Source organism: Diabrotica virgifera, chromosome 7 (genome assembly GCF_917563875.1).
Source record: "Diabrotica virgifera virgifera chromosome 7, PGI_DIABVI_V3a".
In the NCBI taxonomy this organism is placed as follows: Eukaryota; Metazoa; Arthropoda; class Insecta; order Coleoptera; family Chrysomelidae; genus Diabrotica; species Diabrotica virgifera.
Window position 1 is genome coordinate 170,639,102 of NC_065449.1, and position 144,179 is coordinate 170,783,280.

The following is a 144,179-nucleotide window of genomic DNA, read 5'->3' on the forward strand; positions in this document are numbered from 1 at the left end:
ACAAACAGACAATTTATCAAATACACAAAACACAAATATCACCAAAAAAGATCCCTCACCGCCACCAATCTATATTTATGGAGTTACTGACTATAGTGCTATGATAGCAAACCTTTCAACTGCAACTGCTGCAGAAACCTATTACACCAAAACCATTTCAAATAATACAGTAAAAATTAACCCTACAAACTCAGACACCTACAGGACACTCATACAGCACCTTAGAAAAGAAAACATTGTACATCACACTTACCAACCGAAACAAGAGAGGGCCTATAGAGTTGTCATAAGAGGATTACACCATTCAATACCCACAGCAGATATCTCGCATGAATTAAATAATAAGGGTTTTAAAGTTCGCAACATAATTAATGTTAGACATAGAGTTACCAAAGAACCATTGCCCTTATTCTTTGTCGATATAGAGCCAAACGAAAACAACAAAAACATATTTAACCTACAAGTCCTACGAAACTGCATAATAACAGTAGAACCACCTAGAATAAAAAATACAATAGTTCAATGCACAAGGTGTCAAAAATACGGGCATTCAAAAAGTTACTGCCTAAGGCCATTCGCCTGTGTTAAATGCGGAGGATCACATGACACAAAAACCTGCAAAAAAGCACGCGACACACCAGCAACATGTGCCTTATGTAATGGCAATCATCCAGCAAACTATAAAGGATGTGCTATATATAAAGACCTAGTCAATTCGAAAAACAAAAATATAACAAGCAGCATTCCTATACCTAGAGTTGCAAGCCTAAATAATAATAACACTAATGCTCACCACATACAACAATCACATGTAACATATGCTCAAGTTGCAGCAACTAATACTTCTTCACAAGACAACAACAATAATTCAGACCTTTCAAATAAACTTACAGAGTTCCTCAACGAATTTAAAAATATGTTTGCACAATTGATAAACCAAAACAGCATGATACTAAGCATGCTTACAACAGTGATAAATAGAACGTCGTAATGGCTAACTCACTTAGAATAGCAGAGTGGAACGCAAATGGTCTAACAAACCATGTGCAAGAAATTATACTATTTCTAAAATTAAACAAAATAGACATCCTACTTATATCCGAGAGTCACACAACTGAGAGGTCTTTTATAAAAATTCCACACTACTCTGTCTATTACGCAAACCATCCAGATGGAACAGCCCATGCTGGTTCAGTTGTAATAATTCGTACAGCTATAAAACACTACGAACTTGCTCCATATATCACCAACAAAATTCAGAGTACTATCATAAAAGTACATGCGCTCACCTTTCCACTAACAATAGCTTCTATCTACAGCCCACCACGCCACACCATCAATCTGGAGGAATACAGAGAGTTTTTTGAACAACTTGGCTCACATTTCCTAGTGGCAGGGGACTGGAATGCAAAACATACAACCTGGGGAGCAAGACTGATATCTCCAAAAGGCAGAAATCTATTAAAGATCATACAAGATAATAACCTGAAATACCTAACAACTGGTACCCCCACATACTGGCCCACTGATAACAACAAAATTCCTGATCTGTTAGACTTTGCTATAACTAAGGGAATACCTGAAATACACAGCGACATCACCCCCAGTTTTGATCTCCATTCGGACCACAGTCCCATCTTGATTACCTTAAGTACCAATATAATTTGGAAAACTCCTGCACCAAGGCTATGTTCCAGTAACACGAATTGGGTTCAATTCAAAGAAGAAATAAATGATAAAATATCTCTTGACATTCGACTCAAGCACAAAAACGATATTGAAGAAGCTGTAAAATATTTAACGGAACAAATACAACAGGCCGCTTGGAAAGCTACTCCTGTAAAGGAAAAAACCATCGATGAAAGGTATAGTATACCCCTCCATATTAGAACACTAGTAGAAGAGAGAAGAAGAGCCCGTCACAAATGGCAAAGAACAAGAAACGCGATAGATAAAACAAATCTTAACAGACTCACACACAGACTTCATTCCGCTATCCAAACAGCCAAAAACGAATCCTTTGAAAGATATGTCACAAACCTTTCTCTTGACGACAACTCTCTTTGGAAAGCCACAAAGAAATTCAAAAAGCCGGTAGTAATGAAATCACCAATTAGAAAAAATGATGGAGCCTGGGCTCGATCAGATATAGAAAAATCCAACAGATTTGCAGAACATCTATCAACCGTCTTCTCCACCCCAGAGGCCAACGATATTAACGACGAGAAAATTAGAGACTTCCTCAATGCACCCTGTCAGCTATCATTACCACTAAAATACTTCTCACCAAATGAAGTCCGTAACGAAATCAACCTGCTTAACCCTCATAAAGCTCCAGGATTTGACCTCATAACTGGCGAAATCTTAAAAAAACTCCCAAGAAAAGGTGTCGTCTTAATAACCATTATTTTTAATAGCCTCCTGAGACTATGTTATTTTCCAGTGCAATGGAAGTATGCACAAATTATAATGATACCTAAACCTGGTAAACCTCTAACTGAAGCCAGTTCGTACAGACCAATAAGTCTCCTTCCGACTTTATCAAAAGTATTCGAAAGGTTAATCCTTAACAGAATAGAAACAATAATACCTATAGAAAACCTTATCCCAGATCATCAGTTTGGTTTTCGCTCAAATCACTCAACCATACAACAGTGCCATAGATTAGTCAACAAAATAAAAGAGAGCCTAGAAGGGAAACAAATATGTCTATCAGCATTCCTCGATATACAGCAAGCATTTGATAGAGTGTGGCACGAGGGACTTCTCTTTAAAATAAAAACTCAGCTAACTGACCAAATCTACCTCCTCCTTAAATCATACTTGTCCGACAGATACTTCCAAGTTAAATACGAAGGTACTCTATCCAACTACCACCAAATAAAATCCGGAGTACCTCAAGGCAGTGTACTTGGCCCATTCCTTTACCAAATCTTCACTGCTGATATTCCTATTAGCGAAAATACACTAATGGCAACATTTGCGGATGACACTGGTATACTAGCATCAGACATCAACGAAATATTAGCATTTAACAAATTGCAAAATCATCTCAATGAACTAGAAGACTGGCTTAAATGCTGGAAAATAAACGTCAACACAAACAAGTCTTGTCAAGTAAATTTCACAAATCGAAGAATTAGATGTCCACAACTACACCTAAATAATTCACCTATACCAATAAAAACAGAAGTAAAGTACCTGGGCCTTCATCTAGACGAAAAACTTACTTGGAAATCACATATTGCAGCCAAACGACGACACCTCGACCTAAAAGTTAAAAATATGAGCTGGCTAATCAACAGAAGATCGCAACTTTCATTAGAAAACAAACTGACCATCTATAAAACAATACTCAAACCAGTGTGGACATACGGAATCGAGCTGTGGGGCTGTAGCAAACCATCCAACACCAAAATACTACAGACATTCCAGTCAAAAACTATTCGTATGTTAGCTAAAGCCCCATGGTATGTGTCAAACCAAACCCTTCATGCAGACCTCAACATCCCCTTCATCAATGATGTGATTGCTGACCACTCCAGAAGGTACATGAATCGCAGCGCAGACCATCCAAACCATCTCATAGATGAATTATTCAACCCCCCACTGGTTGACAGACGTCTGAAAAGACTTTGGCCAGAAGACCTAGCTGCTAGGTAAATTCCAGAGAGTCGTCAATGGACGACACCTGCCACAAGCCAAGAACATACATCATATTTACTTATTACTGTATTGAAGTAGATTGTAAATAAGCAATAAATAAATAAATAAAAAAATATGTATCTTTTGCTTGTGAATCATATATAATTAAGAAAAATCGGTTTGTCGAAAAATAAAAAAAAATTTTAGGGGGGGGCAAAGCCCCCTTATAACGTACGGCTATGAAATATAGATAACAACCTACTCCCTGTCCGGTCGAGTCCACCTGCGAAATTTCATGAAAATCGGTCGAATGGTTTCGGAGGAGTTTGGCAACAAAGCCTGCGAAAGAGAATTTTATATATATAGATGTTAAACCACGAAATTTTTTTAAAAAAATAACGGTTAAAGATAGAAAAGTGAAAATTTAGGATTGTATGTATCTTTTGCTTCTGAATCATATACAATTAAGAAAAATCGGTTTGTCGAAAAATAAAAAAAATTATTAGGGGGGGCAAAGCCCCCTTATGACGTACGGCTATGAAATATAGATAACAACCTACTCCCTGTCCGGTCTAGTCCAACTGCGAAATTTCATGAAAATCGGTCAAGTGGTTTCGGAGGAGTACGGTAACAAAGCCTGCGAATTAGAATTTTATATATATAGATGTTAAACCACGAAATTTTTTTAAAAAAATAACGGTTAAAGATAGAAAAGTGAAAATTTAGGATTGTATGTATCTTTTGCTTCTGAATCATATAGAATTAAGAAAAATCGGTTTGTCGAAAAATAAAAAAAATTATTAGGGGGGGCAAAGCCCCCTTATGACGTACGGCTATGAAATATAGATAACAACCTACTCCCTGTCCGGTCGAGTCCACCTGCGAAATTTCATGAAAATCGGTCAAGTGGTTTCGGAGGAGTTTGGCAACAAAGCCTGCGAAAGAGAATTTTATATATATAGATGTTAAACCACGAAATTTTTTTAAAAAAATAACGGTTAAAGATAGAAAAGTGAAAATTTAGGATTGTATGTATCTTTTGCTTCTGAATCATATAGAATTAAGAAAAATCGGTTTGTCGAAAAATAAAAAAAATTATTAGGGGGGGCAAAGCCCCCTTATAACGTACGGCTATGAAATATAGATAACAACCTACTCCCTGTCCGGTCGAGTCCACCTGCCAAATTTCATGAAAATCGGTCAAGCGGTTTCGGAGGAGTACGGTAACAAAGCCTGCGAATTAGAATTTTATATACAGAGTGGGCCAAATAAAATGAGCCACCCCGATATTTGGCAGTATTTATTAGATTTTAAGAAAATAAAAAAATAGGTCAATTTTTGATCTAAGGGGGACACATTTTTACCGTACAAACATCTGTGATTTGTCAACTCCCTCCCTTCCACTTCCCCCACCACTTATTATTAAATAGGGAATAGGGGTCGTGTGCTAGCTCATTTGACAGGTTATTCAATTCTCTATTCAGTAATATCAACATTGACATAAAAATTTATACAGGGTGTCCAAGAAAAATTATTTTAAATTAAATTAATTGACACAAAAAGAAGAATGTATGTAATTTATTTAACTCAGAATACATTCTACTGCTGATAAAAAAACAGAAAAAAAATGTTTATTTGATAAATAAACACTGTTTGTTGCTTAAATTCAATATTCAACCTACCAAGAGGCAGATGGGTGGAATCTTGAACATTAAAATTAAGCAAAAAGCAGTGTCTATTGATCAAAAAACATTTTTTTTCTGTTTTCTGTTAGCAGTAGAATGTGTTCTGAGTTAAATAAATTACATACATTCTTCTTTTTGTGTCAATTAATTTAATTCAAAATAATTTTTCTTGGACACCCTGTATACATTTTTAAGTCGATGTTGATATTACTGAATAGAGAATTGAATAACCTTTCAAATGAGCTAGCACACGACCCCTATTCCCTATTTAAAAATAAGGGGTGGGGGAAGTGGAAGGGAGGGAGTTGACAAATGACAGATGTTTGTATCGTAAAAATGTGTACCCTTTAGATCAACAATTGACCAGTTTTTTTATTTTCTTAAAATCTTATAAATACTGCCAAATATAGGGGTGGCTCCTTTTATTTGGCCCACTCTGTATATAGATGTTAAACCACGAAATTTTTTTAAAAAAATAACGGTTAAAGATAGAAAAGTGAAAATTTAGGATTATATGTATCTTTTGCTTGTGAATCATATACAATTAAGAAAAATCGGTTTGTCGAAAAATAAAAAAAATTTTAGGGGGGGGCAAAGCCCCCTTATAACGTACGGCTATGAAATATAGATAACAACCTACTCCCTGTCCGGTCGAGTCCACCTGCCAAATTTCATGAAAATCGGTCAAGCGGTTTCGGAGGAGTACGGTAACAAAGCCTGCGAATTAGAATTTTATATATATATAGATGTTAAACCACGAAATTTTTTTAAAAAAATAACGGTTAAAGATAGAAAAGTGAAAATTTAGGATTATATGTATCTTTTGCTTGTGAATCATATACAATTAAGAAAAATCGGTTTGTCGAAAAATAAAAAAAAATTTAGGGGGGGGCAAAGCCCCCTTATAACGTACGGCTATGAAATATAGATAACAACCTACTCCCTGTCCGGTCGAGTCCACCCATAGATATATTATACTCTAGATTGCGCCTTACGATCTTAAAATGGGTGACGGTTGCGACAGAGATAAATGAGCCTATTTGGTCGGTAGTCTCTTTCTAATTCAAGGGGAGTATCGACGACGTCACTATCCTACTCTATCGACGAGTATTTTAGATGATTTGACAGTTCGAGCGGATGGCGACGAGAACTGGTCGTTTGTCTTCGGACGTGGATAATCCTGGTTCGAATCCCATACCAATCTTTACTTTTTTTTATTTTTTATTTAATCAATATTGCGTTTATTAGATATTATTATATCTCTAAAATAAATCTAAGCAAAGAAATATATAACAAATAAGAAAAACTGTGTAGGTACCTATAGATTTTTAAAAATATAAAAGCCAATGTTATTTTTTTAATAAGTTAATGGTACAATAGTATAAAGTAATTGTTAAAAATATTCGTACACATTACCAATAATTAATATCAACATAATGTACCATCATCGATTTATTAATTGAATCGGTCATTTCAAAAACAACACGAGACACGAGTCACATATTCCTAATTTTACAGAAGAGCAAAGGCCAAAGAAAACTACCTATATAGTCGAAAGATGGATGAAATGGATGACATCAGAATTCAGAGTTATATTGTAGTTTTGTTCCTAATGTTTTTACTGGACTGGTGTCGTTTTTGCACACAACGTTTATCTTAAAGGAGTATATTCCTCTCAAAAAGTTAGTTTCTCAAAATTGTGGACTTTGCTGTTTTTGAAATGACCGATTCAATTATAAGTAATTAGACATTATTTTTATTTATGAAACTATTATTACAATTTTTTAAAAAGGTAGAAGCAATACAAACATTATTCACGTCATTCGAATAAGGCCGAATTTATATTAATAACGAATGACTTATTTTACAAATAATTATGTATTCCAATATTAACTTACTATACATACATTTATTATCTGCTAGATTTACTTAGGTCCATTTTTCAGATGTAAAAATATCTAATAAACGCAATATTGATTAAATTAAAAATTAAAAAGGTAAAGTTGGTATGGGATTCGAACCACGATTATCCATGTCCGAAGACCAAAGACCATTTCTCGTCACCACCCGCTCGAACTGTCAATACATAATACTCGATAAAGTGGGATAGTCACGTCGTCGATATTCCCCTTAAATTAAAAAGAGACTACCGACCAAATAGGCTCATTTATCTCTGTCGCAACCGTCACCCATTTTAAGATCGTAAGGCGCAATCTAGAGTATTATAAATCTATGAGTCCACCTGCCAAATTTCATGAAAATCGGTCAAGCGGTTTCGGAGGAGTACGGTAACAAAACCTGCGAATTAGAATTTTATATATATAGATTTATCATTCTATAAATAACATTTTAATCTAACTATACAGTAATTGAAATTCGAAATAACAGATCCAAGGAGTTGATAAGTATCTAATAGGTAACACTTAATTATTTTTATTCTATTTCAAAGGAAAAAGTTCAAGGATGCGAGGTCTTAGACAGAACCCCGCGTTCACCGCTCTCACAGTGGTTCCTATCCCAATGACTTTTCATACTACAAAATACAACTCACCACCCACCCCGCTACCCGCTATAGCCCTCAAGTTTAGATGGCCACAGGATCACAAGTTGGATGTGATCTTATGGCATGATCTTTGGTGTTTTCAACGTGCACGGCACACGTATGTTTAAATTTTGCTTTCATGAAGTTCGAATTTCGGAACTATATATTAAGAATGGAAGGATTTGTGGACGTAAATGTTAGCGTGGAATATTTAAAATCAATTAAATTTTCTTGATGACGTCACAACTTAAACCACGTAATATATCTGCATTAAATTTAATGAATCTATAAGTTATTCTGGAATAGAGAGTTGCTAATTTAAACTTTACAGTAGATTTTATTATTCAAATAATTTAAATTACTTTTGCAGACAAACCTTCGCATTTTATTAAAAAATCCAAAATCAAATGAAACTTTAACCAAAAATTGGCTTTATCTTGTCATGTCATGTCACCCTTGTCAAATTGTATATCCAGTTCATAATTTCTCAGTTGGTCTGTGCCCATTGAATTGGCAGGTACCTAGTATCTTCGAGCAGGGAACCATGGCACCCTTTTAGCATGTGTTCCACTTTATCCATTAACATCGACTTGTAGTCATAACATTTTAACATATTACATTATGTAAACCATATATGATGATGTGAACACTATTTACAGTGTGCTAGTTTCAAAATACTCGGCAGGATGTAAGTATTCCCACATTTTTCATTTTAACAGTCACATTTTTAACCTTTTGCTTTAAACTAACGTGGAAATACTTCATTCTAGGCACTGAAGATGTTCTGTTTAGAACGAAAACGTTCTGCAATCGATGACATTTTATAGTTTTAAATAAACGATTTTATACCAGAATACATCTCGAAGTTTTTACTTCTGTATTGGTTTTTTAAATTTTCTTCATTATATTTAGAAGAAATATTAAAAATGCCGAAACCAAATTTGTTAATTAAGAATGTACCAAAGTGCAAACGAGATTTGTGTAAAAACTTACAAATTGTGTAGATGTGAAGCACATATTTGGAGAAGAGGAAGCATAATGAATAAAATAGAAGATACGATTTTAACTATCCAGTTGGAATTCCAGATTGGAATTCTCCAATTATGTACTTGTTACGATGCCAGTGACAACTGCAGAAACAGAACGATGTCTCTCTGCATTGAAACGTATCAAAACTTTCCTTAGAATAGCTATGGGCCAGCATCGATTAACTGCACTCACAATGTTTTCAATAAAAAAAATGATTCAAGAAATTCCAAATTTTACTGAATTTGTTTGTGAATAATTTATCTAAAAAATAACAGGCGACTGACTTTCGTTACAAAACTTGCTTGTAACATTTAAACACTAAATTATAATTTTAAGTCAATAAAATACATTATTTATTGTAATTTTTAATAAGGTCCTTTGGTTTTTACAATTTGAAGACACTCAAAAACCTTTAACTACGGAAATAGGGTCTCAAGGTCTTTTTATATGTTAACATTATGTGTGCACCCCCAATATTTTACACCAGGCGCCGCCACTGGTTGTAGGTCAATAATCGAAATGCACGTGATTTAATAGTTTATATAAGCTATAGAGATTACATCCGCAATACGATATATTTTATAAGCATTTTTCTCTTAAGTTAAATCAATTAAAGGGTTGTTTGGGGGTGAAGGGGATGAGCTCAAAAATCTAAACTATATCATTTCAAGAGCTCATAAATAGCTCGTAATTCTGCCGCAAAAATCGATTCGATATTCCAATTTTAAGTATGGCCTGACTCAGCCCCCTCCCCCCCCCATACTTAAAATAAATAGTATATAATAAAATATTAAATTCCTGCTCAGTGGAACGAGCTAAAAATTTTTAATTTGCGGAATATGAAAGCTCATACATCAGCGCTATTTGTTTTTTAATTTTTATAAGTGGGGGGCCAGCTCAACACAGGTGTTAGGAATAACTCTGCGAGATAAAATCAGAAACGAAGAAATCAGGAGAAGAACAAAGGTGACTGACGTCATCGAGAAGATAGCCAGGTTGAAGTGGAGATGGGCAGGACACATAGCCAGAATGGCAGATGGACGAAGAGGTTATTGGAATGGAGGCCGAGAGAAGCGTCGGTCGACCGCGTACAAGATGGACTGACGACTTAAGAAAAGTAAATAAAAACTGGATGAGCAGGATGATTCAGCAGTGGACTTTTGAGGCTGGATGATATCGTCTGTGTCTTTCTAGTACCTCGTAACCCCAAAATCACGATTGTTCAGGAGACAAGAAAAACTATTGCTATGCATACACTCGGCAATGGGAGTACGAGCTATTAGAAACCCATTTAATGATATAAATAATGAAGTATGGCTTACAAGGTTTTTTGGACATGCGAGTTTAGCTTTACATTATACAAATCAGCAAGAAACGCATTTTCCAATTGTTGTGGGTTACGAGGTATTAGAACGACACAGACGATATGTCGTATAATCTGTGTATATTAATATTATGCACAGATTATACAACGACAGGAGCTCGAAACAAATGACAATCGATGAAAAGCTTTATTGTCGGTTTTTGTTCACATTCACATGTGTTCGGATTCAGCGACTCTCGCTCACTTGCCGGCGGCGCGTTTGAGTGCGAAAGGGTGTATTGTGTTTCTAGGACAACTACTTACTTGTTTCTATATTCTGTTGTAAATGAAACGATCCTATTAAAGTAATCCTATGTTTTTACTAATTAAGCAGATTGCATATAAATAATTAAACTTCGAAAATAATCCAAGAAAAACGATCAATAATAATGTAGGGAACAATAATAATTTTTATAATTGCAATGCATTTCTTTCATCCACCATCTTTGACGACGGCGCGGCGTCTGATTTCTTTTAAAATTATTCAAATAATTATACTGATTATTTCATTCATAGAGATTCTGGCCAATAGAAAGCTAGAAGAAGAAAAATTGCACTCACCCATTTGTCTACTCGACAATTATTGCTTGATTACAGCGATAATTGCATAGTAGAAATCGAAATTTGCACTGTTTTTAATAGGGAACTTGCATAAAATTTTAAATTCAAAAAAAATGTTACAAATCGCAACAGAACATAATTTAAAACATGTACCAAAGATAAAAAAGTTGTTTTGTGTTCCGTTTGGCCCTTAAAGACTATTCTAAATTCAAATTAAAGCAGCTAGCCCAAAACGCGTTATGACGTCATATGGTTAATGTTTACATTCTCACCAACAAAGTGAACAAAATTGTATATAATTTTAAATTTAGACATTATAAACGTCAGTAGAAAATACAGTTATGTGACATCACAAGTGTTTTCGATCGTTTGAACTATTCATAGAAAACTTGTACTTTTACAGAATAGTTTTATTTTCCATAGTAAACCTTCTTTCCTTTCCTTCAAAAACTGTATCAAACTCCAATCTCAACAAACTGGTCTATATATTATTACAATGACATACGATAAATGTCATTAGAATATAAATATTTTCCCTTATTCCGCGACGATGAGCTGGCCAAATACAAATACCCAAGTAGGTGGAGGCCAATAAACTAAGGAAGGAGAAGAAGAATATACCTAAATATTTTTTTTTTCTTTTTTGGCTTGGACTATGGTCATTCAGCCAGTCTCAATCAAAAGTAAATGTATTAAAGATATTGCCAATTAGTGAAACTTGGTTATTATAATATTATTACAATTTTTTACTTCTTATTTACCTACTCATTACAGCTAATGTACATACTATGTTAATAAATATAAATATATTATATTACTTAATGTTTATCAAGAACATACATTTTACAAATAAAAATATTAATCTTAATATTAAAATAAATGCATTCTTTTTTGTATTTTATTTTAGTTTTTTTTTTTTGTTTTTTGTTTCATTTTTTTGTCACTACGATAGGATGTCAACCCGGTTCATCCCCGCGGAGGTTTAAATCCTCTTAGTGATTTTTTCTTTAATATTTTTTTTTAATTATTAATTTTTTTTATTTATTTTTTTTGTTTCATGTTTTTATTTTTTTTTTTTATTTTTTTTATTTTTTTTTTATTTTTTTTTATATTTTTTTAAACATATTTTACAAATACTTATAACTAATTACAATAATATTTTACTATCCGACAAGAAAGATACCAAACAGTCAAAAATTTTCTTTTTATTCAGTGACAGAATAAAGAGAATATTGACAGGGAGTGGGATGTTCTGGTCTATAATTATTTTAATTAGGTGATTGGTTAGGTGTTTATGCTTTTGCATTCAAAAAATATGTGGTTCAAGTCACTTTTAACCTCACATTCTTGACAAATATTCGAAGCTAATATGTTTATTTTAAATAAATGTGCAGGATAACATGCATGTCCAAATCTAATTCTACTGATGGTGGATATGTATTTGCGAGGGAGGGTGAAATTCTTATACCAAGGTTTTCCTGGAATAATCGGTTGTATCAAACTGTATTGTGTTGTTGAAATGTTACAGTACCTTTCCCAGTGTGTTTTCCAGCTCTTCATCTGTTCAGTTCTTAAACAAGCAAAAGCATCTACAATGCAGGGCTGATATTTGGTTACTGTTTCATGGATGAGGGAATTTTTAGCTAATTGGTCTACATGCTCATTATGTGTAAGTCCTGAATGTGCTTTGATCCACATAAGTTTTATTTTTGGGGTGTGTTTATTAATTTCAAATAAGATTTTTTTTATTAAAAAAATGTATGGATTAGAAGTACTACAAGGTAGGTGAGGTGTTTGAATAGCAGTAAGCACAGATAATGAATCAGATAAAATTACTGCGGAATTATAGGATGCCAACTTGAAATAAATTAAAGCCTCATATACCGCCGCAGTCTCGGCAGTAAAAATGGAGAAATTTGAGGGCAGTTTCAACATTTTTTCTATAAATTTATCTGGAATATAAAAGGCACAACCAGTACCATTTGAACTTTTGGATGCATCTGTATAAATACAAACAGATTTTGACCAATTTGTAAGGTAGTTGTTTAAAACAATACTGTTTAATATAGAGTGCTCATGATAACTGGGTTGTATAATATCTACTTGATTTAGTAACTCAAAGAAATCTTCAAAATCTACCACTTTATTTGCAACTGCAAGTTCAGTATTATTATCCGCAGTGTTTCGAAATGCGTCACATAACGGTGGCGAGTTTTTGTGAGCCCAATATTTATTTGTTAAATCAAAATAATTTAAAGTACTAATTTCTTTATATAAACAAGTGTTGTAACATCGGATCTTAAGAAGAAATTTTTGACTGAGATATTCCCTTCTGAATTTAGTCGGCGGTTCCATTGTTTCAACATAGAGTGGTTCAATAGGGGTAGATCTCATAGCACCTATGCAACAGCGCAATACTGTGTTTAGAAAAACATCTATGCGACCTAAAATATTTTTACTAGCCGATCCATACAGTACTGAGCCATAATCTATAATAGATCTGATATATGAACGATAAAATAAAAGACATGTTTCAACATCTGCACCCCACCAAGTTTTTGCAATTGATTTAAGAAAATTTAGTGCTTTACTGCATCTATCAAGCATAAAATCAACGTGCAGTTTCCAGGTCAATTTGGTATCCAGAATCATACCCAGATATTTTACTGATTTACAAACAGGAAAGTAATCATCATTTAATTGTATTTGTTCTCTTTGAGGTACATTGTGTCTAGTGAATATACAAATGTTAGACTTGTTGTTTGCTAACTCAAAACCATTTTTTTAAACCACTCACTGCAATGTTCATGGATATTTTCCAATGTGTTTAAGCCATCATTATATTTTTTAGATTCAGTATAAATACAAAAGTCATTAGCATATTGTATTATATTAAACGAAATATTGTCGATACTAATATTATGAAAATCAGCTGTGTAAAGATTAAATAGAAAAGGACTTAAAACTGACCCCTGTGGGAGACCTGAGTTATTAAAACGTGGTCCAATGAGTTTATTATTTTCAACCCTGATATATATTTTCCTGTTTTTGTAGAAATTGACAATATTTTGAGCTAGAAGAGAAGGTATTTCGAATCGATGAATCATTTTGTCTTTTAGCATATCTAAATTAACACAGCAGTTGTCTATCAAGTCTCTTAGTGATTAGACGTGTTTGATTTAAAAGTCGATTCACTAATTGCCGCAAAAAATACACAGTTTGTTTACCTTTTACTCATTTATTTGGTTAAGTTTTTTGGATTTCTACAAGTAAGTCGATTCATTACTTAATTTATACTGGGAAATTATACTTAAAAATCCGACTTCTGTCTGGGACGGATGTCGGGAACTTCACCTGGCGGCGGGAAGCCGCCGCGATCTTCAAATATAAGAATCGAGGATATCAGGGTTCTGGATGGCATGGAACTCGACGATTCAAATGTAAATATTAATCAAGATGGTTTTCGCGGATTTACAGAAGCCGATAAGAATAATATTGCAACAGGGGACAAAAATCAAGTTTTTCCAGCAGATAATGATAACAATAAAAGCTCATTAACAACAACAGCAAGTAATTTAGACCAGCCAAACCAGTCTTTCAAACGCGATATTTCCATTAATAATCGATTTACGTCAAGAGATACAGGTCCGTACTTAATTTTTGTGGAACACGAAGTTTTGAATGTGGGAAGATTGCATCCAATGAGACTTATTGAAAAACTGTTAGCACTTTCAGAATACGAAAAATCGATCTTAGAAATTAGTAGCGTGGGTCGTAATAGACTTAAAATTGAAGTTAATTCAGGGTTAGTTGCGAACAAATTAGTGGAAAATTCGGTATTCAAAGACAATAAACTGATAGCTTATATCCCCTCACATTTAACTGAAAAAAAAGGTATTGTGAGATCGGTCGATACATATCTGACTGAAAATGATCTTGTTAAAGTTATAAAATCAGAGTGTTCTGTTCGTAAGGTGCAAAGAATGTTTCGAAAAGTAATAAAAGACGGAGTGATTGAAAAAATCCCCCGTCAAATGATAATTGTCACATTTTCAGGGAACAAAATTCCCCAATTTATTTATATAAATAAAGTGAGATGTCCTGTAGACACGTACGTTCATCCTGTTATGCAGTGTTACAATTGCCTTCGTTACGGTCACTCTGCATCTCAATGTAAAGGAAAAAAGAAATGCCGAAACTGCGGCAAAGAAAATGATAACGAATGCACTCAATGTGATAACTTCTGCATTTTTTGTAACTCTAATTCACACAACTCGACAAATCGAGATTGTTCAGAGTATAAAAAACAAAAACGAACTAAGGAAGCAATGGCACACCTTAATATTTCTTTCAAAGAGGCCGAAAAAGTTATTGACAATCCTGCCTACACTAGTATTGTTCAAAAAAACAGATTTGCTCCGTTACTGTCATCCACTACTGAATTCCCTTTATTAGTTTCCAGGCCAAATACCTATTCCAATATTGCTCAAAGCTCATCAAAACATTTGCCTTCCATTGCAAATATTTCAAATACTGCAGCTTCTACTAGAAAAAAACGAAAAATACACCCATCGTCTCCTACGCTTATTACCGCTCCAAGCGAATTTAGCTTTTGTGCTAGCCCCGTATTCCAGTTCGGAAACTATAATAAAAATGTATCTAAAAATAACGATGAACATCTTAAAAATGAATTCGCTACTACTTTGAAGGATTCAATCAATAATTTCTTTTCAGACATTCCTGCTCGAAACCCTGCGATTAATAGTTCAGTTCCCTCTATACAAGATGTAGAAAATATAATTAACAGCGTGATTAAACATTTCTTTACCTGATATGGCCGGTTTAAAAATTGTCCAGTGGAACGCTAGATCAGCGTACTCTAATAAAAACTCTATTACGCAACTTTTTACAGAAGAACACTTTGATATAGCTCTTATTTCGGAAACTTGGTACAAACCTAAGTATGAAATGTCCTTACAGGGATTTAATATTGTTAGAAAAGATAGACGTAATAAACGAGGTGGAGGTGTTAGCATAATTATCTCTAATAATATTAATTACAATAATATAGTATTCAACCAAACATTTAATAAAAATATTGAAGTTTGTGGCATTGATATTGATGTCAATGGCACCAAAATATCTGTGGTTAGTATTTATCGTCCAGGTAGCATTGCAGTCACAGTGAACGACTTTGTTTCTCTTTTTCAACAAATTCCGCATAATTTTATTATTGGTGGCGACTTTAACGCCCATCATGGAGCCTGGGGCTCTATAAACAATGATCATAGCGGTAACATACTCATGGAAGCTTTAGAATACTTCGACAACTTTATCATTGCAAATGACGGATCTCCTACCAGAGTATCTGCCCCTGGCTCTCCTCCATCATGTGTTGATCTTACCCTCATTTCGTCCAACTTTAGCTCACAATTCTCTTGGTCTGTTAAAGCAGATACGTATGGCTCTGACCATTATGCTATCACATTTGTGTTACAACAACTCAGAATTGATAATATTAATATTACCCCCATTCATAAATGGTCTATGCGAGAAGCTGATTGGGCATTGTTTCAAACAAAAATTGATAAAGATTTCTCCGAGATTCCGAACAATACTAACGAAATGATTAACTTTATCACCAATTCAATGACATCCTCGGCGGATTCAGCTCTTAAAAAAACTTACCCCTTCTCTCCTAAAAAGGCTCCTCATCCCCCTTGGTGGGATGAGGAATGTCAACAGTTAGTTACCCAAAGGAAGGAAGCTTACAAAACGTACAAGCGCAATATGATAACTTCAAATTATATCAATGTAAAAAAAATAGATGCGCTCTGCAAAAGAACCTTCAAATTGAAAGCCAAACAGGCTTGGGCAGACTATTGTACTCAACTCAATAGGAATTCAAATCCCTCGGAAATTTGGCGCCGGATTAATAGATTTCAAAAGAAGAAAAATGATATCCAACCATGTGAAGAAGATGAGGCGGAAATACTTTTTCATAAATTAGCTCCAAGTTTTGTTAGTCCTTACATTCACTACACACCCACCAGTAATCATGATCATTCTCTTCTAGCCCCAGTTACACTAAGAGAGTTAGAACTTAATATCAAATCGTCAAAACTTACTGCTCCAGGCTTAGATGGCATCAATTATATGATGATTAAAAAGCTCCCTGACTCGGCGAAACACTTTCTTTGCAAAATATATAACAATATACTTTCAGGAGATACGGATTACCCCTCACTAAAACAGTGTCTAATTATTCCTATTCCTAAGGTCAGTGACAACAAAGCTCTGCGACCCATTTCTCTAATGTCTTGTGTATTAAAAACTTTGGAAAGAATTATCAAACTCAGATTAGAATGGTGGTTAGAAAATAATAACATCCTCCCCCAATCCCAGTTTGGTTTTCGGCGAGGTAAAGGTACTCTCGACTGTGCAGCCAATCTTGCAACGGAAATTCAGTTGGCTTTTTCAGAAAACCATTATTCAGCTGCCTTATTTTTAGATATCTCTAGTGCTTATGAAAGCGTGCTGTTGGATTGTTTATATGAAAAGTTAACATACATCCATATACCACCACAATTTGCATTTGTTCTTATTAATATGTTCCTCAGAAGACAGATCTTTATAAAATGCAATACAAATACTCTAGGTCCTAGAGAGGTTAACTCGGGTCTGCCACAGGGGTCGGTGTTGAGCCCGCTTCTATTTAATATCTATACCCTCGATGTTCACAACCTTGGTATGAACGCAAGAATTTTACAATATGCTGACGATTTTTCTATATACACTACTCATAAAAACTACTCTCAATGTGTTAGTAATCTTAAGTATATAGTGCATTGCTGCTTTAAATACTTTCCTGAACAGGGATTTGAAATATCACCTCATAAATCTGCTATTGTATTTTTACCAGACACCAATTGCCAGAACTTAATAGCCTTACAATTCAAAATCACACTATACCTGTTTGCAAAACATACACATATTTGGGTATCACATTTGATTGCAAACTGACCTGGTCCGATCACATATCAAGATGCATTAAGAAAAGTGAAAAAAGTCTTAATATCCTAAGAGCAATTAACAGATATCATTGGGGCGCTGACCCTAACATTAACTTGATTTTCTACCGAGCGTACACTCGATCTATCCTAGATTATGGTTGTTTCTTGTATGGATCAGCCACTAATTCCAGACTTTCACAAATAGATAGGGTACAGTTCAAGGCTCTACGCATTGTTCTTGGTGCATTTAAATCCACTCCCACAGCTGCTCTCCTTGCAGAGTGTGGCGAACCGCCCATGCAACTTCGACGACAGTTACTAGCTGAAAAATTCGTCGTTAAACAAAAACGATTTACACACAACGACCTTATTAAAAATTTAGGCATCTTAACTGCATATAGCTACACTAATAAATACTGGCACAACAGAAACTGTCCCCCTCTAGCTGATGCATTTGCAACAGTCTCAAACATCGAACTACGTGATGATTCTGGTTTGCCGTTCTTCACGGCTAAATTCGATATATGTCTTACACAACCAAATATTATTTTTCCAGAATATAATGATAACCCAGCAATTAATAACATATCTATGCAAATAGAATTAGAGAAATTAGGTAATGTACATAAATTTTTTACAGATGGATCCAAATCCCCTACTGGAACAGGATGTGCAGTGTACAGGGAAAACACAAACGAAAGTTTGTTGTTCAAACTAAACAAAAACTCTACAATCTTTACAGCAGAGGCACTTGCTATATTTAAGGCTTTGGATTGGGCAAACAATTCACTGCTACCCTTGTCAAACTTGGCTATAATATCGGATTCGAAATCTGTTTTATCAGCTCTGGTGTACCCGGTTACCTCCATATACAATAACTCAATAATCGTGGAAATTTTGACAACCTTAAGAGCCTTAGATTATAAACAGATAAATACATTCTTCATATGGGCCAAAGGGCATTCCTCCATAACGGGAAACGAAACAGCTGACAAACTGGCAAAAAGAGCTATCACTGATGGCAAACAAGCCCCCGAATTAACGCTACAAGACGCATTATCTATATGTAAGCAAAACTTAAGAACTAAATGGGCAGACAAATGGACAACAATTAGATCTAACAATGCATTTCAGTACTGCACGCTTTTTCCAACACTTCCTTCTACAAAGCTTGCTAAAAGAAGCCATCCCAATAGAAAAATTAACACCAAATACATTAGGTGCCTCTTTGGACACGGAGCAGTCAACTCCAAGCTTTATAAGATGAAATTGGCCACATCCCCCCTCTGTGACTGCAGTGACAGTTTTGACGACTTTAATCACTGGATTTTTCAATGCAGTCATAATTCTAATGCCACCTCTTACCTTATTACGGAACTAACTAAACTAAAAATCCCGTTTCCTCAAAATTATCTTTCCATTATGCTGGAGTGCATCCATAATCCCGAAGTAAGAGCTATTTTTTCTAACTTTTTGGGTCGTACGAGGAGACGCTTATAATTTCCTCAACTTTTAGGTCTGTATCAACCAATCCAAATTGTATTCAGTTAAGTATTAAATATATATGTATAGATTTGTAAAAACTGTATTTGTACCAAATAATTGTATTCAGTTACTGTATTTATATGTACAGATTTGTAAAAATTGTATTTGTACCAAATTGTGTTCAGTTATATGTATAGACTTTTAAATGTTATAAATTTTCGTGGCAAAACGGGTTCTTCCCAAAGCCAATAAACCAAAAAAAAAAATAAATTAACACAGTCATATGCACCTTCAATATCCAAACATAACATTGGTACATATGTATTTCGAGAATATGCATTTTTAATATGAGTTACAAGTTACAATAGTAGCGAGGGCATCCATAGTACCACATCCTTGTCTGTAGCCGTACTGAGAATTTGGAAGTAGTTTTTTCTCATTTATCCACCATTCAAGTCTTACTTTCAGTATCCTTTCTAAAACTTTGAGAATACAAGACATAAGTGAAATTGGTCTGTATGATTGTGCTAGATTCGGATCTTTGTTTGGTTTTAAAATTGGAATGACAATGACTTCTTTAAATTCTTCCGTACCTGCATATAGGACTTCATTAAATATTTCCAATAAAAGATCTTTAGCGATTGCAGGAAGCATATTAATCATAGGGTACTTAATATGGTCATAGCCAGGACTTGTGCTAGGACGATTATTTAAGGTATAACTTAGTTCAGTTAGTCTAATAGGTTGAAATAAAAAATGATTTTTGTCAGTATCGATTTTCTTAGATTCGTTAGGCATAGACGTTGCTGTTGGTGGGGCTATTTTGTCAAAAAACTCTTCTATCCAATCATCCTCAAAAGATTTTGATTTTGTTGGTGATTTTCTGTATAACTTCCTAGCTTGAGTCCAGAGTACTGATGATGGAATTGATTTATTGAGAGAAGAAACCCAATTGACCCAGCTTTGTTTTGCAATACTTTTTAGTTGTTTTTTGGTACTTGCCATAATTGATTGACATTTTATATAGTTCTCAAAATTACGTTCTTTTTTATAATCGTTGAGTGATAATTGACGCTTTTTAATAATCATGTCCACATTCAGTATTCCACCACGGTGACGGATTTCGGGTTCTTGGCTTAAAAGTTCTATACTGTGGTATTGCAATCTCAGCAGCATAATTTATACTATTTATTAAATATTAATATTTGCTTGATACATTATTTTGAACATCACCATTTTTATTAAAAAAGTTTTGTACCAAAGAAGTATATAAAGGCCAATTCGCTTTTTTGATGTTCCATTTATTTTTCGGTAAAATTGTTTCCGTTTCGTCTTTAATGCAAATATCCACATGTATAACGAAGTGATTCGATCCAAGAGTGTCTGAAGAGACATACCATTTAGTCTTACTAACAAGATCACGACTGCAGAGAGTAACATCAATCATTGAGTAATTCTGATTAGGTTGAGTTAGTAAAGTTGAATTTTCATTATTTAAAACTGTAAATTCAAGATCATCTGCCATTTTAATCAGTTGTATTCCAATTTCATCATTTGTATTTGAACCATAAACAGAATGATGGGCATTAAAATCACCTCCAATTATAACTGGTTTTTGTACCTGGGAAAATATGTTCATCCAATCATTTATTGTGCATCTAATTTTAGGTGCTCTATACAGTGATATACAACTAATTTGTCTATTTCCATATTTAATTTTTATAGCACATAACTGTATTTCATTATTGTACGTATTATTTTCTATTTTTAGTTCAGTAAAACAAATTGATTTATTTATAAGTATTGCAACTCCACCATAACCATCTGACCTATCATTACGAACCAGATTATATCCATTAAAATTATATAACACATTGTTTTTAAACCATGTTTCACTAATAAGAGCTATGTCTATTTTTTTACTTACTAAGTAATGCATCAAACTATTTTTATTTGAGACAACAGAACGAGCATTCCATTGTATTATTTTTAATTTAGGTTGACAGGCCATTATTTATTTAATATTAATCAAAGTACCCTCCAATACCTGTTCAATGCTACTGACTTTATCGATTGATCGTATATCATCAAAATTTTGTATACCTTGTAAAAGTTGCAATATAAAAGTAGAAAGAATCTCTGTTACATTTTTCTTAATTTCAATATTACCATAATTTGGTACGGTTGTATTAACAGGTAAAGGCTTATCAGGCCCGAAAACAAAAGGGAACATCGGTTTCTCTGCAGTCGTCTGTGCACTTGGTGAATTAAATTTTCTTTTTTTATTAGTATTATTTATTTCAGGTTAAGTAAAAGCAAAAGAAGTTGGGTTTTTAGAAACTGGTTTAGATATCGAAATATTTTTACTAGTGGAAGGCAGACTAGGAAAATTCCTTTCATTATCTGCTAAACATTCAAAGGAATTATTGCTTACAAAATTTGAAAAAGATTTGTCACAGTAATTACGTGCCTCTAGAAAGGACATCTTATGCTCAACCATTATATTTTTAATTTGTTTTTGTTTCTCAAATTGAGGACATTTTTTTGATATTGAAATATGTTCCTTACTCTTACAATGCATACAAAATATGAGTTCTTTACTACAATTGTGATCTTTTTCTTTAATTTGACTGCATTGCATACATCGTTCTTGTGTGCTTTTGCACTGACCGGATACGTGCCCAAATAAAAGACATTTGTAACACTGAACGACCCTTGTAATATACTGTTCTACGGGGCAAAATACCTTATTAAAGGAAACATAATTTGGCAAAACGTTGCCTTCAAAGGTGACTATTATCATTTTTTTATTGACAAATTCAACTTTATTGTCATTTATAATTTTACGTTTGGTTCTGTATATATTAGTGACTTTAGAAGAACATTCTATATTTTCCATTAAATAATCTACATTAAATTTCGTATCTACATCGCGTACTATGCCCTTAATTTCCAACAAATGATTTGGTATGTAAGCCTTAAGGTTTTCCAATTTCAATGACTTATTATTTACCAAATTATTTGCCTCCAATAAGGACTTCAACATAACTTTTATGCGATTTTTTCCTAAACTTTTGATTTCTACAATGTTAGTGAGTTTAAGTTTCTTAAATAAAATATCTGCGACACACATAGGATGCAATTTGCCCAGACTACCTTCATTATTAAGTCTCTCAATAAACTCAATATAAACCCAAATATTTTGTATATTATACTTATCTGAAAGCAGGTTAAAGGTTTTCTTTGCTGGTTCCATGTAAGCATTTTTGTCCAGAGAGGCCTCACTATTATCTACTGACATTTTCGTCAACGAAGACGTCCCTACACTTGTTTCCCCCATGGGGGAACAAAATAATGTTATACCCGTATAACACACAAAACAGAAACTTTTAGTAAACCAATACACTTGAAAATAAGCCCGGAATATACCAAAAAACTGCCAAAATTAATATTTTTTTGGATAAATCCAAGAAAAACGAGCACGACTTTGACAGTTATTTTTGACCTAAATATAATCATAACCATCTAGTAAAACTATGTGACGTCACTGGTCGTCTGAACTATATTTTAAATCACAGAAGATTTTAAATTTGTATTGCTAAGTTATTATGAGTTTTTGAAGCTTGAAATTTTGGAAATCTCATTTTTAAACGAAACTGAACATTATCATGTAATAAAAAAATGTGCAAGTTCCCTATTGTTGAATAGGGAACTTGCATAAATTTTTAAATTCGAAAAAAATGTTATAAATCACAACAGAACATAATTTAAAACATGTATCAAAGAAAGAAAAGTTTTGTTTGTCTTTCGTTTGGCCCCCAAAGGCGATTAAAAATTCAAATTAAAACAGGTGGTCAAAAACGCGTCGTGACGTCACTGGGTTGTATATTTACATTTTTCCCACAAAGTAAACAAAATTTTAAATTAGACGTTTTAAACGTCAGTAGAAAATACATTTATTTGAGGTTACAAGTGTTTTTGATCGTTTGACCTATTCATAGAAAACATGTACTTTTACAAAATGGTTTAATTTTCAATAGTAAACCTTCGTTCCTTTCCTTCAAAAACAGTATAAAACTCCCAATTTTAACAAACTGGTATATATTATTACAATGACATACGATAAATATCATTACAATATAAATATTTTTGACTTATTCCACGACGATGAGCTGGCCAAATACCCAAGTAGGTGGAGGCCAATAAACTAAAGAAAGAGAAGAAGAATATACCTAAATATAAGGTTGTGTCTAGGTATACGCTAACGTGTACGCAAATAAAAAAGTTAGAGTGTAAGTGATTTCTTATTTTTTACTGACCAAGTATTACCGTCCAAGATTAAAATAAAAGGAAGACCTAAAGCTTTCACAATAATAATTAACTTGTTCTGAAGCTATTATCCTTGTGGCATTTTTGTAATCAACTATTCTAAATGGGAACTAAGCCACAATTTAACTAAAAAATTGATTTTATTAACGTTTCGACGTCTAAACCGGATGCCGTTGTCAAAATACAAAATATTATGAAATTAAACAAAAATGTTGTTGCTTAGTAAAAAATGTTTTCTAATAATTTATTTAATCTGACTAATTTTTGTATTTTGACAATGGCATCCGATTTGAACGTCGAAACTTTAATAAAATAATTTTTTTAGTTAAATTGTGGCTTATTTTGCATTTAGAATAGTTGATTATAATAATTCACTTACGTATAAAAATTATTTTAACAATATTTTGTACCTACATGTCATGTCAATTAAATACATATAATTATTTTGCTTACCTAAATATATACTTTTATATATATATATACATTGATTTATTACGATTAAGTTTGAACACATCTGAATAGTTCTGCTTCCCTTCCCTTAACAAATATTTTTCTATCAAACAAACACTAAACATATCAAACTAGCATGTACCAAAATATATAGTCACTGCGCAAGCTAAATAATGACGTCACTGACTTAATGAAGTTTAATTCGCGTCTACCTAACTTTTTTATTTGCGTACACGTTAGCGTGTACTTAGACACAGCGAAATATAACCATAATAAAAACTAATGCAAAACTATGTGACGTCACGGGCCGTTTGAACTATTTTATACCGCAGAAGACTTTAAATATGTATTTCTAAGTTATTACGAGTTTTTGAAGCGTGAAATTTTGGAAATCTCATTTTGAAACAAAACTGAACATTATTATCTAATAAAAAAAATGTGCAAGTTCCCTATTTGACAACCACATACTAACAACAGCTTTGTTTATTTAATATGTCAGTTTGGCATTTCACATATTTGCAAACATTTTTCTATAAAAATTTCTCGTTTTGGCACTAAATCTGTAGTCAATTAAAGAAGCTATCTATATTAAAAAGACAGTTTTCTTCACGAACTCTCGAGCTCGAATTATCGATTTGTTTTGTCCTCGTGACACTTTGACATAATTTCACTCCCCTTCGGGTAGTGAAATTAAAACTGTCACTTGGGATACAAATCGATAATTTTAGAGCTCTCGTGTAATTATACTGATAAGACATAATGCTCTCGTTACAATAACCTCCACCTCTTTTATGGTTGCCAGTCGTTCGGTAAATGAGTTGTGAGGGTACAGATCAACAATTAAAAGGTAACTTTTTGACTTACATTCTAAAAAATCTGAGAACAAAAATTGCCATGGCCTTTCAGGTTGCTTGTGATTAATCAAAGTTTCTTTTTGATTTAAAGGTTTGTTTAACTGACATGGTTCACAGTTTTCAATGTCTTGACATTTTTGGCCAGTACATTATTTTCCTAGCTCTTAGTTTTGATTTTTGTATACCAAAATGTGCAGCATGTACTAGATGAAGCATTTCTTTTCTCAGTTGAGTAGGAATAATAATTTTCTTATCAAAGAAAAGCAAATTATCTGACAAATGAATATGTTCTTTAAGGTTGTAGTAATATTTTAGATCAGGTTCAAGCATGTGAGGATTTTTAGGCCAGTTTGATAAACAAAACTCTTTCACTTGAGTCAAAACTGGATCGTTTTCTATGGCCTTTTGAAAACTATTCTTTTTTTTTCTTTTGTCATTGGTACTGACAGAGAAAGAGCATGAACAGTATATTCTAATTCTTTGTCAATTATTGGAGTTTCGGTTTTAATAAAAGATCTGCTTAAAGTATCTGCAACATACATTTTTGACCCTGGCAAATATTCAATTTTCATGTTATATTTTAAAAATTTTAACAACATTCTTTGCAAACGAGCAGATACATCATCAAGATTATTTTTAAAAATCGGAATTAATGGCTTATGGTCTGTCTGAACAAGTATTTCACGCCAATATATCCAAAAATGAAATTTCTCACAAGCAAATACTATGCCCAAAAGCTCTTTCTCAATTTGAGCGTATCGAATTTTAGCACTATTCATTGAACGAGAAGCAAAACTTACAGGATGCATATCTTGCAATAACACACTTGATTACGGCGGGTCCATTGTATCACCCCTATCTTGCTGACCAGATCAGGTCGATAAGAACCTGGTCTTCGGCGTTTATGGGGCCCAGGCTGCACCGTGCTCCCATGCTAGTCCCATAGAAACCTTATGGCCTTACAGAAAGCCACAAGTCTCTTGAAAGACAACTCCCTCACCTGGCTCGGCTGCATAGATGCCGATCCCAGGATCTGCCAACTCCGATAGGCCAATACCGGGCACTCCCAGAGGACATGTGAGGAGGTTTCCTCCTCCTCGTTACATAAACGACAACATGAGCCATCCGCCAGTCCAAGCAGATGAAGGTGCCGTCGGAGTCTACAGTGGCCGGTGAGCATACCAACCACCAGGGAGCATCTTCTACGATCCAGAAGAAGCAGTTGGGCTGTAAAGGCCGCGTCTCACCATCAAATAATTTGATCAAACAGTTTGAGCAAACTCCGTAAGTACGTCAAAGTGACGTCACAATTGCAGTTTTTTTGAAATTCTAAAAATCTGTGCTCTCACTATCAGTCTAGTTTGATCAAATTTTTTGTATTGAGTAGTCTAACTTGTTTGTAGTTTATTTAAAATTAAAATTTTTCATTATTATCCACAATGAACACTAAGGCCGCGTCCCACGATCAAATAATTTGATCAAACTGGTTTGAGCAAACTGAAAGTGACAGTTAGTGACGTCACATCCTGAGTGTTCATTGTGGATAATAATGAAAAATTTTAATTTTAAATAAAGTACAAACAAGTTAAACAACTCAATACAAAAAATTTGATCAAACTAGACTGATAGTGAGAGCACAGATTTTTAGAATTTCAAAAAAAATGCAATTGTGACGTCACTTTGACGTACTTCCTCAAGTACGTCAAGTTTGCTCAAACGCGGCCTTCAGGATGTGACGTCACTAACTGTCACTTTCAGTTTGCTCAAACCAGTTTGATCAAATTATTTGATGGTGAGACGCGGCCTTAAGACTTTTGGATGGCCCCACTATGTGGAGCCTGGCCTGTCTCATACCTCCACAACTGGCGCAGGAGTCCTGCTGAAACCTCCGCAAAAGAAGCTCCCTGAGACTACCCCGACCAGTACTGAAGGGCACTCCAATCACAGGTTCGGGTCCTACAGGCAGAGAGGATGAGCCCCGTTTTTCCAGGGCGTCAGCCCGTTCGCTACCTTCCACACTTGTGTGTCCCGGTACCCATACCAACCTAACCCTATTGGTTATAGCAACATCATCCAGAGCTTTCTTGCACTCAAGAACCAGCTTAGAGCTGATCTTGGGTGCTTCCAGAGCCCTTAGCGCTGCCTGGCTGTCAGAGCAGATAGAGATGGTCCTGCCTGAGCAAGCCCTATCTGTAATCTCTTGAGTACATGCCAGGATCGCAAAGATCTCGGCCTGAAAGACTGATGCATGAGAGCCGAGAGTCTGGCTAGACTCAAATCCGACTCCACCTCCATACACTCCAGCACCTGCCCGCTCGTCTGTTCTGGACCCATCTGTGAACCAGGTGAGCCCACTCCGACAGATTAGTGTAGGTTCTCGTTCTACCCATTCATCCCGGTCAGGAAATTGGACCAAGAAGGAGGATGGGAACTCAAATTGAGGGGACATGCTGTCCTGTACCATAGAAAGCACAGGACAACATTCGATAGCCTGTCTCCAAATGTCAAAATGGCTCATCCGCCCATTCGTTCCCAACCAATATCCAGACCAGTTGAGACGATAGGCTGCCATCATGGCTTCGTGCTCTACACTGAGATGTAAAGGAGGTAAATCCAGCAGAACCTCAAGAGCTGCTGTGGGAGTAGTCCTCATGGCCCCTGTGATGCCCACGCATGCCAACCGCTGTAGATGAGCCAACTGGACCTTGACTGAAGACAGTCTAGCCCAGGGCCACCACACGATTGCCGCATACGTCAGTATAGGTTTTATCATGGATTGGTATATCCAATATAGAATTTTCGGCTGCATACCCCATTTGGCTCCGAAAGCTCTTCTGCACGCCCAATAAGCTGCAGCGGCCTTCTTCAACTTAGCGTCCAGATGTTCCTTCCATGTCAGTTTAGAATCCAGGATCACTCCTAGGTACTTCACTGACCTGGAAATCGATAATGTTTTGCCATAGAAGCTAAAGGCGGCGTCCCACCATCTAATAATTTGATCAAACTTGAAACTGGTTTGAGCAAACTGAAAATGACAGTTAGTGACGTCACATCCTGAGTGGACATGGGAGTGGAGATTTTATCCTCAATCTAGTAGAATTTAGTAGATTTTATATATAAATCTAGTAGAAAACGAGGTTCGGTCGTTGGCCACCCTGGTTAGAAGAAGATTTCAGGAGGCTAGCTCCTTCTCCATAGCTAAAAATAACCGTTAAGACCGCTTTACAGCTTGCAAGAAAACTTGCTGCAATTTCTTGCATGCAAGACTTTCATGAAATATTGCATGGTCTTTTACAGCTTGCAACCCGGCTTGCATGCAATTTGAAAGTTTTACCCTTAACCTAACTTATAAACTTTTGTTTTTTTTAATTACTTTATTGCTGTTTATTTAACTTGGTAAATTTCGAAATGCCGAGACTATCAGAAATAACCAAATATAAAAGGAAAAAGGCGTAGCAGCAACTTTAAGTATTATTATTGTTGCAGCCAGCCTTTTAGTCACTAATTTAGAACGCCGAGATCGGAGATGGCGAGTAAGGTCTTAGTTGAACAAGAAGAGGGGTAATAATGTATCTCCAACAAAAGAATTTATCCAAGTAGATGATGAAAATGACTGTAATTTTCTAGGAATGAATGTACATTTTAATAAACCCTTGGGAAAAATTGAACAATTACAAAGAAATCTATATTTCGAAATACTATTTCTGCGAAACACAAATTAATTATTATCCTAAGGTACTTAGCTAGAGGAGAGAGAGCTTCCGTAACTTATTACAATTTACAATAATTATAGAATCTCAGAAAGTGCCATTTCATTATTCATTCATTTCCATCGTTGATATATTTCACAAACAGAAAACAGCTGATCGGCATGTATTCGTGAATCCGTGTCGTCAATGACATTTGCTATTGTGGAAAAATCAAATTCCCCTAGACTTGCATGAAAACTTGCAGAAAAAATGGCACCAAACCGTGACTGAAGGAGTTATATTCGCGGTCGGACGGACAGACTGCCTATTAGGTCACACCAAGTCGTTCAAATTCTCACCAACTTGTTCACACTTTTTCAAAATTGGTGAAAACAACAAATTATATTTTGTATCGTTGTATCAATATAAGCCAAAAAGAATAATTAGTGAATGTCACGCCACTATAATATATTTTATTATTGGTCTTTCAATGCTAAAATCAGGATAAAAAAAGGTATTTTATCCATGGTTTTAATCAATATAATTCTCACCATTACTTTGTGTTGTATTTGCAACCTTTTGTAAATCAAAAATAATTCCACCATATTAAGAATGTCAACAAAAGCCGGCCCTGCATGCAACCTTTCTCTCAGTGCAACTAAAATTTTATTGATACACGCCAGAAATGTGCGAGACTTTTCTCAGTGTACTCGCGTGTACACTTGCCAACTCGATACTAAAATTAAGTAAGTACATGCTAACAACAAAAGAATCGCCGTCCGTGTCGGTTCTTGTGAGAGATATGTATTCTTTGATTAAAGTATCCTGTAATAAAGGATCCTTTATTTGCCGGTGGCAATAACTGGGTAATATTTCGATTAACCTGATTTCGGACGTTAACCGTAACATATATACCAATAACGTATGTCGTAGATATATTAATATTATGTGACACATGACAGAAGCTCCAAACAAATGTGAAAAGCCCTATTGACAGTTCATTGCTATAATAATAATCCATATCTTGTTATTATTCTCTATATTATAATCCATATCTTCTTGTTATTTCTCTATGATCCATATAATATAAATAATCCATATATTTAAATAGTCCATAGTATTTGCTTAAAATTTATAAACAATTTTATATAACATGGAAATAAAACAAGAAACTAGTGAGAAAACCTGTAAAACAGAAATAGGTTTTGGCCCTTTGGATTTAGATGCTTTCAAAATCGAAATTAAGGAAGAACCCAAGAGAGAAAGTGTAGAGGAGACTGAGGCATTTGATTATGTAGACTCCAATGAATTTCTGGTAAACACTGAACAAGATGAATATAAATTTACATTTGAAGAAAAGCAAACAACAAGTGAAGAAAGTAAGTGATAACAAATTTATTATTATTTTTTACTTAGAAAACAACCCCATCAACCAGGAAGGTCTTTAGCGGGGTAACGAGAAATACAATATTAATAGGTGTGCAAAGTATGAAATTAGGTACAATATATCTTGCTTGCTAGAAATTGTTAAGGAATTGGAAAAGAGGTTTACAGTCGGTTTGAAGGTTAATAATGTCTTTCATATTGTTTGAATAACCAGATATGGATTGTTTGTAAGTGTCAGATTTATCACATTCTGTTAGCACATGTTTTATTGATATTGGCATATTACACTTTCTGCATTTTGGTGCTTGGTTATGGGTAATGAGATGCTCATGAGTAAGTTTATAGTGTCCTAACTGAAGATAAGATAGGATGAGTTGGTGCGATCTGTTGAATGAATGTGGATTCCATGGACCAGCATCTTCTTTTATCTCCCTTAATTTGCTTGTAGACATTTTCCATTGTTCATTCCATAAATTGAGGGTTATCGGTTTTAATAGGTAAGTTCCACTGGATTAATGACTCGAGTGTATTTATTATGTCTTCTGAGATAAGTTTGGGATGTCAGATTGGGCATCACTTACATAATTCTTGAAATTGGTCCAATAATTTGTTTATTAGCTTTTAGTCTAAGATCCGAATATAGGTCGACCTGCGCCCATCTGCTTTCCGGATGAAGCATTTTTTTATTAAATTTCATACATAGACAAATACGACTTGCATGGGTTGCCTATCAAAATCGTGTCATAGCTATCCTTAGGGGGAGGGCGTAGGGGTTGAAATCAATATTTCAATCACATTCTTTTTCAAAGTATGGTAATCCTTTCATCATATGGTAGACTTATTTTATTGTTAAATTAAATAAGCATATTCACAATAATCCATAGATTATTTAATAAAAAATATTGAAAAATAAGCCAACAGTGGCAAATTTTCTAAAAACGCATCATAAAAAAAGATTTTATTAACGTTTCGAAGCCCAAATCGAGTTTCGTTGTCAAAATACAAAATGCTACTAAAATAAACAAAAATGTTGTTGCTAAGTAAAAAATTCTTCTAATAATTTATTTAATCTGACTCATTTATATTGGCAATTCAGACGTATTATTATACATTTTAAAGTAGAAGACTTTAAAATGATATCGCCAATATTTATGAGTTGCGTTCCTGGGACGACTTTACTAAAAGATAGTTCATTCGATTACATGAAATCAATCCCAACTCAAGAATATCCGTCACAAAAAAATCATAGCATGTGATCTGTCTTTAAAAAGACAACCAAATGCAACGATGACAGTAAAATTCTCGCGTTAGAGATTCCATAGTAAATCACGAGGGAAAACCAGGAAAAAACCTCGTGATACTATCCCGACATCGTGTTTTTTATCACGAGTTCTTTTCCTGGTTTCCCTCGTGATTTACTATGGAATCTCTAACGCGAGAATTTTACTGTCATCGTTGCATTTGGTTGTCTTTTTAAAGACAGATCACATGCTATGATTTGTTTGTGACGGATATTCTTGAGTTGGGATTGATTTCATGTAATTGAATGAACTATCTTTTAGTAAAGTCGTCCCAGGAACGCAACTGATAAATATTGGCGATATCATTTTAAAGTCTTCTACTTTAAAATGTATAATATACGTCTGAATTGCCAATATAAATGAGTCAGATTAAATAAATTATTAGAAGAATTTTTTTACTTAGCAACAACAGTTTTGTTTATTTTAGTAGTATTTTGTATTTTGACAACAAAACCCGATTTGGCCTTCGAAACGTTAATAAAATCATTTTTTTGGTAAAATTTGGCTTATTTCCCATTAAAAATAGTTGATTATAAAAATGACACAAGGAAGTAGCTTCAGAATAACTAGGGAGATGTAAGTCAGTCTGATGGAATTAATGTTATGCAAACATCTATACCTCGTCCAATTTACTTACCGTTGCACGTCATCCACGCCATAGCCTGTGACACGATACCAACACGAAATATTTAGGCGGTGGGTGTGTTCTTTTTTAGAATCAAAACGATTCTAAAGGGGGGACACACCTACCGTCTAGATATTTCGTGTTGGTATCGTGTCACAGGCTATGGCGCGGATGACGTGCAACAGTAAGTAAATTGGACGAGGTATAGAAGTTCTAATAATGAAGCCTAACATTTTAAATGCCTGGTTATTCACATAATCAAAATGAGCGCAAAAATTTAGTTTGGAATTTAATTGAACACTTAGATCTCTTGTTGATACAGCCTTCAGTGCTTCTTCAGCTAATTTGTAATTATAAAAGGGGTTGTTAATTCTTCTACAGAAACTAATAAAGTGACATTTTCCAACATTAATGCTCATTTGGTTCCAATTGCACCAAGCCATAATTTTGTTAATATCACTATGTTATCATTTTTCAATACTGGCTGGACTGTGAAAATAGTATAGCATTCTGAAATAATGAAAATATAATGTGGGTATTAGCTCTACTTCAAATTTGATAAATCGGACTTTTTGAAGAATTTCTTGTTGTTTATACAGTGATGAGCGTGCTAAAAACCGGCAAAATAACGCAAAAGATGGAAAACATAATACATTGCATAACAAAAAGAGATGAAACTAGTGGAGGTGGAAATTATCATTATAAATGTATCAGAGAAGTATGACAACTGTCACTGTGACAGTAGAATTTTATAAAATACTCCTGTCACACACCTCTAAAGGTGGGAAACTATGTAATGTAATGTTAATTATTCAGATTAATAATTATTTAGACGTGTACAACAATAATTTCCATCTCCACTAGTTTCATCTCTTTTTGTTTCGCAATGTCTTATGTTTTCCATCTTTTGCGTTATTTTCCCGGCTATTAGCACGCTCATCACTGTATAGTGGACAGTATTTTATCTTAGTAAATTTAAAAATCTGGTACATTAGTAGGATATTGATAAATTAAACTTCATTGCAGGGATGCAGTGGCGGATCCAGCATCGTTCAGAGGGGGGGCCAATCTTTATACAGGGTGTTTGGTAAAGAATGGGTCATAGCTTAACCTCAGGTTCCTGAGGTTAAAATAGGCCGATTTAAGCTAACTTACCTTAGTACAAAGTTTATAATAACCGAGATACAGGGTGTCAAAGTTAAACTTTTTTTTATTTATTATTGAATATTTCCTGACCGGCATGAGATATCAACATGAAATTTGGTATGTGGCGGTTTTTTGGGACGAGAAAACTAAATTCCCTACCAAAAATTATGTGTTGCCCAGAGGGCGCCACATACGCCTTTTAGCACTCATTTAATATGTTCAATTTTTTTTATCCGTCACTCCGTATAATTTTGACATTAAAATTGTTATTCCCCTATTAGATTTACTTAAAGAGGTATACCTTTTTCATCTCCCTAAACTCAACCGTTTTCGAGCTAAACGCATTTTAAATCTGCGGTGCAACCTAACTTTTTAGCATAATATCATTGTAGTTACACCAGAAAAATAACTTAAAACCATAAAATTATTCAAAAATGTATCTCAAATTTCTTCAAATGGAAGCGATGCAATTACATAAATTTGAGAACTGGCACAATTATTATAGTTTTAAGTTATTTTTCGGGTGTAACTACAGGGTCAATCCATGTCAAGTGGTCCAATATAAATTAAGTTGGTTGCTTGACTATTTTTAATATTTTTTATTTTTCTACCTTTTAAACTTCAGTCTATAGAGACTACAGAATTCAATTTATTTTATTTTTAAAAAATTTAGTTTGCCGATGACGGCCATTTTTGTTAAAGCATGTCGATCATTTTCACGGAAAACATAGCTTCGCTCTTTAGCCAATATTTTTACTGAGGTTTGTCCTAGAACAATAAATCAAAAACCAAACTTTTTAGAAAAGTATACTCTAAAAAAATTTCCTGTAGCATTATTTAATTTCAAACTACCGTTAAGGCCTTAAATGAACCTCAAAGTCTGAAAAGGTAAACTGATAAAATTCCATTTTCAGCATTTTTTTAACAGCATAAGGCAAGCCGATAATAGTTTGTAATTTTTTTCTGCAAAAGACATACGTACATACTTTTAGTAAAAAAAAAACTTTGAGCTTTGAGACTCGAGTAAATTTTTTCAAAAAAAATCTAAAAATTTAATTTTTTGAAAAACCTCAAAGTTTGACCCCTTGTATATCTGATGGGCACGGATGAAAAAATTTGAAATTTCGCTGAATGTTAGCCCCTAGCAAGTAGAATAAGGAGTAAAAATTTGGAGTTGCAGACTTACCTCATATAGGAGTTGCAGGCCTGAAAATATGGTCAAAAATCAAAATTGTCAAAATTTGAGCGTTTGCAGGCAGAGTAATTAAAATTCAAATAAACTGTCTAATGAAATAAAAATTAATCTATTTTCACCAGATTTCACAATGAATACAAATTTATACAGGGTGGGCCAAAGAAAAGAGTTCACCTTGATATTTGGCAGTTATTATATTTTAAGGGAATGCCGAAACAGGTCGATTTTTATTTTTAAATTACAATTTTTTTATATATATTTTTTACGTTTCCATGACGTGTCATCGTCAGTGACGTCATCCATTTGGGCGTGATGACGTAATCGATGATTTTTTTAATGGGAATAGGGGTCGTATGTTATCTCATTTGAAAGAGTGTTCAATTCTCTGTTCAGTATCTAGTATAAACAATAATATAATTATTTATACGGGGTGGCCAAAAAATAATTTTTGAATTAAAGTAATTGACACAAAAAGAAGAATGTATGTAGTTTATTTAACTCAAAATACATTTTATTGCTGTCATAAAATAGAAAAAAATTATTATTTGGCAAGTAAACATTGCTTTTCGCTTAAATTAAATGTTCAAACTGTCAAGAGGTAGGTGAGAGGCTGTTTGTGATTTAATTTAAGCGAAAAGAAATGTTTAGTTGCCAAATAATAATTTTTTTCTATTTTATGACAGCAATAAAATGTATTTTTAGTTGCCACAAGACCCCTATTCCCATTTAAAAAAATCATCGATTACGTCATCACGCTCTGATGGATGACGTCACGTAGTACGAAATATATCCCAACAAGTTGCAATATAATACAAATAAAAATGGAGCTATTTCAGCATTTCCTTAAAATCTAATATGTAACTATTGCCAAATATCGAGGTGGACTCTTTTCTTTGGCTCACCCTGTATAAATTTGTATTCATTGTGAAATCTGGTGAAAATACATTCATTTTTATTTCATTAGACAGTTTATTTGAATTTTAATTACCCTGTCCGCAAACGCTCAAATTTTGACCATTTTGACTTTTGACCATTTTTTCAGGTGTGTAACTCCTACAGTTGAGTCCGCGAGTCTCTACCCGTGCGTCATTAATACCTGGCGAGATAAAACACATACTTTTTATCTAGCATCATTCTCTTCCACGCATGAAATTCATGACAAACCAGCTGCTGTTTGTTATTAAGTAAAAACACATGTTATTTTTATGAACCATCTAGACTCAGTGCATTGAAAAGAGATAGGTACAAAAAAAGATGATTCGGTATGTTTTCATATTTTAAGCACAATTTGTTTGACGTTTCTGCTTTGTTTACTGTTGTGGCTGTCAGTCAGTTGAATTTTTTGCGGTTTTTGTCGAATTTTTGCGTTTTGAAGTTTCTTTATATTACACAAACAGTTGTTTTCACAACTAATTTTATATTGGGCTTTGAAATTTTAAGGTAAATAATTATATTTTGGCAATTAATATTTAAAACATACAAAGCTAACGTCATTCACACAGTAAAGAAATGATTGTGTTTAGATTTCCGTCAAAGTGAATAAAATAACAAAAATAAAATATGTTATTGAATTTTTTTATAAATTGTTTATTTATTTATTAATCAATAATAATAAAATAATTTATTAAGCTACTTCAAATGTAGCTGTAATTCTGCACAAAAATTTTGAAGCAAAACTTACATTTGACATTCTATACAGGGTGCGCCAAACCTCTGGTCTTCTTTGATTACGGCTAAACTATGAGATATACAAAAAAATGTTGATAACAAAACTAATGTGTATCAAAGAGGTCTATAATTTAAAATTATTTTCAATTATACAGGGTGAGTCAGAATGACGGTATGAACCAAAGTTGTATTTTTTTAAATGGAACACCCTGTATATTAAATCATTTTTGAATATATTATTTAAAAATATGAAAAATTTGTATAAGGTCTTATAGGCCTAAAGTTAATAATTTTCGAAATATTTACATTTTTATTGAGAAAAATGGTAATATTTATAGGGTTGTGGATTATGTTTCCAAGGAAATAAAAATTTAGGTGAGAGGTCAAAGTTTTTAAAATATAGTGTTATTTTTAAATAATTTAATATTTTTTACTTTTAGCCATAAAATATACAGTGTGATCACTATTTGCAAATACAAAATTTTCTCATTTTTTTTAAACGGGACACCCTGTATATTAGTTTTGCGTTTGGTAGTAAATATTACAACCTTTCTTTTGGTATAAGGTTGTATGTACCTAGCATGTTTCGTTTTGTAGATATTTTAAAAAAACTATAGATTTTACGTTTTTGCGGATTTTTTATTTAAAAATTTTTTTGCAAAAAAAATAATTATAATCTGGTTTTAGAAACATACACTAAAATATAAAATATGAAAATAAAAACGTAATTAAAGATTAAAATAAATCGTATGCTAGTACAATTCAATTGAATTTAATAACTTTAAATTATTTTACAAAAAATATTTTACCATATTAATGAATACATAAATTAGTTACTAAATTAAATAAACAACCAAATTTTAAATCAATCGTAGTAATTCTTCTACCGCAGCAACTTTCCTATACCAAATTAATTGTTAGTTATATTGTATTTACGAGTAAGATCAGTTAATAACTTTTTAATTTACCTACATCTTGAGAACGTATAAAGTATGCTTTGAAACAAATGAACGTTATGGAAGTATATTAAGAAGTAAATAGTATCTATGTACCTACTCGTGTCACAAAATCTGGTAATAATTTCTAATGGTTTCGCCCAAAACAAATGTCATATCCAAAAAGGTTTCGGTTAAAAAATTAAAATTTAAAATAAAAAAAATTGTTACAAAAATTTCAACTACAAAAGTATTCCCAGTTTTTGTGACACCAGTAAATACTATTTATATTAATAAATAATTTGGATGATACATTTAACATTCATTTGTTTCAAAGCATACTTTATAATAATTTTTATATTCTCAAGATGTATGTAAGTAAATTTAAAAGGTAAATTAAAAGTTTAACTAAATACAATTTAACTAACAATTAATTTGGTACAGGAAAGTTGCTGTAGTAGAAAAATTACTACGGTTGATTTAAAATTTGGTTGTTTATTTAATTTAGTAACTAATTTATGCATTCATTAATATGGTAAAATATTTTTTGTAAAATAATTTAAAGTTATTAAATTCAATTGAATTGTACTAGCATACGATTTATTTTAATCTTTAATTACGTTTTTATCTTCGTATTTTATATTTTACTGTATGTTTCTAAAACCAGATTATAATTATTTTTTTTGCAAAAAATTTTTAAATAAAAAATCCGCAAACACGTAAAATCTATAGTTTTTTTTAAATATCTACAAAACGAAACATGCTAGGTACATACAACCTTATACCAAAAGAAAGGTTGTAATATTTACTACAAAACGCAAAAGTAATATACAGGGTGTCTCATTTAAAAAAAATGAGAAAATTTTGTATTTGCAAATAGTGATTACACTGTATATTTTATGGCTAAAAGTAAAAAATATTAAATTATTTAAAAATAACACTATATTTTAAAAACTTTGACCTATCACCCAAATTTTTATTTCCTTGGAAACATAATCCACAACCCTATAAATATTACCATTTTTCTCAATAAAAATGTAAATATTTCGAAAATTATTAACTTTAGACCTATAAGACCTTATACAGATTTTTCATATTTTTAAATAGTATATTCAAAAATGATTTAATATACATTTAAAAAAATAAAACTTTGGTTCATACCGTCGTTCTGACTCACCCTGTATAATTGAAAATAATTTTAAATTATAGACCTCTTTGATACACATTAGTTTTGTTATAAACATTTTTTTGTATATCTCATAGTTTACCCGTAATCAAAGAAGACCAGAGGTTTGGCGCACCCTGTATATTTGATAACGTCAAATTTTATAATAAAACCCGTAATCGGAACAGTAGCCACTTTCTGTCAGTTGTTGCGTGAAATAGATTTCCGACTTATTTCGTATGCTTTAAATGATGACGCACGGGTAAAGACTCGCGGACTCAACTGTATATGAGGTAAGTCTGCAACTCCAAATTTTTACTTCTTATTCTACTTGCTAGGGGCTAACATTCAGCCAAATTTCAAATTTTTTATCCGTGCCCATCAGGGATATAAGGGGTAAAACTTGGAGATTTTTCAAAAAATTACATTTTTGAGATTTTTTTGAAAAAATTTACTTAAGTCTCAAAGCTCAAACTTTTTTTATTTAAAGTATGTACGTATGTCTTTTCCAGAAAAAAAATTACAAACCATTATCGGCTTGCCTTATGCTGTTAAAACAATGCTGAAAATGGAATTTTATCAGTTTACCTTTTCAGACTTTGAGGTTCATTTAAGGCCTTAAGGGTAGTTTGAAATTAAATAATGCCACAGGCAATTTTTTTAGAGTATACTTTTCTAAAAAGTTTGGTTTTTGATTTATTGTTCTAGGACAAACCTCGGTAAAAATATTGGCTAAAGAGCAAAGCTAGGTTTTCCGTGAAAATGATCAACACGCTTTAACAAAAATTGGCCGTCATCGGCAAACTAAATTTTTTAAAAATAAAATGAATGCAATTTTGTACTCTCTATAGACTGAAGTTTAAAAGGTAGAAAAATAAAAAATATTAAAAATAGTCAAGCAACCACTTTTGGACCACTTTGCTTGGATTGACCCTACAATGATATTATGCTAAAAATGATGGTGTATCGCAGATTTAAAATGCGTTTATCTCGAAAACGGTTGAGTTTAGGGAGATGAAAGAAGTATACCTTTTTTAAGTAAAACTAATAGGAGAATAAAAATTTTAATGTCAAAATTATACAGAGTAAGGGATAAAAAAAATTGAACGTAATAAATGAGTGCTGAAAGGCGTATGTGGCGCCCTCTGGGCAACACATAATTTTTGGTAGGGAATTTAGTTTTCTCGGCCCAAAAAACCTCCACATACCAAATTTCATGTTGTTATCTCATACCTGTCAGGAAATATTCAATAATAAATAAAAAAAAGTTTAACTTTGACACCCTGTATCTCGGTTATTATAAACTTTGTACTAAGGTAAGTTAGCTTAAATCGGCCTATTTTAACCTCAGGAACCTGAGGTTAAGCTATGGCATATTCTTTACCAAACACCCTGTATATAATTAAAAAAAAAAAATAAATCACCTTATTTGAGAGAGATGCCGATCGCTCCTCCCTGGATCCGCCACTGCAAGGAGGGTGTAGTTACTTGTATAAAAAACATAATGACTATAGGTACTAAAAAAGATTTGTTAAGACATTCCATACAAGCAGAAGAAAATATTTGATTTATTAAAAAGTAAGTAATTACATGGGGCAAAAAAGCTTGCATTCTACTAAAGCCAAATAAGTGTATCCTCTTTAAAACATTGGCGGTGTTAGTAGACAAATAGACCTCATATTAAACCAAGAATTGGCTGCGTCGATTGTGTTGTAACGCACTGTGGCAAATGTTACAATGAATACAATTTTTTTTTAGGGAATTTTTACTACTAATTTAGTAAGCATATAAAGGTATTCGTGTAATTTTGAAAAAAAAATATGATCTCTATAATAATAGAAAAACATATTTAACCATAAAAAATGTGAAAACTCAAAGGGTTAATTCTGCCCTGCTTAGTAATAACGTCCGATCTACAATTTTCGTTTTTTCTTGGCAAGGTTATATTCCACTACTATTAGACATTTATCACCTTATGTTTTAGTCAGAAAGTCCTTTCTGCCACCTCAAATCGTACAAAACCATAAATTCGTTTGTCCTTTCTAGAGCTAACAGCTGTTGTGCTTAGAATAAACGTTCTACATGCTAACTACTTAGTTAAGTTGTCCTATCTGCATCAAATTGTGAAGATAGGACTTTTTGGTCATATTGAAATCATCCAACTGGTGAAATTAATGTGGACCTAGCGCTTATACGAAATATAATATGACTAGGAAGATAAGGTAAGTCATATGAATACTAAGGCGGTGCGAAAAAAGTCAAGTTGATAATTCCGTAAAGCTATAGTGCGGAAAAGTTGCGATTGGCAATTACAAGGAAAACAAAAATTATTCAAATCGGACTGTATCTTCCGATCCCGCAACGGGCCTAAAAATGAAATTATGAAAAAAATGAAATTTTACCTTTTTTTCAAACATTTTTATTTATCTTCCATGTACGTTTTATTTATGGCTATAGTAAAATTTATTTATAATTTGCATGGTTGAATAATAAAAAAAATAGTGTTACGCATATAACAAATATCTCCGATCCCGCAAGGCCAATCAAAATCTATAAAAAATTGAAATTTTTTATGATTTTGATGAATTAAAAAACATTTATAATCCTTGGGCCTACATATAAAATTATTATTCATGACCACACCGTCGAAACTTTTTGTACTTGTTATTTAGGTGGAGTTGGACAAATTTGGAGCTTGGCGCATTATGGTAGTGGGGCGTTTGTCTGTCAAGCTGTCACGAAGTTGTCAATTTTAGGCAAGAAAAAATTTATAACCACATTGGTCATTTTATTTTAATCAATAGATAATCATGTAAACAGCGAAAACAATTTTGTCGGACAAAAATATTGGGTCATATGACGCGTCGGACACGCTAAATATGTCAAATTGTGAAAAAATATGTGAAAATAATAAATTTATAACCACATGGCTAATTTTAACAGAATATACTATGAATTCTTTTTACAATAATGTGGTAACCTTGTCGGACAATTTTCACGGGGCTTATGCGGAATCGGATGCGCCGAAAATGTCAATTTCCTGGAATTTTTTTATTTAGAACCATTTTTCCGACAAAAATAGGAGGTTATAAGTAATTATGTATATTCTAAATAAAGAAATCTAAGTGTCCGACAAAACTATTATGGCAAATAGACAGTCGGACAAAAAATTTAATTTTTATTAGTAAACTATACTTTTAAACTATGCTGGGTTCGTGGGTTCGTGCATCCCTTATCTTCACAACCATTTTTCCGACAAAAGTAGTAGGTTACAAGTAATTATATTCTTAAACAAAAAATGTAATTGTCTGACAAAAATGTAGGGGAAAACTAACAGAAAACTTAATTCTTTTAGGTTATCGACATCCATTGTCAAAAGAATTTTTAAAACAGATTTTCTTGGTTACTTTTGAATCGATTTAGCTGAAAATTGGTACACACACAAAGTACAACATTTAAATGGGCGTGACGTAGAGTTGTACCCAAAATTTTCCGACAAGAGGGAAAATTTTGGAAAAATTTTGATCTGAAAATTTGTATACATACTTCTTGAACAACGACAAACATCGTTCTGTAGTTTTTTTCTCAAATTTTCAAAAAAAGTTTCCGACAAGAGGGAAAATCTTGAAAAAAAACTCTACGTCACGCCCTTATAAATGTCTTAAGGAGTATTTCAACAAATTTTCAGCTTGATCTATGTTGAGCTAACCGAGAAAAATTGTTTTTAGTTCGCTTTAGCCTTCCCTTAAACTATAAAGAATCTACATCGATTAACCTTCAATTTGAGCGTTTATAAGTTTAATTTCGTTGAATTTTTATTGCAAAAATAGCCTTAAGTGTTTTGTGAGTCGCGTCAGCCGGAGAGGGAATTCCCCCACCACCATGCCTGCCGTCGCTCGAAAAAACGTAAACTTTATATTTCATTTTTGGTAAGAAAAAGCTTGTCTTTTTAAAGGATAAGCTTTACTTAAAATTTTATGCCATTGAGTATAGAATGCCGCCAGTTTCGTTTCTTAATTGCTATAAACAAAGTGGCAGCGATTTAAAAAAAAGTGGCTATCTCAGCCCCTATTTATAAAGAAAATTTAACAGCATTTTTTAAGCAATTAAAAAGGGTTATAAATTTTTTTTTGCATTGTTTTTCAATTCTAGATCAAAATATATGTCTTCAAAAAGAGAATGCAACTTCAATTAGATCTCTGCGATTTTTTTTCAAAAAGTTATGGCCCTTTGCATTTTTCGTCTTGGGATAAATAAATTATCAGATTTCAGCAACAAATTAACCGATTGATTTCCACAAACTCTCATTCGCTGGATTAGGGAAAGGGCTTACTTTTTATACCATACAAATTAATAAATAAGCGTTTTTGCAATAAATATTGCAAAAACAAACGAATTACTTTTTTTTTTAATTGTACCAAAAAGTCCCATTATTTTTGTCCGACAAGTGATCCAATATGCATTACACATGTAAAAAAACAGTACAAAATAAAAATGACATCTGTGGTAATAAATAAAAAAATTACAGGAAATTGACATCTTCGGCGCATCCGACTGCGCAGACCTATGCCCCGTGAAAATTGTCTGACAAGGTTACCACATTATTGTAAAAAAGGTTTTATGGTAGATTCTGTTAAAATTAGCCATGTGGTAATAAATTTATTATTTTTATACATTTGACATATTTAGCGTGTCTGACGCGTGATATGGCCCAATATTTTTGTCCGACAAAATTGTTTTCGCTGTTTATATGAGAAAAACCACTGATTAAAATAAAATGACCAAACCAATGTGGTTATAAATTTTTGTCTTGCATAAAATTGACAACTTCGTGACAGCTTGACAGACAAATGCCCCACTACCATAATGCGTCAAGCTCCAGATTTGTCCGACTCCACCCAAATAACAAGTACAAAATGTTTCGACGGTGTGGTCACAAATAATAATTTTATATGTGGCCCAAGGACTATTAGTTTTCTAATTTTTCTGTAAAATTGTGCAGCTCTTCACCTATTTAGATATTGTATTATTATGTTTATTGTTGTCATGTAACGACACACACATTAGCTTTTATATTTTATTAAGTATTATTCAGTATCTCTTTACAACGTGTTCATCTTCTAACCTATCTATGTTCTAACCTAACCTAGTCAACCTGTTGACAGCTGATCTGTATGAGATCCCTGCCTTCACGCCTAGTGTTGCCAACCAACCTAAGCTATATCATACATCTCCCTTTTTACTCCCTAAATCTAGAAGGCTTGATTATTCTCCTACCTGATCTAGTTTGAAGTGGAATATCATTTTCACTACTATCACTTGAACTGTTAATATTATTATGGAAATTGTTATCAAGTTTGTCTGGTGATGTATTAGATATATTTTTAGAAGATTGATTAGAAGGTTCTCTAGCAGGTAATTCTAAACTAGGATGAAATTCAGTATGAGTATTAAAAGGATGTGGAGAAGATTTTATAAATGATGAGTTTCTTCTATATACGTTATTTTCAAAATCCTTTACAATATAGGACCTGGGACTCTCATGTGTGTCTACAATTTCTGCAGGCACCCAGACCCTGTCTTTCTTAAGCATTACACTTTGTCTCTTATAAAACCCATCTCTTTCCTTTGCCTGTCTATCATGATAATATTTCCTCTCTGCCCTCTTTTTTCTTATTTCATTTTTTTCCACTGTAGGTTTCTCTTCTAAAATTTTACTGCATACTGGTAATGTTGTTCTTAACAGTCTATTATTCAACAATTCTGATGGAGAAATATTTAGTCCTGATAACGGCGAGGTCCTATATTCTAAGAGTGCCAGCTGCACATCATTACCAGAGTCATTACATTTTTTTAATATGCCCTTACAGATTCCTACAGCTCGTTCGGCCAGTCCATTGGACCTTGGATATAACGGACTAGAGGTGATTAGGTTTATATTCCAACTTTCACAAAATTTTCTAAACTCACAGCTGCCAAATGGCATATTATCTGCAACAAGACTGCTAGGAATGCCATGAGTTGAGAACAGATTTCTGAGTTTATCACTTACTTCCTTGGCTGTTTTACATTCCAATGGAATTAATTCAAGCCAATTGCTGTAGTAGTCGACAACAGTTAAATAATCATGGCCTGCATAGTTAAATATATCTGCAGCTACTTTTGCAAACGGTATGTCTGGTCTTTCATGTTGCATTAATGGTTCTTTTTGTATGTTGCGACTATATTTTAGGCAAGTTTTGCATTTAGAAACAAATTGTTCTACATCAGAAGCTAGCTGCGGCCAATAAAATATTTTTCTAGCTCTAGATTTGGTCTTTTCTATACCAAAATGTCCTACATGTAATTTTGTTAACATTAGAGATCTTAACTTAAATGGTACAACCAGTTTAAAATTATTATATAGAAGATTACCAGATACATGCAAGTTATTCCTGATTTTGTAATACACTCCAAGTTCTGGACTTATTTTCACCTTTTCTGGCCATCCATTCTCACAATAAGCTATTACTTGCTTTAAATTTACGTCTTCACCTGTTGCATCTTTTAGTTCACTCATCCTCGCTTGGGAAATAGGTAGTTCAATTTCTACGGAGTGAACAATGTCTAACATGTCTGGATCGTCTTTTACTTTATTTTTAACGAAAAACCTGGAAAGTAAATCTGCTATGTACATAATATATTTTCCAGGCAAGTAGGTTATTATGTAGTTATATTTAAGCAATTTTAATTTTAGTCTTTGTAATCTATTGGTAAGTTTACAAATATCTTTTATGTCTATGCTTACAAGTGGCTTATGGTCACTTTTTACACAAATTCTATTACCATATATAAAATGATGAAACTTGCTTAGACAAAAGTATATTGCAAGATATTCTTTCTCTATCTGTGCCCACTTTATCTCTGTTTCTGTTAAGCTACGAGAACAGAATGCTACTGGTTTTCCATTCTGCAACAAACATCCACCAATACCATTTTGACTAGCATCGGTTTGAACCTCTATGGGTAAATTTTTATCAAAGATCTGTAAAGTAGGTATTTTAGCTATTAAGTTTTTTATTTTTGACAAACACTCTGTATGATCATCAGTCCATAACCATTGAACATTATTTTTTATTAGATTTCTTAGCGGTGTAAGAATATCTGAAAGATTAGGCAGATACTTAGTTAAATAATTTATCATTCCTAAAATTTTTAAGAGTTCATTTTTATTTTTAGGTTCCTCAAGCTGTACTATGGCCTGAACATATTCTGGGTCTGGTTTAACTTCACTTTCAGAAAATATTTGGCCTACATAACTAACCTCTTTTACTTTGAATTGTACTTTTTTATCATTAAATTTTATGCCATTCTGTCTAGCTCTTTCTATTACTTCAGCAAGAATCTTATCATGTTCTGCTTCATTTTCACCTGGAATAATAAAATCATCAAAATAGATACCTACAGGCAAGTCCCCAAATATCTTTTGATTCACTCTTTGGAAGACTTCTGGGCTGACATTTAACCCAAATGGAAGTCTTTTAAAGGCATATTTCCCAAATGGTGTTATAAATGTACAATATTTTGTACTCTCTCGATCCAACGGAATATGGTAAAATCCTTCCTTTAAATCTAAAACAGTGAAGACTTTCTTTCCCCTTAACTTTGACCCTAACTCTTCTACGGTAGGTATAGGGAATTGATCAGAACAAACATATTTATTTAGGTGTAAAGGATCTAAACACAACCTTAACTTACCATAATTTTTTTCTACAATTACTAGATTATTAACCCATTCTGTCGGTTCATCCATTTTAACTATTATATCCCTATTTTCAAGGTCATCAAGGGCTAATTTTAGTTTTGGTTTTATTGTCTCTGGTACCCTTCTACAAGGACTTACTACCGGATTAGCGTTATTTTTTAAAATAATCTTATATTTGAAGGGTACTTTACCAGTGCCTCCAAAAATATCTTTGTTATGAGTTATAAACTTACTGCATTCACTTTGATTATCATTATTTATCTCATCTACCTTTTTTATCAAACCTAACTTTACACATGCATTAAGGCCTAAAATTGGCATACTGTCGACATCGACCAAAACAAACTTGATATCATAGAATTTACCTTTTATTAAGCATTTTAATATTACTTGACCTATGGTATTTAATTTGTTGTTACCATATGTTATTAAGGGAGATTCATTTTTTGTTATTTTTGCAATATCATTTACATTTAAACCCTCAAATTTTTTTAAAGGCAAGCAGTTACAATTTGCACCAGTGTCTAATTTAAAACTAATAGTTTTATCATTGATAACAACTCTAGTTGTCCACAAGTTGGCTTGATTATTTTTACAATTTATATTATCTAATAGTAAAATACTGTCTATATATGGTTTATCACCTACAGTTGTGTCATAACTATCATGTGTAACATCGTAGACTTTTTGATTAGTACTAGCAGACCTGGAGTAGGTTGCTCCTGCATTAGTTAAATTAGAAAACTTGCATCCTACCTGGAAATGATTTGGTCTATTACATCTTTTGCATGTTTTACCATAAGCTGGGCAGCTTCTTGGACCATGTCGTCTCCCACATTTGAAACAATTGTACTCTTGATTGTTAGATATATTACCATTATCTGCACCTGCATTCCTTATATTACCATCTTTAAAGCTATTATTTCCTCTACTTCTTAAACTGTTAACTTCCATTTCTTTTCTAAGGTCCTTCAGTTGAAACTTACTTGCTTCCGCTGTTCTACAGTGAGTCTCGGCTTGAGTCAACGTCAAATTTGGAACTCTTAATAATCTCTCTTGCATTGTCTGGTCTCTAATACCACTAACTATTTTATCTCGGACTAGTGAATCTTCTAGTGTTCCAAAATTACACAGCTTTGCTAACATTTTAATATCTGTCAGGAACCTATCAAATTCTTCGTCTTCACCTTGACTTCTGTTAAAAAACTTATATCTGTCATATGTTTCGTTCCGAAGTGGCTTGCAATACTCCTCAAACGCCTGTATTACTTTATTATAATTTTTTCCATCGTCACCAACAAATTTTAATGTCCTGAAAATGTCTTGAGCTTCTTCACCAGCTAAATTCAAGAAAATTGCAATTTTTGTTTCATTATCTTTATTGCACAAGCCAGTTGCCGTTAAATAAATAGAAAAACTATTAATAAATTTCTCGTAATTTTGACTGGTATGCTGGTCGAACACAATGCTTTTTGGGGCCTTGGCAGACTCCATTTTATAGGTCTCTTACAACTGGATTTTTATTTGGGGTTCTTATAAACCTGACACCATGTATTATTATGTTTATTGTTGTCATGTAACGACACACACATTAGCTTTTATATTTTATTAAGTATTATTCAGTATCTCTTTATGGACCAAGAGCTAGCAACGTCGGGAAAACAGTGATTTTAAGACACTTGGTTTTTTAATATATTATTCCCTATGCTTCCTTGAACACCTTACCGCCCATCTGGCTACTGAGACAGGTTGCGTTCATTACTGCGCAGCGCACCTGTATAGGTAAATATATCGAATTTAAAATTATTTTAAGACGAAACAATTTTTTGCCATTACTTTTTAAACATTATTAGAAATATGAATTATAATTGCCAGGCATTTCTGTGGTTGCTAAATATGCGCCAGACGCTATTTTTTATAAATAATAATTGAAAAATTTAAGTCATTTTTGTATGTCTGAAATTTTAATATGATATTATTTACACATAAATAAATGCAAAATTAATTTGCCAGGCATTAATTCGGTTGCATTCATCAGCCAGATGGATTTAAAATCATAAAAATAATGTGTATTTTCAGCAAAACGATCGCTGCTTGGGTTAAGAAACTAGACAAACAAAAGATACGACAATTTCGGGGGTGAATGTTGTCCGCACATGTTATTAAGATGGTCAGTCACAGTCGCAATAAATTCACAGTTTGTTAACGATTCTTGTCGAGTTTCTATTTAGTGAAAAGTAATTGTGATACAATATAATGGCAAATAAAATACAATGTGTGTTTTGCAAGGAAAAAAACGAGAATATAATAACTTTTGTGGATGAAAAACTGTTAAAGTGTAAGTTTTGAGTGCGCGTATGAAATACAATTTAAAATATAATAATGTACAGTTACCATTTAGCAACCACAGAAATGTCTGGCAATTATAATTCATGTTTCTAATAATGTTTGAGAAGTAATGACAAAAAATTTTTTGTCTTAAACTAATTTCAAATATATTTACCTGAATCTTTTGTTTGTCTTATTTCTTAACACAGCCAGCGTACGTTTTGATGAAAATATATATCATTTTAAACGATTTTAAATCCATCTGGCTGATTACTGCAACCGAGTTAATGTCTGGCAAATTAATTTTGCATTTATTTATGTGTTAATAATATAATATTAAAACTACAGACATACTAAAATGATTTACATTTTTCTATTATTATTTATAATAAATAACGTCTGGCGCACATTTAGCAACCACAGAAATGTCTGGCAATTATAATTCATGTTTCTAATAATGTTTGAGAAGTAATGACAAAAAAAATTTTTGTCTTAACCTAATTTCAAATATATTTACCTGAATCTTTTGTTTGTCTTATTTCTTAACACAGCCAGCGTACGTTTTGATGAAAATATATATCATTTTAAATGATTTTAAATCCATCTGGCTGATTACTGCAACCGAGTTAATGTCTGGCAAATTAATTTTGCATTTATTTATGTGTAAATAACATAATATTAAAATTTCAGACATACTAAAATGATTTAAATTTTTCATTTATTATTTATAAAAAATAGCGTCTGGCGCATATTGAGCAACCACAGAAATGCCTGGCAGTTATAATTTATATTTCTAATAATGTTTAAAAAGTAATGGCAAAAAAATTTTTCGTCTTAAAATAATTTTAAATTCGATATATTTACCTGTACAGGTGCGCTGCGCAGTAATGAACGCAACCTGTCTCAGTAGCCAGATGGCCGGGAAGGTGTTCGAGGATTCATAGGGAATAATATATTAAAGAATCAGCTGTCTTAAAATACTTTCTCGAAAACGTTGAGAGCCATTTAGACTATAGCATCTGGCACGTATTTAGCAACCACAGAAATGTCTGGCAATTATAATTCATATTTCTAATAATGTTTAAAAAGTAGTGGCAAAAAAATTTTTCGTCTTAAAATAATTTTAAATTCGATATATTTACCTGCACAGGGGCGCTGCGCAGTAATGAACGCAACCTGTCTCAGTAGCCAGATGGCCGGTAAGGTGTTCTAGGATGCATAGGGAATATTATATTAAAGAATCAGCCGTCTTAAAATAGTTGCTCGAAAACGTTGCTAGCTCTTAGACCATTACAACGTGTTCATCTTCTAACCTATCTATGTTCTAACCTAACCTAGTCAACCTGTTGACAGCTGATCTGTATGAGATCCCTGCCTTCACGCCTAGTGTTGCCAACCAACCTAAGCTATATCATACAGATATTGTATGACAACATTTAAACAACCCAGAACTCACCACGAGGAAGTGGCTGCACTTCCAGCTCCACCCACACCCTTACCTCCAATCAACCAATGAGTGTGTGTGTTTTTTTACACTATTTACATATGTACACTTCTTTTTCATCTGTTTGTGTCTAACTTTTAAACGCCAACTTTGTATTGTGATTTTGTGGTAAAATCTAGCAGAATGGACCTTGCTTGATATTAGAAGTGTCACCGTGATGAATACATCACTTGATAAATTAGATAGTGCTTTCGTGACCAACTGTACGTACCGCTCGACAGTTTGTGTAGCAGGGATAGTTTTGTATATTCCAGTCTTGTATGTCGCCGTATGTAATGCAGGAACTTATATCCTCATTTGAAACTCTTCAAAGGAGTGATGGAGAAGATAGTTTTGCAACTGTGAGTGGTGAATATTCCAGTCTATTACTTCAGTGTAGTCCTGTGCTCCAAAATTTTCAGTAGGAGGGATGAAATTTCTAATACTTTTACCCTTGGCTTTAGTCTGCCTGGCTTTTAACACTCCCTTAGCCCTAGGGCTCTAATGTGTTTCTTTTCGTCAAATATCATTGCTTTCAGTAGCTTTCTTTCAATGATAGGAAACACCACTTTCTCAGATAAATATCGAGTCGTTACAAATGCTCTTCCTGAGAACATCCTGATAGCAATGATATTTGACGAAAGGAAATTCATTAGAGAGCTAGGGCTAAGGGAGTGTTAAAAGTCAGGCAGACTAAAGCCAAGGGTAAAAGTATTAGAAAGTTCATTCCTCTACTTCTAATTTTGAAGCACAGGACTGCACTGAAATAATAGACTAGAATGTTGCAGAGCTATCTTCTCCACCACTTCCTCGAAGAGTTTCAAGTGAAGATATACAGAAGATATAAGTTCCTGCATTACATCAGGCGACATGTCAGACTGGAATGTATCCCTGACACATGCAAGCTGTCGAGGGGTGCGTACAGTTGTTCACGGAAGCATCGTCTCAGTCTAATAGTCTAATGTATGTGGGTCCCAATCAAGTGATTTATTCGGTACATTCCATGTCAAATCACTCAGGCAAAAACTTTTGGATCTCCTATTTTTCTGAAACTTGGTGTATAGTTTCTGCGGGACGTAAAAATAAGATATTTAAGGTCAAAAGTCTTCTTTTTTTTTTAATGTTGTTTTATGCGATTTTACAGTGACTTGGTGTTTATTTAAACAAATTTGCATTTTCTATCGTAAAGTATCAATGGAAAAAATTATATTTTATTAGAGGGGACTCAAAAATGTCATTATATGGCATTATAACAAGTTATTTTGATTCAAAATAAGTTTTTGATCAAATTTTATAGTGTAGAAAACGTAAAAATACCGTTTTTTACATTTTCCTCCATTCCCAAAATACATCATAATCGATTTGCCCCCAGATAGCAAAAACATAGGACTTTAAGTGGTTAGAAGGATTTGAATTATATTACAATACCAGAAAAGTTACATGCAATAATATCAGACTCAAAAGTATATTAGTCCAGTCGGGATAGCATTTGACCTTGCATGCCGAGCTGCCCAAAATTTTATTTTTCTAATCTTTAGGGGGTCAATAGTAGCCTAAATTTAAAATCGCGAATGAATTCCTCCGTTACGTTAGCCGCCATCTTGATTTTAAAGGAGAACCGTTTTTCCTCAATATATCCGCCATTTTGAACTTTTCGACAAAAATGGTAGCAACTGAAATTGTTCCAAATAAATCGTATTTACAATTATTACAATTTCTTTTTAACAATTTTTGTCGTGAGGTCGATATTTTCCGAGTTAATTGTACTTACACAGTAGACGCCTATATTTTTTTAAACGCTTTTATTTAGTTCAATAGTTTGCATCAAATCTTTAGACGTTAATTTGACTGCCTTTTCTCCAATGCAAATGAATGAAAATTTGCAGACATATGCATTCGCGAGAACAATATACGAATAGTCAATAAAAAAAATTTTTATGTTTTTAATTGTTTAAATAAAAAATAAACGATTTTAATGGAAAATGCTTTTCTCTTGTTTTTTACAATGTAAAAACTTGAAACTTCTACGGATTGTAGCTAATGATATGAACTATACATAATTTCACTTTTGACGTTAATTGTTTACGTTTTGCTTCATAAATAAACAAAAAAGTTTCAAATTTTTTGCCGATTCCGACTACTATTCATGTTAGTACATCATATATTTTATACATATCTTAATAAACATGACGATATATTTTAATGTTTGAAAAGTGTAAGACTAAAAAGTAAAAAATAAAAAAATATAAAAATTAAAATAATTATAAAACTAAAAAGCAAAAAATAAAAAAAATTGAAAAAATCTAACATTCGTTAAAGAAAAGCGTGGGGCGAAAACCGTTTATTCGATGAAGACGCACCACGCTTTTCTTTAACGAATGTGTTAGATTTTTTCAATTTTTTTTATTTGTAGCTTTTTAGTTGATTTTTTATATTTTTAATTTTAGTCACTAGTAACTAAAGAAAAGTGTTCGTTAAAAAAAAATTTTATTAACTATAATATTGCTTGTAACTTTTTTGTATTGTAATATAATTCAAATCCTTCTAACCACTTAAAGTCCTATGTTTTGTCTCTCTGGGGGCAAATTATCAGCCAAATCGATTATGATGTATTTTGGGAATGAAGGAAAATGTAAAACTTAATGTTAAACTGTATTTTAACGTTTTCTACACTATAAAATTTGATTAAAAACTTGTTTTGAATGAAAATAGCTTGTTATAATGCCACATAATGACATTTTTGAGCCCCTTCTATTAAAATATTATGTTTTCCGTTGATACTTTACGATAGAAATGCAAATTTGTTTAAATAAATACCAAATCACTATAAAATCGCTTAAAATACCATTTTGAGAAAAACAGAAGAAGAAAAAGAAGACAATTCGACCTTAAACGTTTTATTTCTACATCCCGCAGATGCTATATACCAATTTTCAGACAAATCGGAGATCCAAAATTGAGTGATTTGAAATGGAATCACCCATTCATTACAGTTATTACATGGTAGTTTTGGGAATTGGTATTAACCAAAAATAATTTACGTTTATTATATTCCTATCTTTCCGCAATATTTTTTCCGTTAAAGTAAAATGTTTATAGTTCTTTTGTATTTTAGATTGTCCCCAGGTGGAGAATAACATGAAAATTGAGGAGACGTTACATTCATCTCATAAAGAAAAATGTACAGGTCAACAACCAGAAGGAAAAAATTTAAATAAAGTTATGAAAGTTGGGACTGAGAAGAGATCTTTCAAATGTGAAATTTGTTGTAAGCAGTTTAACCGTGCACATAGTTTAAAAATACATTTGAGAGTGCACACTGGAGAAAAACCATACAAGTGTAAAATTTGTTGTAAGCAGTTTAACCATGAACAGAGTTTAAAAATACATTTGAGAGTACACACTGGAGAAAAACCGTACAAGTGTGAAACTTGTTTGAAGCAATTTAGTCAAGCAAGTAATTTAAAACTACATTTGAGAGTGCACACTGGAGAAACACCACACAAGTGTGAAATTTGTTTTAAGCAATTTAGTCAAGGAGTTAATTTAAAACAGCATTTGAGAGTGCACACTGGAGAAAAACCATACAAGTGTGAAATTTGTTTTAAGCAGTTTAATCGTGAACATAGTTTAAAAATACATTTGAAAGTACACATTGGAGAAACACCACACAAGTGTGAAATTTGTTTTAAGCAATTTAGTCAAGCAAGTAATTTAAAACTACATTTGAGAGTGCACACTGGAGAAACACCACACAAGTGTGAAATTTGTTTTAAGCTATTTAGTCAAGGAGTTAATTTAAAACGGCATTTGAGAGTGCACACTGGAGAAGAACCATACAAGTGTGAAATTTGTTTTAAGCAGTTTAGTGAAGCATGTAATTTGAAAAAACATTTGAGAGTGCACACTGGAGAAACACCTTACAAGTGTGAAATCTGTTCTAAGCAATTTAACAGAGCAGGTAATTTAAAAACACATTTGAAAGTGCACACTGGAGAAACACCTTACAAGTGTGAAATTTGTTTTAAGCAATTTAGTCAAGGAGTTAGTTTAAAACGGCATTTGAGAGGGCACACTGGAGAAAAACCATACAAATGTGAAATTTGTTTTAAGCAGTTTAATCGTGAACATAGTTTAAAAAGACATTTGAGAGTACACACTGGAGAAAAACCGTACAAGTGTGAAACTTGTTTGAAGCAATTTAGTCAAGCAAGTCATTTAAAACTACATTTGAGAGTGCACGCTGGAGAAAAACCGTACAAGTGTAAAATTTGTTGTAAGCAGTTTAACAATGAACAGAGTTTAAAAAGACATTTGAGAGTACACACTGGAGAAAAACCGTACAAGTGTGAAATTTGTTTTAAGCAATTTAGTCAAGCAAGTTATATAAAACTACATTTGAGAGTGCACACTGGAGAAACACCACACAAGTGTGAAATTTGTTTTAAGCAATTTAGTCGAGGAGGTAATTTAAAACGGCATTTGAGAGTGCATACTGCAGAAAAACCATACAAGTGTGAAATTTGTTTTAAGCAGTTTAATCGTGAACATAATTTAAAAATACATTTGAAAGTACACACTTAAGAAGACCTTTACAAATGTGAAATTTGTTTTAAACAGTTTAGTGAAGCATGTAATTTGAAAACACATTTGAAAGTGCACACTGGTGAAACACCTTACAAGTGTGAAATCTGTTCTAAGCAATTTAGTCAAACAGTTAATTTAAAACGACATTTAGAGTGCACACTGGAGAAAAACCATACAAGTGTGAAATTTGTTTTAAGCAGTTTAATCGTGAACATAGTTTAAAAATACATTTGAGAGTACACACTGGAGAAGACCTTCACAAGTGTGAAATTTGTTTTAAACAGTTTAGTGAAGCATGTAATTTGAAAACACGTTTGAGAGTGCACACTGGAGAAACACCTTAAAGTGTGAAATCTGTTTTAAGCAATTTAGTCAAGCAGGTAACTTAAAACACATCTGACAGTGCACACTGGAGACACACCACAGTAGTGTGAAATTTGTTTTAAGCAGTTTATTACATTAAGTATGTCGAATGTACCGGGTGTCCCAATAATGGCCCTCGGCCATCTCATGAACCGCTTATAGTACAGCTTTGAGAAAAAAAAATTATAACAAAGTTGCCTCGAGAAAAGTCTGAATATTATTTTCATAATTGTAGGTTTACCGCTAGAGGGCATAATTGAATATCAAAAATTAAAATTTTACAAAATTCGCCTTATGAAAGGGCACGGGATATCCGATCATCTTGTTCTTCATAAAATTCTACTCATTTTGATTTCACAAGTTTAAGTCTCTCTTTGCAAATAAGAGGTAGGGGTGAGTGGGAACCTTGTATTCAAAAATGGCTGTCGGTCTGGTTCTGCTAAATCGAATTTCACAAACTTGGTCTAGTTGAAATCAACTCGTTTTCGTCAGTGTAAGAGTTATAATTTCTAAACAGCCTAATAAGTACTATGCCAGCTAGGAGGCGCTGTTTAATTTTTTTCAGATATCTAGTTGTTTATGCCCTCTTAATTCCTTTATTTTTGCCTTTTTTATTACGTGGCAACGTGGTAGTTTTATACCAATATATCCACATATCATCATACGATAAACCTCAGTCGCCAAACAGCCGTCGCAAGGCACATTCTCCCAAGAAAAAGGTTCGTAAAATCGTTCGTCTTCAAACACCACGGCCGAGTCATAGGGTGAGACAATCCCTTAGCGTGCATCGTAATCTCTTCAAAGTGGTCGTGTTTAGACAGTTCAAAGTGTAACGGACTTATCTTATATTTTACTGTTTAATTTTAGTGTCTTGGAGATAATAAAGTCAATATCTCTCACACGTTGTAATCACTTAACCAGCATCTTATCGAAGTTATTTATCGCGTTAACTCAGTCAAATTCAAGGTTTTCGATCCGTTTGCCATGGTCCTATCGAGTCAGAATAAGTGTTCAACGTGAAAGAAGAAAAGGACTTTTCGAACGGGCCTTTCAAGTGCATACAAACAGTATAGAACTGTGCGACTGTATATATTCCCTATTTTAACGTTGCGAGTTGCGAGCGGCTAGCGACTTGAGCCATCTGGCTAGACATCTGGGTGTTTATAGTTTAAGCATCATATCGTATCTCCAAAAGTCGAGCGTGAATAAAGACTGTGAGTACCTGTTGTTTGTGGTTTTGAGGACAAGTGATGACAGCATCTGAAAACGAGGGTGAGAAATATAGTTCCTTTATCCTTAAATTTATTACCATAATTTATGACATCTATTGCGTGTTTTTGTTTGTATAGTCAACGAAGGGATTTGAATGAACGTTTGGTGGGCAATTTTGTATAAATTGCAAACATTTCATTTATGAATAATTTGCGGATTTATTTTGAATAAATTATATTGTCATTTTGTCGAATAATCATTTTTGCGGGTTATTTTGAACAAATTACATTTAGCATCTCGTTTATTAATAATTTGCGGATTTATTTTGAATAAATTATATTGTCATTTTGTCGAATAATCATTTTTGCCGGTTTATCTTGAACAAATCACATTAACATTTCAGTCATTAATCATTTGCGGATTTATTTTGAATAAATTACATTGTCATTTTATTAAATGATCATTTTGGGTTTTATTTTGAATAGATTACCTTAGCAATTAGTTAAATAATCATTTGCGATATGGAGAATTTACACAGACGGAGAGGCAGTTGTAAGAGCAAGGTAACTATTTTTAACAAATATATTTCTCCATTACATGACAAAATAAAAAAGGGTGACATCATTTCCGACTTAGAAGTTTTACAGACGATCGAAATGCTAAATAGTATTGAGAGCTTAGTTGAGTTTGATGAAATTCAGGATCAAATCGAAACTTCGGTCCAAGGAATCAATTAGCTACGGAGGTTCTTGAGCGCGAGGAATTTTATAACAAACATTCTTCTTTAGTAGCGATTGCGCGAAAAATTATCCGCGACTATGGGGGCGATAAAGCTAGTGAGCGCTCTAAAAATTCATACGCGGGTCATTGTATAGAGCTCAAACCGATAGAGCTACAAAAATTCGATGGGAATATGAACGCTTTGTTAGAGTATGCGAATATTTTTAAGTCCTTGGTCAACAAGAATGAGTACTTAGATGATATTAGGCGCTTTCATTATTTACGAAGTTCTCTACAAGGCGGCGCGGCTCAAGTCATACGAACTTTGGAGTTCACTGCGGAAAATTACGAGATTACGTGGAAATTAGTTAGGGAAAGATACGATAATAATAGACTATTAATATCTAATCACGTTAGTGCACTATTCAATATAGAACCGATAAATAAAGAGTCATCTGGTAGATTGCGGCAACTAGTTGATATTTTTTCAAAACATTTATACGCATTAAAGCAACTAGGCTTACCTACAGAATATTGGGATGTTCTCCTCATTCATATTATTTCGAGCAAATTTGACACATACTTTACGCGCGTGGGAGAACGGCAAAACGAGCAACGAAATACCTAGTTTCGACGATTTTAAGACGTTTTTAAAATCAAGAGCGGACCTCTTAGAATCAATTGAGGCAAATCAAGCGGAAAAACAGAATACGCGAAATAATTCGCAAGCGGGCGCATATCCGCGAAATACAAAACATTCACAGAATACTCACGGTCTATACTCATCGCAGGACACTCCAAACAATACAGATAGTGCGAGATGTTGCCCTATGTGCAAAGGGGAACATGCTATCTATCAATGCGGCGAATTTTTAAGGCTTTCATCGAAGGAAAGATTCGATAAAGTACGAAAGATGAACCTTTGCACGAATTGTTTCAAGGGGGGACACTACTACAGGCGGTGTAAACAATCAACATGTAAACGGTGCTCTTCTAAGCACCACACGTATTTGCACCCCGATAGGTCAAGCGAGCGAAACACACCTTCAATGCAACAACCTGTAGTAAACGCGAGCGAAAATCAAGCGGTAGATGATCTACAAGGCCCTCTAAACACTACCAATTTGACAGCTTCTGCTGTTAGCAGCAAGGCCAGCCCTGAACAAAGCATACTATCTACAGTATTGGTCAATATTGTCGATGGCCAGGGCAACTCATACGCGGTGCGAGCGCTAGTAGACTGCGGCTTGCAGAGTTCATTTATCACGGAGAATTTATGCGATCGACTTCGAATTAAACGAAGCAGAGTGGACATCTCTGTCTTAGGAATAAACAACGCGAGTTATAGCCATTGACCCCATAGAGGCCAATACACTAAATCTGATGTGTCAGCGCATGAACAATGGTCGACCTTATTTCCAAACTGCAACTTGTGTATTATTGCTTATTTTTCAAATGTGTAATGTATTTCATTTCATTGATTATAATTCAGTCTGATATATTTCTTTGTAGAGTAAAAGTCGCATTTTTTACATTGTAACTATTAGATCACAATAAAGCCAATTCTCGCACTTGTATTTTTAAAAATTGTTTTTAAAAATCGTTCCGAAAAGGCAAAAACTATTAGTGGCGCAGTCAGTAGGATTTTTCGTCGAATTCCATTGAGGATATTCGTGGGTTTTAACTCTTAAACGAAAAAAGAACCGGGTTTCCGTTTTTCATAAACTTTTAAACTGTCAGTGATTTTGGGCTCCATCCGGACATCCAGAATTCCAGGAACAAGCAGAAGTGCATAAATGTGGTAAGCTAAAAATTTTTGTTCATTTTTATCAGACTCCTCTTGTCTATTGAATCCTTTTGCGAAAATAATAGTCAAGTGTACGTATTAGCTATTATTTAATTTTTATAGATAAGTATTTAATTAAGAAAGAAAAGTAATAAATAAAAATAAAATGACTTCACCTAGCACTTCAAATGCTACTATTATTGTACCTAAGTTAGATATCGCCAATCTGGCCATTATTCCTCGCTTTGATGGCAATATAAATAAACTCTACAGATTCATAAATGCAACTGAATCAATCTTAAGGCATTATTTCGATACAAATATCCCTAGTAGTTTTCAAAATTGTTTGCTATTGAACGGAATTTTAAATAAACTAGAAGGAAGAGCTGAAGAAATTATTGCTATTAGCGGCTATACTGATTGGGATGGTAAAAAAATACATTAATTTTAAATTTCGCCGACCGAAGAGATGAAAATTGCCTTAATCAAGCTCTTGTTAATTTAAAACAAAAACCAAACGAATCACCTTATCAGTTTCATGAAAAGGTGCTCGATTTATTAAATTCCATATGTAATTATATTGATTTACACCATATTGGTCAGGAGCGCACATATAAAAGAGAATTTTTTAATAAACAAGCACTAGAGACATTCTTAGCGGGTTTAAGAGAACCTTTAGGGCCCATAATTAGGGCAATGAGACCGAAATCTATTGAACAAGCTGTTCAATTCATTAAAGAAGAAGATAACATTAAATATTACCAAGAGTCAAAATTTCAATAATAATAATAGTAACTCCTGTGGGAATTTTTTGTCAGTTCTTCTATCAGGCGCGGCCCCCTGCGAATGGGGGATGCTTTCTGGGTATTCGTAGCGCCAGTACCCAGAGAGTAGCAGGGATACTTGCCGTGGAACAAAAACTGACACCTGGCAGTAGGTATAAAATGCACACCCATGAGAATGGAGAATAATAATTTATGTATAGGATCGCTGCTCAATCCTTTTGATACCGTAGGTATCTGGGACGAGTCAATTTTCCCCTTAGTGGGAGTATGAGCCGTATGGCTAAATCTGGATAATAATAGTAACAGCCTGTGGGAGTTTTTGGTCAGTTCTTCTATCAGGCGCGGCCCCCTGCGAATGGGGGATGCTTTCTGGGTATTCGTAGCGCCAATACCCAGAGGGTAGCAGGGATACTTGCCGTGGAACAAAAACTGACACCTGGCAGTAGGTATAAAATGCACACCCATTAATATGGAGAATATTGATTTATGTTTAGGATCGCTGCCTGGGGATCGCCAGGGCACGTCTGGAGCCGGCGCTGGACGTGACAGCATGCGGGACGTCGGTGGCAGGGTGTTGAGGAGGCGGGCCCCTGTCATACAATCAGCTACAGCCCAACCACAACCACAAGCGAGCCAAACAACAAGAGCTCCACCCGCCGAAGGTGCTGCGCTGGATCATCAACCGGCGCTCACTCAAGCGGGACGACCGAGGCAGCGCATAAAATGGACTGTGTCCATCAATGAGAATATTTTGCGCTTCTACTACAAGGTGACAAACCTCGGTCAAGAAACAATCGGCTACCGACAACAGCTGTATGCCGAATTTTGCAGGACGTACCCAGATATTCAAGTATCGGAGCAACGAGTATCAGACCAATACCGGGTAATTATAAGAAACAACCTTATCCCAGAGACTAGACGCAATATCATCAGAAGCGAAGTCGAACGGGAGATTCATAACGATGTAATTGAAGATCAAGTCCCCAATGAAGTGCATGAGCAGATTCCTGAGCTTGCCATACAAGAAACTCAACCTGACAATACAGAGCAGGAAAACAACGAGCTACATGATAACCTAGTAAGCGAAATGGCACGTGCTGTACAAGAGTTTAATGGAACAAACCCACTTAGCAGACCATCGCTACCACGAATAAACTCTTGTAAGAGACTAGGTATGCTGTTACAAATTGTGAACACTGAAGTCCTACACAATTATGTCGTAGAAGCCCACACATTAGAATATCTGCACATGCTAATCTACTGGGCATTAAGGTCAGAACACGACCGGGTACTAATAACGGAAGGACTGGTAGCAGAATTGCACCCTGGGAAAAAAGACTGCTCGGAAAGATTGAATTGCTGCGTAGGGATATTGGTCAAGTCACAGAATATATACGAGGTGTAAGAAGTACAAGAATCATCAGGAGAGCTGAAGAAATAATACGGAATACTGCAAGACACTCAAGATACGATCCAGAAAACAACACAGCTCAACAGTCCCTGGATACATTAAAACAAAGACTCTCAGTTTATTCAGGACGACTAAGAAGGTACAAAGTGAGTAACAACCGAAAATCCGACAATGCCCTTTTTGAGACTGCTGAGAAGGCGTTCTATCGAAAACTCAATTCCACCGTAGAAAATCTCGATAAGTCTTATCCAAGCCAAGAAGAAATCCATGACTTTTGGGGAAATCAACTTTCCACACCAGCTGCTCTTAACAACAATGCTGGATGGATAGAAGATACGGCACAGAACTGCCAACACTACACTACTACTCTCTACGAACCCTTCACCACTGAAGAAGTCTCAAATATCATCAAAGAGCTTCATAACTGGAAATCTCCTGGACCAGACGGAGTTCAAAACTTTTGGCTCAAGAAGTTTTGGAGTGCTCACGAATGCTTATCAACACTAATTAATTATGTTATTTCTAATCCGCAGGATATACCATCATTCCTAACTCAGGGAACCACTTATTTAATACCGAAGGATCAAAATAACACCCAAGATCCAGCAAAATACCGCCCAATTACTTGTCTTCCAACTTTGTATAAATTGGTCACATCCTGTGTAGCCCGGCGAATCTACCAACACTGTGCTCTGAACAATATCATAGAGCCTCAACAGAAAGGATGCGCTAAGGGTTCCATGGGTTGCAAAGAACAACTTATCATCGACTCAGTCATTTCTAATTAAGCATATTCCAAAAAGAGGAACCTATTTACTGCTTTTATAGATTACAAGAAGGCCTTTGATTCAGTGCCGCATGAATGGCTTATAGATGATATGTATTGAATTAAATAGCGTACTATGATGAAATTGACTTTATTTTAGATCACAAGAGATACATGGTTCTTAACCTAAAAACTAAGAAGTAAGCGCGCTTTTCTGCCTTTCATCCTCGACATCTGTCATCTGTCACGACTCGCAAGGTGGGTTCCGTTATACACAACATTTCTCCCCTTCTATAAAGAAAGCTTGTTGGGTGGTTTCACAGCTCTCCCATATCTGGTAACCACTGGCAAAGGTGTCTGCTCAGATTCTAGAAGAGGGGAAACAGGGCTTCTAGATGTCGCATCAGTTTGACTATGCCTAGGTGAACTACTAGTAACAGTGTCATTATTACTAGAATGTGGAATTGCAGTATTGTTTTCCTCCACCTGAAGGTCCATGTCATCACTTACATCAATATTAGGCAGGCGGGTGGGTGCAGATGTGCTCTCATCAACATTTAAAGGCGCTTTTTGAATCACTGCACTCTCACTCACTTCACTTCTAGGTTTTTCCTTAGCTAGACGTATGCTGTCAGCATGCACAAATTTTATAACATTATTAACATTCACAAGGTAAGTACAATAACTTAAAACTTTAACTACATTTCCCAAGTCCCACACATGTGTACGAGTATTTTTGACATATACTTGGTCATTTGTATTATACAATTTAATATTTCGAACTGGTTGATCAGAGTTTACAAAATTACCATTTTCAGATGGTCTTAATAAATCATATCTGGTTCGAGGTCTGACTTTAAACATACACTGAGCTGGAGAAATGCCTGTTGTAGTAGAAGGAGTATTGCGGTAGGTGAAGAGGAAATTAGTTAACTTAATTTTCACAACAGTTAATGTTATATTTTCTGAACATGAAAATAAATTGCGCTCTAATGCTTTCTTTACTGTTTGGACCCCTCTCTCTGCTAGTCCATTTGATTGTGGATGATATGGTGGGGATTTAATTGGTTTTATTCCATTACTCTGACAGAAGGAAACAAACTCTGCTGAATTGAATGGAGGCCCATTATCAGAAACTAGCTCTACTGGTAATCCAAAAATGGCGAAAACATCCCTTAGTACCATTATGACCTCCCTAGCTACTGTACCATTTTCCATTAACCTGACTTCTATCCATTTAGACTTATTGTCCACTAAAATAAGGAAGGTAAAATTTTGCTTCTGGAAAAAATCAACATTTACCCTATAAAAATTATGGGGTGCTAATGCCCATGGTATGCCATTTGACCTATTAGGAAAATTCTGAGTAGACTGACAAACATTACACGATTGAACAAACTTCTCAATACTTTCATTCATTCCAGGCCACCAGCAATAGGATCGCATTAACATTTTTAGTCTTACTATGCCTGTATGTTGTTCATGGAACAAATTAAGTACTCTAACCCTGAGTGAGAATGGAATTACTACTTTAGTACCTAAAACCAAACAATCTCGTTCAACCGAAAAGTTATTTCTAAGTTTAAAATATGGTTTTAAATCATCTCCCTGTACATAGTTTGGCCAACCAGATAGGGTTAACTCAACTACTTTGGAAAATAAATTATCCTGCTTGGTTGCTTTGCCTACATCTTCAAAGTCCAAAGGGACTTCACTTAACATGTTAAATGAAAATATTTCACCAGACACCTTAGTACTATCCTTACAAGGTAAACGGGAAAGGGAATCTGCATTGGAAATTGAACTTCCCTTCTTATATTCTATGGTATAATCATATGCTGACAATGTAAGGGCCCATCTAGTTATTCTTGACGCGACTGTTACTGGAATGCCTCTGTTAGCTCCAAAAATGTACTGCAAAGGCTGATGATCACTGACAAGGGTGAACTTCCGACCATATAAATATTTATGAAACTTACGAAGAGCAAACATAGCTAATGCTTCCCTCTCTATATTTGAATACTTTTGTTCTGCTGATGATAAGGTTCCCGAGGCAAAACAAACAGGCCTATCCTCCCCATCTACTCTGTGACTCAGTACAGCTCCTACTCCAAAACCACTACTGTCACAAGTGACATATATTGGAAGTAAAGGGTATATAAGGTGAGTACTTGGTTTGACAAAAGCAGTACCTTACTGCTGTCAAAAACCTTCTGACAATCTGTTGACCATACAAAAGAAACATTCGACTTACATAACTTGTACAACGGACCTAGTTCACAGGACAGCATAGGCAGAAATTTAGAATAATAGTTAAGAAGATCTAAATATGATTTAAGTTCCGTTAAGTTATGTGGGGGTTTAGCTTTCTTAATACATTCTACTTTTTCTTCCGTAGGGTGTACCCCTGACTCATCAATTCTATGGCCCAAAAATTCAACACTTGTTTCAAAAAATTTACATTTTCCTTCATTAATTTTTACATTAAATTCTTCTAGACGTGAAAGAACATTAATTACATTATTATGACAATTTTCAAGAGATTTACCATAAATTAATACGTCATCGATATAGCATTTGGTGTTTGGTATACCTGCAAGAATATTTTCCATTACTGTCTGGAAAATTCCAGGTGCTGAACTAATGCCATATGTTAATCGATTAAAAGTAAACAACCCTAAATGTGTGTTGATGGTAAGTAATTCTCTTGATTTTTCACTAACTTCTAGTTGCTGATAAGCTCCCTTTAAGTCTAAGACTGTGCACCGGGTGAGCGCCGGACACCGCCGCTGGACGCTAAAAAGGCGTCGCAACTGAGGCGAGCAGTTGCGACGCCTTTCGCCTTCAGCAGATGTATATCACCCTCCAACTTCCCTACGGCTACTCTAATCCCTAAAAGTTAATCTCGTCCACCTCAGCATTGTGACCGGGGGTCGATGGGGGGCCCCAAAGCAGTGTGCGGGGGGCTCCGCCATCGGGCTCTGATCACAAATTTCTATTCGAAAACTTCTTCGACATACCCACTACGAGTAGCCGTCATGTCTTACCCGACCACACATCCATTCCAAATCCTGCGTAACAGGGGAGGCAGCAGTTACGCGGAAACTCCAGGTAGCCTGTGAATACAAACTGCCACTGCGTCCGGAGGCAACCGTGAAAAAAAGCCTAGAGGAGTAAACCTCAATAAAACAATCCCCACTATCACGGTGGAAGGCATCGTGCCAAAGATATGAGAGATGCGAGGGTTAGAGCATCACAAACGATCCCTTCGGGATACCTGGCGACCTCCCGAAGTAACCAAGCCTTGGCGTGGTAAGGGCGCACTGCCGCGCCAGACGTATAGTACGTCCCAACTCGTGGGAATTTATATGAGTACCAATAAACACAATTCTGAACAGACGGGGGTGAGTGAAGACGACCATCGGCGAGACACGGACAATGGAACGGATATGGAAAATGAGAATAGGAAAAAACAGTCGCCTGACGACTTGAAATGGGAAGAAGGAATGAACAGTTTTGAGAGGGAGCTCATAAACTCACATAAAAAGAAACAGAAGATGAACAGGTCGACTGCCCCAAAACAGTCGACACTAGTAGGGGATGAAATGCTGGAAAGCAGTGAAAATGATGACGATGAGATAGGGGAGGAAAGATCACAAGAGGAAGTGGAAAAAATAGAAAAAGGATGGCAAAATATTCAGGAGAGGGTGTTAGCCTCTTTCTTGCTTGATGATGAAACTATGAATAAGAAGAAAAGGAAAGGGGACAGTCTAGAGAGAATAAATGATCTGAAGAGGGAGAGACTGGAAGAGAGTATTAAGTTTCCTAACGAAACCAAACAACAAAAAATAAACAGGAAACTCGAAGAGTTAAATATAAAACTAATAGAGATATTTACTAACCTAAGCGAAAAAAAGGGGGAAAAGGTGGAGATGGATACGGAATTAAAAAAACTGTTAGGGGTCATAAAATCCACTAACAACAAAAAAGAAGACGACAGTATAGCCGAAAAAACACAACAAGAAGTAAAATGCGATCACTGTAAGCTAAAAGTGGAACAAGAAAGACAGAGAGAAGAGCAAGAAAAAATTAAAAGGGCTCTAAACATGGGGGGAGGAAAAAAAACCTTCATGAGTATATGTAATAGCAAATGGGAGGAGAAAGCATATATAAAGACAAATTGGGAACAAGGGGGGTTACGAGAAACGGTCGAGAAGAAAACATGTCTGATAGTAACAAAAAAGGATGCGAAGGACAAAGGGGTAGAAAATATAATAAAGGACGTGGGAGAGGATCTGGCAGAAACACTAGAGGAAGTGAACGAGGGAGAAATCAAATTCCTTGAGAACTTTAGGAGGAAAGAAAATAAAAAAACAATTTGGTACACGTTTGTCGCTGGAATAGAAAAAGAAAGTGGTGGCGATATATACGACCTAGCAGAAAAGGCTATAACTAAAATTAAGAAAGAGATGGATGAAACACCAAAGGTTGTACGGGTCGTAGCCGGTAACGACCTTAACAAGGAGATCATAAGGAAAGCCCTCGAATATGTGGGGCGGAGGGAAAGTATCTCATGGGAGATGATAGTAAGAGGGAAGGAACTCGAGGTAGAGAAGAAGTCAGAACAAGAAGAAGCCCTCCTTATAAAGATGGGGGGGAAAAAATATAACGAAGTTCTTAGCGAAATGAGAGAAAAAATCGACATTGGAAAAATCGGTCTACAAGTGGAGAAGTTAAAAAGAACGAATGGGGGAGATCTCCTTGTAAAGTTAAAGGGAAGAGGGGCTGCGGAGAAGTTGAGGGCTGAACTGGACAGCAAAATGAACGGGATGGACACGGCAATCAGAAGAAAAGAGACTTTCTTCACGATTACGCGGTTGGACCCTGGGGTTGGTGAGGAAACTCTAAAGAAAATGATAAAGAGCTATACAGGCGTTCCTGAGAGAGAGATAGAAGTCAAGGTTCTACGAACAAACAGATATGGGGAGCAGGTAGCTACGATAGCCGTACGCCCCTCCATAGCGGAAGAGCTGAGGAGGTACGGCTCAATAAAAATAGGGTGGGTTGTGTGTCCAATAATGGAGAGACACAACCCAGTTAGGTGTTTTAAGTGCCTAAAGTTCGGGCACAACACTTACGAATGCAAGGAAGAGAGCAGGGCGGCGTGCTGCTATAATTGTCTCCAAACGGGACATACCGTTGCAAGCTGCGGTAATAAACCGTACTGCTCGGTATGCAAAGAAGAAGGGCATAGGATGGACAGGATGGCCTGTCCGTCGTACCGAGCCCTTGTATACGGTAGGGGAGGAGAGGGGAACCCCTAAAACGAACTGACCAAACATAAAATAGACTCCCTGGAAAACGAAGGTGGGCCCATATACAGCCCACCTAGGTGTTATTTTATATCTTTAAAATTTATTTTATCTATTTTATTTATTTTATTTATTCTATTTTACTCTATTATTTCAATTTTACTAAACCGCTTTTATTTATTGAATTCTTTTACTTTTACATATTTTATCTATATACCGTATCTATTTATTTTATTTATATTAATTAATTTATTTGTTTTAGCTTTTATGCTTTTTAATTTTTTCGAAAGACGTGAGTCCGACGCAGAAACGACCTCTGGGAACTGAACCAAAGTGGACCTCAAGGATCAACCTGGTATACGGATATTGCAGGTGAACGTGGGCAGGGCACGCCGAGCACACGACCTTGTCCACGCAAAAGCCTGCAAGCTAGAAATAGACTTGCTCATCGTCCCGGAACCGAACAAAAAAATAACATCAGCCGGTGGTTGGGTCCAGGATAATGGGAAGAATGTGGCGGTGCTCTTTAGAAATAGGGGTTTGGGGGTGCGTGGTATTGTCAGGGGAGGAAATCATATCCTCATAAAACTGAGGGATTTCAGCCTGCTGGCATGCTACGTGTCCCCAAATATCCCTATGATAAGATACAAAGCAATTGTAGATGAAATAATGAGCGCCGCCACGAACGAAAAAGAAGTGATGATCGCCGGGGACATTAACGCGAAATCGAGGTTGTGGGGTGCCCCCATAAACGACAGAAAGGGGGAAATATGGAATGAATGGATAGCCCAGGCTGGCCTCCAAGTATTAAACAATAACAAACCAACATTCGTAAGGGGGGTCAGCCGAACACACATTGATATTACGTTCGCGAGTGAAGGGCTATCCAGGAGAGTGCACGGCTGGGATGTCCTTGACGATCAGTTATTCACCTACCACCGGTATATACAATACGAAATAAAGGTTAAAGGGGGAATAAGGCGGCCGATAGGACACACGGAGATTTATTTTAACAAAACCAAGTACCTATCGGAGGTCAGGAAAATTAATGAACAAGAGATTTCTGACCTTGGCCAACTGAGAAGAGCACTGCAAAGTGCAGCAAATTTGGCCACCGTGAAGAGAAAAGATAATAAAAAATCCCCCTACTGGTGGACGGATGAGATAGAAGGTCTACGGGAGAGATGCCTCAGAGCTCGAAGGAATTATACGAGAAGCCAGGGCAGCCTCGAGCTCAAGGAAATATATAAAGATCTAAAGAAAACTTTAAATAAAAAAATAAAACAAGAGAAAAAAGAAAAGTGGCAGACCCTGATAAAAGCATTGGACGAAGATATATGGGTCGATGCGTACAAGATCACTATGAAGACGCTGAAAATAATCGCCCCATATAGACTCGACGAAGACCAGCGGATGGAATCAGCTGAGCTCCTCTTTCCTACCAAGGATCATCAAAATTTCATTAAGATATTTCCAACGATGGTAGAGGAGTTCACGGAAGAGGAAGTTAGAATAGCTGGTCAGGAGATGAAGACAGGGAAAGCTCCCGGCCCTGACGGGCTGCCACCAGAGGCAATAAAAATAATAGCAACGGAGAAACCAGGTTTGATCAGAAGAATATACAACGACCTACTGCAGAAGCAAGAGTTTCCCAGGGACTTAAAGGAAGCGAACTTAGTTCTACTCCTAAAGCCTGGGAAACCCCCCGATTCAGCAGCCTCTTATCGGCCAATATGCCTTCTGGACTGCCTTGGTAAGTTCTACGAAGGGCTTATCAAGAAGAGGCTGGAGGGCGTGTTGGAAGATCAAAGAGTGCTATCAAATCAACAATATGGATTTCGAAAAGGTAAATCGACAGTCGATGCCGCGACCTGGATAAGGGACGCGGCTAAAGCAAGTAAAAAAAGATGGGTGGTCCTTGTTCTGTTGGACATAAAAAATGCTTTTAATTCAGCAAACTGGGGTCACATAGTAGACCGAATAGTCGAATTTGGGGCTCCAGAGTATGTGTCCAACATAATAAAGGACTACCTATCTGAAAGAACCGTATGCATATCGAAGAAAAAGAAGAAAGAAATGACCGCGGGTGTACCCCAGGGGTCAGTCCTGGGACCCTTACTTTGGAATATACTATACAACGGGGTACTAGAAGTAAACAGGCAGAGAGGAGTGAGAGCGATTGCATACGCGGACGACCTAGCATTACTGGTCGAAGACGACATGAATAGGGGAATAATACAAAAAGTAAACGAAGCAATACAGAAGACCGCAGATTGGATAGAGAGAAATGATCTAAAGTTAGCAGTAGAGAAGACAGAATCCATTATCTTGAGGGGACCAAGAAAGAGAGATGACATAATATTTGGATATAAAGGCTCTGTAATAAGACCCCAAAAGACGGTTAAGTACCTCGGAATTATTTTCGACGACAAGCTTAAATTCGGACAACACGTACAAGAAGCATGTCGGAAGGCAGAAGAAAGGACCTCTATACTAAATAAATTTATGCCAAATATAGGGGGTCCTGGATCCCAGAAGAGAATAGTGATGGCACAATCCATCTTATCCATAGTTTTATACGGAGCCCCAGTGTGGCACGAGGTCCTTCGAATGAAAAAGTATAAAGACGTGCTTCTTAGGACACAAAGGAAACCTCTGATCAGGGTGTGCAGCGCGTATAGAACCGTATCAACCATTGCCTTACAGGTGGTGGCTGGGTCTGTACCGGTGCACATCCTGGCCAGAGAAAGAGTCCGAATGTACCAGAGGGGCAACGGGGCAATAGGTTCAGGTCCACAAGAAAGGAAAAGAAGTCTAGAGATGTGGCAGAGGGAATGGGCAGCCGAAGTCGAGAAGGCGGCCTGGACGAGATCCCTGATTCCAGATGTGGTGAGGTGGTACGAGTGCCGGCATCGGCGCGTCGGCTACTATTTCACACAATTTTTGACGGGACATGGATCGTTCAGGAAGTTTACTCATCGTATAGGGAAAACCATGGACGATCTATGCCCTGAGTGTGGAGTAGTGGATGACGCGCAGCATGTCGTCTTCGTGTGCCCTGCATACCAGGCGGGACGTACCGAGCTGCAGCTGGGACTGGGATCCCCTCTAGGCGAGCCTCACGAGCTAATTGATAAAGCTATCAATAGCAAGAGAGACTTCGACCTGATCATTGCTTTTGTCACGAAGACAATGAAGCACAAAGAGGAGAAAGAGAGGCGACTGCAAGCGGGATGACCGTCTATTTATTTATTTTTTTAACGTTTTTATTTTTGTGTCGCAGATGGCAGCCAGTGGGGGGAGGATCCTTTACATCCAACCTGCGCTGTCTGTCTTATTTTAACTAGTTTTACTTATTTATTTATTTTATCTTGTTTTATCTTCTTATTTACTTCTTCAATCTTATTTATACAATATTTATCATTTTAAATCAATTTTATTACTCAAATGTGTTGCGTGTTGTAAGCGGTAGTCAGCAGGGGGAGGACCTTTTACATCTAACCCATGCTGACTGCCTTTGTATTGTTTTGTTTACTTTCTGTTTTGTCTTGTTTTAGTCTGTTTTTTGTTTTGTATCAGGTAGTGGGGGAGGATTTTTACACCCAACCTCACTGACTGCTTCCTGTTAACTGTAGAATGAATGGGTATGAGTGTGAGTGCGAATTGATGAAAGCACGAATGTTTGGAGTTGCTCGTAACTGTCGACTGGTATCCTTTTGCTAGTTCATGTTTGATTGGGGGCACCCCGGTCGCCCCACCCGCACATGGTCTGCACGGGACGGTCGTCTTCACCGACCGGTCTTTGTGCGGGGTGTGTGCGGGACGGGGCGGCTGGGTGGCCGCTTAATCTACGGAGTGCACGCAGAGGGTGCCCGGGGGGAGTTATGAGTAAGGTCGACGAGTCAGACATGCTCGCCAAGAGCGGTTCCAGACCTGTCGGCTGGAGGAAGAGGAGGTGAGTTTAGTCGGTAGGCGGTTCGGCACGGTGAAGCGTGACGGATCGAATCCGACACACCTGGGACACCTTCCCAGACGGTCTTTTGAAGATTCTCACCTCCCAAAAAAAAAAAAAAAAAAAAAAAAAAAAAAAAAGTCTAAGACTGTAAAAAATTTATTTCCCGACAATTCTGAAAATATGTCCTCTGGTAGAGGTAATACACAGTGATCTGACTCAATAACCTGATTTACTGTTTTCTTGAAATCTACACATATTCTAAAAGATGTTTTCTCTCTCTTTGGAACAACTACTATAGGACTGGCCCACGAACTAATTTTAGTTTTAGTTAAAATTCCTGACTCTACCATCCGATTCAACTCGTCCTCTACCTTAGACTTAAGGGCATATGGCATATCATATGCTCTATGAAAAATAGGACGTACATTATCTTTTAGTTTAAATTCAACTTTAATATTTCTTATATGGGAGTTGGGGTCATCTTTAAATACATTGGAATACTGTGACTTCAACTCTGATATAAGGTGACTTTTATGCTGATTATAACTACAATCATTTACAACATAATTTAGTTTTGATTGCATGTCTGACTTTATAGGCCTTGGGCCCGCATATACAATTATTATTTATGACCACACCGTTGAAACTTTTTGTACTTGTTATTTGGGTGGAGTCGGACACATTTTGAGCTTGGCGCATTATGGTAGTGGGGCGTTTGTCTGTCAAGCGGTGACGAAGTTGTCAACTTTATGCAAGAAAAAAATTTATTACCACATTGGTCATTCTATTTTAATCAATGGATTTTATCATATGAACAACGAAAACAATTTTGTCGGACAAAAATATTGGGGCATACGACGCGTCGGACAAGCTAAATATGTCAAATTTATGAAAATAATAAATTTATTACCACATGGATAATTTTAACGGTATCTACCATAAAGCATTTTTACAATAATGTGGTAACCTTGTCGGACAATTTTCACGGGGCATATGCGCAGTCGGACGCGCCGAAGATGTCAATTTCCTGAAATATTTTTATTTACAACCATTTTTCCGACAACATTAGTAGGTTATAAGTAATTATATTTTTAATCAAAAAATCAAAGTGTCGGACAAAAATATTGGGGCAACTCGACAGTCGGACAAAAAATTTAATTTTTATTAGTAAACTATACTTTCCAATTATGCTGGGTTCGTGCATCCCTTATTGTACAACCATTTTTCCGACAAAAGTATTAGGTTACAAGTAATTATATTCTTAAACAAAAAATGTAATTGTCTGACAAAAATGTTGGGGCAAACGAACAGAAAACTTAATTCTTTTAGGCTATCGACGAGGAGGTATTATCAAAAAAAAATTTTAAAACAGAGTTTCTCGGTTACTTTTGAATCGATTTAGCTGAAAATTGGTACACACACTAAGTAAAGCATTTAAAAGGGTATGACGTAGGTCGGAACCCAAAATTTTCTTAAAAAATTTTCCGACAAGAGGGAAAATTTTAGAAAAATTGTGATCTGATAATGTGTGTATATACTCCTTGAACAACGACAAACATCGTTCTGTATTTTTTTATCGAATTAAAAAAAAATTTTCAGCACATGTATCAGGTTATAAGTAGTTATATTCCAAATCAAAAAATCTAAGTGCCCGACATAAATAGTGGGGCACATCCAAAGTCGGACAAAAAATTTAATTTTTATTAATAAACTATACTTTTAAACTATTCTGGGTTCGTGCATCCCTTATCTTTACAACCATTTTTCCGACAAAAGTAGTAGGATACAAGTAATTATACTCTTAAACAAAAAATGTAATTGTCTGACAAAAATGTTGGGGCAAACGAACAGGAAACTTAATTCTTTTAGGATATGGACGAGGAGGTATTATCCAAAAATATTTTAAAACAGTTTTTCTCGGTTATTTTTGAATCGATTTAGCTGAAAATTGGTACACACACTAAGTAAAACATTTAAAAGGGTATGACGTAGAGCTGTACCCAAAGTTTTCCCAAAAAAATTTCGGACAAGAGGGAAAATTTTAGAAAAATTGTGATCTGATATTTGCGTACATACTCCTTGAACAACGACAAACATCGCTCTGTAGTTTTTTTTCTCGAAATAAAAAAAAATTCCGACACAAGTATCAGGTTATAAGTAGTTATATTCCAAATCAAAAAATCTAAGTGTCCGACAAAAATATTGGGGCAAATCCAAAGTCGGACAAAAAATTTAATTTTTATTGATAAACTATACTTTTAAATTATGCTGGGTTCGTGTACCCCTTATCTTTACAACCATTTTTCCGACAAAGGTAGTAAGTTACAAGTAATTAGATTCTTAAACAAAAAATGTAATTGTTTGACAAAAATTTTGGGGCAAACGAACAGAAAACTTAATTTTTTAGGCTATCGACGAGAAAGTAATATCAAAAAATTTTAAAAGAGTTTTCTCGGTTATTTTTGAATCGATTTAGCTCAAAATTGGTACACACACTAAGTAAAACATTTAAAAGGGTATGACGTAGAGCTGTACCCAAAATTTTCTTAAAAAATTTTCTGACAAGAGGGAAAATTTTAGAAAAATTGTGATCTGATATTTGCTTACATACTCCTTGAACAACGACAAACATCGTTCTGTAGTTTTTTTTTCCAATTAAAAAAAATTTCCGACACAAGTATCAGGTTATAAGTAGTTATATTCTAAATCAAAAAATCTAAGTGTCCGACAAAAATATTGGGTCAAATCCAACGTCGGACAAAAAATTTAATTTTTATTAATAAACTGTCCTTTAAAAAATACTGGGTTCGTGCAACCCTTACCTTTAAAACCATTTTTCCGAAAACATTAGTAGGTTATAAGTAATTATATTCTTAATCAAAAAATCAAAGTGTCCGACAAAAATATTGGGGCAACTCGACAGTCGGACAAAAAATTTAATTTTTATTAGTAAACTATACTTTCAAATTATGCTGGGTTCGTGCATCCCTTATCTTTACAACCATTTTTCCGACAAAAGTTGTAGGTTACAAGTAATTATATTCTAAAACAAAAAATGTAATTGTCTGACAAAAATGTTGGGGCAAACGAACAGAAAACTTAATTCTTTTAGGCTATCGACGAGGAGGTATTATCAAAAAAAAATTTTAAAACAATGTTTCTCGGTTACTTTTGAATCGATTTAGCTGAAAATTGGTACACACACTAAGTAAAGCATTTAAAAGGGTATGACGTAGGTCGGAACCCAAAATTTTCTTAAAAAATTTTCCGACAAGAGGGAAAATTTTAGAAAAATTGTGATCTGATAATTTGTGTACATACTCCTTGAACAACGACAAACATCGTTCTGTATTTTTTTCTCGAATTAAAAAAAAAATTTTCAGCACATGTATCAGGTTATAAGTAGTTATATTCCAAATCAAAAAATCTAAGTGCCCGACATAAATAGTGGGGCACATCCAAAGTCGGACAAAAAATTTAATTTTTATTAATAAACTATACTTTTAAAATATTCTGGGTTCGTGCATCCCCTATCTTTACAACCATTTTTCCGACAAAAGTAGTAGGATACAAGTAATTATACTCTTAAACAAAAAATGTAATTGTCTGACAAAAATGTTGGGGCAAACGAACAGGAAACTTAACTCTTTTAGGCTATGGACGAGGAGGTATTATCCAAAAATATTTAAAACAGTTTTTCTCGGTTATTTTTGAATCGATTTAGCTGAAAATTGGTACACACACTAAGTAAAACATTTAAAAGGGTATGACGTAGAGCTGTACCCAAAAATTTTCCCAAAAAAATTTCGGACAAGAGGGAAAATTTTAGAAAAATTGTGATCTGATATTTGCGTACATACTCCTTGAACAACGACAAACATCGTTCTGTAGTTTTTTTTCTCGAAATAAAAAAAAATTTCCGACGCAAGTATCAGGTTATAAGTAGTTATATTCCAAATCAAAAAATCTAAGTGTCGGACAAAAATATTGGGGCAAATCCAAAGTCGGACAAAAAATTTAATTTTTATTGATAAACTATACTTTTAAATTATGCTGGGTTCGTGTACCCCTTATCTTTACAACCATTTTTCCGACAAAGGTAGTAAGTTACAAGTAATTATATTCTTAAACAAAAAATGTAATTGTTTGAGAAAAATCTTGGGGCAAACGAACAGAAAACTTAATTCTTTTAGGCTATCGACGAGAAAGTAATATCAAAAAATTTTAAAAGAGTTTTCTCGGTTATTTTTGAATCGATTTAGCTCAAAATTGGTACACACACTAAGTAAAACATTTAAAAGGGTATGACGTAGAGATGTACCCAAAATTTTCTTAAAAAATTTTCTGACAAGAGGGAAAATTTTAGAAAAATTGTGATCTGATATTTGCTTACATACTCCTTGAACAACGACAAACATCGTTCTGTATTTTTTTTTTCCAATTAAAAAAAATTTCCGACACAAGTATCAGGTTATAAGTAGTTATATTCTAAATCAAAAAATCTAAGTGTCCGACAAAAATATTGGGTCAAATCCAACGTCGGACAAAAAATTTAATTTTTATTAATAAACTGTCCTTTAAAAAATACTGGGTTCGTGCAACCCTTACCTTTAAAACCATTTTTCCGACAACATTAGTAGGTTATAAGTAATTATATTCTTAATCAAAAAATCAAAGTGTCGGACAAAAATATTGGGGCAACTCGACAGTCGGACAAAAAATTTAATTTTTATTAGTAAACTATACTTTCAAATTATGCTGGGTTCGTGCATCCCTTATCTTTACAACCATTTTTCCGAAAAAAGTAGTAGGTTACAAGTAATTATATTCTTAAACAAAAAATGTAATTGTCTGACAAAAATGTTGGGGCAAACGAACAGGAAACTTAATTCTTTTAGGCTATGGACGAGGAGGTATTATCCAAAAATATTTTAAAACAGTTTTTCTCGGTTATTTTTGAATCGACTTAGCTGAAAATTGGTAAACACACTAAGTAAAACATTTAAAAGGGTATGGCGTAGAGCTGTACCCAAAATTTTCCCAAAAAAATTTCGGACAAGAGTTAAAATTTTAGAAAAATTGTGATCTGATATTTGCGTACATACTCCTTGAACAACGACAAACATCGTTCTGTAGTTTTTTTTCTCGAAATAAAAAAAAATTTCCGATATAAGTATCAGGTTATAAGTAGTTATATTCGAAATCAAAAAATCTAAGTGTCCGACAAAAATATTGGGGCAAATCCAAAGTCGGACAAAAAATTTAATTTTTATTGATAAACTATACTTTTAAATTATGCTGGGTTCGTGTATCCCTTATCTTTACAACCATTTTTCCGACAAAGGTAGTAAGTTACAAATAATCATATTCTTAAACAAAAAATGTAATTGTCTGACAAAAATGTTGGGGCAAACGAACAGAAAACTTAATTCTTTTAGGCTATCGACGAGGAGGTATTATCAAAAAAAAATTTTAAAACAGTGTTTCTCGGTTACTTTTGAATCGATTTAGCTGAAAATTGGTACACACACTAAGTAAAGCATTTAAAAGGGTATGACGTAGGTCGGAACCCAAAATTTTCTTAAAAAATTTTCGGGCAAGAGGAAAAATTTTAGAAAAATTGTGATTTGATAATTTGTGTACATACTCCTTGAACAACGACAAACATTGTTCTGTAGTTTTTTTTTTTTCGAATTAAAAAAATTTCCGACACAAGTATCAGGTTATAAGTAGTTATATTCCAAATCAAAAAATCTAAGTGTCCGACATAAATATTGGGGCAAATCCAAAGTCGGACAAAAAATTTAATTTTTATTGATAAACTATACTTTTAAATTATGCTGGGTTCGTGTATCCCTTATCTTTACAACCATTTTTCCGACAAAGGTAGTAAGTTACAAGTAATTGTATTCTTAAACAAAAAATGTAATTGTCTGACAAAAATCTTGGGGAAACGAACAGAAAACTTAATTCTTTTGGGCTATCGACGAGAAGGTATTATCAAAAAAATTTTTAAAACAGTTTTCTCGGTTATTTTTGAATCGATTTAGCTCAAAATTGGTACACACACTAAGTAAAACATTTAAAAGGGTATGACGTAGAGCTGTACCCAAAATTTTCCCAAAAAAAAATCCGACAAGAGGGAAAATTTTAGAAAAATTGTGATCTGATAATTTGTGTACATACTCCTTGAACAACGACAAACATCGTTCTCTATTTTTTTCTGGAATTAAAAAAAAATTTCAGCACATGTATCAGGTTTTAAGTAGTTATATTAAAAAATCAAAAAATCTAAGTGTCTGACATAAATAGTGGGGCAAATCCAAAATCGGACAAAAAATTTAATTTTTATTAATAAACTATACTTTTAAACTATTCTGGGTTCGTGCATCCCTTATCTTTAAAACCATTTCTCCGACAAAAGTAGTAAGTTACAAGTAATTATACTCTTGAACAAAAAATGTAATTGTCTGACAAAAATGTTGGGGCAAACGAACAGGAAACTTAATTCTTTTATGCTATGGACGAGGAGGTATTATCCAAAAATATTTTAAAACAGTTTTCTCGGTAATTTTTGAATCGATTTAGCTGAAAATTGGTACAAACACTAAGTAAAACATTTAAAAGGGTATGACGTAGAGCTATACCCAAAATTTTCCCAAAAAAATTTCCGACAAGAGGGAAAATTTTAGAAAAATTGTGATATGATATTTGCGTACTACTCTTTGAACAACGACAAACATGGTTCTGTAGTTTTTTTTCTCGAAATAAAAAAAATTTCCGACACAAGTATCAGGTTATAAGTAGTTATATTACAAATAAAAAAATCTAAGTGTCCGACAAAAATATTGGGGCAAATCCAAATTCGTACAAAAAATTTAATTTTTATTGATAAACTATACTTTTAAACTATGCTGGGTTCGTGTATCCCTTATCTTTACCACCATTTTTCGACAAAAGTAGTAAGTTACAAGTAATTATACTCTTAAACAAAAAATGTAATTGTCTGACAAAAATCTTGGGGCAAACGAACAGAAAACTTAATTCTTTTAGGCTATCGACGAGACATAGGCGTAACCAGGATGATCCTAAGGGGGGGGTTACAACTACCTGAAAGGGGGGGGTTACAACTACTGGAAGGTCTATGAGGGCTATGGTGTTAAGCGTATAGAGCTCAAAGTACATCCCAATGGGGGGGTTACAACCCCCAAAACCCCCCCCTGGTTACGCCTATGCGACGAGAAGGTATTATCAAAAAAATTTTTAAAACAGTTTTCTTGGTTATTTTTGAATCGATTTAGCTCAAAATTGGTACACACACTAAGTAAAACATTTAAAATGGTAGACGCAGAGCTGTACTCAAAATTTTTCCAAAAAAATTTCCGACAAGAGGGAAAATTTTAGAAAAATTGTGATCTGATATTTGCGTACATACTCCTTGAACAACGACAAACATAGTTCTGTAGTTTTTTTTCTCGAAATAAAAAAAATTTCCGACACAAATCGGGTTATAAGTAGTTATATTCCAAATCAAAAAATCTAAGTGTCGGACAAAAATATTGGGGCAAATCCAAAGTCGGACAAAAAATTTAATTTTTATTGATAAACTATACTTTTAAATTATGCTGGGTTCGTGTACCCCTTATCTTTACAACCATTTTTCCGACAAAGTAGTAAGTTACAACTAATTATATTCTTAACCAAAACATGTAACTGTCTGACAAAAATGTTGGGGCAAAAGAACAGAAAACTTCATTATTTTAGGCTATCGACGAGGAGATATTATCAAAAAAAATTTTAAAACAGTTTTTCTCGGTTATTTTTAGATCGATTTAGCTGAAAATTGTTACACACATTAAGTAAAAAATTTAAAAGGGTATGACTTGGAGAATAGAGAAGAAGACACAATGATGAACTCCAGACAATATACGGAGATGAAAACATAGTACGCTACATTAAATCAAACAGAATACGATGGGCGGGTCACGTACTAAGATCAAGTGACGAAAGACTTCTAAACGCCACATTCTGGGAAAGGCCCTATGGAAAAAGGTCAGTTGGTCGCCCAAGAAAGAGATGGAAGGACGCAGTAGCCAGCGATCTACGCAAAATGGGAGTACAGCAATAGGAAATAGCTGCTCAGGACCGACAACAATGGAGGGAAATAGTAAACGCGGCCAAGACTCACATAGAGTTGTAGAGCCAAATGATGATGATGATGATGACTTAGAGTTGTACCCAAAATTAATTTTGGGTATTAACTACAGTTACATTATTAACTACATTTTTTAACTACAGTTAAGAATTTAATATTCACCATTGGCGCGCATACGGGTAATATGAGCCGAAAAATACGTAATTTAATATGAAGTCAAAAATGTATAAAAATTAATTTTTTTTTAAATTGTACCAAAACGCCCCATTATTTTTGTCCGACAAGTGATCCAATATGCATTACACATGTAAAAAAACAGTACAAAATAAAAATAACATCTGTGGTAATAAATAAAAAATTTTCAGGAAATTGACATTTTCAGCGCGTCCGACTGCGCATATGCCCCGTGAAAATTGTCCGACAAGGTTACCACATTATTGTAAAAAGGTTTTATGGTAGATTTCGTTAAAATTAGCTATGTGGTAATAAATTTATTATTTTCATAAATTTTAAGTTATTTTTCGGGTGTAACTACAATGATATTATGCTAAAAATGATGGTGTATCGCATATTTAAAATGCGTTTATCTCGAAAACGGTTGAGTTTAGGAAGATGAAAGAAGTATACCTTTTTTAAGTAAAACTAATAGGAAAATAAAAATTTTAATGTCAAAATTATACAGAGTGAGGGATAAAAAAAATTGAACGTAATAAATGAGTGCTGAAAGGCATATGTGGCGCCCTCTGGGCAATGCATAATTTTTGGTAAGGAATATAGATTTCTCGACCCAAGAAACCCCCAGATATAAAATTTCATGTTGTTATCTCATACCTATCAGGAAATATTCAATAATAAATAAAAAAAAAGTTTAACTTTGACACACTGTATCTCGGCTATTATAAACTTTTTACTAAGGTAAGTTAGCTTAAATCGGCCTATTTTAACCTCAGGGACCTGAGGTTAAGCTATGGCCCATTCTTTACCAAACACCCTGTATGCATAAAAATTACTTTTTATTTTAATTGTACCAAAACGCCCCATTATTTTTGTCCGACAAGTGATCCAATATGCATTACACATGTAAAAGAACAGTACAAAATAAAAATGACATATGTGGTAATAAATAAAAAATTTTCAGGAAATTGACATCTTCGGCGCGTCCGACTGCGCATATGCCCCGTGAAAATTGTCCGACAAGGTTACCACAATATTGTAAAAAGGTTTTATGATAGATACCGTTAAAATTATCGATGTGGTAATAAATTTATTATTTTCATAAATTTGACATATTTAGCGTGTCCGACGCGTCATATGCCCCAATATTTTTGTCCGACAAAATTGTTTTCGTTGTTTATATGACAAAATCCATTGATTAAAATAGAATGACCAATGTGGTAATAAATTTTTTTCTTGCATAAAATTGACAACTTCGTCACCGCTTGACAGATAAACGCCCCACTACCATAATGCGCCAAGCTCAAAATTTGTCCGACTCCACCCAAATAACAAGTACAAAAAGTTTCAACGGTGTGGTCATAAATAATAATTGTATATGCGGGCCCAAGGCCTATTAACAAATTCTGATCTATACCCATTAAACTTAAATTATTCTTACTTCCATTATTTTCACTGCTTGATACACTATAATCAAGTGTTAACTGATTAAACAAGGCTGTCTTCCAAGAAGGATTGAAAACATTTAGCCAATTCCTTCCTATCAAAGGCAAAAACCTATTTGAGCTTTCAATAACTAATAATGGCAACAAGGTTAACTGGCTTTTATACAAGACATTTACATAAATTTGACCTACAACTGAAATGTTATTGCCAGTAACTGCTCTTAACTTAACATTAGTACTGTTCATCTTGCATTTACTAAAATATTTTGAAAAATCACTTACGTGGATGACTGACTTACATGCACCACTATCGATTTCCATAACTAAGGGCACACCTTCAACTTGCACATTCACTTTCCAGGGCTTTTCCATACCCGTTGTGAGGGCTGCAATATGGCCTAATTGCAACAATTCACTGCTCTCTTCCTCTTCGGTCACTTCTACCTGGTTAACTTTTTTTCTTTTACAGACTCTACTGGTGTGTCCCACTTTTTGACAGAAAAAACATTCCCAATTAACTGCTGGGCATGTTTCTGGTTGATGTCGTCTTCCACATCGAAAGCATGGTTTCAACACTGACTGGTTCCTGGACTCTGACTGACTTTTTGACTGACTACGATATTGCTTACTAGACATTTGTAGTTTGCCTACTGATACTGCTGCCACCCCTTGAACAAGCTTGCTTTGACATTCAGCTGCTTCTTGACTTAAGGCTTTCTTACAAGCATCTTCAAACGTTAGGGTCTCAGCTTCGCTAAGTAACTTAGTCCGAATATTAGTATTACTAATACCGCAAACTAACCTGTCTCGTAGGGCTTGATCGAGGAATTTCTCAAATTTACAAGACTTTGACAGTGCTTTTACTTCTTTTACATACTGCTCTAGCGATTCTTCTGCTTGTTGGTTTCTACTATGAAATCTGTATCTTTCATAGATTACACTTGTAGCCAGTGGCGGCTCGTACCACTTTAAGAAGGTAGTGCCACAACTCGGGCAGCCGCCAAAATTTTTAGTGACGGATTCACGATATTGTCCAAAAAAGGTATACTGACAACAAAAACTAAAAAAAAAAATATGCGCAGATACTTTTATCTATATCTTAAGTTTATTGATCTGAGGTGCCAAGAAATTGTCCAACATTGATCAAAACAGTTCCGTAAATTAATTAATAATAAAAACCTCTTAACCTACCACCAGCATTTACTGCTGATAGTGCTTGAAAATTGTTATTACTATTTAGTCTCTATTTACCAATTTATAAAAATAATACTATTTCATTATTCACACACATGCACAAATTTTTGTAATGCCACTTTTAAAGTTTACGATATATGAAGTTCATTCTTCTATTTTTTGGTTGCAAAGTTTTCAATGACTTTATAATTAAAATTATCAATACAATTTACAAAATGCTTTTCTGCAGATAGCATACCTAAAGCACTAGGTTTCGATGTAAACATCGAAATACAGCGTTCTGCTTCAGATGTTGATATAGGAATGGTAACTAAAATACTTAAAAGTTTAATAGTTTCTTCAAATGTGCTTTTTAAACCTTCCCTCTACAATAAAACCGATAGCGAAACAGCCCCAGAGGTAGTACTTAATTCGTCTCCCTAATACAGTACCTACTTCTAATTCAGTTTTAAACCGAGTTTTGCTTAAAAATTAAAATTGTCTCCATGGTTCATTAAGAAATGATTCGGAGAACTGATGCTTATAAGCAGAAAACTCCTCGGACATAAATAAATTATAAGCAACTAAATGTCCGGAGAAGGTAGACCTTTGAAAGATCTGGTACTGTGAATAGTATGAACCATTAAGTATTTGTCTAATTCGGCGCTAAAATTGACCAGCTCCTTAAATATACCTCTATTTTCTGAATTTTCTTTTTCGTCGTGACCTCTTAAAGCTAACTCGAAAGCTCCACAACACCTTATAACATTTGTAGTTTTTTTTCTAGCGAAAAACCACCAAAAAATTTTTTAAAATACTAATCTTTATTGTCAATTACTAAATTAAACTTAATAAATAATCAAAATATTATCAAATACCCACGATCATGATGCACTAAAAGTTTAATTATAAATACAAAAACTTTTTAACAGAAAATATACATAATAAAAGCGACAAACCAGCACGTAAAGAAACTCAAAATAAATAGACCTGGCTTCATACCCTCGTGCCTGGCACAGAGATTCTAATGTTAAGGTATACTAATAGTCCAATATAGCTCTTTCTCTGTCACTTACATATAATGCTCGTAAAATCTTTCTCTCTTTGCTCGTGCCAGTACCGACTTCGGCGCGAAGGAGATTCTCCTGTCGAATACTCTCCGCTGTCGGCAGGGATTGTATTGCGCCCATAGTTGCCATATTTTATATAATTTATGAAGATCAAAAGAAATACACACAAAAAAATTAATAGGAATTAAAAAGTTTTGAAGATAAAAAATATGTTTATGGATAGTTAGCAAGGTAGTGCCATGGCTCTATGGCACTACCTCACGGACCGCCACTGCTTGTAGCTGGTGCATATCTGGCTTTAAGTATCGTTACTAACTGATCGTATGTTTTCATTGCAGGGGTATCTGGGAATAAATATGTTTTCAACGTATCATACGTTTTCGCACCCATAAATGTTATTAAATTTGCTACCTTTTTTTCATTTTCAGTGTCGTTCACTATGAAATACTGCTGCAAGCGCTCTTCCCAGGCTTCAAACGATTCCTTCGCAGCATTAAACTCGTCGAACTTTGGCATATTGACTACTGCCCTGAACACAAAATTTGCAATGACTTATTGACTTATACCTGCTTATACCAACGTGGCGTTCTTTCTGAATCGTCGCCAATATGATATGTATTGAATTAAATAGCGTACTATGATGAAATTGACTTTATTTTAGATCACAAGAGATACATGGTTCTTAACCTAAAAACTAAGAAGTAAGCGCGCTTTTCTGCCTTTCATCCTCGACATCTGTCATCTGTCACGACTCGCAAGGTGGGTTCCGTTATACACAACAATAGATATATTGAGAATATATAAAGTCGATGATAATATAGTGACCTTTTTACAACATATAATGACAGAGTGGAAAACTAGAATTCACCTTCAAATACCTGGTGAAAGTAACATCGAAACTGAAAATATCGCAATCAGCCGGGGCCTGTTTCAAGGAGATTCGTTGAGTCCTCTGTGGTTCTGTCTAGCTATGAACCCACTATCTCAGCTATTGAACTCCACAGATACAGGTTTTAGCATCAAAAATAACAACAATGTGGTGGCGAAGCTTAATCATTTATTGTACATGGATGATTTGAAATTAATGGCTTCCACTCGAAACCAACTCGATGAGATGCTAAAAACTGTAGAAACTTTTTCTAATGATATTAGTATGCACTTCGGACTAGACAAGTGCCGTATTTTAAATATAGTCAGAGGAAAAGTACAGCCCTAACGACACACAACAATCCAGGAATGTACTACCAAAGTTCTATCAATATTTGAATGTCCTGGACATTTAGGGAACATTCGGTGAACATCTGATTAAATTATTCCTGGAATGTTACCATAAGACATTCTGTGAACATACTACCAATGTTGCTATATGTTCATTTTCAAATTCACGGCGCATGTATTTGTGCATGGTGCTTAGAGAGGGCATCACGTGACTAAAAACGACCAATGACCTCACTTCGGACTTCGGCGCTTCGGCCATCTTGGCATGCATCTTGGCCTTGGCCGTTGGCCACCTTGCCGTGATCGTTGTTTGTTTTTATTTGTGCTTTTTAAGAATATTTTTTTAATTCGGATACTTTTATAATAACTTTAATAGTATTATTAACATAGTGCATAAAATCAGTTGGAGTAGCAGAAGCAATGTAGATAAAAAATCTGCAGGAATAACGTTTCAAAGGTTAGTACCTATGCAAATATGTAAACAAAGGCATGCCCCTATTTCAGAAAATATCCATTTATTATTTTAATAATTGCGAATAAGCCACAAACTTGATTATTCCTAACTAAAATAGTAAATAGAGATAATAACAAACGGATTATTTGTAAAATTAAATTTTTTTTGCGTTTTTGCTAATGTATGCCTTTATAAACAGGATGGCAGACCACACACTATAATAGTATTACCAACTAATGAATACCACAGTAAACTGTCCTTTTTATGAATAGTATAGTCGGTTCGCTAAACTTAGTCTCAGACACAACTGGCTAGTGATTTTAGTAAATAATTTTGACAATGGTAAAATTGGCAAAAAAATAATAACTAAATAGTAATTTTGGCAAAATTGGCCAAAAACAAAAAAATTACCTACTTAAATCACTAGCCAGTTGTGTCTAGGGAAACGACTATACTAATAAACAATTTCTAAGCTGCTTTTTATAATATTTTGTGAGTTCATTAATCATATTTTTTATTTAAAACTAAAATTTGGTAATAATGCTCAGTAATGCATATATTTTGTATTTTTAGCTTTCCAGAAGATCCTGCGAAGAAGGCATGAAGTATTGATCAGATTTGTTAATAGAGCAGTATGTTCAAAACATTTTTTAGAAAAAGATATTGACAGAACTTCACTTTCAACTGTTCGTTTGAGAGACCGTGCTGTTCCAATAGCTTATATCACACAGGTAATATGCTTAACCCAATTAATAATACAATTACAATATACAGTTGGAAAAATTAAAGAATAGGACTTTTCATTTACAGTCATTTGTTTCGAGCTTCAGTCATATGTCGTATAATCCGTGTTGTATTAATATTATACACAGACTATATAACATATGACAGAAGCTCGAAACAAATGACAATCGATGAAAAGCCCTATAGGGCTTTGTTCATTGTCATTTGTTTCGAGCTTCTGTCATGTGTCACATATATTAATATATCTACGTCATACGTCTTTGGTTTGTATCATTGGTTATATCAATAACGTATGACGTAGATATATTAATATTATGTGACACATGACAGAAGCTCGAAACAAATGACTGTGAATGAAAAGCCCTATAACCATGAACGATCACATCAATCACTTATTTTGTATTTGCTGTCTTTTTCTATAAATCACAAACGTTTGTTATAGAAAAAGATCATCATCATCATCATCATTGGCTCGACAGCCCTTTCTGGGTCTTGGCCTGTTCCAGGATTCTTCTCCACTATGATCTGTTTCGTCCTTTTTTTCTCCAGTTTTTTATTTTTAGTTTTTATATCATTTTCTATTTGTTCTAAAATAGAAAAAGATAGCAAATACAAAATAAGTGATTGATGTGATCGTTCATGGGTACAGGGCTTTTCATTCACAGTCATTTGTTTCGAGCTTTTGTCATGTGTCACATAATATTAATATATCTACGACATACGTTATTGGTATATACAATAATACAAACCAAAGACATATGACGTAGATATATTAATATTATGTGACACATGACAGAAGCTCGAAACAAATGACAATCGATGAAAAGCCCTATTCTTTCATTTTTCCAACTGTAGATACCGTTGCTCTTCATTATCTACATCAGAGATCTAAGTTGACATTGTTGCCCAATTACAAAAAATTTTTGAATTCATTTTAAGTCCAATATATCACATAATTATTGTGAAGTAGATTATACAAGAAAACAGATTAATATTGAAGGTAAATAAATAAAAACATCAGAAATAGAAAACAAGAATTAAGTTATAATCTTAAGTTAAAGTAAATAATCAAAACAATAAATATAATAAAACAAAATACTTATTTGTTTGTGAAAAAGCTATTTCTTTGTGGCATTTTTGTAATTATTGTAACTATTTTAATGGGGAAATAAGCCACAACTTACTTGAAAAAATAACTTTATTATTGTTTCTACTTCCACATCGGACGTCGTTGTCAAAATAAAAAATGTTTTACTATTTTCTTTATTAAATATTATTTAATTTATTATTATTATTATTTATGCATATTATTACCTGTAAATATTTCTTCTGATTGTTAATTGTAAAGGATAGAAAAATTACCATTTATTTTATTTTCTTTTAGAATCAGCTGAGAGAAGTGGTCTACAAAAAACCAGGAAGGAAATGGAATATGTGGCTATGAAAGGCAAAAGAAAGGTTTACAAAGCAAATGTGACACATTTTTTTATAGGAATATCAGTAAATTACATTAAAAGATTTTTTACAATAAAAATGTTTATATTTATCAAGGATGTATTATTTGGTATGGCCACATATCGTCAGTGATGTGACAATACCTTCTATCTGTTTTTTCATGAGATTTGTAAGATAGACTAAAAACTTGTTTGGGCCACCTCCTGTTTTCATATATTTTTTGACTTGTTTTGCAGTAAATTTAACTATCTATTTACTACAAAACAAGTCAGAACTTACGTATGAAAACAGGAGGTGACCTTAAAAATGTTTTTCGTCTCCTGCAAACCTCATGAAAAAAGATTTAGGAGGTATTGTCACATCACTGACGATATATTTCAGAGAATGTCTAAAAAATATACTGTGAATGTTGAAAGAACGTTCGTAGACATTCATGGAATGTTCCAACAAGACATTTAGTCTAAAAAATATACTGTGAATGTCCAAAGAACATTCATGGAATGTTCCAACATTCATGGAATGTTCCAACATTCATGGAATGTCCCAACAAGACATTCAGTCTAAAAAATATACTGTGAATGTCCAAAGAACATTCGTATACATTCATGGAATGTTCCAACAAGACATTCAGTCTAAAACATATACTGTGAATGTCCAAAGAACATTCGTAGACATTCATGGAATGTTCCAACAGAACATTCTAAGAATATTTAAAATGCTGACACAGCACTTTCCTGGGACTTTCCAGGGACATTCGTGTGCATTTGGGGACATTCCAGGAATGTTTTCAATGTCCTGTGAGTACCTTCTAGGAACATTCCTGGAATGTTTTGTGTTATTAGGGAGCCCGGAGGATTCGATATGCAAAATGGCCAGAACATCGAGGCCATGGGTGAAAACGATATGTATAAGTATCTTGGAGTAAAGCAAGCGCGGAAGATTGACCATAAACAAATGAAAACAGAGATAACTACTGAGTTTATACGAAGGGTAAAACAGCTGCTTCGCTCACACCTTAACAGTAGAAATTTGGCATAAGGCACTAAACACCTACGCATGTTCCGCGCTTAGCTACTCATTTGGTATTGTTAAGTGGACAAAAACAGATATAGAAGCTCTACAGCGAAAAGTACGAACACACCTCACAAAGGCACAAAAACACCATCCTAAAAGTGCAGTAGAAAGAACAACATTACCACGGAATCTAGGAGGAAGAGGACTTATGGATATAGGTGAGCAATTAGATAAACAAATTGCTAATTTAAGAACTTATTTTCAGATGCAGACTGAGACATCTACTCACATCGCGCTATCTGCGCAGTAGATGACACAACACCGATCAAACTGAGGGAACCAGAAATGCGCATAAACCACCTTACTAAGGACGAAAAAGTGCGCGCCTGGATGGGTAAACCTCTGCACGGGCGACATCCCAATGAGGTCAGCCAAAATTATGTCGACAATATAGCGTCGAACTACTGGTTGACATCGGGAAAGATGTTCCCTGAAACGGAGGGTTTGTTACTGGCCATTCAGGATCAGGTTATACCAACCAGAAATTACCTGAAATATATCATCAAAGACCCTCAGGTTCAAAACGACAGATGCCGATATGGATGTCAAGCCCAAGAAACCATCTAACATCTTGCAGGGGGCTGCCAGGCATTTGCTGCAACTGAATACAAGGAACGGCATGATGCAGTGGGAAAAATCCTTCATCAAGAGATAGCTATCAAGCTGGGACTTCTCCAAACAGACCATCTCCCGTATTATCAATACGTCCCTGAGAGTATGCTTGAGGATGGCAACTACAAGCTATACTGGGACCGCACTGTGCTCACAGACCAAACAGTGGAACATAATAGACCAGATCTCGTACTAGTTAATAAATTAACAAGACAAACAACCCTAATTGATGTGGCGATACCTAACAACAATAATCTACGTAGTAAATTTACTGAAAAGATCGCCAAGTACAGAGATCTAGAAATTCAAATACGAAGGCAATGGAGAATGGAAAGTACCCAGACGATACCGATTATTATTTCTACTACTGGAGTCATTCCGAAAACCCTCCTCGAAAGCATAAAAAAGCTGGGTCTGAATGAACATCTTTATAAGACCATGCAGAAAGCTGTACTACTCGCGACGGCCAGATGCGTACGAAAATTTCTGGGAGATACACCTGCATTCCAAGTCACCTATAGGGCTCGATAACACGGAAAGAGTCCCACCCGAGCTCAATCCTTTTGATACCGTACACAGTGGGACCGTAAACAGCCTGTGGGAGTTTTTTGTCAGTTCTTCTATCAGGCGCGGCCCCCTGCGAATGGGGGATGCTTTCTGGGTATTCGTAGCGCCAATACCCAGAGGGTAGCAGGGATACTTGCCGTGGAACAAAAACTGACACCTGGCAGTAGGTATAAAATGCACACCCATTAATATGGAGAATATTGATTTATGTTTAGGATCGCTGCCTGGGGATCGCCAGGGCACGTCTGGAGCCGGCGCTGGACGTGACAGCATGCGGGACGTCGGTGGCAGGGTGTTGAGGAGGCGGGCCCCTGTCATACAATCAGCTACAGCCCAACAACAACAACAACCACAAGCGAGCCAAACAACAGCAAGAGCTCCACCCGCTGAAGGTGCTGCGCTGGAACATCAGCCGGCGCTCACTCAAGCGGGACGACCATGAAGCAGCGCATGAAATGGACTGTGTCCATTAACGAAAGCATTTTGCCCTTCTATTATAAGGTGACAAACCTCGGCCAAGAAACGATCGGCTACAGACAACAGCTGTATGCCGAATTTTGCAGGGAGTACCCAGATATTCAAGTATCGGAGCAAAGAGTATCAGATCAATACCGGGTAATCATAAGAAACAACCTTATCTCAGAGGCTAGACGCAATACGATCAAAAGCGAAGTCGAACGGGAGATTAACAACCAAGGGCTAGTTTTAGATCAAGTTCCTAATGAAATCCTTGATGAGCAGATTCCTGAGATTCCCATACGAGAAACTCAACCTGACAATACACAGCAGGAAAACAACGAGTTGCGCGATAGTCTAAAACGAAATGGCTCGTGCCGTACAAGAGTTTAATGAAACAAATCCACTTAGCAGACCACCGCTACCACGAATAAACTCTTGTAAGAAACTAGGTGCGCTGTTACAAATTGTGAACACTGAAGTCCTACCCAATTATGTCGTAGAAGCCCACACATTGGAATATCTGCATATGCTAATCTACTGTGCAGCAACAGCAATTGCTAATGTAATGGGCGTTAAGATCAGAACACGACGGGGTAATAATAACGGAAGGACTGGTAACAGAATTGCACCCTGGGAAAAAAGACTTCTCGGAAAAATTAAATTACTGCGTAGGGATATTGGTCAAGTTACATAATATATAAGAGGTGTAAAAAGTAGAAAAGTCATTAAGAGAGCTGGAGAAATAATGCGGAGCACTGCAAGACACTCCAGATACGATCAAGAAAATAACACAGCCCAACAGTGTCTGGATACATTAAAACAAAAACTCTCCGTCTATTCAGGACGATTAAGAAGGTATAAAGTTAGTAACAACCGAAAATGTGACAATGCACTTTTTGAGAACTCTGAGAAGGCATTCTACCGAAAACTCAATTCCACCGTAGAAAGTGTCGACAAGTCTTACCCAAGCCAAGAAGAGATTAATGAGTTTTGGGGAAATCAACTTACCACACCAGCTGCTCTTAACAACAATGCTGGGTGGATAGAAGATACGACGCACAACTGTCGCCACTACGTCACAGCTAACTACGAACCATTCACTACCAATGAGGTCTCAAATATCATCAAAGAGCTTCATAACTGGAAATCTCCTGGACCAGACGGAGTTCAGAACTACTGGCTTAAGAAGTTTTGGAGTATTCATGAGTGCTTATCAACGTTAATTAATCATGTTATTTCTAACCCGCAGGAAATCCCATCATTTCTAACTCAGGGAACCACTTATTTAATACCGAAGGATCAAAATAACACCCAAGATCCAGCCAAGTACCGCCCAATTACATGTCTTCCAACTTTGTATAAATTGGTCACAACCTGTATAACCCGGCGTATCTACCAACACTGTGCTCTAAACAATACCATAGAGCCTCAACAGAAAGGATGCGCGAAGGGTTCTATGGGTTGCAAAGAACAACTGATCATCGACTCAGTCATTTCTAATCAGGCATTCACCAAAAAAAGGAACCTCTTTACTGCCTTTATTGACTACAAAAAGGCCTTTGATTCAGTGCCGCATGAATGGCTTATAGATATATTGAGAATATACAAAGTCGATGATAACATAGTGACTTTTTTAAGGCATATAATGGCAAGTTGGAAGACTAAAATTCGCCTCCAAATACCTGGTGAAAACAATATCGAAACGGAAAATATCGCAATCAACCGGAGACGCAGTGGGAAAAATCCTTCATCAGGAGATAGCTATCAAGCTGGGACTTCTCCAAACCGACCATCTCCCATATTATCAATACGTCCCTGAGAGTATGCTTGAGGATGGCAACTACAAGCTATACTGGGACCGCACTGTGCTCACAGACCAAACAGTGGCGCATAATAGACCAGTTCTCGTATTAGTCAATAAATTAACGAGACAAACAACCCTCATTGATGTGGCGATTCCTAACAACAATAATCTACGTACTAAATTTACTGAAAAGATCGCCAAGTACAGAGATCTGGAAATTCAAATACGGAGACAATGGATAATGCAAAGTACCCAGACGATACCGATTATTATGTCTACTACTGGAGTCATTCCGAAGACCCTCCTCGAAAGCATAAAAAAGCTGGGTCTTAATGAACATCTTTATAAGACCATGCAGAAAGCAGTACTACTTGCAACGGCCAGATGTGTACGAAAATTTTTGGGAGATACACCTGCATACCAAGTCACCTAGGGCTCGATAACACGGAAAGAGTCCCACCAGAGCTCAATCCTTTTGATACCGTAGGTATCTGGGATGAGTCAATTTTCCCCTTAGAGGGAGTGTGAGCCGTATGGCTAAATCTGGATAGTAACAGATCTAGAAACGCAAACTATAACTTTTATCCAAATTCTCAAACAGATCCTCGCAATGATAGACATTTTCAACCTTCGCAATCAAATCAGTATCAAAGGAACAATACCCAAAACTATCAGTCTAATTTCCAAAATAACACTCCCCAAAACTATCATTCTAATTTCCAAAATAATTCTAATAGGCCAGCTCAAAATGTTTGGCGACCAAACCCAAATTTTGTTCCTAATCGACCCACTCCAATGAGTACATCTACTAGAAATAGTACTCCCCAATTCAAAAATAATTTCCACACCTTTAACAAGCCAGCTCAAAATAATACTTGGCGACCAAATCCCAATTTTGCCCCAAATACGTCTACTCCTATGAGTACAAATACTAGAAATAGTACGCCAGGATTCAGAAATAATTTCCACAACCCCAGAAATCCAAATCAAAACTTTACATTCGAAGAACTGTATAATATCGAGTACGAATCCATTCATATTGATCAAAATACCCCTGATCAAGAATCTTATGATGATGCTAACGAAGAGCATAATCAAAATTTTCAAGACAGCCTCTTTCAAAACCAGAAGTAAATAGTCAAATAAACAAAATGTTGGAACAAGGAATCATTAGACCCAGCAATTCAGCGTACAATAGTCCCATTTGGATTGTCCCAAAAAAAGCAGATGCGTCAGGAAAAAAGAAATGGAGAATTGTTGTAGACCAGGGGTCGCCAATTGGCGGACCGTGGTCCGCATCCGGACCGTGGACTAGTTTTGTGCGGACCGCGATTGAATTCAAAATAGTGTTTGGAAATTTTGAAAATGTTTGGCTATGAAATTGTGTACTACGTTTGGCTCAACTTATGTGTGCGAAGCCGCTTTATCAAGAATGAACTTTATTTAAAATCGGTACAGATCTCAGGTAACAGATGAATATCTTGACTCCCTAATAAGAATCAAGGCGGATTCTCATTAGTCAATCTCATTGATCGATATCATTGATTCTATGCTATACGCTGTGAGCTTCGCTGGTGTCGCTCCTGGCGGATTACTAATCAACTTTCACTGGTAATTTTTAAATTTATTATTTAATTGTTATCGCTTAATATTTACAACGCAAAAAAGTAATTAAATTATAATCGATTTTTTTAAGATTTTGCTAATCATTTTGACGTTCTATTGATAAAATATGAATTTCGTACTTCGGATACTTTCACAATTATCGTGTAGATGGCGGTAAGATTAATATATTAATTTATAATTAGATATTACGGAACATTAAAAAAACTTAAATTCAGTATTTAAAACGTATTGTATATTTAAGGTAAAAATATATAACACAGCTTTGGCAAACTAATACTTTTTATAATTAATGTTTTTAATTTTAATTTTAAATTAATCACTTTGACATTTATGTCAAATTTCCAGTAATCGTTTACAGACTTGCCACTACTGGCGCTCGCGAATTTGTAAATATCCCTTCTACGTACGAGCTCACAGCGTATAGAAGAAAAATAGATTTATATGAACGTCAATTCAGCGATATTGTTCTATCATATGGTATTTCAATAAAAGTGAAAAGCCTTCCTACTTTTGATAGATCAATGGAAATGATTCTATCAAATAGAACAGTGCTTGACAATGAGAACTGGCGTTCAGTTGCATTGACTTGTATTTTGTGGAGTTAAATATGTATATAGTGAGCATATAGATGAGGTTAAATTCTTTGTGAAAACCATAGATATATTATAATTTCGTGAAAAATGTCAAATTTTAAATGGAGAGACAACCATATCTGCAAGTTTCTATAATTATACCAGAGAGAGGAGTGCTATGGATAATAGGGGTGAACAATATAAAAATGTAACAAGAATTATACTTGGCAACCCTGCCGACCGAGTGACGTAGGTTCTCCCGACGGCTGACAGCTGACATGGCGGAGACTGCTTCAAGAGTGCCAGGGGCCTGGGCCTGTATTCCGTGCACTGTAGATATCTACACGTCGCTTTCTATCGATGTCAATTTTCGTAAAAATATTTGAATTTTTAGCTTCAATTGAATTATTTTCTAGTTTTGCTAGTTTATACTCTAATTGATGTTGAAGTGACACTTAGTAAAACAAGAAACTATTTGAATTAAAACTAAAAATTAAAATATATTGACATCGCGCCGATCGCTTTCTATTAATGTCAATATATTTGAATTTTTAGTTTTAATTCAAATATTTTCTTGTTTTACTAAGTGTCACTTCAGCATCAATTAGAGTATAATCTATCAAAACTAGAAAATAATTCAATTAAAGCTAAAAATTCAAATATTTTTACGAAAATTGACATCGATAGAAAGCGACGTGTAGATATCTACAGTGCACGGAATCCATAGGGATGTTCGATACTCACCAAAGTATCGATAGATCGTATCGATACGTATTGTTAGGTTCTGTATCGATACCCTATGATATCGTACTCAAAAGTATCGATACTCCAAGTATCGGTACAAAATATCGATGTCTTTATTTTGACATATACGCATGCGCAGTATGGAGTCCGTCCTTTATTGTAATAAAATTAAAATACAGAGCACGCTGACCACGTCACCACGTGCAGGCAACCTGGCCTGGCCCACCAACCTCTATTCAAGGAAAATAGAGGACAAAGACCTTTTATTAAAAGATTCCTCATTTTACGGTAATAAAATTTCTACAGAAATGATAATCCCTTGCCTGGCTATACTCTTTGTCCTTTGTTGTTATTTCTATTTATATTGTTGACAAACGTGAACGTGACTTGTAACAATAGAATGGATATTAGGATATTTGCATTTTTTGTTGACATTACGTAGTTCTCTATTTCCCTGAAATGATAAAAGTTAAAAGGCTTTCTTTCTTCCTTTTATTCAAAAATTTTAACTTCAAACCGTCATTAAATTCCCAAATAGTTCGAGCATAATAATTCTCCAAACAGGTGTTGCAAAAGGTATTGCATAACATAAGGGGTTAAATGTTCGATACGATATTATGATTCGGTGTATCGATACCAACTAATGTATCGATACAAAATATCGAGTATCGAAATATAAAGTATCGATACCTCAAAGTATCGATACGTATCGAACATCCCTACCTGATTGTGCTCCAAGCCATTGAACTATTAGTTTTAATTATGGAGACCTGTAAGAAGGAGTGGAAACGCAATGCATCGTTTGTGGGCTAACTTTTCAACCTCTAATTCAACTTTCAGCAATCGCCGCTAGAGGCGCAAGTGTTCGAATAGGTGCTACAAATACATTAGCTCTTATGGACTTATTTATTATTTTACTCATTTTATTATTGTTTTTAGCGTAATTAGACATTAATTTATTGGTGGATTGTAGCTGAATATGTTTTATGCCAAAAATAAATTATTTTAACCTTATAACATATCGATGTGTGGTAAAAAGTGTATTCTTTTTATACCATTGTAGATGGAGATGTGACATCAAAATTAAATTTGTCATTACTTTAATATGTAGGACAGCTTATTTTGAAGCGGAAATATTTTGTCACATTATCTAACTGCCACATTTATATACCAATGGTATTTCAAAAACTTTCAAGATCGTCATACTATTATCACTATAATTTTCAGGTTAAAATAAAAACCAATAATAGGCACAAATTTTATTTACACCGAAGGAAATAACATACAAACGAATAGGTTTAATCCACGAACGTTATAAATAACATAAAGACAAATCTTTATAAAAAGTCTTTATTAACTTCGTTAAGTTCCCTTTTGAATTTTTTATCGGAACGATAACTCGATATAAATCCCGGTACGAAGCAAGTTCTTTTAGTGTAAGCTTTCTTGGCACTCATATTTAAATAATATTAACCACCAAAACCAATAATCTTATATTAACTACGAATAATTAATTATTTTCGAAATTTTCACATTCACTCCAATGCAAAAGTAGCATCTATTTCTACGCCACCGCCGCCCTAGCGAGAAACCAAGCAAACAGGCAAAATTGTGTACAAAAATTTCAAGGTCGTCCTATCTCGATTCCTCTCCTCTGTGTAGGTCTCCATAGTTTTAATAATGTAGTTTGTTTCTATTTCTTTCGGTGATTATACCGCTCACAGTAAAGTTTGTGCTTATTATTATTCAACCCCGATGTGCAAGGTGCTTCCCATTATTTACAGCTGAAGTTCGAGTACGAGCAAAACCCCTATAATATATCCTAACTCTCACACCCTAAACCCTCATCCCCTTATATTGGCGTCCCAACTTTGTGGCTAGGAATTATAGACATTGTTTCGTAAGTGTTAAAGTGCTTTTTAATACCAGAATCTCGCTGTAAGTACTTTTTTAACCCTACTTTTTCATATCGTGGCGTGGCATCTATTTTGCGCCGATTTTCATGTTTCACCGGTATATATCGATTTTGCATGCACGATCTGGGGCCTGATTCTAATTCATTTCGACAGTCGCAATTTCATTTCGACACCGCGCGATTCTTGGGGATATTAACCTTATTATGTTGAGACTGCTCAGAATTTGGGTTGGCGCTTCGGTTTCTTGGATTTTGTTGATAGTCTGGGAAAATTATCGAAAAAATACCATTTTTGGGAAAAATTATTTACCAGCTATTTTATTGCTAAAATCGAATCTTAAGATTGCATATATTAGTAATATGGGGTATGACAAGTCCGCAGAAAGTGTGTTATTTTATTTATAAACAAATTAGCACTCCTAAATCTTCTTTTTTTTTTCAATTAGTGGTCTGTAACTCCTATATTTTTCCTTTGCGCCAAAAACACTCAAATAAAAATTCACCGTAATTTAGTTCTGCACAAAGTTATTTTTTTTTCCAATTTCCTTCAACAAAAATTTTACTCAGAAAATCCGAGTTTTCCCAAAAAATCTGCCATTTTCAATTAAAATTTTAGGGAAGTACCTAATTATTTATCAATAATTAAATAATTGAAGACATGAAAGATTTATTATAGTAGATTATACAGAGGGGCTAAATTATGGAATAAATTCATTTCTTTAAAACGGACGATTTTGGAGCAAAATCCCGAAAGAGGTCGATTTTTATTTTTAAATTACAATTTTTTGGCATATATTTCATACTAGTGACGTCATCCATCTGAGCGTGATGACGTAATCGATAATTTTGTTAATGGGAATAGGGGTCGTGTGGTAGGTCATTTGAAAGGGCGTTTAATTCTCTATTCAGTAATATAAACATTAATATTAGGTATTTATACAGGGTTGCCAAAAAAAAATTTTGAATTAAATTAATTGGCGCAAAAAGAAGAATGTATGTAATTTATTTAACTCAAAATACATTGTACTGCTGTCAGAAAATAGAAAAAAAAGGTTTATTTCACAAATAAACATTTCTTTTCGCTTAAATTAAATCACAAACAGACTCCCTCCTACCTATTGGCAGTTTGAACTTTTAATTTAAGCTAAAAGCAATGTTTATTTGCAAAATAAACATTTTTTTCTATTTTCTGACAGCAATAGAATGTATTTTGAGTTAAATAAATTACAAATTCAAATACCTAGGAACGTGGCTTTTTGAAGACTGGGCATCGGACAGGGAAGTAAAATGTCGCATTGAGCAAGCTCGACAAGCTTTCGTAAAATTCAGGAAGGTACTGACCTGCTCAGAGTTCGACCTTACACTGAGACTAAGGTTTACTAAATGCTACGTGTGGTCGGTGCTGCTATATGGCATAGAGGGCTGGACACTCAAAACGAGGGATATAAACAGATTAGAAGCCTTCGAAATGTGGCTTTATCGCCGTATCCTAAAGATACCATGGACAGCGAAAGTCACAAATGTGGATGTCCTTAAAAGAATCAACCAAGAACGTCAGCTCTTCGAAAACATCAAGAAAAGAAAAACGGCGTATTTGGGTCACATCATGCGAAACGAAAAATACCAGTTCCTTCAACTTATAATCCAGGGTAAAATTGAAGGCAGGAATAGGACGCAAGAAAATGTCCTGGCTCCGAAACATAAGGCAATGGACAGGGATTAACGACATACAATCTCTGATACACATTGCAAGAAACAGAGAGTTAATGGAAAATGTGATCGCCAACATCCATTAGTGGATTTGCATTTGAAGAAGAGAAGATGCATTCTTCTTCTTGCGTCAATTAATTTAATTCAAAATTTTTTTTGGCCTCCCTGTATAAATAATGAAATTAATGTTTATAATACTGAATAGAGAATTGAACGCCTTTGTAAATGAGCTACAACACGAACCCATATTCCTATTTAAAAAAATAATTACGTCATCACGCTCGGATGGATGACGTCACTAGTTTGAAATATATGCCAAGAAATTTAATTTAAAAATAAAAATCGACCTGTTTCGGGATTTTTCTCTAAAATCGTCCATTTTAGAGAAAATGAATTTATTCCATAATTTAGCCCCTCTCTGTATATCAGGAGACCAGCGACAATCTAACCAATAGTTTAGCAATAATTAAAATGTTAATTAAAAAATTTCGGTCGAAATAATAACCAGAAAGATTATGATACACCAGAATAACTATGATTTTCATATAAAAAAGCACTATACCTATTCAACGTACCTTACAGGATTGAAATTGGACCATTTGAGCGGTCTCAGGAATGTTATAAAGAAACAATTTTTTGGCTTATAAACAAATAGAACCCCTCAGAAAATATTAGATTAAATTAAATTAAGTTAACGCTGTTGAAAAGAGCACGGCTTCTGTGTCCTTTTCGAAGAAAAACAAATTGAATTGCGAGGAGTGATTCCAGGTATAACCGGTCAAATTTGACCGGCATTTGCGACAGAGTTATAAACAACAGGACTTTAATCTTTGAACCATTAGATACCTTTTAATTCCGGTCCTCTTTGTACATACAAATTTTCATATCTTCAAGACACTCATAACAAAAAAGATTTATGTCACTGTCACCAAATTATTTAATTATTGATAAATAATTACTTCCCTCAAATTTTAGTTGAAAATTAAAGATTTTGTTTGGAAAACCCGAATTTTCCGAAGAAAATTTCCGTCGAAGGAAATTGGAATAAATTATCAATGTGCAGAATTAAATTACTGTCAATTTTTATGTGAGTGTTTTGGTTTAAAGTTAAAATTTTCGGAGTTTTAGAGCAATAATAAAAAAAAGATTTCGGAGCGCTAATTTGTTTATAAACAAAATAGCACACTTTCTGTGGACTTTGCACAGCTATATTACTAATATAGGAAATCTTAAGATTTGATTTCAGCATGTCCAGCAATAAAATAGCTGATAATTAATTTTCCTTGTTTTTTACTAATTTTCCCAGATTATTACCTCACATCTTTCATTGAGTTGATGATTCATGTTGTGGACATTCTCAATTATTATATTTCTAATTTAATACTATTCTATCTAATTCCTCAAAACAAGCAAATTTCAATTAAACCCAGCTATATTATAATACCTTTTGATTTAGTTTTCCTTGCAAGAAATAAACAAAACACATCTAAACTAAACCTAACCTCGCTTTTGGCCATTCATTCATCTCCGTGTCAAATAATTTCGACAGTCGCCATCGCCATATTGAAAGCGACTTGTTTAGTGTCGAAATTTGATTTAGAATCAGGGCCCTGAGTGCGGGGAATCGATTTCGTATTTCGATTATTCGAATTGATGTTCGCTTACTTGTCGTTCTGCGCGGTGTTGCCTATGTCTAACACTGTTTCGTAGCTCTTCAAACTTTTTCAACATTTTGTTGCCAAATTTAAAATTTTACCGAATTTGCTCGGATTTTAAATTAAAATATAATTATATAACTTTTTTCAATAAAATAACTTTATTGCATATAATTATAAAACCTTTTCAATAAAATAACTTTATTGCATATAATTATATACCATTTTCAATAAAATAATTTTATTGCATGTAATTATATTATGATTTCTCAATAAAATAACTTTTATTGCCTATACATATAACTATTTAATTTTTACAATAAAATCACTTTTATTGCCTGTGTCTGTTGCATATTTAGTAATATTTGGTTATCTGCTATACTTTGTAAAATGTCAAAAGGTAATTCAAAAAATCCTACAGCAGGAGAATGTTCTGCTCCCGCTATGGTAACAATGTCACAAGATCAATTTGATTCATTACTTTCGGTACTTGCTAATTCTAATAAACAAGTATCTGAAGATATTCTGGTACAAATCAGAGACCTTAATAGAACTCCTACACATACGTCAGGAGGAAACTTCGTTAAATGTACTGCTCGCTTTGATGGTACTGTTAACGCTGATGTTGAAGCTTTTCTCGACAATGTGATCACTTTTAAGGACTGTTCCCAAATAAGTGATGAAAATGCTCTTCGTGGTTTATCCATGCTTCTTAATGGTAGTGCTGCTACATGGTGGCAAGGTGTCAAAAATACCATTGTCACATGGGAAGACGCTGTACAAGCCTTGAGAGATGCCTATTCGAGAAAACTTCCTCCTCATTTAATATTTCGAGAATTATTCTCGTGTGAACAAAATTCTAAGGAACCTACCGAACTGTTTGTATCTCGTATTCGAGCTTTGCTCGCACAATTACCTTATACCCTAACCGAAGAGGTTCAGTTGGATATGGTTTACGGCTTAATGGCACGTAAAATACGAAAAAGGTTACCAAGGAATAAATTTCGAGACTTTAAGGAACTTTTAAGGGAATCTCGAGAAATCGAAGCATCCTTAAAGGAAGGTTTAGTTGCTACCGACTCTGATCGTCGACAAAAACCTCAATCGAATGAAGAAAAGGATTCTGTCAAACCAAAATCCAGACCGAAGTGTACATTTTGTAAAAATTTTGGCCATACTCAGCCAGAATGCAGAAAATTTAAGCAATCTAATTCTAATGATTCAGTTAGCACCTCTGTACCTCCTAGTCGTCCAAATACGAATCCTAGCACTTCAAATGTACCTTCTCAACGTTCTTCCAGTGTAGTTTGTTACGGTTGCAATACTCCTGGTTATGTTCGCACAAATTGTCCTAACTGTAAAATTTCTGTAAATCCTATTACCACAGAAGCAGCTTCTTCTGTAGAGCTTCTTTTAGCAGAAACTAACAATTTGAATAATCGTCCCCTCTTACCAATAAATGTCTTAGGTTTGAGTGGTTGCGCATATGTTGATACTGGAGCTAAATGTACTATAGCTGGAATTAGACTATACAATCATTTTTTAAACAAAGGTCTACACTATATTTCCAAGGAAATGAGTTTAGTGCTTGCTGACGGTATAAGCCGCACGGTAACAGCTCATATTTTTGAGTGTTTGGTTCTCCTATTAGATAGATCCATACCTACTACTTTTGTGGCATTTCCTGAACACACATCAGCTAAAACTCTTCTTGGCATAGACTTCTTAAAAAATGCTGATATTATTATTAATATCTCTCAAATGAAATTCTCATTTGCTGATTCTCCTGATATTCAACATAAACTATTACGGGAACCTAACTCCTGCAATGCTTCAATTAATCTTCTTGAACTTACTCTACGACAGGACGAAGCTTCACAGTTAAATACTTCTGAGCGTAGTACTTTACAGTGCTTGATAAATCAGTACGGTGACGTTTTTATGGAACATAATGAACCTACACCATTTGCTGAGCATTGTATTAATTTAACCAGTGATATTCCAATCGCTGTGCCCCCTTATAGGACAACACCTCAGAAAGCAGAGATACTCAAAAATGAAATCCATCATTTATTGGAAATGGAAATCATTGATGAAAGCGACTCAGCTTATGCTGCACCAACTGTACTCGTTCCTAAAAAAGACGGTACCTGTCGCATGTGCGTTGATTACAGACGCCTCAACGAAATAACTGTACCAGATAGATATCCTCTACCGAGGATGGACGATCTGTTGTATGCCACCACACAGACACTATTTATGACAACACTAGATCTGAAAAGCGGCTACCATCAAATATGTGTTCGTCCATCAGATCGAGATAAAACTTCTTTTATTACCCCTTTTGGTATTTTTAAATTTAATCGTATGCCTTTTGGTCTACGAAACGCGCCTGCTACTTTTCAAAGGCTTATTGACCGTTTTCGTAGCGGATTACCAGGTATTACTATTTTGGCATATTTAGATGATATTATTATTTTATCTAGCTCATTTGAAAATCATATCAATGATCTAGCTAGTGTGTTTCAAAGATTACAAGTATTCAAATTGTGTGTAAATAGAGCAAAATGTACTTTTGTGCGCTCTTCAGTGAAGTATTTAGGGCACCTTCTTACGCCCAATGGGATCGCTCCTGATCCAGGGAAGATATCAGCAATTGCAGAAATGCCTATTCCACGCAATGCTAAACATGTTTTGTCATTTTTGCAAACTTGTAGTTGGTTTCGACGTTTTGTGCCAAACTTCGCAGGTATATCCAAACCTCTTTCGGATCTAACTAAGAAGAATGTAGCATTTGTTTGGGGACCGGCACAAAACCAGGCCTATGAAACTCTTAAGAGATTGCTTACGCAAGCTCCCATTCTGCAGCAAGCAACTTCTACAGATACTTTTGTAATTAAAACAGACGCAAGTTCATATGCACTTGGCGCATGTCTCCTCCAGGGGGAGGAAGAAAATGAAAAGCCGATAGAGTATGCAAGTCGCTTACTCACAGCGGCTGAACGTAACTATAGTACGGCAGAGCGAGAAGCTTTAGCTATAGTATATGCAATTAATAAATTCCGGGGTTACATAGAAAGTTCGCCTATTATTGTCAAAACAGATCATCAACCGCTAAAATGGTTGATGTCACTAAAATCTCCTACTGGCCGTCTTGCTAGATGGGCATTAGAAGTGCAAAGTTACGACTTACGAATCGAATATGTTCCTGGACGGACGAATCGAATCGCCGATATGTTATCAAGGCCTATCTGTGGTCCAGACACGAAAGATATTTGTGACCTCTGTACTATCGCAATGGATGTACCAACGATAAGCAATAAAAAACTTAGAGAGGAACAGTTGACTGATTCACAGCTTAAAATAATTATTGATTGCCTTGAATCTGAAGAACCTGAATTAGTAGACATCAACCAATATACTGATCGCGGATATGTCATGAATCAAGGAGTCTTGTATCGGTATAATCAGGACCTTGAATGTGAGGATGCTCAGTTAGTAGTGCCTCAAAATAAAGTAGCTGAGGTTTTGAAAGAGTGCCATGACATGCCCATTGCAGGACATTATGGTGTCGAAAAGACAATCCAAAGAATTGCTCTTCGTTATTACTGGCCTACCATTAGGCGAGATGTTGTAAAGCATATAAAGAAATGCATCGACTGCCAAAGGTATAAACCTTTGAATCTAAAACCAGCAGGTCTAATTCAAACTCCTGTGTTGGCACAACGCTTTGAATGCGTTGCAATTGATTTAGTGGGTCCACTACCTGTGACTGAAAAGGGAAACAGATGGATTTTTGCAGTGGAAGATACTTCCACGAAATGGATAGAAATATTCCCGTTAAAACAAGCTACTGCGGAGGAGTGCACAAAGGTACTAATAAGTGAAATATGTTTACGATACGGCACCCCTCGTAGAATAATAAGTGACAACGGACCCCAATTCGTTAGTAAAATAATGCAGCAGTTTACATACTGCCTAGGTATTCAGCAATCACTCATTCCTGTTTATCACCCTGCCTCAAATCCGGAGGAACGTAAAAATCGAGATCTTAAAATTCAGATTTCCATTTTAGTTCAAAGAGACCATACTAAATGGGATGAAGTGCTACCCAGTATACGTTTTTCTATGAATACCGTACCAAATTTAGCTACCGGTTATTCCCCGGCCTATTTGAACTTTGCGCGTGAGCTACGTACGCCCACAGATGTGCATAAAGACTTACGAGCTATTATCGCGAGTGAAACGGTTATTCCCGAGATAACACCTTACTTGCGCAGGCATACTGACATTTTATTAAGTGCGCGAGAAAATAATGAGTTACGCCAAGACTCTTCGAAATTGTATGCAGATAAACATTTTCGCGAAACCGTTGTGTTTAACAAGGGACAGAAAGTTCTAGTAAAGACTCACATCCTTAGTAAAAGTGTTGCAGGACTGTCTTCTAAATTTGCGCCGCGTCGCGATGGCCCATACCTTATCCTTAACCAACTTTCTCCCACCTCGTACGAGTTAGCAACTCTAACGCACCCAGATGTATCGATCGGAAAATACCACGTGTCTGCTCTCCATCCTTTTGTGGAAGATGATTCCGATTCGCCTGTAACTCCTCTACATGAGTTACGTAGTAGAGGTCGACCTTCAACCACGTTGCAGAAAGATGTCGCAGCCAAAAGCAAAGGGGCTATCCCTAAACGACATCCTAAGACAACGCAGCAATCTACAGGTTCTGGTGTACCTGTAACCACAACCAGCGACTCCAGTAGTACCTCGTTGCCTACGCAGATTGATTGTTCCATACAGAGACCAAGACGTTCCAAGCGCCCTCCTAAGCGCTATCAAGATGCTCATGTATGATGCCGAGGTCTGTTCCAAGCCCTCGCTAATAACCAGTTATTCCGTTTTGTATCAGCCATACTCTACGTCTGATCCAAAGGGGGAGGATGTAACAAGAATTATACTTGGCAACCCTGCCGACCGAGTGACGTAGGTTCTCCCGACGGCTGACAGCTGACATGGCGGAGACTGCTTCAAGAGTGCCTGATTGTGCTCCAAGCCATTGAACTATTAGTTTTAATAATGTAGTTTGTTTCTATTTCTTTCGGTGATTATACCGCTCACAGTAAAGTTTGTGCTTATTATTATTCAACCCCGATGTGCAAGGTGCTTCCCATTATTTACAGCTGAAGTTCGAGTACGAGCAAAACCCCTATAATATATCCTAACTCTCACACCCTAAACCCTCATCCCCTTATAAAAATATAATAAAGCGGGAAAAAGCTATTAAGATAATCGTTTTGGAATGGAAATAGAAACCCTGACTCTAAATGATATTAAAAATAAAATTAAAAGTATCCGGACAACCTACAAAGGTGAACTGAATCAAATATTAAAAGCAAATAAAAGTGGTACAGGAACGGATGATCTGTATAAACCATAAACCCAAATTGTTTTAGAGGTGTTTCCGTTTCAAAAGACATTCAGAGATGTTCTTGTTTTCCTATTTTTAATTACGTTTTTGAAATATTTACACACAATGCGAACGCCAGAATGCATAATTTTCTTCTTTACGGCCATTTTTAAAGTTAGTACTTTGTAGACCGAATTCAATATCCTTGAAATAGTGTAGTTCTATGTTCAGTTGCATAGAATCAGCGCTATTGATCAATGAGGTTGACTAATGAGAACCCGCCTTCAGTTGCACTAAACTCACTCAAAACTTCAGACAGCTTGTACATAATAAAAAATGTCATTTTTCTCACTGATAATTTAATTTTGCAAAGAGTTTTCCCCTTATTGTTATACATACTTATTATAATCATTAATTTTGAATTTAATTAAACTGGTATATAAAATTATCACGTGCGTTTTTTATATTCATTTCCTCTCTACTATAAGTAGATTTAAGTGGGAGTACTTTTCAGCTGTGCATTTAATTAAAATAGTTTTCAGATTTAATAAGTTTGCAACAAACAGCTTGCATTGAAACTAATGTAGAAAAGAGAACATGTTAATTATTATGATTATTTATTTTAAATTTCTCAGTTTCAATAACTGGATTTAAAGAAAGGGTCATTAACATTCACAATGGTAGGGGAGCACAAGCGGTTTGCAGTTACTCGAGCGCGTCAGATTATTACATGGGGAGAAACCTTGTACCCTGAAAATGTACCACTACCATAATATATTGTCAATTACTTTTAATGGGAAATAATCCACAATTTTACCAAAAAAATGATTTTATTAACGTTTCGACGCCCAAGTCGGGTGTCGTCAAAATACAAAATAATACGACACCCGACTTGGGTGTCGAAACGTTAATAAAATAATTTTTTTGGTAAAATTGTGGATTATTTCCCATTAAAAGTAATTGATTATATAAATGCCTCAAGAAAATAGCTTCAGAACAATACCATATTGGTTCTTAATGCAGGGGAGTTCGTTAAGGGGGGGGGCGAAAAAAAATATATCCTTAAAAAAACTCGAAATCGTCAGATTGAGATAAGGTAAGTTAAGTAGTACATGCAAAACAGTGTATATTTCAAAAATCTGACGATTTGAGCGGGGCGTAAGGAAATGGATGAGTCCCAAAGTTTCACAAGAAAAAAGCGAATATTTCGCGAAATGAATGACAGATCAAAAAACTAATTAAGTGCTCAATATTTTTTTAAAATCTATCGAATGATACCAAACACGACTTCCCACGGAGGGGTCCCAAGAAGCAATTGGACGTAATATTACGACGTCTTAACGTTGGATTAAATGCCCCAACGTTAATACGCGACGTTGCGACGACGGTCAGAAAACCACTATTTGCACCTAAGTGGGGAGTAGAAATACGGGTTGCCTGGACGTCCCCCTCTCGACTTCTCAGCTCGAGATATTTTATCGTCAAATTACGTTAGTTTTTAGGACTTTGGTCTTGTAAAGTAATAGTATAAAATTCTCTACCACAGAAGTACGGCCGACACACTTCATTTTTACCAAATAGGTTAATAATCTTGGAGGATATTAAATCATCAGAAACTAAGATGCATGACGGCCTGTTGATACTTATTTAAGTAGGTTCCTACTCTATTCAGAATATAACCTAAGTGACTTGTATAATTATTTTATTAATCATCTGCCTCATTGCATAATGCGGTCGAAAATTTACAAACGCAAGGAAGTGTAAAAATTGCTAAAAACTGAAAGCGCCTCAGAAATTTACAGGTTAAATCGAACAAAACGGTAAAAATAGAAATAACCATCGTAATTAAAAAAAACATATTATTATGTCTAAACCCATACAAAATTATCCTTGATTTATATATAAACAAAATTCGTTAATTAAAATCAAATATTCATTAAAATCTAGCAAAAAAATTGCCAAATATTATGTTTCAAAAAATGGCTGAACCATGGCGATCTTTCATTAATGACGGATTTGACTCGCGACCTAAATTGCACTACATTTTAACTGATTTGGACAAGAACACCCCCTGCCGACCTTTAGTATAACCTATTTTTACCTTGCACACCTCGAATTTACCTATTGGTATACCTAATACGTCCTAAAGTAAGCGCAAACAACCTGGTCTTGACGACAGACTCCCGACGACCGGTCGTCGTCGTGAACACGCCTTAATCTGGTGGTGGCATTTGATTTCTTTTTGCCATGCATTTCCGCTTCATTTTGAGACATTGTTTTTCTAAAAGAACAACTATATATTTTTTAACTATATAGGTTTTTCATTCAATAAATTGTTATTGTTAATATACTGTTTATAGAAAAACCAAGTGTAAAAAAGTAAGGTTATGTTATGCAATGTAATATCTGTCATATTATAGTCATATAAGTCAAGATGAGTCAAGTCAGATTGGCCCTAATCAGCAAATTTTTACGTCGTTTTGTAGTTGGAAACTAAACAACCAATTGTCGAAAATTTACTTTACGACGTTGGATAGTCGTCGACGTTTTTTAGTAAATTACAGGTATCTTATAAAAAAACTTTGACGTCAGGTTAACGTATACAAATTTACTTAAGTACTACGTTGTTATTACCTACGTTGTATTATCGTTCTCACCTTCCCGCAAGTACACGCAGCAATCTACCATATACCTACTGAGAAAACACCCGACGTCTCCTGAACGTTGGGTTCGATACTAATAAATACTCTGTAATCCCCGACGTTGAGCAGTCGTTAAATGTCTTCCAGTAAATTACATTGTAGTATAGAGGTTATACCCGACGCGCGACGTCAGCTTAACGTTAAACCTTAACCTAATAATTAACGTTGGTATTCTCAACGTTGGATTGTCGTTGTCGTCTTCCCGAAAAATACGTCTACCATACACGATAAAACACCAACGTCCTCAGAACGTTGGCATCTATCCTAAAAAATACGTTGTAATTACCGACGTTGAGTAGTGGTTGATGTATGCTACTTAATTGCAGTTATACTACAGATAGGTTAAGACCGGCGTCAGCTTAACGTCAAACCTTATCCTAATAATTGACGTCGTTATTCCCGATGTCGGTTGGTCATCAGATTATATTACTTATTAGCAGCAACGTTGGTCCATAGGAAAAACAGACGTTGTCCTTGGTTAAAACTTATTGTGAACCAATTTTGTCCTTAAGTTTAACGTCCCATTAGGACAAAATTGGTTGCAGGTTGTAAAATTGCTACTTGGGGTGGGGGATAAATTTAATATTTTAAATACGAATCCCGCGATATTTCGCGAAATGAACATCAGATTGAAAAACTTCAAAATACACTTATTCAATATTTTTGAAAAATCGATCGAATGGCACCAAACACAACTCTCCACGGAAATGGGGTGGGGGGTTACTTTAAAATCTTAAATGGGAGCCCCCATTTTTTATTGCAGATTTGGATTCCCTGCGTAAAAATAAGTAACTTTTATTCAAAACATTTTTTCGAGTTTTCTATAGATGGCGCTATAATCTAAAAAAACGATTGTTGGAAATGGAAAATTAAATTAAAAATGGAAAGTCCCCACTAAAATGGACAACTTTACTTAACTTTTTTTGGTTTTAGGACCTACTCTTCACCCAATAGGTCCTCATAACGCTCGAGTAACTGCACATTTAGCATACTTTGCTCCCCTACCACAATATAAATTCTTAGCTTTTAAAATATTACTGTGTGTCCAAAATAAAATTTTTCTGATCCGTTTTTTTTGCGGATTCATGTTCAAATATGTCCCCTTTAAACAAATCAAGCGTGCCGGGCGAAACAATTTTTTAAACAAATTCAAAATTACCTTTCTGCCTTTTTTGGGTAATTTTAAACAAAAGACATGTCGTCATATTTCTGAAAAGTTGATAGTTTTCGAGTTATCAGCGACTAAAATCTGATGCGAAAATAAGCATTTTCGATACTTGAAAACTCATATGTAAATTATTAGTTTTCAGGTAGCCAAGTACCTAAATTAAAGTTTATTCATTCAATTTCAAGATTCTAATGAGTAATCGGGGCTTATTTCGCGCGAATTATCGCGCATATTTATCAATTAAAAACAACGGTCTAAGATTTAGACTCTAAATAATTGAAAGAAGGCCAATTCAATACTCATTAGAATATTGAAATTGAATATTTAGACTTCAATTTAGGCACTTGACCACCGCAAAAATAATAATTTAAACATGAGTTTTCAAGCTTCAAAAATGCTTATTTTCGCATTTTTCAAATTTTAAATCGCTTAAAACCCGAAATCTGTTATGTTTTGGGAAAATCACAGATCTTTTTTGTTTAAGATGACCCAAAAATTCTAAAAACATATTTTTGGGGGCAAAAAAGTGATGTTTTGAATTTGTTAAAAAAAATTGTTAAACAATTTCTGCCCAAAAATTTCGTCCAGCACCCTTCTGATTTATTTATAGGGTATATTTTTAACAAGAATCCGCAAATAAACCGAATCAGAACAACCAGACACAGGTAGCATTAAATCCGGACCCCGGAAGTGTCATGTTTTCCAAACGGACCCTCAGGGAAACTAATTGGTGACCCTTGTTGTAGACTATAGGAAGCTGAACGAAAAAACAATTCCAGATAAATATCCGTTACCAAATATCACCGATACACTTGATAAATTAGGCAGATGCAACTATTTTAGTACACTTGATCTAGCTAGTGGCTTTCACCAGATTGAGATGCACCCAGACGATATTCCCAAGACAGCATTCAATGTTGAGAATGGTCATTATGAATATGTTCGTATGCGATTTGGGCTCAAGAATGCTCCTGCAACTTTTCAGAGAGTTATGGACGATATTCTGCGAGGCCTTCAAGATGACATAATATGTCTTGTTTACTTAGACGATATAATTATTTTTTCTACCTCACTTCAAGAGCATATTGTAAATTTAGACAAAGTTTTTAAACGTTTGCAAGAAAATAATTTTAAAATACAACTAGATAAGTGTGAATTTCTCAGAAAGGAAGTAGCCTATCTTGGTCACATTGTAACGACAGAAGGTGTGAAGCCAAACCCAGATAAAATTAATGCAATTGTCAAATACCCAATTCCAAAAACTGCACGCGAAATAAAAGGATTTTTAGGATTGCTAGGATATTACAGGAGATTTATAAAAGATTTTGCCAGATTAACTAAACCATTAACGAAATGTTTAAAAAAGGATGCTAAGATAGAACACACTCCAGAATTTGTAAAATGCTTCGAAGATTGTAAAAATATATTAATTAATGAACCTATACTTCCGTATCCAGATTTTGATAAAGATTTTATTTTAACTACAGATGCAAGTAATGTATCAGTAGGAGCTGTATTATCTCAATTAGTAAATGGTCAAGATAAACCTTAGAATATAAAATAAACCAGGAAGGAGTACAATGCGAAATGACTACGAGCCAGGAAGGAGGTTGCAAATGGCGATCAGCTGTCAGATTTGCTTTCTATCTCCAGTGACGTACCTTTGAAAGAGGGAAGAAAAGAAATTCTTAACGATTTTATTACATCTTAGATGTTAAACAAACAGCTACAGATCAAGAGAAAATACGTATTAATATAATATTTTGTTGAAAAGTCAGTTAAATAACTTTTTATTATACTAATAACTTCAGTTAACTGATTGCATATACAGGAGCTTTCCCAGATGGTACGCCTATGCACACAGCTGATCCAATACACAAACACCTTCTACCTCGTTGACAAAAACTTATGAGTCATCCACAGACGTTCAAGATGGCCGGTTCCGCTAGAAATTTAAGGTGTTGTTGATATATGAAAGACTCCTTCCTGTTTTTTGTATTCTAAGAGATAAACCAGTAGCTTATGCCTCGAGAACATTAAACAAGTCCGAGCAAAATTACAGTGTTATAGAAAAAGAACTTCTCGCGATAGTATGGGCAACCAAGTATTTTAGACCTTATCTTTTTGGAAGACAGTTTAAAATTATGACAGATCATAAACCCTTACAGTGGCTTATGTCTCTTAAAGAACCGAATACACGATTAGTGAGATGGCGTTTAAAATTAGAGGAATTTGATTACATAATTGAATACAAGAAAGGAAGTTGCAATGCAAATGCAGACTCGCTATCTCGAATAGAGATTCATTGTAATGAATTTTTAAAATATATGGAAGAAATTAATAAAACTCAGAAAAACGACGATGATGATAGCAATTCGATGGCTGTAAATGTCGACGACAACATTAACGAAGAAAACACAGAACAAGGAAATAACCAAGACAACGATATTGAAGAAGATGATGATGATGGAGAAACTGTACATACTAGTTTGGAAGATCCAATACTAGGAATGCTCATTTCTGATAAGCATCTTAATGTTTTTGATCACCAAATTGTAATTGATTTTGTTCTACACTCAGCTGTCAAACCAAAAATTGAAAAAATATTTCCTAACAGAAAAAGACTTTATATCCAAATTTCGAAAAATAATATTGTAGAAGAAACTATTAATATATTTAAAAACTACATTGACCCAAAATACAAATACACTGTGTACTTTAAAGAAGACACTTTTATACCAGAAATATTAGAAAGTTTAAAAAACACTTTTAAAAATTCTGCCTACAAGTTAGTAAAATGTAACAGCATCTTAAAAGATATAGTAGACAAAGATGAACAACATGAAAAAATAAGGTTATTTCACGAAGGAAAAACCAATCACAGAGGTATTCTAGAAACAGAAACTAGGATCAAACGCACCTATATTATTGGCCAGGAATAAAACAAGATGTAACAGATTTTATAAATAATTGTAATATTTGCCAAGTAAATAAATATGATCGTAATCCGCCAAATCAAAAACTAATGATTACTCTCACAGCTTCAAAACCATTCGAAATAATATTTGCAGACACTTTTTCAAGTCAAGGCCAAAAGTTTCTTACTATAATAGACACATTTTCTAAATACGGGCCCTGATTCTAAATCAAATTTCGACCAAAAACAAGTCGCTTTCAATATGGCGACTGTCGAAATTATTTGACACGGAGATGAATGAATGGCCAAAAGCGAGGTTAGGTTTAGTTTAGATGTGTTTTGTTTATTTCTTGCAAGGAAAACTAAATCAAAAGGTATTATAATATAGCTGGGTTTAATTGAAATTTGCTTGTTTTGAGGAATTAGATAGAATAGTATTAAATTAGAAATATAATAATTGAGAATGTCCACAACATGAATCATCAACTCAATGAAAGATGTGAGGTAATAATCTGGGAAAATTAGTAAAAAACAAGGAAAATTAATTACCAGCTATTTTATTGCTGGACATGCTGAAATCAAATCTTAAGATTTCCTATATTAGTAATATAGCTGTGCAAAGTCCACAGAAAGTGTGCTATTTTGTTTATAAACAAATTAGCGCTCCGAAATCTTTTTTTTTATTATTGCTCTATAACTCCGAAAATTTTAACTTTAAACCAATACACTCACATAAAAATTGACAGTAATTTAATTCTGCACATTGATAATTTATTCCAATTTCCTTCGACGGAAATTTTCTTCGGAAAATTCGGGTTTTCCAAACAAAATCTTTAATTTTCAACTAAAATTTGAGGGAAGTAATTATTTATCAATAATTAAATAATTTGGTGACAGTGACATAAATCTTTTTTGTTATGAGTGTCTTGAAGATATGAAAATTTGTATGTACAAAGAGGACCGGAATTAAAAGGTATCTAATGGTTCAAAGATTAAAATCCTGTTGTTTATAACTCTGTCGCAAATGCCAGTCAAATTTGACCGGTTATACCTGGAATCACTCCTCGCAATTCAATTTGTTTTTCTTCGAAAAGGACACAGAAGCCGTGCTCTTTTCAACAGCGTTAACTTAATTTAATTTAATCTAATATTTTCTGAGGGGTTCTATTTGTTTATAAGCCAAAAAATTGTTTCTTTATAACATTCCTGAGACCGCTCAAATGGTCCAATTTCAATCCTGTAAGGTACGTTGAATAGGTATAGTGCTTTTTTATATGAAAATCATAGTTATTCTGGTGTATCATAATCTTTCTGGTTATTATTTCGACCGAAATTTTTTAATTAACATTTTAATTATTGCTAAACTATTGGTTAGATTGTCGCCGGTCTCCTGATATACAGAGAGGGGCTAAGTTATGGAATAAATTCATTTTCTCTAAAATGGACGATTTTAGAGAAAAATCCCGAAACAGGTCGATTTTTATTTTTAAATTAAATTTCTTGGCATATATTTCAAACTAGTGACGTCATCCATCCGAGCGTGATGACGTAATTATTTTTTAAATAGGAATATGGGTTCGTGTTGTAGCTCATTTACAAAGGCGTTCAATTCTCTATTCAGTATTATAAACATTAATATCAATATTTATACAGGGAGGCCAAAAAAAATTTTGAATTAAATTAATTGACGCAAGAAGAAGAATGCATGTAATTTATTTAACTCAAAATACATTCTATTGCTGTCAGAAAATAGAAAAAAATGTTTATTTTGCAAATAAACATTGCTTTTAGCTTAAATTAAAAGTTCAAAATGCCAATAGGTAGGAGGGAGGCTGTTTGTGATTTAATTTAAGCGAAAAGAAATGTTTATTTGTGAAATAAACCTTTTTTTCTATTTTCTGACAGCAGTACAATGTATTTTGAGTTAAATTAATTACATACATTCTTCTTTTTGCGCCAATTAATTTAATTCAAAATTTTTTTTTGGCAACCCTGTATAAATACCTAATGATATTAATGTTTATATTACTGAATAGAGAATTAAACGCCCTTTCAAATGACCTACCACACGACCCCTATTCCCATTAACAAAATTATCGATTACGTCATCACGCTCAGATGGATGACGTCACTAATATGAAATATATGCCAAAAAATTGTAATTTAAAAATAAAAATCGACCTCTTTCGGGATTTTGCTCCAAAATCGTCCGTTTTAAAGAAATGAATTTATTCCATAATTTAGCCCCTCTGTATAATCTACTATAATAAATCTTTCATGTCTTCAATTATTTAATTATTGATAAATAATTAGGTACTTCCCTAAAATTTTAATTGAAAATGGCAGATTTTTTGGGAAAACTCGGATTTTCTGAGTAAAATTTTTGTTGAAGGAAATCGGAAAAAAAATAACTTTGTGCAGAACTAAATTACGGTGAATTTTTATTTGAGTGTTTTTGGCTCAAAGGAAAAATTATACGAGTTACAGACCACTAATTGAAAAAAAAAGAAGATTTAGGAGTGCTAATTTGTTTATAAATAAAATAACACACTTTCTGCGGACTTGTCATACCCCATATTACTAATATATGCAATCTTAAGATTCGATTTTAGCAATAAAATAGCTGGTAAATAATTTTTCCCAAAAATGGTACTATTATTTCGATAATTTTCCCAGACTATCAACAAAATCCAAGAAACCGAAGCGCCAACCCAAATTCTGAGCAGTCTCAACATGATAAGGTTAATATCCCCAGTTGCTGTCATGGCGGTGTCGAAATGAAATTGCGACTGTCGAAATGAATTAGAATCAGGGGCACGGTCAAGCATACCCTCTTTCAGCATTGACAAGTACTGAAATCGTAAAAGCTTTTCTAACCTTCATGACACACCATGGAATTCCTGATCTTGTAACTATGGACCGAGGCACAGAATTAAAAAACTCTGTTGTACAAAAATTTTTCGACATACATAAAGTAAAAACTCATTATGTTACTACAAACAGTACCCAATCTAAAGGAGCTATAGAGAGATTTCATTCTACTCTAATAGAACATCTACGAATAATTAGAAGCAAAGCTGATGGAAAAATTGATATCTTAAATCAAATGCCTTATGCTATTTTAGGCTATAATAACTCAATAACTCAACAAAAGCCGATAGATATTATAAATGGCCACATTAACACTAAAGAAATTTTCGATATAAATATAAACCAAAAACTAATTAATAACTACATAGAAAAACATAGAGATATGACCAAAGAAATTTATAAAGAACTTAATAAAAAATTGATCAAACAAAAGGACAAAACTATCGAATATAATAATAGAGATCGACATGAACCACTCACATACGAAGAAGGCAATGATGTTTACAGGAAAAATACTACTCTGGTACGAAATAAACTGAATCCCAAATTTATGAAAGATAAAGTTGTTAAAGATGCAAAAATTAAAGTTGCTACTCCAAAAAGACTTACACAAACAAAATTTAAGACGACCAAAAACTAACCGGAAAAAACTCTTGCAGGTTCCTAATGACAACGATGATGGTCCTGGGCCTGGGCCGATGATGGACAACAAGTCGAGAATAAAGAAATCACCTTTACGAATCTCAAAGATAATCCCGGAATACTTCCTTATAAATTAGGCACTGCAAAAATTAAATCTAGTACTCATTCATTTATCCATTACGTTAATTTAGAACCAATTCAAAAAGAAATTAATACTCTAAGACTTTCCTACCAAAATGTAACAGCTGCAATTAAAGACGGCCTTAGTAGCCCTTATTATTCCGAATTAGAAAATTTTGATCGCGTCCTTTTCTTCCAGCTACAACTAGCTGAACAAAAACTCCAATCACTCTTACCTGATCACAGTGCAAAAAGAGGTCTTATAGACGGACTAGGCTCAATAATCAAATGTATCACAGGAAACTTAGATACAGAAGACGCAAAACATTATGATAGCGCGCTAGAAGAACTAAAAGTAACCAAAATAAAATTGTAACTGTTTTATGTTCCTTTCGTCATGTAATCAAATATTAAACAGTATTGTTCATACAAATATTTATTAGCAATCAAGAAGCTACAACTTATAAGTTACATGACGCTAGCCGGAATGACGTTGAGTCGCTGCTGACATCTGTCTGTCGTTGGTCTTCTTCTTTTACATCCTAAACATAATATATTACACGTTCCCTTTTTTTTTTAACTAAAATACCTTGTACAAAACTAAAACACAAAACTAAAATACAAATATTGGGACCGTGCAAGTTCGGAAAAGCGACACCTATTTCTACGCTCTGCACTTTTATTCGCACTTTTGATTATATTTGCCAATCATATGGTCCTGGTTACTGGATAATTTTCAAGGCCATAGTCCAAAAAAAAATAATAAGAAGAAAAATAAGATTTAGGTTATGCTATTTAAACGTAAACAATTGTATGTAGTAAATAAAATTAGTTATTAAAATGCAGTACTGCAAGCAAAATACAATTAATTAAATTTACCTTTATATAATAATTGCATATCATATCAATATTGTGAACAATATATAATTTTTCTTCTTAAATGACAATATAGGTATAAAATGTACGTCAATTTGACAATTTCAATTGACAATATGAATTATTTAAGAAAGTTGCAATATTTCTCCGCTATTCGCGCACGATCGTTTCGCGTATCCCTTCCAAGTACTTGCACACCGCGAATAAACAAGTAGCAACCTTAACTTATTACCACAATTTCAATTTAACATGTAGTCCTTTAAATATGTAGGAGGCTTGTGAGATCTCTTACTATTTTTAATGATAGTTTTACCTTCCTCCTCATCTCTTACATTCAGTAGGTGATCGACAATAACCCCATTATTTAAATTACCATTTTCAAACATCTCAATATCAGTAAGACCTTCATGGTCAATATGATTTCTATAGATATCACTATCATTCTGACTCACAATTTTAATATTAGATTCAGTTGGGATATCAGTTTTACTATGATCAATTGGGATACTAACATTGTGTACATCATTATTGTCTACCAAGATATTTTCATTTTTGAATAAATTCACGATATTCACGAAAATTCTTTGTTACACGATAAATTAGTTTTATTTAGAAACTTTCTATTCCGTCTACATTCTGTACCATTTGAATCCTGTACGATATAAGACCTATCATTAACTATGTCTCTTATTACTCCCTTTTCCCATACTTTTCCTTTCTGAATTAAAATGTTATCCCCTTTATTAAGTTTCTCTAAATCTTTTGCATTTCGGTCAAAATATTGTTTTTGAACATTTTGATTATGTTTCAATTTTTCCTGTATAACACTGGAATCTAAAACTTTTGGGATTAAATTTTCATTAGACATAGGTATCCAACTTTTTAACATTCTGTGTAAAAATAGTTGGGATGGAGAATAGTCTAAATTTGTTAATGGGGTATTCCGGTATTCCATAAGTAGAATAGGCAAATCTTTAGTAGATTCAGACTTTTGTAACATTTGTTTAGTTATTCCCACATATTTTTCTGCAAGTCCATTTGATTGGGAATGATACGGACTGCTAAAAATAACTTCAAAATCCCAATCTTGAGCAAACTTCTTAAAATTCTCAGAATTGTATGGCATATTATCTGCATAAAATTTTTCAGGGATACCCAATTGAACAAATTTTTCTTTGCAAAAATTAATTACCTCCTGAGATATTTTACCTTTAGTTTCAGTTACTTCCAACCACTTAGAATAGGAATCCACAATCAATAATTATTGAACTATTTAAATAGTTATTATCATATTGAAAAAAATCTGAAAATAAATATTGCCATGGTCTACAAGGTATTGAATGATTAATTAATGGCTCTTTTTGATTAGATCTTTGAAATATTTGACATTTTTCACACTTTGATATCATATCCTCTATATCTCTATTTAAATAAGGCCAATACAGTAATTGTCTAGTTTTGGCTTTAGTTTTTGAAATACCAAAATGTGCTTTATGAACCAATCCAACATTTCTTTCCTTAGTGAATTTGGAACAATAACTTTATATTCCAAAAATAATAAATTATTAGATAAATAAATCTTTTCTCTTAATTTATAGTAAAACTTTAATTCCTTGTTCAAATTTTTATCACTAATAGGCCAAAATTCAATGCAGTATCCTTTTATTTTTCTTAATGTGTCATCGTTATCAATCTCCTTTTGAAATATTATTTTCTTATTCTCACTCATAGGAATATCCTTAGATATGGCATGAATGGCATATTCCATTTGTGGATCATCCTCAACTTCTGTTTTTAAATATGACCTAGATAATGTGTCTGCAATTACCATGTCCCTACCTGGCAAATAAACAAGGTTGATTTATTTTATTTATCGTATGGCATAGATACAATAAGAACACATAATTTAAAAAAGTATATAAAACATTACATGAAGTATCACAAACGAACATCTAATGTATTAATATAATGTAAAACATTTTCGGTCGCATTCAGGAACTCATCGAAAACTCCAGGGTACCGCCTTCGGGGGCATTCCTCAATAATGTGGCGGACAGTCTGCCGTTGCGCACCACAGTCACACTCAGGAGTAAGGGCCTTTCCCCATATATGCAAGCTGTCAGCACATCTACCGGTACCTGTTCTTATTCTGTTCAGCGCCGTCCATGTATTGCGGGGCAGTTCAAAGCCTGGCGGTTTCTGATCGATACAGGCCATTTGGTGTGATTCCTGTGGTGAGTCGCTCTCCCATTGTCTTCTCCAAGCGTTGGTGAGGTCGAAATGTAGGGAGGTGGCCCTTAACAATGGGGGATATCTGGAGCGCAGTCTGTTCATTTCGATATCAAGCTTATCATGGTGGATGGGTAGTTGATGGTTAGCCTCGATTTTTCGATATTCTCTGAGAAGAGAATGACTTCTTCTTAGTTTCGGCAGTGGAATGTGACTCAGAATGGGAAGCCAATAGTTCGGTGTTGGTCGAATTGTACCTGAGATCATTCGCATTGTCTGGTTTAATTGGGTGTCAATGATCTTCGTGTGTTTGCTATTGAGCCATACCGGCGAAGCATATTCAGCCGCCGAGTATACGAGTCCGAGAGCAGATGATCTGAGTAACGAGGCTGAGGACCCCCATGTGGTGCCACATAGCTTTTGGATTATATTATTTCGCGTCTTCAGTTTTTCTGCCGTTCTATGTAGGTGTTCCTTAAAACTTAAGGTTCTGTCAAGAGTCACTCCAAGATACTTTGGTGTTGAGTTATGAGTGAGTAGTCTGTTTTCAAAGTGAACGGAGAGTTTTTTGTTGGCTTGGGCATTATTCAGATGGAAACAGCACACTTCAGTTTTCGTTGCATTGGGCCGTAGCCTCCATTTGCGAAAATATTCACCCATAACAGCAAGGTCATCCGTTAGTATTGTTTCTGTAACATTCATGTTATTATGTCTTGCTGCAATGGCCCAATCGTCAGCATAGCCAAATTTCTGCGAAGTTGTCCTAGGTAGGTCCGCGATGTATAAATTAAAGAGTAAGGGTGCCAAAACAGATCCCTGTGGCAGTCCATTGCTGAGCTTCATTTGGACACTTCTTAAGTTGCCCATTGTGACGTGAAAAGGTCTGTCGGTGAGCATGCTATCAATGAGTTTGGTTACCTTTTGGCATGGGATGGCACGGATCAGTTTGCAGATTAATCCTTGTCTCCAGACGGTGTCGTATGCAGCTGATAGGTCAATGAAAGCAACGGATGTTTTTTGCTTTCTTTGAAAACCTGCTTCAATATGTGTTGTTAAGGATAGGATCTGATCTGTGCAGCTGCGGTTAGGTCTGAACCCTGCTTGCTCAATAGGTATCACCCCCAATATGGTGTTACTAATTCTGTTGTGGATTAAGCGTTCCAACAGTTTATAGACAGCTCAGCAGTGCAATCGGTCGGTAGTTTTGGGGTTGATCATTTGCTTTTCCTGGTTTCAATATGGCTATAATGGAGGCATTTTTAAGGAAATGGGGGATTTCTCCTGATTTTAATATATCTGTGTAGAAATCAGCCAGCCATTTCTTAGCATATTTGCCACAATGGAGTAAAAATTCTGGATGTATTTTATCGGAGCCGGGTGCCTTTCCAGACTTTATTTCTGATATTGCTGAGGTAATTTCTTCTGGAGTAAACTCGTCAGAGTATTCAGATGTAGGCGGGCATGCAGACTTTAGTATTTTTAGTTCTTGTTTTACTTTGGTGGTGTGGTCACGATCTCTAGGTGCCCTTGAGTTTGCTACAATGTGGGAGGCCACTCTGTTGGGAACTATCGGTACTTTGTCTCTAGTTGAGTGTCTGCTACTACCAAGTTTTCTAAGTAAGGACCACGCTTTTCTGCTTGATTTACTAAAGTCTAGTTTTTCCACAGTTTCCATCCATTTTTGCCGTCTGGCTGCATCTAAACTGTGCAGCAGTTCGTCCGCAATTTCTCGGTCTTGGCTTTCGTTGTATTCTTGATACAATTTTTCGCAATTTTCATCCCATCCTGGGACATAATCTCTACGATATCCTCTGGGTATAGTTTTCTTCGCTGTAGATATAACCGCGCCAACAAATCTCATATAGTTTGTACGTGTTGGGGTTATCCATCCGAGACATTTGTCCAATCTTGCAGTAAAAGTCGCCCAGTCTGCTTTTTTAAAATTCCACCTAGGTCGAGGGAAAGATGTTATTATTGGTATTTTGATGCCAACTTCTATTACAACTGGTCTATGTTGGCTATGTGGAAAATCTGGGAGCACTGTACGTGAAGCTGCCAGGGGTTGATTGTTTTCGTTTGTGGAGACAAAGCATAGGTCTGGGTTGTATTCTCGCCTCCAAGCTGCAGATCGAAAAGTTCCCCTATCTTTAGCGTCAAAGACTAAATACGTACCAGTCCCTTCGCTCCAGTTTATCAAAGCCTCGCCATTTTGATCACTTTGTCTATACTTCCAGAGTTCGTGATGGCTGTTGAAATCTCCAACATACACTGAGGGGCGAGGGTGAGCGTGAATAACATGCGGAGGCCACAGGACTGCCGGGGGTTTATAAATATTGCTGACAGTAATTTCGCCAATTTGTATGGTAACCGTATGAATGTTATTTATGTCTGATGTAGAACATATGTGTGCATTTTCTATTTTGTTTCGGACATAGGTTGCTACTCCATAAGCTGGATGGTAAGTTGCACCCAGTAAATCGTAACCATGAATTTTTCCTCTAGCGAGAATTTGTTCCTCGTTTTCTACATGGGTTTCCTGAATTGCGACTACGTCGATATTATTTTCAATGAGTACCTTTTGAAGGTACTCACATTTACTTCTACTAATACCTTCTATATTTAAATGGCATATTCAGACGCTTGGTCCGAGTCGTTTTGTTGCTTGGTCCTGAGAAGGTCCCTTTAAGTTGTTGGTTGGAGGCATATCTTATTATTTTAATGTGTTCCTTGCCAGGAGATCTAGAGATTCTAGATTGTCTGGCTGCCTATCGTGCTAGTTCATTTAGCATTACCCAGGGTGCACGTGTAGTATTCTACTACGGACGCGAACTAGCTTTACACCCCAACAAGGTTGATATCATACTTTAATAATTTAAGTAACATTCTTTGCAATCTAGCACTGACTTTATTAAGATCCTTCTCAATAATTGCCATCAAAGGTTTGTGATCACTCTGAACTACAGTTTTATACCCATAAATAAAATAATGAAATTTTTCTACTGAAAAAACAACTGCGAGTAACTCCTTTTCTATCTGTGCATACCTTTTCTCAGCACGAGTAAGACAACAGGATGCAAAAGCAACTGGATGCCCTTCTTGAATAAGACAACACCCTAGTCCTTCCCCAGATGCATCACACTGTATTATTATTTCTTTTGTAGGATCAAATATCCTCAAAGTCGGTGACCTAGTTGTAAGAAACTTCAATTGATTCAATTCAGATTCATGATCACCACTCCAAGAAAAATGAACATCTTTTCTGGTTAAATTTCTTAAATTTGAAGTTATAGCTGATAAATTAGGAATAAACTTTGAAAAAAAAAATTTGACCATACCAAGTATTCTAAGGACTTCTGACCTATTTTTAGGTGATTCTAAAGACATTACTGCTTCTATATTTTTAAAATCGGGTTTAACACCTTTTCCTGATAAAATATGCCCCATAAATGATACCTCAACTAAATTGTATTGAAATTTTTCCCAGTTAAATTTTATGTTATTATCAATAGCAGTTTGAAATACTTTTTTAAGAGCAATGTCATGTTCAAGTTCATCTCTACCCGATATAATAATATCATCAAAATATATATCAACATTTTCAATGACACCAAACATTTTATAGTTCTTACGTTGGAAAATCTCTGGTGCAGAGCAAATTCCAAACGAAAGGCGATTGAATTTGTATCTCCCAAAGGGTGTGCTAAAAGTACATAAATCTGAGCTTTTTTATTTAATTCAATTTGCCAAAACCAATTTTTCATTTCTATAACACTAAATATGTTTTTTCCTGAAAGTCTACTTACTATATCATTGCAAGTTGGTATAGCAAAATGTTCTCTACGAATAAATTTATTAAGTGGCTTGGGATCAATGCATAACCTTAGTTTATTTGAAGGTTTTTTCTCTACTATCAACAAATTATTTACCCATTCAGTTGGATAATCTACTTTCTCAACAACTTTTTCTTCCTCCAAACTATCTAGTGTCTCCTTTAGTTTATCGTGCATTGATAATGGAATTTTCCTACTATACTGAATAACTGGCTTGGCATCCTCTGAAAGTTCAATATTACAGTATCCTGGCATTCTACCTAACCCTTGAAATACCTTTTTAAACATTATCAAAATATTATCTTTTTTAGTTGGCAGGGTGGTTTCTATGGCATTCACTCTTTTTATTAAGTCAAATTTAATGCAGTCACTGAGACCTAATATTGGTTCAGCATTAAAATCAACAATCAGAAACTTTACTTTAGAGTAGCTATTTTTATACTGACATTCCAAAAAAACTTCACCTACTGGTTTAAACTTAAAATTACCATAAGAAACAAGAGTCGTTATTGATTTATTAAAAAACAACTTACTTGATAGAGAATCAAAAATATACTTAGGTAAAATACTGACACCAGCACCTGAATCCAACTTAAACTTTACCTCTTTTCCAGTTACCATCAATGTTTCATACCATGAATATTTACTTTTAGAATGACACTCATAGACATATTATATAAAATTGTCTTTTTCTTCCTCCTGGACTGTATTAACAGCTCCTTCTCCTCTAGGTGAATAAGAGTTCTTGTTACTATTACCTTCACATGTTTCTTCACTTCTATCAGGACAGGCTTTTGCAAAATGGCCCTTAACTTGACAAATAACACAAGTCTTGTTAAACGCATGACATCTGTTAGGAAAATGTTCATAATGGCACTTCTTACACAATAACTTTTTCAATGGTTTGTACTGCTTGACAAAGTTGACATCTTCTTCTTTGGTAAGAACTTTTATATGCTCTTTGCTTAGCTCAATACTCTTACAATATTCAAGGATTTTTTCGGTAGTGGGTCAATCCATGCCAAGTGGTCCAATATAAATTAAGTTGGTTACTTGACTATTTTTAATATTTTTTATTTTTCTACCTTTTAAACTTCAGTCTATAGAGACTAGGGAATTCCATTTATTTTATTTTAAAAAAATTTAGTTTGCCGATGACGGCCATTTGTGTTAAAGCGTATCGATAATTTTGACGGAAAACATGGCTTTGCTCTTTAACCAATATTTTCACTGAGGTTTGTCCTAGAACAATAAATCAAAAACCAAACTTTTTAGAAAAGTATGCTCTTAAAAAACGGCCTGTAGCATTATTTAATTTCAAACTACCCTTAAGGCCTTAAATGAACCTTAAAGTTTGAAAAAGTAAACTGATAAAATTCCATTTTCAGCATTTTTTTAACAGCATAAGGCATGGCGATAATGGTTTGTAATTTTTTTCTGCAAAAGACATACGTACATACTTTAAATAAAAAAAGTTTGAGCTTTGAGACTTAATAAATTTTTTCAAAAACAATCTCAAAAATGTAATTTTTTGAAAAATCTCGAAGTTTGACTCCTTATATCTCTGATGGGCACGGATGAAAAAATTTGAAATTTGGCTGAATGTTAGCCCCTAGCAAGTAGAATAAGGAGTAAAAATTTGGAGTTGCAAACTTACCTCATATAGGAGTTACAGGCCTGAAAAAATGGTCAAAATTTGAGCGTTTGCGGGCAGGGTAATTAACATTAAAATAAACTGTCTAATGAAATAAAAATTAATGTATTTTCACCAGATTTCACAATGAATACAAATTTATACAGGATGTGGCAAAGAAAAGAGTTCATCTTGATATTTGGCAGTTATTAGATTTTAAGGGAATGCCGAAACAGGTCGATTTTCATTTTTAAATTACAATTTTTTTATATATATTTCATACATCTCCATGACGTGTCATCGTCAGTGACGTCATCCATCTAGGCGTGATGACGTAATTGATGATTTTTTAATGGGAATAGGGGTCGTATATTATCTCATTTGAAAGAGTGTTCAATTCTCTGTTCAGTAGTATAAACAATAATATAATTATTTATACAGGGTGACCAAAAAATAATTTTTGAATTGAATTAATTGACAGTCATAAAATAGAAAAAAAATTATATTTGGCAAATAAACAATGCTTTTCGCTTAAATTAAATGTTCAAACCGTCAACAGGTAGGTGGGAGGCTGTTTGTGATTTAATTTAAGCGAAAAGAAATGTTTATTTGTAAAATAAACATTTTTTTCTATTTTATGACAGCAGTAAAATGTATTTTTAGTTGCCACAAGACCCCTATTCCCATTTAAAAAAATCATCGATTACGTCATCATGCTCTGATGGATGACGTCACGTAGTATGAAATATATGCCAAAAAGTTGTAATATAATAAAAATAAAAATGGACTTATTTCGGCATTTCCTTAAAATTTAATAGGTAACTATTGCCAAATATCGAGGTGGACTCTTTTCTTTGGCCACCCTGTATAAATTTGTATTCATTGTGAAATCTGGTGAAAATACATTAATTTTTATTTCATTAGACAGTTTATTTGAATTTTAATTACCCTGTCCGAAAATGCTCAAATTTTTACCATTTTGATTTTTGGTCATTTTTTCAGGCCTGTTAACTCCTATGTGACGTAAGTCTGCAACTCCAAATTTTTACTTCTTATTTTATTTGTTGGGGGCTAACATTCAACCAAATTTCAAATTTTTTCATCCGTGCCCATCAGGGATATAAGGGGTCAAACTTTGTGATTTTTCCAAAAATTACATTTTTGAGATTTTTTTTGAAAAAATTTACTCAAGTCTCAAAGCTCAAACTTTTTTATTTAAAGTATGTACGTATGTCTTTTTCAGAAAATAATTACAAACCATTATCGGCTTGCCTTATGTACTTATTAATCAATGCTTATGCTGTTAAAAAAACGCTGAAAATGGAATTTTATCAGTTTACCTTTTCAAACTTTGAGGTTCATTTAAGGCCTTAAGGGTAGTTTGAAATTAAATATTGCTACAGGAATTTTTTTAAAGCATACTTTTCTAAAAAGTTTAGTGTTTGATTTATTGTTCTAGGACAAACCTCAGTAAAAATATTGGCTAAAGAGCGAAGCCATGTTTTCCGTGAAAATGATCGACACGCTTTAACAAAAATGGCTGTCATCGGCAAACTAAATTTTTTAAAAATAAAATGAATACAATTTTGTACCCTCTATAGACTGAAGTTTAAAAGGCAAAAAAATATAAAATATTAAACATAGTCAAGAACCACCTTTGGACCACTTGGCTTGGATTGACCCTAGTAAGAGTCTGTTCTCTAAGGAGTCGGAGTTGACTTTCCTTACATTTTAACCCAATTATTAGCTGATCACGGATCATCCTGTCTTCATAAGACTCACCACAGGTTGTTTTAGTGCATTTAAATTCACATAATCTTGCTTGTTTCTTTAAGTCACTCAGATACTGGTCTATTCGCGGTGTGCAAGTACTTGGAAGGGATACGCGAAACGATCGTGCGCGAATAGCGGAGAAATATTGCAACTTTCTTAAATAATTCATATTGTCAATTGAAATTGTCAAATTGACGTCCATTTCATACTTATTGTCATTTAAGAAAAAAACTATATATTCCTCCACAGTATTGATATGATATGCAATAATTATTATATAAAGGTAAATTTAATTAATTGTATTTTGCTTGCAATACTGCATTTTAATAACTAATTTTATTTACTACATACAATTATTTACGTTTAAATAACATAACCTAAATCTTATTTTTTCTTATTATTTTTTTGGACTCTGGCCTTGACAATTATCCAGTAACCAGTACCATATGATTGGCCAATATAATCAAAAGTGCGAATAAAAGTGCAGAGCGTAGAAATAGGTGTCGCTTTTCCGAACTTGCACGGTCCCAATAGTTTGTTCATTACCCTGGACAAGATTATGAAACTTAAAAGTTTCCATTGAAACTATCTTTTTTGGTAAAAAATATTCGTCAAATGCACTTACTAATTTGTCAAGAGTTGCCTGTTGATCTTCTGTAAATGTATTGTAAATATCAACACCCTCATCTCCTATGAAATTTAACAGATTTGCAATTTTCACTTCTTCAGTGCAAGCACTCTTTCCACTGGCCGTAAGGTAAATTCTAAATTTCTGTTTCCATAAAAGCCAATAACTAGCCGGGCTTTGATGCTCAAATAATGGACTAGGCGGTTTAAATTCCATTATTATTCTTAAAATTTCTAACAAATAACCAGACATTTTTTTTGGCGGGCTTATAACCTCACTTCTTCTCGTGGTATCACACGTCCAAATTATTACTTCCAAGTACTCAAAATTCGGGCAAACTAGCAGCCTTTACACCTGACACCATGTTTTATGTTCCTTTCGTCATGTAATCAAATATTAAACAGTATTGTTCATACAAATCTTTATTAGCAATCAAGAAGCTACAACTTATAAGTTACATGACGCTAGCCGGAATGACGTTGAGTCGCTGACATCTGTCTGTCGTTGGTCTTCTTCTTTTACATCCTAAACATAATATATTACATAACTTAATAACATATTACTTAATAATATATTACATAACTTAATAAACAAATTTCATTATCGACTGAGATTGTAGAGAATTTTAATAATACTATTTCTCTCATAAAAAGTAACCAAGAAGTAATTTTCTCTGGTTTAGAATCTATTCGTTCAAACCTTAATAAGTTTATTTTTAATTTTGAAGATTTCTTATAAATAAAAATATTTTAGATCAATTAAGTATAAGTATAAATATTATAGTACAGTTACTAACAGATATAGAAAACTCTATAACATTTGCGAGACTAGGTATTTTAAATAGTAGTATAGTAAAAATTAATGAACTAAAGTCAATATTAACTCAAATTTTAGAATATCATTCAAGAAACGAACTAATTTATCCAAATATCACATCAGACATAAATAATTATTATAATATCTTAGAGACAGAAGCGTACTACTCTAACTTGACGATTGTTTTCATTGTCCATGTTCCAATAGCTTATCCCGACGAATTTTCCTACTATCATTTATACTCGATTCCTACTGTAAATCGTACTACCATAGTACCCCCTAACACTTATCTGATAATGAATGAAAATTTTTACCAATACACATCTGTACCATGCTCAAACCTGAAGCCCAAATTCTTCTGTCCCGAAAATCCTCTAAGAATCAAAAGTGAAGAAGACTGTCTGTTTCAACTCCTTCAACTAAAATCCAATTCTACGAGATGCCAAAGAATAGAAGTTCACATTTCAAGAAATATGATCCAGCAAATAGATGAGTCCCACTACATCGCTATTTTGGTAACCAAAACCAAAATCCAAATGAACTGTACTAACACAGACCTTCAATTAATTTCTGGAAATTATCTCATCGCAGTTCCTTTCCAATGCCAGTTTAGCACAGAAGATCAAACATTTAGCAATAATCGTCTCATTTCCGAAAGTCAGCCACTATTACTTCCGAATATAGTTATTCCTCATACCCATCAAGAAGAGATTCCCGAAGTCCATATCCAAGATGTTCAACTGGACAAGATTCATTTAATTAAGAAGAAACAAGAAGAAATTAAAACATTAATACTTAAAAACTCAAAAATCACTCATCCTAATTTTTGGAACCTAACAGTAATATTTTTGATTATAATAATTCTTGCATATTTTGTTATTAAATTTATAAAAAGAAGAACGAAATCACAAAGAAAAGACGATAGGTACCATGGAGAATGTTCACACCGAAGAAGATGATCCTGAAGAACATCTACCAGAGGCCCAACCTAGGTCATTTTTCAATTCCATGAAAAATTCCAGAAACTAAGGGTGGAGGAGTTATAGCCATTGACCCCATAGAGGCCAATACACTAAATCTGATGTGTCAGCGCCTGAACAATGGTCGACCTTATTTCCAAACTGCAACTTGTGTATTATTGCTTATTTTTCATATGTGTAATGTATTTCATTTCATTGATTATATATTCAGTCTGATATATTTCTTTGTAAAGTCGCATTTTTTACATTGTAACTATTAGATCGCAATAAAGCCAATTCTCGCACTTGTATTTTTAAAAATTGTTTTTAAAATTGTTCCGAAAAGGCAGAAATTATTAGTCGCGTCATCTCCCGTTCGTTTCAGGTGCGCAATAAAAGTACAATCCCGTAGCAACACGAGCTTTTGTACAATGTTAAACTGTTTCGTAATTCCGGAAATTACAGGCTTCATACCAGCGATTAAAATAGGTATTTAGACCAGGGCGGATCTGTAAAAATATTAGTACATTTGGACGTTGAGAGGTGACTCAATTTTTTTTGCAGAAATTGCTTGAAGATAACTCAAATAATAATATTTGAGTTATCCTCCCTCTCAAAAAGGTCCGGAACATTGTTTAAATAATCAAAATGTCAAAAAATGAAGGAAAAATTCGATTTTTTTCTTCGTTTTTTGATTATAACTTTAAAAGTGTTCATTTCCGAGAAAAGTTGTATTGACATAAAAGTTGCACAATTAAATTTCTTACAATATAGAATTGGTTAAAAATTTAAAAATTATTCACCCTTATTGCAAAGAAGCAATAATTGCAAAAAAACTATACAAAAACAAGTATTCGCATTTTACGTTTTTTTAACCATTTATGCTACACCTAGGACCTTCATATTTCACCCAGAAAAATTGTATGATACAGTTAAATAATACTGTAAATTTCATTAGGATCGGTTCAATAGATTTTGCAAAATAAATTTTGCAATCCAGCTTTCACAAAAAAATCCGTTTTTTTTAATTGTTACAGGACTGAAAATAAAGACGATAGCAAGTTGAATTTTTTTTTCTTATAGAAGTTTACTGTACCTTTTATTTGCAATTTGCAAAATTAAAATCAATTAACTGCCACGGCGTCAGGAATTTTTTTAAATAAACATTAATTATTGGTGCTACGCGCAGGACAGCGGATAGTTTGCTCCGATTGGGCATTTCAATGACCTTTGATAATGATTGATACATTTTAATTTTTATTACATTTCGATATAAATAAATAAATTTGTTTATTGCAAAATAAAAACACATACTCTATCCTTTGAAATAACACTTTTTTTAGCAAAAACTTTCTTTGTTCATATATTTTAACTTAGAGAATAAAAGTTTATTATTTTTAAACATATGCAATTGTTTAAACAATATTTCACAAACAATAATAAAATTAGTTTGATTTTTGTGGAATTAAAATATTAAAATAAAACAAAATAGAGTAAGAAAATAATATATTAGATAAAGATTAAAAGAAATTTTGGTGGAAAACAACTTGTGTGAATCAAACACCGCTGTCCTGCGCGTAGCACCAAAAATTAATGTTTATTAAAAAATTTCCTGACGCCGTGGTAATTATTCGATTTTAATTTTGCAAATTGCAAATGAAAGGTACAGTACACTTCTATAAGCAAAAAAAAAATTCAACTTACTATCTGCTTTATTTTCAGTCCTGCAACATTTTTAAAAAATGAATTTTTTTTGCGAAAGCTGGATTGCAAAATTTATTTTGCAAAATCTGTTAAACCGATCTTAATGAAATTTCCAGTATTGTTTTACTATATCATAAAGTTTTTCTGGGTAAAATATGAAGGTTCTAAGTGTAGCATAAATGGTTGAAAAACGTAAAATGCGAATACTTGTTTTTGTATGGTTTTTTCGCAAGTATTGCTATTTTGCAACAAGGGTGACTATTTTTTAAATTTTTAGCCAATTCTATATTGTAGGAAATTTAATTACGCAACTTTTATGTCAGTACAACTTTTCTCAGAAATGAACAGTTTTAAAGTTCTATTCAAAAAACCAATAAAAAAATCGAATTTTTCCTTCATATTTTAACATTTTGATTATTTAAACAATGCTCCGGACCATTTTGAGTGGGAGGATAACTCAAATATTATTATTTGAGTTATTTTTAAGCAATTTCTGCAAAAAAATTTGAGTCACCTCTCAACGTCCATCTCAAAACAGATGAGCCCTGGACTAATTGGCGATCTAGAGATACCCAGTCATTTGCAGTTAGCGGATGATTACTTCTATAAACCACAACGGGTCGAATTATTAATAGGAAGTGATCTGTTCTGGCAAATTATTGGCACGAATAGAATCAGTTTAGGGAAGAATAAACCATTTATGCAGGAAACTTCATTTGGTTGGATCATAGCAGGGCCGTACTCTACCCGAAATAACTCAATGAGAAACAGAACAACCAAGTGTAATTTTGCCAACACTATGGAAGTCACAGAGCAGTTAAATAAGTTCTGGGAGCTGGAAGAGGTTTTTAGCGAAAAGCCGGCCTTCTCAAGCGAAGAAGTTGCGTGCGAGCAACATTTCGAAAATACCGTAAGACGCGATGCGGCGGGAAAATTCATAGTATCCTTACCGTTCAAGGAACCGATAAGTTCACTCGGAGATTCTTTTCGGCAAGCGAAATATCGTTTTTTAAATCTCGAGCGAGATTTAATATATAGGGGGACAAGAAACACAGAGATCTGGAAATTCCTTAAAACGTTGAGAACAGATACCAAAAGGGATATAATAACACCGATTACTCTGGAAAAGTGGGATGGCTATTTCAAGCAGTTACTAGTAGAAAATAGAGAAGATTTTATTAAAAACGAAGATCACGAAAGTTTCAATGTAATTGTCAGTGGCTCACCGATTCGGTTAAGACTGGAAGAAGTACGAAATGCATGCAAATCCCTAAAAAATAGAAAAGCGTCAGGGCCTGGCGACATAGCACCAGAGCTGCTCAAATATGGTAGCAACACCCTGTATGAATACCTAAGAGATCTATTTAATAGATGTATGAATGGCGAAGTCATAACAAAAGAATGGCAATTCTCTGTAATTTCTACAATACACAAGAAAGGCAGTAAAAATATATGCGATAATTACCGGGGAATATCTGTCACAAGCACCATCAGCAGAGTTTACGGAAAAATTATCAAAAATAAAATAGAAGAAGAATACAAGGACTTAGAGGCCGAAGAGCAAGCCGGTTTCCGCGCTGGCAGATCCACCACTGACCACCTATATTGTGTAACACAGTTAATAGACAAACAAATAGCCTACAATCAAGAACTGCATTTAGTGTACATAGACTTAAAAAAAGCATACGATACTGTACCACAAAGTAAACTTTGGGAAGCCCTCGAAAAAACTAACATCAGTCTGAACCTCATTAAAGCTGTAAAAAATATATACCAACATAATATAGCAAAAGTTAAGCTAGGCAAGGAAATCTCGTCAGGATTTGAAGTGAATAAGGGTCTTAAACAGGGCTGCTGTCTATCGCCGACACTATTTAAAATATATTTAGAGCAAGTTTTGAAATCCTGGAAAAGGAACTGTAAGAATATGGGTATACCGCTAAATGATGATAACATGCTATACACTCTATGTTTTGCGGATGATCAGATTCTTATGGCCCAGGATTATCACGATATTGAATATATGACCCGAAAAATCGTAGAAGAGTACCGGAACTGGGGTTTAGAAGTAAATACCAAGAAAACGGAATATATGTGCGTTGGAGGTATACAGCAGGATCTAGCGTTGGAAAATGAAATAACTATTAATCACTGTCAGGAATATAAATACTTGGGTCTTAAAAGTACACAAGATGGAACGTTGAACAAGAATATCCAAGAAAGGTGCACACAAGGAAGGAAAACTATCGCATTATTGAACAAAATCCTATGGGACCAAAGTATCTCCAAAGAAAATAAACATAACATCTATAACAGCATTGTTAAGAGCATTATAACATACAGCAGCGAAGTTTGGCCACTTAAAGAAAAATCCGAGAATATGCTCAGAATAACTGAAATGGACTTCTGGAGAAGATCTGCTGGTATATCAAGAATACAAAAAATCAGAAATACAAGAATATTGGAGATAATGGATGTAAAGCATACAATAATGGACGATATAAAAACAAAGCAACTAAGATGGTTTGGCCACGTACAACGTATGGAAGACGACAGATTACCCAAGCAAGTGCTACGATGGGCACCAAAAGGACGGCGGAAAAGAGGAAGACCTAGGAAAAGCTGGATAGAAGAAATCCATAGGGAAATCAGAGAAAGAGGCTTGAACGAAGACATGTGCTACGATCGAGAGCAATGGCGATTGGGAATCGGAAAACGTCGTAGAACGTTATGAACCGATTATATGTATGTATGTACGTAAATCTCGAGCGAAAATTAAGTAAAGACGCTGATTTAAGAACTCTTTATAGCACATTCATTGAAGAATATAAAGAATTAGGTCATATGAAAAGTTTGTGTAAAGTTTCGGAAGCGGTAACAGACTTTAGCGAAAAGGGCACATTTTACTTTATGCCACATCATCCAGTTCTAAAGGAAAGTTCTCTGACCACACGTTTGCTCGTCGTGTTCGATTGTAGCGCTCCAACTACAAGCGGCGTCTCATTAAATCATATTCAAATGGCTGGGCCAACCCTGCAAAATGATTTACTCTCCATTTTATTGCGGTTCCGAACCCATCTATATGTGGTGAGTGCCGATATAGAAAAGATGTACCGCCAGGTGTTGGTTGAAGACGAGCAGAAATCTTTGCAATGCATTTTGTGGCGAAATCATCCAGAAGAGGCTATTAAAGTTTTTCAATTGCAAACAGTGACGTATGGGATGAAATGCTCTTCATATTTGGCGATAAAGTGTCTAATGACATTAGGTGAGGAGCTAGAAGCTAAGAATCCGGACCTTGCTAACATTATAAGGACCGATTTTTACGTGGACGATCTACTAACGGGTTTTAACTCAAAACAAAAGGAGCGCGAAACCTGTAAGCAGCTTTTTGAGGTCCTCAAGAGAGGAGGATTCACATTGCGTAAATTTTATTCAAATGAACCAGAAGTATTAAGAGATATTCAGGATACTGCTGCCACGGGCTCGGTTATTCAATTCGGCGAAAATGAAAACGCGAAAAGTTTAAGTTTGTTATATTCACCTCAATCGGATACTTTATTTTATAGTATAAATTCGTCTCTATGTCGTACTATTACGAAGCGAATTTTGTTATCGAAAATAGCTCAAATTTTCGATCCCTTGGGTCTATTAGGCGCCTGTACAATTACCGCGAAAATTATGCTGCAAATGCTATGGCTGGAGCGTCTTTCGTTGGATGATCCCATACCCGAACATTTAGCGAAAAATTATCTACAATTCAGGAACGCATTACGGCATTTAAATAACTTAAAAATACCGCGGCACGTCATATGCTCTCGTGAGGTCAATATTGAACTGCATGGATTTTGTGATTCATCTGAAAGAGCATACGGCGCTTGCATATACGTAAAATCTACCGATACGTTAGGTAGATCACATTCATTTTTATTATGAGCAAGGTTGCGCTTGCATATACGTAAAATCTACCGATACGTTAGGTAGATCACATTCATTTTTATTAAGAGCAAGGTTGCGCCCGTAAAACCCGTTACCTTGCCGCGTTTAGAACTCTGCGGAGCAATCATTTTATCGTGTTTGACCAATAAGGTCAAAATGTCATTAAATGTACAATTTAACGCACGCAACCTCTGGACAGACTCCTCAATAGTGATTGGCTGGTTGAAAACCCCGGCTAATTTATTGAAGACGTTTGTGAGCAATCGCGTAGATGAGATACAAGAAACCACGTCATTTGCGCAATGGCGGCATGTTCCTGGTAAAGATAATCCTGCAGATTTAGTGTCCAGAGGCGTGGAGCCAGAAAAAATAATGGAATGCAACTTATGGTGGCATGGACCCGAGTGGCTCATGCAAGAATCTGATAAATGGCCAAATTTACAAGTTGCGTCTACGGAAATCAGCGAAGAGCGAGAAAACTTAAAGGTTTTTGTTAACAAGCTGGACGCAACACACAATGGGGAAGTATTTTCGTTTGAGCGCTTTTCTAATATTTCGCGGTTGAAACGAACCGCAGCGTACGTGTTCAGATTCATTCAACTTTGTAAAAGCAAAGAAAAGACTTCCGATCCCCTTTCAGCGCAAGAAATAAATTCTGCTTTTAATCGAATTTTAAAAATATGCCAGGCACAAACGTTCTCTAGCGAAATTGGTCTTTTGAGCCAGAAAAGGCCTCTGGAGAAAAACAGTAAGCTCATAAACTTGTCTCCATTTCTTGATGATCAGGGCATTCTGAGAGTAGGCGGTTGTTTAAAACATTCGGAATTTGCGTATGATAAAAAGCACCCAATCATTTTAGGGGCAGATCATGTAGTTACGGTTTTAATATTTAATTATTTTTATAAGGACTTAATGCATGCGGGTCCTCAACTTTTGCTCTCTACAGTAAGAGAAACCTTTTGGCCCATATCGGGTAGAAATTTAGCACGACGTACCGTGCATAAATGTGTGAAATGTTTTCGTTTGAAATCTAAGCCCATTCAGCCAATAATGGGAAATCTACCTGCGTCGCGCATCGCAGGTGGTCCACCGTTCATCGTGACCGGTGTGGATTATGCGGGACCTTTCTTAATTCGCGATAGAAAGGGTCGAGGTTGCCGATTAATAAAGAGTTATGTGTTTGTTCATTTGTTTCTGTACGAAGGCCATACATTTAGAATTAGTTACCGAATTATCTAAGGAATCATTTCTGTTGGCTTTTAAAAGATTTATTGCGCGTAGAGGCAAGCCTCAAAAGATGGTTTCCGATAATGGAACCAATTTCATAGCAGCTAGTTCGGAATTGAGAGCTTTGAAAGAGTTTTTAGAGCAGCACACTCCAGCGATAAGAGAATCCTTGCTAAAGGATGATATTTCGTGGTCTTTCATACCTCCGTATTCTCCTCATTTTGGCGGCTTGTGGGAAAGCGGGGTAAGAACAGTTAAGCATCATTTACATAGTCTTAGGAAATGCCCACCTAACGTTCGAGGAATTTTTTTCGTTGCTTGTGCAAATTGAGGCCATAATAAATTCCAGGCCTATTCATCCTTTATCCTGTGATCCTAATGATCTCTCCCCCTTGACTCCTGCACATTTTCTCATCGGAAGACCACTTACTACCAATCCAGATCCAGATCTTCGTCATATTCCTGTTAATCGTCTCTCGAAGTTTCAACATATCCAGCAGTCCCCGCACATATGGGAACGCTGGAACAAGGAATACATCTCCGAACTACAGAAGCGTACCAAGTGGACTACTACTTATGGTGAAGTGACGGAAAACGCGTCAGTGCTTATTAAAGAGGACAATTTGCCTCCATTAAGGTGGAAGTTAGGTCGCGTGGTTGAACTGATTCGCGGCAGCGATGGTGTAGCAAGAGTTTAAGATAAAGACAGACAATGGTATTATTACTCGTTCCTTCGCCAAAGTGTGTCCGTTGTCTATTTCGGACTAAGTTAGTTAAGACATTTGAACAGTTGTTTAGCGGTATTTGTTGGCAGTGTTTGCCAAGACGGGGGCCATGTTTATGCCCTCTTAATTCCTTTATTTTTGCCTTTTTTATGACGTGGCAACGTGGTAGTTTTATACCAATATATTCACATATCATCATACGATAAACCTCAGTCGCCAAACAGCCGTCGCAAGGCACATTCGCCAAGAAAAAGGTTCGTAAAAGCGTTCGTCTTCAAGCACCACGGCAGAGTCATAGGGTGAGACAATCCCTTAGCGTGCATCGTAATCTCTTCAAAGTGGTCGTGTTTATCAAAACTGTAGACAGTTCAAAGTTTAACGGACTTATCTTATATTTTACTGTTTAATTTTAGTGTCTTGGAGATAATAAAGTCAATATCTTTCACACGTTGTAATCACTTAACCAGCATCTTATCGAAGTTATTTATCGCGTTAACTCAGTCAAATTCAAGGTTTTCGATCCGTTTCCACTAGTTTTCTTTGGAAATATTCAATACACCTATGCACTTTTAATCCTGTATTACCAAATCAGACCAAATTAGCAACAGAATAGCGAAAGCCGCATGTCAATACCATTTTTCTATCTCGATATATCTTAAGAAACGTGTAAATTTGAAACATAAGCCCGACCGCACATCAAAGAAACGTGAAACGTAAATTACGTTTCATGGAAATAAACCACTGCTAAACAAATATACGTCCGGCCATTTATGAAACTCTCCGAAAATAAAAATGTGTCATGAGCATGAATCACACTCGTTTCATTGGTAGGCGGACTTTAAGATTTGTTTAGCAGTGTTTTAGTTTCATAAAACATGTTTTTCGTTTCATGTTTCATGTTTTTCGTTTCATGTTTCTTTGGTGTGCGGCTTGGCTAAGAGTTACTGTCACCGGTAAACGAAGTTAACGAAAAGTAGTCTGCTGTGGAAAAAAAGAACAAAGAAACATTTTCCAGATGACAACGTATATAAATTAAAACAACAATTAGATAAACAACATTATAAAATATAACAAATAAAACAACTACTTGGTGACGACCTAAATGTTCAAATTGTTGCCCATCTTTCAAGAGTAGATTGAAAAGCAGTCTCAAAAACTCTCTAAAAATCAGAATAGACTTTTATTCGGATTAAAGACTTATTATTCGGGGACGGATTAAAGAATTTGTTTTTGCAGCTAGGCTTACTACTCGAGAAAACATGATCCAGAGAATAGGAAACGCCATTCAAAGCATTTCGAGAGCATTTCAAAGCATTTGAGACTTTTGTTCAATCTACTCTTGAAAGAGTAAATGCTTACATCGAAAATGATGGGCAAAAATTTGAACGTTTAGGTCGTCACTAAGTAGTTGTTTTTATTTCTGTTATATTTTATAGTGTGGTTTGTCTCATTTTTGAATTAATTAATTATATACGTTGTCATCTGGAAAATGTTTCTTTGTTTTTTTTTCCACTGCAGACTACTTTTCGTTAACTTCGTTTACCGGTGACAGTAAGTCTTATGTTTAAAATTTACACGTTTCTTAAGATATCTCGAGATAGAAAAAAGGTATCGACATGCAGTCTTCACTATTCTGTTGCTAATTTGGTCCAATTTTGTAATACAGGATTAAAAATGCATACTTGTATTTAATATTTTCCAAAGGAAAACTAGATTTCTGAAAAAAAATTAAATAACGCCTCCTAGCTGGCATATTACTTACTAGGCTGTTTCGAAATTATAACTCGTACATTGACGAAGAAGAGCTGTTTTCAACAAGACCAAGTTTGCAAAATTCCATTTAGCAGAACCGGGCTTCCAGCCATGTTTTCATAACACGGTTCCTACTCACACCCACCTCTTATTTGCAAAGGTAAACTTAAACTTGTAAAACCAAATATGCGCAGAATTTTATAAAAAATACGATGATCGGATTTCCAATGTCCTTTATTGGGCAAATTTTGTAAAATTTTGATTTTTTAATTGTTGATATTCAATTACGCCCTCTAGCGGTGGACCTACAATTATGAAAATAATTTCCAGGCTATTCCCAAGGCAACTTTTGTTATAATTTTTTTTTCTCAAAGTTGTGCTACAAACGGTTCCTGAGATATGGCTGAGAGCCATTCTTATTGGGACACCCTGTACATTTGAGAGTGCACACTAAGGAAACACCTTACAAGTGACAAATTTGTTATAGTCGGTTCGCTAAACTCAGACACAACGGGCTAGTGATTTTAGTAGGTAATTTTTTTGTTCTTGGTCAATTTTGCCAAAATTGGCAAAATTACTAACTATTTAGTAATTATTAACTATTTAGTAATTATTTTTTTTTTGCCAATTTTACTAAATGCGCAAAATTACTTACTAAAATCACTAGCCAGTTGTGTCTGAGTTTAGCAAACCGACTATATAAGCAATTTAGTCAAGCAGGTAATTTAAAAATACATTTGAGAGTACTCACTTGAGAAGAACTTCACAAGTGTGAAAGTTGTTTTAAACAGTTTAGTGAAGCATGTAATTTGAAAACACATTGGAGAGTGCACACTGGAGAAACACCTTACGAGTGTGAAATCTGTTCTAAGCAATTTAATAGAGCAGATAGTTTAAAAGCTCATATGAGAGTTCACACTAAGGAAAAACCTTACGAGTGAAATTTGTTTTAAGCAATTTAGTCAAGGAGTTAATTTAAAACGGCATTTGAGAACACACACTGAAGAAACGCCTCACAAGTGTGAAATTTATATATAATCTTTAGACCTTCTACCCTCTCGGGTGTAGGTATGACGTGTGCTCTGTTAACAGTGCACAAATCTCTTCCATTGCTTTCTGTCCTGTGCCATAGCCTTAGTTTCGTTCCATGATATTCCTTTTTTGTCAAGAATCCTTGCCATCACTTGGTTCCATGTCTCTCTCGGTCTTCATCTACTTCTTCCCCTGCACCTTCGTTTCCCATATATTTTTAACTGGTACTTCTTTCTGCAGTCGTTGTAAATGCCCCCACCAACTTAATTGTCTTTTTTTCAACATATTCCATCGTTGTGTCGATTTTCAGTTCTTCTCTTATGTAGTTATTTCTTACCCTATCCCTTCTAGTGACTCATTGAACTCTTCGTAGATACCTCATTTCTGCTGCCTGTATCTTACTTTTATGTTGTCTATTTAGTACCCAGTATTCACATCAGTATGTAAGTACTGGTCTCTATATAGCCTTAAGGGGGGTATGGTTTGATATATTTATTTTTTTTTATTATTTCAAATAAAAGTGAATACTTTCAAGAATACTCTCTGAAAATTTTGAGATTGATCGAAGTAAAATTACCCGAGATACAAGGTGTTGAATATACCTACCTTCGACCCGCTTTGCCGCGGCTTCGCGCCAGCACGCTTGAGCGTAGTGAGAAACGTTAAACAACTGTTCGCCTTCTCTTTTGTAGATTACTCCGCAATTCAAAAAACATATTCCAATGTTCATCACTTTTCGATTTGGCTGACAAATAAGAAGATGAAGATGCAGTTGTCAAAACTTTAAACTCATTTTTCTCAAAACTGCTTTTTCAAATGCGGTGGACATTGTAACTGAAAAACTACTTGACCGATCTACCTGAAATTTTGCATATATTTTCTTTAGACATTTCGTGAGGTAACAACGTCGAGATATTTTTCATTTTTTGTTTAGCAATATTAAAGCTGTTTTTTAAAATTTTTAACAAAAATTTCGTATTTTTGACTTCTGAGTGATACCAAAAATTCAAAAATCATTAAAAATAAAAAAAACTCGACGTTGTTACCTCGTCAAACTGATAAGATAATAAAATATTTTTGAATTTTTTGTTTCTTATCATCCAGTGATGAGTTATGATGTCCACTGCAAAATCCTTTTTTTTTGAGCCGCCTGCCAAAATTTGTCACCAATGGCTTATTTTTCAATATTTTGGATTCAATTTTTTCTTAAATATTCTTTGAATTTTACTTAATATGTGTATTTAATTTAAAAATAAAATAATTCTACCATAGCTTTGAAAAAAATTCACAAAGATGTGCTTGATATGTTGATTTCAAACCATACCCCCTTAAATACCTTTATTTTCGTATATTTCGATACTTCTTTCTTGTTAATAATTGTTTTTCCTATTGCGTGGTACAGTCTATTCTCTTTATCAATTCTTTTATTGATCTCGGATGCCTGTCTACCTGTTTCTTCAATGGTTACTTCCAAGTACTCAAATGATTGTACCTGTCTAATCTCTGTATCATCTATCGGAACATGTACATCCTCTCTTTGGCTAATACCCTATGTGTAGTGGTCTGACTTTTGTTTTTGTTTCTTTTATTATTTCGTCCATAAACGTAAAAAACAGTAACAGACTCAAGCCTCCCCCTTGTCTTACACCTTCAGTTGTTCTGAACGGGTCAGATATCATATTTTCACTTATCACACGGTTTTTAGTTTCTGTATACATATTGATTTAGTTACCTGTGTAAGTTTCTCTGGTATGTTTCTGTTCTTCAGACTTTTCCATACTTTTGATCTAGGTACTTTATCGAATGCTTTTTCCAAATCAAGGAAACTGAGGTACGTTTTTTTCTTCCTAGATAATCTTTTATTTATTATATCGTTTAACGTAAAAATGTGATCTTGTGTACATCTACCAGGTCTAAAACCATTTTGCGTTTCATCTAAAGTTGGTAAAAAAGAAGTGTGAAATTTGTAGTAAGCAATTTAACCAAGTAAGTAATTTAAAAACACATTTGAAAATGCACACTAGGAGTAAAACCTGTACAACAAACATGCGGTAGTGGTAGTGTGAAACTTGTTTAAAGAATTTTATTACTACGAGTGATTTGAAAAGACATTTGACAATGCATACTAAAGAAACTGCGCCAGTGCGACATTTGTTTTACGCAGTTTTCTCAAGAATATCTAAAAACTAGCTCTTATATGGTAAAAACTGCCCTAGACTGGAATCGGCAAAAACATGCCCTACAATATGACATCCAGCAATTTGAAGAAGATCAAGCATGGACGAGATGAGAGATCAAGGAAAGTCTTGGAATGAGGTGAAGGCTTTAGACCAAAATATGACTCACTGTCGAGTTTAAACCGAAGCACTATGCTCCACTTAGGAGTTTAAGAATTAGAAACGTCCATTGACGCGACGAAGAAAGTCCTAAGTCCTTTATATGAAATGTAAACTATTTCAATTTTATTAAAATCTATAAAAAAATTATAAATAAATATTTCTTTTTATTTAACTCCATTTAATTTACAATCTGTTTTCACTCATAAAAAACCTGACAGAGAAGTCTGCAGAATACAACAAATCATTGGCACTGATATTCGTGGACTACGAGAAAACATTCGACAGAATGCCGAATAGGGCTTTTCATTCACAGTCATTTGTTTCGAGCTTCTGTCATGTGTCACATAATATTAATATATCTACGACATACGTTATTGGTATAACCAATTATACAAACCAAAGACGTATGACGTAGATATATTAATATTATGTGACACATGACAGAAGCTCGAAATAAATGACAATCGATGAAAAGCCCTATAGACCATCGCTACACTAACATGATCAAATATATCTACTAAAAGGCAACGGCTAGCGTAAGACTAGCTGAACAAAAGAAATCACTACAATTCTACAGGGTGTGAATATTGCTACGAAATTAATAAAAAACGTAATTAGCTTTTACACTTCCTCGTATAACATTACAAAACCTTATATTTAAGAAAGAATACATCGAGGAGAATCCATAAATGTAAAAATATACAGCGTGCTCCATTAAGAAACATAAGTATAATATGTCACCCTGTCAATACGGGTGACTCTGTATATTTGAAAATATTTTTAAATTATGGTCCTTTTATACCCCAACTTTTTCTTACATCTCTTCTTACGACAAACAAGTAATTGTTTCGCACTAATTTCCCACCCTGTATATTCCTGTAGGTACTTATATAAAAATAATGTGTCTTATATAATAATTTTCCGTAAAATTGATAATAAAAAAGGTTTCCATGTGGTTCCTAGCTACGCAGAGACACTGTATAAGAGCTTCTGTATAAGAATTTTCAAATCACAATGCCATATTCGGATTCAGCATAATCAAAAACAAAATAGAAACATATTTGTTCAAAGTAAAATGATGAATTTAACGATATTTTTAAAATTATTGATACAAAACAATTGTTATTGTTTAAACAATTAATAAACAATTAGCGGCCAAATCTGCGAGTAGAACTTTTTAATTTAACATGTATACAGGGTGTTTCATTAATAATTGTCCATATAGTAACTGGAGAAACCTTAGCACAAAATACGAAGATTTAACCTAAAACACTTAAATAAAATGTGGTTCCTTACTAAGTTACAGGGTGTTTTATCTAAAAATTTAAAAACTATTTGTGCTCAGCATTTTAAAACTATTCGAAGTATTCTTTTCATACTTGGCAGAAAGTGCGACTACTAGACACCCTATTAAATGATGATAAACAAACGTTTATAGTTACTACCAGAGGCGTACGACAGGGGATGGTGAATGGTTGACGCTTCACAAATTCTACGCCACTGGAGGAATTACTATTTTAGTGCCATTTTTAGATTCTCCAATACTTTCTACGTAAATAATATACTCTTCATTGGTAACGATAAAGTCATTAGTTTTCGAGATATTTGAAGTTAAATATGAAACGGCACAGTTATTTTGATTCATTTATGATATGGTTCATATGATTAAAATTTAAAAATTATTTGTACCCAGTACTTTAAAACTATTTGGCGTATCCTTATCATACTTGGCAGAAAGTGTAGGTACTGTACACCCACTACATTAAGATAAATAAACGTTTCTACCTACTACCAGAGGCGTACGACAGGGGATAGTGGCTGGATGACACTTCCCAAATTCTACGCCACTGACGAAATTGCTATTTTAGTTTAATTTTTTGATTTTGCAATACTTTTTATGTAAATAATATATTCTTCATTCGTAACGGTAAAATGATTAGTTTTCAAGATATTTGAAATTAAAAATGAAGCCACTCAATAAATTAATCAAAATAACCGTGTCGTTTCATTTTTAACTTCAAAGATCTCGAAAACTAATGACTTTATCGTTACGAATGAAGAGTATATTATTTTCATAGAAAGTATTGGAGAATCCAAAAATTGAACTAAAATAGCAATTTCGCCAGTGGCGTAGAATTTGGAAAGGGTCAACCATTCACTTTGCCCCGTCGTACGCCTCTGGTAATAGCCAGAAACGTTTGTTTAACATAATTTAGTAGTTGGTACAGTACTTATACTTCCTGCCAAGTATGAAAAGGATACGTCGAATAGTTTTAGAATGCTGAGCAAAAGTAGTTTTTAAATTTTTAGATAAAACACCCTGTAACTCAGTAAGGAAGCACATTTTATTTAAGTGTTTTAGGTTAAATATTCGTATTTTGTGCTAAGGTTTCTCCAGTTACTATATGGACAATTATTAATGGAACACCCTGTATAAACTAACAAAAAAAGTTTTAAAAAAATATAAGCTTGTTTGAATTTTTCCGAAACAATGCATGTTTTCGTTCTAATTGCACTCCCCTATTACAATCATATTAAGATTGCTATTTAATATTCTTTTCACCATATTTTAATACTTATCATCGAAAGACAAATCCAGAGACACAAAATTATAATAAATATATTTACTAAATTTGTTGACACCTTTATATACTTAGGCTCGCTGCTAACTAAAGATAACAATGTCAGTGAAGAAATTAAAAGAAGAGTAGTGCTCGCCATCTCGCCAATAAGTGGTTACTATGGCTTGAGAAGATAGATGGCCTCAATAATACCCAGGGCCGTAACTAGTCGGTGGCGAGATGTGCCCCCGCCAAAGGCGCAGGTACAATGAGGGCGCAAAATTGGCTATGAAGGAAACCCATTATTTATAGGTATACACTTTTCGAGAAAGTAAACTTTTTGCACAAATTGGAAGAACACATTTGTTTTTTGTTGTTGTTGTAAAATTACTGTTTATAATTTGTTTTATATATTCAGTACTAAATTATTAACACGCAATAAAAGAAAGCTTCCTTAATTGATGCGAAGCTTGATGGCGCGAAGTAATCCCAGGTAAACAAGAGCGCTCCTACTCAGTGTTACCAGATCTCCTGTTTTAGCAGGAGATCTACTGTTTTCATACTTCTTCTCCTGTTCTTCTGTTTTCAATCTCAAATCTTCTGTTATATTTTCCACTAGAATATGGTATGTTTGTATTAAATTTGAGAGATTATCTAGCGTGATCAGACAATAAGTTTAAACATTTGTGAAACCTGAATTTAAACTTTGTTCATGGTGACAGTCCATCACATTCAAGGCCATTAATTAAATAATTAATTATTTAATTAATTGAGCAGTAATTAATAGAAGTGAAGCAAGACAGTCCATGACTAGTTTCTGACTGATTCGCATGCGCAGCTCCGTTTTCAAGCGCTTGAAAACGGAACTGCGCATGCGAATCAGTCAGAAACTAAGCATGGACTGTCTTGCTTCACTTCTATTAATTACTGCTTAATTAAATAATTAATTACTTAATTAATGGCCTTGAAAAATAGCCATAAGATAGTTATTTTGTTCAATTTAACTACATTTTATTGTTTTATTTAAAATTATTAAAATCTCCTGTTTTCTCCTGTTTTTTATGTCCTATTCTACTGTTACGAAGAATTTTCATCTGGCAACACTGCTCCTACTCCACTCGCCAGGCGCCAGCTGTGCTTGAAGCATGTCATAACTTGAATATTTTATACACCGCCCCCCGT

At 34.5% G+C, this 144,179-nt stretch overlaps 5 protein-coding genes across 7 annotated transcripts in view; all 5 read left to right on the forward strand.

Annotated features, from left to right (window-relative positions):
* Positions 1–28,956: 28,956 nt before the first annotated feature.
* Positions 28,957–55,470, forward strand: LOC126887621 (zinc finger protein 227-like). 2 transcript variants are annotated; one of them, XM_050655224.1, is made up of 3 exons: positions 29,886–30,024; positions 40,113–40,288; positions 52,737–55,470. In XM_050655224.1, exon 3 carries the CDS (start codon positions 52,760–52,762, stop codon positions 54,203–54,205), a length of 1,446 nt encoding a protein of 481 aa, XP_050511181.1. In that variant the 5' UTR covers positions 29,886–30,024; positions 40,113–40,288; positions 52,737–52,759; the 3' UTR covers positions 54,206–55,470. The 2 variants fall into 2 exon arrangements, with proteins under 2 accessions (XP_050511180.1, XP_050511181.1); XM_050655223.1 differs by lacking the exon at positions 40,113–40,288 and having other exon boundaries at positions 28,957–30,024.
* A 1,572-nt stretch (positions 55,471–57,042) lies between these two features.
* Positions 57,043–57,858, forward strand: LOC126888670 (uncharacterized). The gene has a single exon (XM_050657032.1). It carries the CDS (start codon positions 57,043–57,045, stop codon positions 57,856–57,858), a length of 816 nt encoding a protein of 271 aa, XP_050512989.1.
* Positions 57,859–59,447: 1,589 nt separating this feature from the next.
* Positions 59,448–86,497, forward strand: LOC126887622 (uncharacterized). Of its 2 annotated transcripts, XM_050655226.1 has the most exons (4): positions 59,448–62,973; positions 83,746–84,210; positions 84,781–84,938; positions 86,336–86,497. In XM_050655226.1, exon 1 carries the CDS (start codon positions 59,544–59,546, stop codon positions 60,477–60,479), a length of 936 nt encoding a protein of 311 aa, XP_050511183.1. In that variant the 5' UTR covers positions 59,448–59,543; the 3' UTR covers positions 60,480–62,973; positions 83,746–84,210; positions 84,781–84,938; positions 86,336–86,497. The 2 variants fall into 2 exon arrangements, with proteins under 2 accessions (XP_050511183.1, XP_050511182.1); XM_050655225.1 differs by having other exon boundaries at positions 83,746–84,938.
* On the forward strand, positions 64,620–66,575 carry LOC126888671 (golgin subfamily A member 6-like protein 22). The gene has a single exon (XM_050657033.1). The coding sequence runs from the start codon at positions 64,620–64,622 to the stop codon at positions 66,573–66,575; it is 1,956 nt and encodes a 651-aa protein (XP_050512990.1).
* Positions 86,498–144,157: 57,660 nt separating the features above from the next.
* Positions 144,158–144,179, forward strand: part of LOC126887619 (zinc finger MYM-type protein 1-like) — a 2,977-nt gene continuing 2,955 nt past the window's right edge. Inside the window, exon 1 of the mRNA XM_050655213.1 lies at positions 144,158–144,179. This exon is cut by the window's right edge and continues 183 nt beyond it. The gene's annotated coding sequence lies outside the window, so the exon portion shown is untranslated.

Excerpts from the sequence above, each read along its gene's own strand:
- LOC126888670 (XM_050657032.1), top strand. The coding sequence starts at position 57,043 with ATGTTCTCCTCATTCATATTATTTCGAGCAAATTTGACACATACTTTA.
- LOC126888671 (XM_050657033.1), top strand. The coding sequence starts at position 64,620 with ATGAGTACCAATAAACACAATTCTGAACAGACGGGGGTGAGTGAAGAC.
- LOC126887622 (XM_050655225.1), top strand. The coding sequence starts at position 59,544 with ATGGAGAATATTGATTTATGTTTAGGATCGCTGCCTGGGGATCGCCAG.
- LOC126887621 (XM_050655223.1), top strand. The coding sequence starts at position 29,799 with ATGGAAATAAAACAAGAAACTAGTGAGAAAACCTGTAAAACAGAAATA. Across the intron at positions 30,025-52,736 it reads GCAAACAACAAGTGAAGAAA|ATTGTCCCCAGGTGGAGAAT; the intron begins GTAAGTGATAAC and ends TTTGTATTTTAG.